Source organism: Platalea leucorodia (assembly GCF_965183815.1).
Source record: "Platalea leucorodia genome assembly, chromosome: 19".
In the NCBI taxonomy this organism is placed as follows: Eukaryota; Metazoa; Chordata; class Aves; order Pelecaniformes; family Threskiornithidae; genus Platalea; species Platalea leucorodia.
Genome location: NC_138841.1, coordinates 6987275 through 7128206, shown reverse-complemented (window position 1 = coordinate 7128206; position 140932 = coordinate 6987275). Strand labels below are relative to the sequence as shown.

Below are 140932 nucleotides of genomic sequence, written 5' to 3'. Positions count from 1 at the left end.
TATCTGTCCTGGGGACCCTTGTATCTTTATTTCTTTAAGATCGAGCATGAGCTGGAGCCTGTAGGAACAGGTCAGAATCCGGTTCCTCCTGCTGCGCCCCGGTGGCGCGCGGGCTTTCCTCCGGGCTTCTCCCCAGTGCAGCAGGCTGTGCCAGGGGACGCGGCCCGACCAGAAGAGTCTCCCGCGCTCTCCTCTCCCTTTTTTGGCTTTACGGACGGTCTGCCAGTACTTTATCTGCAAGCGAAGCACGGCGTCAGGCGCAGTAACACTGTTAGAGGTAGTGTCATTGCCCGTGCGAGCTGAATTCTCGCCTCTGGTCTCTTTATTCCTGCTGCTTGTCCTCTGCAGATCCTTACTACAGGACCCAGTTTCAGGGTAATGGAGGGCCCACCTGGAGACAGCCTTGGCTTATTACTTAGCGAAGCAGTCAGTCACCACATGCCTCTCTGTTTTCATGTACTCTCTCAGCCTAATCAAAGCACTCAGGATCTTCCAGCTCTCCCTTCGCAATTTAATGTGGTCCCCGGAATGTCCCGTGATGTTCCCTGTGTCATTACGACTGCGTATCCTCTCCTGGTTTGGTTGCCTGTCTTCTGTCTTCATGTACAGAGCAAACTCCAGATTTGTGCCTCATGGTGTAACCAGTTGGCTCGGTTTGAGATGCTGTGTTGAAGTATGGCACTTCAGATCTTGCCCTGAATGTTCCCAGTCGTGTTTCTCATCTTACACTTTGGGGACCATCAGATATCAGGACATTACAAAAGAATGTCAAACGTTTTCTTCGTCAGACTTGCAGTTTTCATTGCATTTGGTGTTGTGGGAAACAAAAATGTAGGGTTAACTTTAGTTGTTCAAGAACATCGTGCCATTGGACACCAGTCTTAGTGTTGTGGTTAAAAGACCAAAAGTGATGGAGAAGCATGTCCCACTGGTTGAGGATTGGCCATCCTCTCAATAATTTGTCATCCTGACCCCCCCTATTGTCATCTAACTTCCAGTTCAAATTTTAATTTCACCCTGGCCTTGCCAAGTTTTGATGTGCTGAAAATGCCTTGTAGGATCAGAAGACTTCTCTCTTATTGCTAATGTAGAGGTCTGGATTAGTCAACGTATGTTTGATAAAACGCATAGATTGGCATCCCTCTTTGCTCTGCAGGTTTTCCGTGCTCTCGGTGACTCTTGCCTCCTCCTCCCTAGTTGTGAAAATACCGGGTTCTGCCATGGGCTCGCTCTAGGGACAGGATGGGGTGGTCATAATATAAAATTGAGCCTGGGTGTTGGTATGCAAGATAATTGCTTTGCAAATCCTTTATGGTTGTTTTTGACACTGGTTAGTTTAGCATGGCTGCTAAACCAACAAATATTCTGCTTGTGATGCTGAGCTTATTTACGTTGCCTTAGTCCACAGGCGTTGAGGAAATGTTCTTTTTCCTGGTAGAAAGCTCTTGTCTTACGCCGCTATTAGTAGCTCTCATGCACATCATCTTCGTTCTGTAATTAGTGATAATAAGATAGCTTTATATGTAACAAATTACTGTCAAGTTTAAATCAAATCTAATTTGGTTTAGTGAAGCTGTGTATTGCCAAACCAACTGGATGTGATAGATGTCAGAGATCTGAAAGGTAAAATTGCTTTATGGTTGTATTTATAAATAACGCTACCAGTTGCAGGTATTTTGTGAAAGTAATAATAATTTTTTTAATTGGTCATATTCCAGCTGTTCCTGAATGTTTGCAGACAAGGAATTAAGAAAAGAAGCTTTTTTTCCTGTTTTTTAGTGCAGCTGCTGTTTGTTTTAGAGACCAGCATTTATGAACGCTAACTGCTGCATTTGTCCTTCGTGAGCATTTAAAGTCTCTGCTGTCCAATGTTAGTCTTCCCGATTGAGGCGGGTGTTTCAGTTTGGATCACGGTTCACGAAACTTCACTTTGTTCTGTGTTTTGCGTGGTAACGATATTGAATTCGCTAACAGAAGCGATGTCCTGTCTCAGGATTGTAACTGAGTTTCTGTTACTCCCGTTTAAAATGCTGGGTGGGTTTGACCCGCCCAGGGCGTTCGCCTCTCGCCGTCCGGCGGACGCGACCCTCGCCTGTCGTATGGTTCTCATTTGGGAACGGGCCTGGGCAGGTGATGGCTGTCGTGAGACCGGGGCGAACAGCCTGTGCCGCAGCGTTGGCTGCCCTGCGTGGGGAGGGAGAGGAGGGACTGACTCGGTGTGCAGCTGAAGGCTTATCTTTGAGGACAGGTCCTTAGTCCCTAAATGTCGTGGTTTCAGTATCTGCCTGTTTTAAAGGCACAATGAAATATTTGCGGGGTGGGCAATGGGATTGGCAGGAGCTAACTCGGCGTATTTAATTTTTTCCTGCTTTCTAGGCTTGTTCAGCATGAAGTAATTTGGAAGCAAAAGCAGAGCTCAGCAGAGCTGGAAGCGCGGTGGGGTGCGGTAGCTGACGGGCTGGGACGCAGCCCTCGCCTACGGGGAGGTGCGGCACAGCCACCGCGCTGGGGTCCTGCCGTCTGCCGCAGGGGCGCGGGCTGTGCCGCTCAGGGGGGTTTGGAACCATGGAGACCTCTCCCGTGCTTCAGGCTTACCTGGCTTTTGACTGGCCTGTAGGGAAGCTTCCTTCATTTTCCTGGTCTTTTGATGAAACTCTTCTGTTTTTCCAGGACTGGCAGCCTCCGTTTGCGTGTGATGTTGATAAGCTTCACTTTACACCGAGGATCCAGAGGCTCAATGAACTAGAGGTAAACTGTAAAGCTGAACATCGCTTCTGTTCCAAAATGTTGAAATATTTTGTTGAGGGGGGGTGTTTCCCAGTGGTTTGACCGTGAGCTGTGTTTGACTTGAGCTGCCAGTGCTCCGGACCTCTGAACATCAGTTTTTAATTAGCACAGAAATCCATCTGTTTCAGAACCTAGTTAAAAACACACCAAGCATAAAAAATAAAGTTAATGCTCATTAAAGCACCAAAAACATAATTCAGGCCTTTTCCACACAGGGGTGCTTATAAGTGGTTAAACTCAAATTCTCAAGTGCCATGGATTTGTGTCTGCATTTTGCACGCATACAGCATCTTTTAAAAGTAGAAGAGATGAAACATTTACAGAGCGCTTTAAAAATAACAAGCCATTTGGAAGAAACAATTACAAAATCTGGATTCGGTTGGTGCAAAATTTGCTGTTCGCAAGCACTTTCATTCACTGCTTTCGTGAATTCAGACCAGAAGAAGGGAGCGGCGAGGAGCCCTGGTTCGCTCGCTACTGGTCCGGATTGGAATGATGGGGATGCTTTGCCTGCCTGATTTTTCTCAGGATGCTTGCTTTCGAACGTCCTGATGTGGTTCTGTGCAGTGCCAGGGTCAGGGCTCGAACGCTGCCTTCGGGTGCTAAAAAAGAAAGAGATTTGTGTGGCTGCAGGTGGTTCAGAGTTTGAGAGCAAGCCAGTCTGAATAGACAGGGCCATTTTTTTACCTTAAGAATAGAAAATGTGGTAACAATGAAATGTGTCAAAATTAAAGTCTAAGCTGCTACTCTTTAACACAGCAACAGTCCAATTACCTTACTGTGAGAATTGCTGTGCAAACACAGTTGGCTTTCCCTGCCCTGGCTGGTTTATACCCGTAAAAATGAAATGAATGCGTTTGGGAGTGAAAAGGGCTAACAAAAAAACCCTTTTGTTGTGGTCTTTTTTGTTTTTTGGGGTTTTGGGGGGGGTGTATTTGTTTTTGTAATAAAAACATAGGTTTATTTTTGGTTTATTACAAATACACCAAATCGTAATAAACTATTACATTTATTAATGTAAATAATCCTAGCAATGTAGCTAGTTTAGGTAGTTCCTAGCAGTAGTAACTCATTGCTTGTCTGTTCTCGGGACGTACTTTTCTTTTTTTTTTTTTTTTTTTTTTTTTTCAGTAAAAGTTAACAATAAATGACTTGAGGAAAGACTGGCCGTATCTGTATGGATTTTTTTTTTTTTTCCCCCTGCATATGATGCGAGGGAAAATGCCAAATTACACTTGCAGAGGGAAAAGCCAGGCAGGCGACTGAGGCTGCAACATTACAAACCCTGGGATACAAAACCTTAATCTGCATTTAGCATGCAGTTCATTTGTTTTGTTTTTCAGGCCCAAACTCGTGTAAAGCTGAATTTTCTGGACCAGATTGCAAAGTTTTGGGAGCTTCAAGGATGTACGCTGAAAATTCCCCATGTGGAGAGGAAGATCTTGGATTTATTTCAGCTCAACAGAGTAAGACTTACAACAGAGAAACTCTTCCTAAAATGATGTTGTGTTATCTCAGTGTCTAGGATATCACAGTTGTTCAAGGGAGATTTTGGGGTATATCTAAGCTGGAAAACGTATTACTTTGTTTAGCCTAACATAGCTAACATAACAAAATAGTAGGAAATATAATATCGTGGGAGTTTTCATGTGAGCTTGGAGATAAAATCAAATTTCCAGCTCTTCTTTAAAGTTGAACTTGTATATAAACTGGTCAAGAATAAACTTAGGCTTAACTGAAGGAAGCTTGTGAGCAATGACAGCAGTGAAAAAAACATTTTTCCATTAGAAATATGGGAGGAAAAATCCAATTACTTTTAGGATGAAGTTTTTTAAACTTCTGGAGAAGTTTGTGTTCTGATAGCAAGGGACAGGATTCACTGACCCCAAGGATGTGTTCCCTCTCTATGTTTAGGTTAGTTTTTATTTGGTTGATTTTGAGCCTATTTCATAGCACTCCTTTGAGGGAGAAGAACTGATTGTACTGCACTAGAAAGTCGTGCTGGAATACAAAGTAGAGGCGTGACAAATTGCAGCCAGACAAATTCTCAAAAGTAGGCTGAATTACTGTTTGGTCATTTAATAAAGGTGCTGACTTGTCTCTAAAGTAATTCAACAAGTTTACACTTCCTGAATAGGTTATATGTTACATGTTCCAGTTCTAGCTTTTAAACAACTTTCATGTTTTGGTTTGGGCTTTTTGGTTATTGTTTTTTTTGTTTTGTTTTTGTTTTTAAAATCTATGTTTTTCTGGTCTAAAATAGCAATTGTGGTGTTGTCTTTTAAGCTAGCAGTGCTTTCCTTAAATGCTGATAATGTTAGTATTAAATATATAACCATTTTTGTTTCACTTTTTAGCTAGTTGCAGAAGAAGGAGGATTTGATGTAGTTTGCAAGGAGAGAAAATGGACCAAAATAGCCACTAGGATGGGATTTGCTCCTGGCAAAGCCGTGGGTTCGCACATCCGCGCACATTACGAGCGCATTCTGTATCCTTACAACTTATTCCAGTCTGGAGCGAGCCTATTGGTAAGCTGTATTGAAGCTAACTGAAATCCAATTAATTGAGTCTGTTATTTTTTATTTATTGATGGAACATTTCCAAAGACTGCGGTTTATGCTTTATGGCATGCAGGTGGCAAGATGCAATCTGTGGTGTCGGTGCAAGCAATTCGGAAAGCCATAGGCAAACTTTTAATCAAAAGTAAAGTTTTTAGAATTACTCTTCAAGGTAACTTCTTACTGACTGCTTTGAGACCTACCTTTTTGTATTTTCTCTGTATGGTTTGCAGCAGCATGATAATGGACATGCAGACATCCTATAACGATTTCTTTAGTGCTGTTTTGTCAAATGCAAAATACGGCTTTATTCACAGGTCATTACAGGTCCATCTCTCTGGTATAACAAGAGTGCTGTGGGGCTGTATCACTTGTAGATGGAGTGACTGAGGGACTATATCAAACCATGGCAGTTCTGTGGCACCAACTCATCTCGCTTCCACTAAGGGCCTCCAAGTTCAAGAATGCTTCATGGATATTGCAGTGTAGTGAAAAGTATGGCTTTTGCCTTCTTTCAAGCTTAAATCTTCATCCTTCCTGCTTAGATTTGGCCGTTAAAACAAAATTCAGGGTTGGTTGAGAGTGGAAGCAACGTGATCTCTAATGAAGAATAGGGCTTTTCTTATAGAGCAGTAGTGATTTATTTGGAAAACCAAAATAGGTTGCAGTTGCCAACACTTACCGTGATGATCTTTTAAAGAGTGGAGTGTTGACTTTTTTGAAGCATAAAAGCCCGAATCCTGTTACAAGCACATCTTAATCTACAGAGCTCAGCATTAGCCTTTTACATAAAGCTACCAAAATGAGGGAGGGATTTGACGTAAGTCAAGAAAGGTTGGAATCGAAGGCTTTTTACTTGGGTAGTGACGATCGCTTTTCAGCAAAGAACAGCTAGATTCTGCAAACCCTTCAAAAAAATAATTTAACTTGTGTAGGTTTGAGTGTTTTACAAATGGGGGATGAGAAAAAAAATATAGTTGAAGTTAAAAATCTTCATGCTAGGGAAACTACTCTATCAAAAATATTTTGCCTTGCCTCAGACACATTCATGTTAAGCACTGGAAAGCAACACCATTTTCTGAAGGCATTTCATTGAAAACTTTGCATTTTTATTAGTTCTGAGAACTGTGGATTCTCATTTGTTTTGAAGCTGGTGTGTTTTGCGACACCTCGCTTTGCTTTCATATTTTTGAGGTGCAATTGCACAGGGAAAGATCTAATTAAAAGCTGTCAAACAGTTAACGTGGTACCAGGCTCCCCACGCGAGTGTCTGTCGCCCAGCTGATGTTTGCATTCTTGGCTTTCTCAGTAGTGGACCCTTTTGGAAGAGAAAAGCCTTCTCAAAGGAGGTCACGCTTCTTTTTATATGTGACTTTCCAAGCTCTCTCTTGCAATCGGCACCTGACATTTGTTCCAAAGTGATGTTTACTGAATGCCGTTCTGGAAAAAACATGTAGGTATGGTTAACTTAATTATTTAACTCCTTCCACCCGCACTCCCCCCCAGCTGTTAAAATATTCCCCTCCTGTATGTGGCAGACATGTATTTTCAATGAGCTGAGAGAATCCACAGATACATAGAAATCATAGAATCATAGAATCATCAAGGTTGGGAAAGACCCTTAAGATCATCCAGTCCAACTGTTAACCTATCACTGCCAAGGCCACCACTAAACCATGTCCTCGAGCACCACGTCTACCCGTCTTTTAAATCCCCCCAGGGATGGGGACTCAGCCCCTGCCCTGGGCAGCCTGGGCCAGGGCCTGGCAGCCCTTTGGGGGAAGAAGTTTTTCCTAACACCCTGCCCTGGTGCAGCTTGAGGCCGTTCCCTCTCGTCCCATCGCTTGTTCCTGGGGAGCAGAGACCGACCCCCCCGGCTCCAGCCTCCTTTCAGGCCGTTGCAGAGAGCGATGAGGGCTCCCCTCAGCCTCCTCGTCTCCAGGCTGAGCCCCCCCAGCTCCCCCAGCCGCTCCTCCCCAGCCTTGTGCTCCAGCCCCTGCCCCAGCCTCGCTGCCCTGCTCTGGCCACGCTCCAGCCCCTCCATGGCCGCCTTGGGGTGCGGGGCCCAGCGCTGAGCACAGCATTCGAGGGGCGGCCTCACCAGTGCCCAGCGCAGGGGGACCATCCCTGCCCTGCTCCTGCTGGCCACACCGTTCCTGACACAAGCCAGGATGCCACTGGCCCTCTTGGCCACCTGGGCACCCTGCTGGCTCATGTCCAGCGGCTGTCGACCAGCACCCCCAGGCCCTTTCCCGCCGGGCAGCTCCCAGCCGCTCCTCCCCACGCCTGCAGCGGTGCCGGGGGTTGCTGTGCCCCCAGGGCAGGACCCGGCCCTGAGCCTTGTTGCCCCTCACCCCGGGGCCTGGGCCCATCGACCCGGCCTGGCCAGGGCCCTCTGCAGAGCCTCCTGCCCCCCAGCAGATCAGCGCTCCCGCCCAACGTGGTGTCATCTGCAATTTGTTTTAAACATGTAAACTCATATGTTGAGTTTAGCTCACTTTTCACTCTAAGATTTTACTTTTTTTTTTTCTTCTTGACAGTGTTGTCTTCCAGCTGAGTTTGTTTTGCAGTACATTTTTTGAGGGAAGAATCTCAGATGAGATTCTTTCTGGCTTTCTTCCGTGTGTTCTCAGTAAGCAGTGCTTTCCCAGATGCTGCTTGTGTAGGTGTCCGTTTTATTGTGTGTCTGTTCAGTGCTTTACTGGGAATCTTAAGCATCTGTGATTTTTGTTTTTGGAGAAGATGTAGCTATTCGATTTGACAGCTGTCAGTTTGGGATATGTGGTTCCTTCTTGCGATATTTCAACAAGCCTTTTGAGAGAAACTCCTCAGGCAGCCAGGATGATCATCCATAAAAGATTAGCACTTGCATTCACTGATTTTTTTTTTTTAAATTTTTTTTTAATTGGTAGTACTTGCAATATTCTTTGACTTTTTTTCTGAAAAATCTGAAAATATGGAATGATGTGGTTTCCACTGATGACTATGCCATAACTTAAATCTCATCCAGATCTGTGTATAGCATTAATTGTTTGTGTGGCTTAAATATATGTTAAACTGGCTTCAGGAGTTATTTTGACAAATATCACAGCTGGAGATATTTCTATATACATACTAAAATAGTGAAACTCTCGGGAGCTGTTCAGAGGTGAACAGATAGCGTGTTTTTATTAAAGCTCTTGTTCAGTCAAGCAGCAAAAATTTCTTAAACCGGCCAGTTCCTAATACTCAAAAGCAGCTCTCCACAGGAGTGTATTTATTTTATCTTGAAACATTGGAATAGAGAGGTCTAGGGTGTTGGGCTCCAGAGTAGTTGCAGGAAACCTGTTGGTGTACCGGTTCTTACTATCTGTGCCTCGCTTTTATTCTTAGCCATAGTAGCCATCAGTACGATAGTACAGAATCACGCTGTATGCCCAGAGGGATGCGCGTCCCCCCGCGGGAATTGAGGTGTCCAGAGTCTTCTGTCAATGCGTCTTTGGTGATGCGTTGCCCAGATATTCGCATGATTTAAAATGCAGCTACAGTTTGGGGGGGGCTAGAGATGGTCTTGTGGTGGTCTGTTCTTCAGTGAATACAATGGGTTCAGTAATTCTGGGTCTGGAATCTTTTCCAAGCTAAGGCATTAATGTCCTAGTGGGATTCATATGTCCAAAGATTTATATGTGTATGCCTCTAATAAAGATGTTTGTGTGAGATAGTTCTCTGGGAGCCTTTATTGTTACTGGAGAAAAATAAGCACCCCTGGAGTGTGGTTCTTATCCTCAAGTGGATACGTAGCAGGGGTAGACCAGTTGGATTCAGCAAGCACAGGGAGCCTGGGTGATCAGCTTATGTGTAAGTTACTGCTTCGTAAACATCTAAACCTGGAGGAGATGGATTGTATCCCTTTTTTTCCATCTTTTGACATCCCGGAGGCCTCGTGGACATTCCTGCTGTGTCCTTCGACCGCCTGGCGAAGGAGCTGCTACTTAGCGGTTTCAGCTGATGGGCTTTTAACTTGCTCTCTGCCACCATTTGGAGTTGAAGGATTACATCTTCTCAGAATATGGGATCATGATCACAATTTAGATTGCAATATGTAGGATGAGCTTATAGTAAATTATTGATAGAAGGTTAACCCTACCAAAAAGGCTCTGCTAGTTAGGAGAGGAAAGGACTGAAGAAATGGCAGCTAGTGTCCTCGGTTGAAGACCTATGCTTGCAGTTGATCAGATCCGTCTAGGAGTAAAGTAGGTTCAGAGGAATTCCCATCCTTAAGACAGGACTTACCTAGAAGAAGAAGAACTAGCAGTGTAAAACTGAAATGTTAATTAAGAGCCATTTCATGTTGCTGCTTTGCCTTGACATTACTGAGGCACTGGGAAATGTTTCTGCTTCAATAGTTGTTGAAACCTCAGTGTTTAGGAAGTGTCTTCTGGGCTTTTTTTTTTCCAATGAACTGTTGATTGAAATAAGTGAGCGAAAGGACTGTTGTGGTTTAACCCGGCAGGCAGCTGAGCACCGCACAGCCTTCGCTCGCTTCCCCTGCCCGCAGTGGGATTTGGGGGGGGAGTAAAATTTGTGGGTTGAGATAAAGACAGTTTAATAGGACAGAAAAGGAAGGGAAAATAATGATAATAATGATAAAAGAATATACACAATAAGTGATGCACAATGCAGTTGCTCACCACCCGCCAACCAATGCCCAGCCAGTTCCGAAGCAGTGGTTGCCACCCCCCAGCCAACTCCCCCAGTTTCTGTACTGGGCATGATGCCATAGGGTATGGAATAGCCCTGCAGCCAGTCTGGGCCAGCTGGCCTGGCTGTGCCCCCTCCCAGCTTGTCGCTGGCAGGGCGTGAGAAGCTGAAAAGTCCTTGACCAGTGTAAGCACTGCTCAACAACGGCTAAAACACCCCTGTGTTATCAACATTATTCTCATACTAAATCCAAAGCACAGCACTATACAGCTACTAGGAAGAAAAATAACTCTATCCCAGCTGAAACCAGAACAACAGTGCTCTTCCCCCCCCCCCCGCTTGGACACTCCACCAGAGTGAGGCAAATTCTGCTTTTTGTTGTTTTTCTTGCCAGGTTTCATTGCCCTTTTGTTTAGGAGAGGCTGTTTGCCTTCTAGGTACTTGCTTTCATGGATCGTGTGTCCTCTGTTACTAGAAGGAGTAGGAAGTATTTTTTAGTGAAAGGTGGATTTCACACAAGGACATGATTCAAGGAACCAGAATTTACAAAAGTCATTAAATTTGGCAATGTTCTATGTAGCATTAGGCTCATTTGCTTTTCTGTTCTCTCACTTTCATAGTTTTCCTACTTTTTCCTGCTTTTTCTGCTTGTCCATTTTTTTTTTGGACTGAGAAATTGTTGCTTGCGACTTTCTCCCACTGATGTTAATGTGAAATAATTCACGTCGTCTTCTTTCCCTGTGAGTTTTAAGGGAGCACGGTCTTCTGAAGAGCTAGCCGCGCTCTCTGTGGCCTCCGCGTGCGCAGCACGGGAGCACGCCCAACTTGGAGCATCAGCTGCAAAGTTGGGTGGTTTCATGTGTGTTGAAATTAAGTCAGACAGTTGCTTCCAAAGAATAAGTCTAAAGGTTACGAAGTCTGAGATCAAAAGCAGTCCTAAACAAAATAGAAGTTCTGGAGGTTTCTTTGAGCAGTGGTGTGGGCTGTCTGTGGGTGATGGGTAATGATGTCCTGCTACCCTTGGCTGGTATTTCTCTTTTGTTAAATACACATTTCTTTCAGCGTGGACTTGTCTTCTAAAATACCACTTTTTCCTCCTTCATCCCCCCTTCTGTCTGTCATTTGTTTCTGCCGGGCTGATGTCTGTGCTGGCTGCAGAGCGTCGGTCCCTCGGCCGCTGCAGTGCTTCTCTTGCAGCTCCTGTCCTGTTTCTTTCGTGCTGAGAAAATGTTTGTGATGGGAACAGATGTGAGCTGGGGAAATGTGGATCCAGCAATTTGTGTGAAATACTTTCTGGCAACACAAGACTCCTTTCTTTCTTCAGGATTCGTTGTTTGCTCATTAAAAACTGTTATATTTGGTCTGCTGTTAGTGAATGTTGTGTGGCTTGACAAAGTTGGAACTGTCATTAGTTATTATTTTTCTTGCCAATTGTATGCACAGTTTGCAGCAATTAAATGTGTTCGTTCAGTGAGTTGGAAGGACTAAAACTGTTCTTGCATCTTCTTCTTCCCATCTGCCCTTCATTCATGCAGCAGTGTTGCCGTCTCCAAAAAACATAAGGAACGTAACATCTGCAATGTTGTTCAGACAAAATTGTATTTCATTTAAGACAGGGATGTATGATAGGCTGTAATTTACTTTTATATTGCTTTGTACGCTAGCATTACAGTAACGCAACCTGAGGACACTCCAGCAGTTTCCAGTCTCCAAAAGCACCATCTTCTAGAAGAACTGGTATAGGTATTCCCATAGAGGAATGTTGGGTGCTCATAAAATTTAAAAGATTACTTCAGCTTTATTTAAGATCCTTTATTACAGTTATTGCATTCGGTAAAAGGGCAGAAAAAAGTGATTTTGTGACTTGTTCAAATAGGTAATGTTACAATTAACATAAATACTAACTGTTTTTATTAACTCAGCGCAATGATTATTAAAGCCCTGTCTACATTCTATCACATTAGCCGGGAAATTGTTCTACACAAAGTTTGTATTAGAAGCGGAGGCAGAAATTAAGTAATCAAATTGTGTCTCTTCAGTGCTTGCAGAAACCAGATCTCACCAGTGACACAAAGGACAAGGAATATAAGCCCCACGATATTCCACAGAGACAGTCTGTTCCGCCGTCTGAAACTTGTCCACCCGCTCGTCGAGCAAAGCGCCTAAGAGCAGAGGTGAGAGAATCGGTCCTTCTGCGGGCGAGTGCTCGTGGCGCCCGAGCCTGAAACCGTAATGCGGTGATGGTTTGCCTGCCAACGTGGCACAGCAGGTTTTAGTTAAGTTACAGGACAAATTTTATTTCGATCAGATCACTAAACGTATATGCATAGTAAACAGTGGTTTAACTTTTTCTTCATCATTGTTAAACATACCTAAATATTTATAAATGCATAAATTATAAATATTATGGTAAGGATTGTGTGATACTTTAAAAAGTGTGTTACTGTGGTTGGGAATTCTGAGAGGCTCTAGAACTGAAGCTGTTCCGCTTATACAGTAGTAATGAGCATGTACACTATAATAGTGGTTTTAGCAGAATTATAAATAACACGGGGCTCGTAGGTTAAAATGCAGGTGACAAATTCTAGGAATGAAGCTTGTCTTTTGCAGCTTTGATCTCTGTCGTTTCCTCAGAGGTCAGCCACTGAACAGTAGTTATTCTTTAAATGTGTTGGGAGGTTTCTGTAAATCTTTCATGAGTTGAAGCCAGACGTTAGAGCAGAGAAGGTTTTTGCTATAACATCAGCATTGTTGTATTTCATTTTTTACTCCAAGTTCTATCAATTTGCTATACTTTCACTATGTAATATAAGGAAAAAATTGCATAACATTAAGTCAGTATGGTTTTGTACAGTCAAACAGGATTAATCTTACATGTGCTTAAGAAATACTGTTTATTTGGAGAAGAATAAAATTTATTTTTTATATCTGCATGGAGTTCTCCTGTGAAGACCTATTTTAGGAGCTCGCTATGTGTCTCCTCTGCTGGAAAACGGTTCTGCTGTGACTTCAGTCCTTCCAGGCTGATGCTCCTGCCTTCAGGGAGTTTACAATTTCTTTTGTTTGAGCAGATGAAGAGCAGGGGAGGTTTATTCCCAGGAGATGGTCGTATTGGCGCTGACATCATGAGTTAGGAAGGTCATGATTGACTCTGTTTATAATTCAGAGTTCTATTTAAGTTCGTTTCAGACTCTCTATTAACTCCCATTGTTCTAGTCTTGGTCTTTATTACTACCAAGTAGTACAGCTTAGTTGTTGCAAATCCTGCCTTAGAATTATTCTTAGTTAATAAGTTACAGTTAAGGTTTTCTAAAGCTTTTCCACTCAAATACTCAGTTACAAGTAGGTTTATAATTCTGAGAAACCCTCAGTAGTTTGATCTAAAACTTTCCATTTGAAGTATCTGCCTGGGGTTGAAAGATGCTAGGTCTCATGTATCCTTTAAAGATTAACAGCAGGGCAAATATATACTAAAATATTATCTGTTTCTCCGACAGTGGTGTCAGGTGGCGCTGACTAAAGAGTGCGTGGTTTTGTCGTTTCTGTGAAAGCTGACTGCTCTTACCTAGCCCAAATGCAAGGCTCCCCGTCCGCCCTTTCCCTGCGCGCTACTGGTGTCAGGCACCTCGTTTTTGTGGCAAGAAAATACTTGGTTAAGAACAGAATTGAAACAGAGAGAGCTCAGGCTGAATTAAGCAGCATGGACTGGCCAGCTTAGGAAGGAGCTGTAGTGCTTTAAGACAATAACTTCCAAAAGTTAAGATTTGTTAATGTGAGCGTTTCTGTTCCATTTCAGTGCAAAGCCAGCTAAGTTGATTAAATCCATGTTATTCTTCATTGAAGCTACGCACAGGTGATTTTTGCACTGACCTGGTTGCAGAGTAGTAATGTTTGGTTAATGTGTCTCGACTTTTTGCTCTAACGAGATATGCAAGGGTTTGTCAGTGTCTTAAATTGTAAACCAAAGTTCATTCTCATGTTTACCGGTTTGACATTTCCTGCTTTTCAAAGGCTAACCATCTACTATAAACCTTTAAAATAAGTGAAGTACAGGAAGGTACTGTAAATTATTCTTACAGGCAAAAAATACAGCCTGTGGGATAAGCATTAGCTTGCAATTGTAAGATGCATACAGTTTTACCTTGCTCTTTCCTACCTGGTTCATAAACGCTTAGGAGAAAATGTTCATAATTGGAACGGAAAAAGGCAATGACACTCACAGGCTGGTTTAGAAATGCAAAGGATTTAGGTGCTTGATCTAGAAAAAATAAGTGTAAAAGGCCAGAACAATGCTGCGGAAGCGAAGGTGAGATGAACTGATACGATAAAAGGCTCAGGCCAAAAAGAAAAGCTACTCTTGTGAAGCTAAATATAGGCTTAAGCACAGAATACAGATGTAACTCGTAGAAGTTAAAGATGCAGAAGATGGGGCATCCGTTGCTGCGCTGCTTGAGGATCAGTGCAAACCGATCCTGGTTCACTATTACTAAATATAAAGAACAGCTCTTTTTTTTTTTCCATATCTTAAGCAATTGGACCTCTGCCTGGTCTCATGGAGACACAGTCATTTGGGCAAAGAGAACCCCAAAAGCGAAGGGGAAATAATGTCAAAACCACCTCTGCAAAAATCCAAAGCAAGCAAACAAAAAGGCCTACAAAAAAAAAAAAAACCAAACAGAACAGCAGCAACCCCCGCCCTCCGATGCTTCAGTCCTGCTGTTAGAGCTGGGCCAGCGAGTCCCAAGTCCATTACTGGGGTTTAGGGAGTGGTTGATAGTGGACTGGCTGGTGTGAGTAGCAAGAGAGTGGTTGCATGACCTCATTTCCTTAAGAAATTAAGCTTAAAAAATACACCATTGGAGAAACGCGTCTTTACGCTGAGGGATTTGAGAAATGTTCTCCCACAGTCTCAAAACTTCAGGGAAGAAGTAGAAGAATTAAATGGAAAACCATTTTTCTGTGTGGGAAGCTCCCCGATAGACCAAGTTCCCTGCTTAGAAGACTGGAGTATGTTCTGCTTCTCAAGAGTAAAAGAAAATCTATCAAAGCCCAAAGTTCCTTGCTCCTTTGCTTCTTACCAAGTTCCACTGAAACCAAACTAAAACCATGGTGCCATCCTTGGCCCGGGCCTTTTCTGGGATTTCCTTTCAAGTCTCTCCAGGCTGTTCCCTCTGTTAGCTCCCTCTGAACTCTTTTTTTAAATAATTGAAAACAAGTATTTTAGAAATTCAGGTTGCCTTTTTAGATTTATTTGTTTGCAAGTATAAAATGGTTCTTTGAGTTTGAATGAAGTCCTCAAAGTCTTTATCCGACTTCCACCTGCCGGGCTCTTTCCTAGACCAAGTCAGGTCCACGTTTTAAGACCTCCGCTGTACCTCAGCGACGTGTCCACACCTCTCATCGGCCTGTTCCCTGAGCCTCTGCCGTCCCCTCCTGGCATTTATCAGAGTGCCTCAACAATTGTATGCAGAAATAGGTTTTGAATTTGGAAGTCAAAATTGTCATTGTCTCCCAGTTCTTTTCTCAGCTCTTGAGAGTACTGAAATGTGCATTTTAACACTTTGCAGGGTCTGCCACCAAAGCTACTCAGCTGTGGAGACTTGTGGGGAATTATTTATATCTTTAATAGCCGCTCTCTTGTTAGGACGCCGAGTGTTGGGCATTGCCAGCTTTTCCCCGTCTTCGGAGCAGCGCTGAGGGCAGGAGGGGTCGGGCGCGGGTTGGATCTCCGGGCGTGCGGCATTGCACGCAGCGGCCGGCTGCGTACTCCAAGATCGTCGCTCTGCACTTGGGCCAGCTGCCCTGAGTTTGGATGGCAGTGACCATTTTCCCAAACACAAGCGTGAAACCGAAGCGTTCCATCTAAGGATGTTACTGATTTTTTTCCTTCCCCCCCCCTTTTTTTTTTTTTCTTTTTAAGGCAACCAATATTAAAACTGAATCTGACCCCCCAGAAGCCAGAACTCATAATCTGAGACGTCGAATGGGATGTGCACCTCCAAAGTGTGAGAATGGTGAGTGGCAAGTGGGGAGTGAAACAAAACGTGAATGCAATTTCTGTTACAAACTCATTTTAAGGCCAGAGTTAAATTCGGCAGTTGGAACAATTCAAAGTGTTTTAAAAAAATACTTCTATTAACTTCACTGTTTAATTGGAATTTATTGTAAAAGTTCTTTTATGGCTTTGAAATCTTCTCGTTTGTTTTGTAAGTGGTTGAGTTTTCTTGGAGAAGAAGGTATTTCCAGTTGGAAAAAAGAAAAAAGTCTTTTTTTAAACTTCAGTGTCTCTTATGGAGCAATCAGAAATGAGATTTGAGCCGTATTTCTGTTTTGTATTTTAAATAGCTAGTATCAATCCACTAGCTTTAAATAGAGGAAACTCTTTTAAAAACATACCAGATTTCAGACACTTTTAAGAAAGAATTTGAATTTGAAATCAGGAAATGAAACACATGAAGACAAAAGATAGTATGTTGTGAACTTAACGATAAAGTTCCCATAATAGGATTTTTTAAATTGCTTCTATCAATAGTCCCGAGTCTCTTGTTATCTGTTATAATGATTTCAGACTGAGAAGAAACGTTTAATGCCATCAAACAGAAGAATAAGCTTGTTGACAAATAATTTGGCAAAGGGAATACAGGAACCACTTACAACTACTTCATAATTGACATTAGCTAAGCAGTTTGTCAGCCTCCTTTGTTCGTTCCAAATCTTTTTTTCAAGAATTTGTGTAGATTGTTGTCTTTTTTAATTTGATAATTTTTTTCCTTAAGGAGTGTCTCTAGGCATTAACCTTTTTTCTTTTTTCCCCCTAAAGAGTAGAAGGAAAAAGCTCTAGACAGTTTTTTAATGCTTAAATTTCTGATAGAATCGTAGAATCCCAGGCTGGAAGGGACCTCGAGGATCATCTGGTCCAGCCTTTCTAGGCAAGAGCACAGTCCAGACGAGATGGCCCAGCACCCTGTCCAGCTGAGTCTTAAGCATGTCCAGCGTAGCAGAGCCAACCCCTTCCCTGGGGAGATTATTCCAATGGTTGACTGTTGGCATTGTGAAAAATTTCCCTCTCGTGTCCCATCGGAAACTCCCTGGGAGTAACTTGTACCCGTTACCCCTTGTCCTCACCACGGGACTCCTTGTAAACAGGGAGTCTCCATCTTCCTCTAACTCCCCTTTAAGTACTGGTACATAGATGTAGACATTCTTCTCTTTAATATCTTTGTTAGCTCTCGGACTCCAAGAAATGCTTCGGGTTGTCTCGTGTCCAGGTGCAGAGGTCTCTAGCTCACTTGTAACTTTAGCGAAGAACTTCATTCCCCCTTGCCTGCAGCACCAGAGCCCTGGGATTTCCCACGTTCTGCTGCATGAATTTGGGGGTGTGTTTTTTTGTTTGTTATAATGTCAGGAATGAAGACTTGGGTAGAGACATGCCCAAATTAGGTAGGAGTGTAAGAATGTAGAGGGACTGCTTCTTCGTCAGGCCGCTTCTGCTGCAGGCTCATCTTTGACAATACGTTTGCATGAAAGCTACCACTACGAGAACCTGAGGTGTGAAGCTCATCGTAGGAAGCCGTAGTGTTGTTTCGTGTCTCCATGTGACATGCTGCTGTAAAATTGATGGAGTAATTCAACCGCATTTGTTAACACCACATGGAAACAAAATCTTACCTTGTGAAGTTACTCATAATTTAATTTAAGTGAATTTAAATGGGATTTAAAATACCCACTCAAAAAATGTGGGCTGTGATAGTCATTGCCAGCTCGCGATGGCATGCTTGTTTTCTCTGGTAATACCGGCTTCAGTAGGCATTGCAGGTGTTCAAATCTTGCCTTAAGCTAACTGAAACAAGTCTGTGTATGGGATAGCAAGTAATTCAACAAATAACTTGGAGCGATGCAGTCTAACAAGTAATAACAAATAAATAATAACAAGTAATGCTAAGCATTAAAACATTTTGTAATACCCTCATTTTTCTTTCTGTTGCACCAGAAAAGGAAATGCACGGCACAGTGAAACTTCCCGAGAAGAGAGAACATGCCGGGGAGCCAGAGAAAGACAAATCCAAAGTCCGATCTAAAAAACCCACTAATGCTGTGAGTACGCCCTGCCTTCCTGCTGCTTCGCGTTGATAGCGGGGGTTTCTGGGTTCTCTTGGGTGTAGTGAAACCTCATGTCGTTCCTGTCATGCTAAGGACTCGTTTGTAGTCTCCATGTAACCCTGCGGTTGAAACACGGCAGAATCTGGGCCTGCTGGAACGTACATACTCGTAAAGCTTCATGCTGTTACAAAGCTGACAATAACAGGATAGTTACGTTTCGCTATCTGTAACGTGTTTTCTGTCTGCAAGGTACAGTTTCAAACTAAGCATCTTGAAAGAAGAGTCCAAATGGAAGTGGTTCTTCTGTGATCTCTCTCCCCGTTGCTCTTTAACCTCAAGGGCGTTTAACGTGAGCGCGGGCACCCGGCTCTCCAGCAGCCCCGCCACTTACTCCCCAATTTCAGCACTAACTTGAAAGCTTTGTTGTTCAAATGCTTCTTGAAAAACCAACTCCGTTTCTGCTCCAACTCTTCACACACCACCCCCCACCCCCCCCCAAAAAAAACCCCAAACAGAAAGCGATGGTCATTTGTCTCACTTTTGAGGATGATAACGAGATTCTGTCCATGCCACTACTTCAGCCCTTCCTAAAACAAAAAATGTTCTTTGTTTAATCCACGCCTATAGCTAATACCTGAGAAGGAAATGTGCAGATAGTAGAAGCCTGACACCCCCAACCCCCAAACAAAAAAAGCGTGCGGGAAGGAGCAGGAGATGCTGCTGCTTTTTCTAACAGCACAAGACGACAGGGGCTGCTTGGCCTCACAGCTCTGCTCTGTATTTGAGGAGAGCCTTCCAGGCTGTTGCTGATGAAGGTGTGGGGCAGGGCAGGCAGCGGACAACCCTGCCCGCGTTTGGAGCCCCTGCGCCTTTTCCTTGGCGCTCGGTAGCTGCCGTGAGAAACCTCCATCAGAGTTCTTCACCAGCCGCCCCCCTGCCCAAAGCACGTGGCTCTGCTGGGAAGCCGGTGCCTTTCCAAGTTAAAGTGAAGGTCTTGGCCAGTATCTCTGGGGAAAGAGAGGAATGCTCCCATCAAGAGGAACCCCTTTCTCTCTTCTGAGGCTCCAAGCAGTTGGTCTTGGGAGGAGGAGACACCTGTGCACGCACTCTGCACGTGAGAGCAACAAGAAAAGGGGTTTGTGAGCCGCCCAGAGGTGTTCCGTTAGAGCTGCCGAGTCCCAGCGCTGCGGGTTGAAACTGTCCTGGCCGCTGAATCAAGTCTTCGCTCATTTGGGAAAAAAAAGACATGGAAGAGCTTGCAACTCTTGTGGTCCTTCCTTAAGTTACAGAGGGGGGTTATTTAAACTTTTACATAAATATTTTGTGTTTGCTTGTCTCCTTTCCATTTCAGAGATAAAGCTTTGACGAATGTCCCAGATGACTGAGTTACCCAGCTGCTCTTTCACTGCGCGTTACCTTAAGTGCTCAAATTCCCACTCTGGCAATTTTTTGTTACAGGTGGATTTGTATGTCTGTCTCTTATGTGGCAGCGGTAACGATGAGGACCGGCTCCTGTTGTGTGATGGCTGCGATGACAGTTACCATACTTTTTGTTTAATTCCACCCCTTCATGATGTTCCCAAAGGGGACTGGAGGTGTCCCCAGTGTTTGGCTCAGGTAATTCGACAAACCATAAAAGTTAGGCTGCAGGTGATTTTTTTATTTTGTGTTTTGTTTTTTTTTTTTAAAAAAAAAGTTTAAAAATCAAGGTTAAACTTGATCCTCGGGATTGAAAATACAATTTCTTCTTACTTAACATTGTGCAAACAAGGTGATAGAGGGTAAAGCTAAAATGAAGGCTGGACATGCTTCAAATTGCAAAGCTATCGCTTAATATTTCAGAGCCAAAAATTGATCTGCCTCAGCATTGCTAAAATTTTAAAGAATACATTGGATTTTAATGGGCACCTTTCCTCTGTGTTTAAAATTGGAGTCTCACGGGGTGCTTCAGTGTGGAAGTATATGCATCTTTTTTTTTGCTCAGCTCTACTAGAGGAAGGAGAAATTAGGCGTGTTACTTCATTAATGTTTATGCAGATTTATCAATAAATAAATATTGTGGTTTGGTGAATTAAGCAGAGTAGTTTCTTCTTTTGACTGTGCGACTTGGGGCAGTCACTGCGTTTGGGTCAGGTGCCCTGCCTTCTTCCCCATCAGGTGCTGTAATAGTAGCAGATTTGTATAAAATCTGAGCACAGATTGTCTTATTAATACATTATAGAAATAATGATCATTTCAATTGCAGGAGTGTAATAAGCCTCAAGAAGCATTTGGTTTTGAACAAGCGGCAAGAGACTATACACTCCGCACGTTTGGAGAAATGGCAGATGCGTTCAAGTCAGACTATTTTAACATGCCAGTACACGTATGTTCATGTATTTATCCTGATGCTGTAACGTAGGTTTTGTTGTTTGTGCTTAGTTAAAATATATAACTGGGGGGGGAGTTCCCTTTTTGAATGGGATGAAATCCCCAATCAGAGGTTCTCATTTACGTCAGTGAATCCTTGTTCTTGCTGGTGTCATGGTTTCTCGTTCCACCAGCTTCTTGGTTTTTTCACTTTTGAAGAAGTGTCTGTAAGGAGGAGAATACTGTCTGTCTGTCACCCATTCCTGAGAGAAGGAAGACGCAGCATGTTCTACGTGGAACCACATTTCTGCTGCGTTTTTTTTCCTCTTGCTGAAGCGATTTTGAAATGGGGAATTGTTTCAAGCTTATGGAGATTCCTCCCTGAGATAGCTTTTATGCACATGGTTTTTATATACCGCTTCCTGAGTATGTACTCCTTGTTTTTTCTTCTTCTCATCCCTAGATGGTCCCCACCGAGCTGGTTGAAAAAGAATTCTGGAGACTTGTTAGTACCATTGAAGAAGATGTGACAGTAGAATATGGAGCTGATATTGCTTCAAAGGAATTTGGCAGTGGCTTCCCAGTTAGGGGTGGGAAATTTAAAGTTAGGCCAGAAGAAGAGGTAGGTCTTTATGAGTTCACTGTGTATGTTTGTATTGCGGTTCTTCATTAAGTAAGTCTCTCTAATTCCAAGCAAAATAATGGAACGGGGCTGCAAAGTGTTTGTTTTGTGTATCTGGCACAGTGTTTGAAGAGGAGAATTACATCAGAGTTTTGAATAAATAAAATTTGCTGTGATAAGACATTAAAAGCCACAGATTTATCCTAGAAGTTATTTATTAACTTCCAGACTAAAAAACAAAAGAAGTCTCTCTAACGAAGCAGGTCAGATAAGGTTTGTGAAGAGGGCAAAGACAATGGAGGTTTTGTTCTTTGATTCATTGACCTGTTTCTTATATTTTTTCATTGGGAAGGATGCTTTTCTTCTTTTGTTCTTTTGGCAGTTTCACCTTCTGGGTTTTTTTATTTCATGTTGTATAAACCTGTGACTGTTCTGTTCAATTTTCAGGAATACCTTGATAGTGGCTGGAATTTAAATAACATGCCTGTGATGGAGCAGTCTGTTCTTGCTCACATCACCGCAGACATATGTGGAATGAAATTACCCTGGCTGTATGTAGGAATGTGCTTTTCTTCGTTTTGTTGGCATATAGAAGACCACTGGAGCTATTCGATTAACTATCTGCATTGGTGAGTTTGAGGAATAAACTCAGCCTGAAGAGCAATCTCCCCTTCATTCCCCTTCCCCTCTTTAATGAGTGGACTAAAACCAGATTGATAGAGTTCAGGCCAGAATAACCCTTGCAATCCTGTAGCAGCAGGGTTAAATTTGGCACAGCGTGATTCCTGCATTGATTTGCTTTTGGACAAGAGGTCATATTTTGGAAAGAGACATCCATTCCCAGTTTTAAAAAATCCATGAGAGATGCAGCAGATACTCCATTAAATGTTTTATTATGCTCAATGTAAAACTAAAAACCATGCAAGTTTTTTTTAAAAATCATCTAACCTCAACTAACAGTTGTAGGATCCTGCATATATTTTTGTCTGTTAGATAGATCATTCTATCATAAATCCTTTCATCAAGCGAATACTTGTCAGCTGTAATCAGGACAGATCTTTGCCATCTCTTTGATATTCTAAACAGATTGAACTTCTTAAACTTCTCACCTTACAACAGCTTTTCTAGAGTTTGAATTATTCTTGTCACTTCTCCTGAAGTCTGTCAAGCTCTTTCCCTTTCCGTGTTCACATAAGTATTCCAGCAGGATGGTAAAACCACATCCCAGCCACGATTCGGCAGGTCATCTTTTTGGTCAAGTTATTCAGTTGCTGCTCCTTGAAAGAGGAGCACAGTCCAAGTTGTCAGTGACTTCATTCGCTTGCTTTCTTAGTACTTGACATTATTGAAACAAATGTTTGAGTGAGGCTAAGTCAAGGCGTGATCAAGATTACGTTGTAAAAATGATCTTCCTTGTTATTTTGTTTTGGTTTTTTGTCGGGGTCTTCAGTCAGACTGAAAACTGTGGGAAGGAGAGGAGGTTTTTTGTTTGCAGTAGAAACTTCATTTCGTTGAGGAGGGCTTCCCTTGCTGTTGTTGGAATGGCACTGTGTGCTGCATAATTTGTCCCAAATTGCATTGGTGTTTGCAGGCAAGGCCGGAAAGGTACCTAAGTGCATGCACGTATATCTGCACACACCTGTACATGCATCCGCAGACACATGTGAAAGTAGCCCTGCATGCTTTTAATTTAGTTCTCCTCCAGCGTGAATGTCATTGATGTCTTGTCTTTTCATTTGCAGATGATATTCTGTATTTCCATTCAGCTTAGAGGTTTATATCTGGGATTTTTAGCCTGTTGGAGAGCAACATGTGTTTGAGGTTAATACTGTTCTTGGCCAGAGGAGTCAGTCTTAATGACCTGCTGCTGAAGAGATGATGCTCCAAACTCTGAAAAGACTTCAGAGGGCAGGAGTTACTCTTGTGAAGTACTGGGGATGGCATGTCCATCTTCAGTGGTCCCATCTGCTTGTATCCTGGTACAGTATTTTGCACAGACAGTCCCCACCAAACCAGGCTACAGCAGCAGACCTTTTGTAGGGTTGAAGGCAATAGTTTTCCTGCATGACTCTAAATCCTGTGTTAATTCTTGAAATGGTAAAAGGAGAAAAAGCAAATCTTTGCTTCTAAAGATGCTTGCAAATAAAGAAATGTCAGTCCTGGTCAGAGGAAGAATTACTATCATTAATGCTGCTCTTTCTAAAGGCAGGAACGTGGAGCTGTCAGGTGGCGGTGCAGAAAAAACTGTCACTTCATCAGTTCTGCAGCTTGCTGCCTTTATAAGGTTGAGACCTTAATAGTTAGAACTCTATCTTTCTCCGTTGTCTGTTCTCCTGAAGTCCAGAGACCCCTGATACCAGTATCCTTCTCCAAGTTTAGCATAGCTCATAACTACTGCCACCCATTCCTTGGCACTGACACGTGTCAAGGAGCAGAATTCTTGACTAACCCAGTACTGGGTCAGGGCACAGTGTAGTTTTCAGTTGTATCTGCGGCTGGTCTTCATGAATTCATAGAATAGCTTCAAGATGATGACCAGGTCCCAGGCCGCATAGTCATTTAACACCGCAGAGTAACGGCTCTACTTGTGATATTGATGTAACTGCCCTTCTGCAGTCCCTCCCGCTAGCTGTCCTCTTCACCGTGGCAGAGGAGCTGTTTGGGTACAGGAATGAATTCCTAGGTGTGAGGGATACGCTTCTTGAGTCATACATCACTCTCTTCTTCTGGAATCCTCCCAGTCGCTTCATGATTTATGGGAAAAAAGAGCACTGTTGGGCCAGCTTTACTCTGCCAGCTCTTCAGGAGTCTGGGCAGGAGGTGATCTGTCTGTTACCTTCTTTTCTAAATACCTTTTCTAACATCGTTCTTTATAAGGGACTGGAAGGCGTTTTCATCTTTGTGCTGCAGCGAGCCAGCTTCACTGGAAACCTGAAACAATATCTACTGGAACACATCTGCATAACCTTCATTTTCCCAACTGGCTTGCATTGGGTTAAGCTGTTGCTAAAAGTTCTTTGTTCCTACTCTGGATATGGAGTTTTTGGTTTTTGTTTTTTTTTTCCCCCTCTTGATGTCTTTTGCATAATTTGGAAGTTTAATTTCTACATACTATATGTTGCTTTTATGGCAATTATGCACAAGACAGAAAGAACTGGCTTTGGTTGTTAGATCCAAGAGGGAGTTTGTGTTCGTGGTAAAAGACAAACAGCTTATGTTTTTAAGTTGTGCTGGAATCAGCAGAACTTCACTGAGGACTTCTTCAGTCTTTTTTTTTTTTCCCCCCAGAATGTTTTAAGTATGTGCTCAGAAATGCAGGCAGTTAAAGACTTGAGTCTGGAGGAGGGCCCTGCATAAAATGTGAAGATTCGGGAAGGTACATAATCTTTGCGTTCCTTCCCGGTGATGTACCCTTCTTTTGACATGGTGTATTTTAAAGCAGAAGACTGAAAATGTAACTTACAAGATTGCTTATATTTAACTTTTTTTAATAATCTTGCAGGGGGGAGCCTAAAACGTGGTATGGAGCCCCAGGGTATGCAGCTGAACAGCTGGAGGATGTAATGAAGAAGCTTGCTCCAGAGCTCTTTGAATCTCAGCCAGATCTCTTGCACCAACTTGTCACCATAATGAACCCGAATACTTTGATGGCCCACGGAGTGCCTGTATGTTGTTGGACTCCTGTGCTACTCCCCCAAACCCAACCCTCTTCCATTTGCACTGAATTTTACTTCAAAGCTGATAATTGAAGCCACTTTTGTTACAGAGATGGTGTGGTAGTTTCCACGTGTGTTGTATCTTCCTTGTCTAGGATAATGTGCCGATATGAACAGATGGGCAATGGAGTCTTTGCTTTTGGAATTGCTTGGCAAACTCTTCTCTGGAGATCCACCTTAGTGTATTTCTAGTTCTGTATCTCAGCTGGAAAGTTCAGGCTCGACCTTTGAAACCATGGCAGGAGCTCTTCCTCTGTCTGTCTAATAGACACAATTTTTTTTTTTTTTTGGCATAGAGTTTCTGGCAAGGGGCCGGAACCTATTCTTCCTTTGTCATCCACATCCTCTTATTTTTCCTGGATAAGTTCTTAGGTATTTAAAAACATTTTTCATCAGTTTCCATCATATTCCATGCTAGATTATTCATGGGAATTATGTCCCTTTACAACTGAATTAGCTTTTGCCTAGCTGACCTTGGGACTTAAAGGAAAATCTAGAAAAGGTGGCAAAATTTGTGGTGTCTACTATGCTGTGAGAGACTCCAAAATTGAAAGTTGCAGGAAGACCTGCCTGCTCTCATGCTGGTTGTCTAGCCCCAAAAGCATTAGATTTACAGCAGCATGAACGGTGGAGTAGGTTCCAAATTTCTCTTCCCCTTCAGCTCCCCGTTGAAGAGAGCCTTGCCTGTGCTTTACCTGCGTAAAGAGAAGTGCAAAAGGCACAGGCAGCTGACTTGAAACGGCTCAGAGTGCAGGCACGGCTGAATGAAACCCGTTTGCTTGCCAGGGGTTTATGTGATGTTACCAAACGCCAGCTGTAATTCTCGGGCTTATGTTCAAAAACTATCCGAAGCCATCATAGAAGTTACTAGGAATTGGGAATCCCTATTCTCTTCAGAGCCTTCAGTTCTGTTTAGGTTTGACCTAATGCTTGTCTGTCTTTCCTCCTAGGTTTACCGAACCAACCAGTGTGCTGGGGAGTTCGTGATCACCTTTCCAAGAGCTTATCACAGTGGCTTCAATCAGGGTTTCAATTTTGCTGAAGCCGTGAACTTCTGCACAGTGGATTGGGTATGTTCCAAACCCAGTTTTTCATCGCGTATGCAGTTCCAAAGTTGTTCCTAGCTGATGTACAGCTCTAATTTACTGCTGATGCACAAATCTAGTCCACAGACAGAAGGAGCCTGTCACTGGAAGCGTAATGGTTTGCTGAAGGTATTTCTCTTAGGTAGCGAACTGTGGGCTTTCTCTGTTTCCTAAGGTTTGGTTTGAAATTGTGCGTTAGGGCTGATGGATCTGTTACAGCAGGAGGCAGGCAAGGTCCCGCACATGCCTAGAATACGAGAAGCACCAGTGCTGCTAGAACCTGCTCTTTTTGTGTCCCCAAATTCCATTCAAATCATCAAGAGCTGGAATGAAATTTTTCTGTTCATGGCACTGGGAATTCTCTGAGGTGCTTTCTCCAGCTGAAAAGCAAAGCCGACTTGGACTTCTTATCTTCCGATTTAATCACAGAAGTTAAAGTAGAAATGTTTAACGCACATTAAGAACAGGTAGAGACTTTGATAGTCCTCTTGGGGAAAAAATGATACGAAGAATTGCATCTGATGTGAATACATCCTCTTGGATACAGAGCTGCTGTAGGTTTTTAAGGAAGAATACCTTTTATGAGAAGGGAACAGAAAGTTTTCATGTTCAAACAGAAGGTTTACAAACCAGTACGTTATTCCCCCTAAACTTCACTCAGCTCATTGGAACAACAGAGATAGGCACACATCGCAGTTATTAGGTCATAGTAATTTATTAAGTTTTTGTCTTTTTTTAAAATGAAAACAAATGGAGGCAAGTTGCTCCAAAGTTACAAGTAATCATTTCTCCTTCCCAGCAGATTTCTCACACACACGGTGTTGTGTGATCTCAGAAAGATCCTTTGAAGCTACTGATATTTCAAATTACTCCTCTTATCCCTCTCCCCCCCCCCCCAAAAAAATCTTAGCTATTTGTAAATGTAGCCTGTCTAAAAATGTTGCTAGATTTAAAAATCATCATTTAGAAGTAGGTGACTAAAATTGGAAGAAAGCTTTCTGCATTGTGTCTGTGTTTGCGTATCGGTTGGTTTGGTTTGATTTTTCCTCTTGTCCTTCCATGAGTTTCATACCGGACTCTAACACGTAACCTCATTGTAACCTGAGCATCGCTCTCCGCCTGGCCAGCCACAGCCTTAAAATAAAGTAACCTGCCTTAAAATACCTACCTTAAAATAGAGTAACCTGCCCAGCTCTTAATGAATTGTTTACTCTGCCCGGGGTTAGTTAGGGACTGTAATGGTTTGTGGAGCCAGCTGTTTCTCATGCTGCAGCACGGTTCACGTCCTACATAAAGCAGCCGTTTCGTTTGAGAAGGTCCAGCGTGCCCTGCAACCTGCCGCTGTCGGGGCGTCCCTGCTCTTCCCTTTGGCGCTTCCCCAGCCTCTGTGGTTTTAGCTTGGGTCTTCCTGAGCCTGCTGTGGTTCAGTGATTTACTTACCCCTAATTATGGTCTCTTCCAGATAGCGGATGCAAGTTTTTTAGCGAGGTTCATGGGGGAAACATGCTGTATCCACCATAAAGGAGTTATAAGCAGTCCTGGTTTACCAGAACTCAGGGTCTTGATTTCTCTGTTTTTACATTCTGAATTATGACTATTGTTGCTAGAAGGATTTGTCTTCGACCTTTCATTTGGATAGTTTGGGTTAGTAGCATAAAAAGTCAGTATCTTAATGTAATTTTCGAAATGAACTCTTCATTTATTTAATGTTTTTCCATGCAGCTACCATTGGGCCGCCAATGCGTGGAACATTACCGCCTGCTAAACCGTTACTGTGTGTTTTCTCATGACGAGATGATCTGTAAAATGGCTTCCAAAGCAGATGTTCTTGATGTTGTGGTAGCATCTACGGTTCAGAAAGACATGGCTATTATGATTGAAGATGAGAAGAGGTTGCGTGAGAAGGTTGATAAACTGGTGAGTTGTAGGAAATAATACTATAATGAATGAAGAAATGGTTGAAACAGTGGTGTGATGACTGCTGGGACTAGTGCCGTGCTGTCAGCGGCTTAGAATTGTAGAATCATAGAATCGTTAAGGTTGGAAAAGACCCTTAAGATCATCGAGTTGAACCGTTAACCCAGCGCTGCCAAGGCCACCACTAAACCATGTCCTTAGGCACCACGTCTCCCCATCTGCACCTTCCTGAGTAGCATTGCTGATTTCAGGGGACCGCTTGGCTAAAGAATCATTGATCCTGCATCTTGTTTTAGAGTCTGCCCTTTGATATTGTTCAGAATGTCTCTTTTAAAGTAATGTTTGTTCTTTTAGTAATGTAGTCAGAAGAGCTGATTTTTCGTTAACCGAGATTTCTGTCTACCTGGTTTTAATATCTTATTTCTAAACTTCATTATTCCTTTGATAAATTTAGCTTCTGATGTTTTAGCTTGGAATAATCGCCTCTTCAGTAGACTTTGAAGGGACGTAACATGCTCTTTTGCAGGGAGTGACCGACTCGGAGAGAGTGGCTTTTGAGCTCTTTCCTGACGACGAGCGCCAGTGCTTGAAGTGTAAAACCACCTGCTTCATGTCTGCCGTTTACTGTCCGTGTAAACCTGGATTATTGGTGTGCTTGTACCATGTTGAGGATCTCTGTTCCTGTCCCACCTACAAGTATAAACTGGGGTAAGCTTTAGATAGCAAATAATATTGTGTTCTGGAGATAGTTATTACATGGGGAGATCTAGCGGTTTGCTAATCTAGTGCCTGCTCTGTTTTGTCAATGGTGCTGGTCTTGGTATTCTGTTTCTCTCAGTCCTTTGTAAATACAGTGCCCCCGAAACAAAGTGCCTTTTTTGTCCTCGTATACAAAGGCTCTTTCTCTTCAGCATTCAGCTCTTCTTGCTCTATAATGGCAAAAATTGCTGCATAGGTTAGTTTGCTTTTTTATTTATAGCCACAAGGTCATCATCCCTCACAGCCAGTCCTTGCTGAGTAATATTTTTTGCTTTTGTTAGATGACAAGAGGAAGGAAAGCTTTCCTTTCCTGTTGTTTGTCCGACATGAATGTAGCTTGTCCTCCGACAATTTCACAGTTGCTTCAGTTGTGATGTTGAAGTTGCTTTTTGAAGCAATTGCAACATGGAAATTGTCTTAGGAGGTGCCTGGTGCAGTTGTATGCCTTAATTATATATCCCCGGGTGAACCATGAATCACTTGTGTTGTACAGACCAGCACCTCTTGATGCCCCTCCCTTCCACCCCCCTGCTCCCCCCCCGTTTTTGCTGAAGCGTTTGAATTCTGCGCTACTTGTAGGTACCGCTATACCCTGGAGGAGCTCTATCCAATGATGAACGCGCTCAAGATGCGTGCGGAATCGTACAATGAATGGGCTTCCAACGTTAACGAAGCTCTGGAGGCAAAAATTAACAATAAAAGAAGTAAGTATCTTACCTTGTGTCTACAGCACATGGTTTTGAATGGCTAATTTGCAGTTTTTAGTTTCTGAAACTTAGCAACTCTTGTCTTACGCTTATGTGACAACCATAGGAAATCACACATGATTTCATGTTTTAAAGTAAGTATTTTGGCTGTTATAGTCCTGGAAATTATGCTAAATTGTCTCTGTGTGAGAAGATTGTAAATCACTTTGACACAAAATATAACTGAAGTTGAAATAAAAATATATTTAATGATGTGTTGCGTTATTCAGCCTTACCATGTAAAATCCATCACAAAGGAGGACTTTTGTTAACGTAGTATCTCTCCCAAAAGGTCTCATCAGTTTTAAGGCTTTGATAGAAGAATCAGAAATGAAAAAGTTTCCGGACAATGATCTACTGCGGCACCTCAGACTGGTTACGCAGGACGCAGACAAATGTGCCTCGGTTGCACAGCAGCTTCTCAATGGCAAAAGACAAACCAGGTAAATGTTACTGTATGAGTTCGCAACGAAATCGCGTCACTGAAGAGAGATGGCAATGGCCAGTGATAGACACCGGTGTTCTGTAAGACTTAAAAATGAAAGCAATCTTTTCGTCTTCTCAAGAGAGCCGTCTTTTACAGGGAGACTCACCTTTCCTGCATGTAATAAGTTAAACGTCCTGAGCTTTCAGTCTCCTTTTTTTTTCCCCTCCGTTGGACGGTTGGGCAGTAAATTCATTCTAACGTTCCCCGAAAGGAAAAATTGGTGTGGTATTTCCAGACAGAGCAACACCCAACAAGATGCAGCCCAGTTTTCTTTGTGCCATGGGGACTGAAAATCTGTCAGTGGTGCACATGTCCTTATATTCATTACACTTTGTGCCTTGTGGAAAAATGAAGTGTCAGCGTCCTGAGCTGCTGCTGCTGGGAATGCTGTATGAGATCTCTGAAAAATACCTGCTCTTTCTTTGGTGGTACTTAATGTTAAATCTTTTAGACAGGTTATTTGCTTGAGGAGTGTGAAGATAGGGCAGTGTTTGGGTAATACATTCTTTGTGAGCTGGATGTTTGGCTGCCTGGTCCTGCCAGCACCTTCCATGTCTGAATGAGTTAAAAGGAGTCAGAAGATCCAGAAGGACAGGGCCGGGCCTCCTCGGTGCGTCAGTTTGTGACTGTATCGATGCGCAAGCCTTTCTCTTGGGGATCACAAATTACCGTCTTCCGTTGCAGATTCTCCACCCAGACTTACAATGGCTGTATCTAGTCTCGTGGGATGATAGGTTTCTAAGAAAATCTTGGCTTTATATATGTGGAGGACAATATTGCTCAAGTCCAACAATCTTAGCATGAAGTACTTCAGGAAAACCTGTTTCTCTCTTTTCCCACCTGGCCAACCTTCACCTGTCTCTGCCGCTTTGAAGAAGGCGGTGTTTGGCAGAGCGGTTGCTCTTGATGCTGCTGTAACTGCACACGTGTGGTTTCTGCCTGTTGCCTGCCTCAGCAGGTATCCTGTAGCTTGTCACTCCCTGTGTTGCTGCAGTACTTTAAAGGCTGACTTCAAAGGTCTTTGGCAGCAAAATATTCAACTGCAATTTAGCCATTATTTGTGTAGCTGCGATCTCCCTTCCTAGTCATCCTTGTGTAAGTCTTTGTTGCAAGGTCTTGATAAAAATGCAACTTCACTGTCTTGCAAACACAAGAGGGTGAAGCCTCTGTCACAGCAACATAAAAATATTATAACAGGAAATGGAAATTTCAGTGCTCCAACAGATATGATTTCTTCCAGATAGGTAATTTCCAACCCAGAGATTCATGGCATCGTTATTGAAGGATTTATCTACTCCTAATCTCTTCCTTCATTTAGCGTTGAGCCATCTCTACTCATTCTGGCATTCCCAGTCCATGTGCTCTCCCATCCCTGGTATTTGCTCAGGCCTCCTGATGATGAGCTTGGAGCAGCAGCCGGGCCCGCTCCAGCTGTTCTGCGCCAGGCGAGCTCTTCCAGGAGCCTTTCCTGCTCTTAACGTGTGCCTGACTTCGCTCAGCCTGGAGAGAGCGGAGAGCAGTTTTTTATCCTCACCTCCTTGAGCAGGTCTGTTCTTCTGCCACCGTGACGGCGTATCTGCCTTGTCACAGCTGTGCTTGCCAGCTCCTTCAGCACCACAGGCTGTGAATACTCCCCCCAGTGTTGCACTGCACAGGCTCAAGGCAGGGCTTGGATTGCATTTCTCATTTGCTTCAAAGTGTTTTTAGCCCTTTTCTCACCATTTCTCCTTTGAGCTTTTTGTGGCATATTTCTGGGAAGAGTCCAGTTGCATGTCTTCATAATTAGATTTTTACAAACCCATGTTATTTGATGGATTTTTTTTTTTTTTCCTTAAAAGATTGAAGGGGGAGTGCTCATCATCTGTGTAGGAAGATAAAAAGAAGGGAATAATCTGCTTAAAATCTTATAAAAATGTTATATAAAATCCAGTTTCATCTGTGTGAAGTTCACCTATCTGCAGGATGTTGGGCAGCCTTCGTCACGCCGCCTGCTGCGTGTTGGTTATGAAGGATTGTGGAGTCTGCCTAAAGTTTGCTTCATGCTTTTGACAAACTTTCCTTTATGGACTGAGCATTTTCTGCTCCTCAGCTTGGAAGAGTCATGCAGTAGACTTGACTCGACTGGAAAGGTTCTCCCTGTTCATCACGGTGGTCAGTGATCCCCAAGGATTTTCTCCTGTGTAGTATACACAACAGTTCTGGAGAGAGAAGACCAAGGTGGATGATAAATACTCTCTGAGAGTAAATCCCGTGACTCTCGCTCACCCTCTTCTCGTAGTACCTGAAGAAACGCAGACGGGCTGTACTTCCCCGTTTCCTTTGGTTCTTACGGTGACGGGATTAAGCAGTCCTAGCAGAGGCTGTTTGGAAGATGGTTCTGTGAACAGTCTGAATCGGGCCAAGGGACAGCGTAGCCCTCGTTCCTCTCTGGCAGCAGCGTGTTGGTGGGACTGGAAGGCAATGGTGCGTCAGAGAGGGGTTCTCACTCTCCATCCCTTTCCTTCTCCTTCTCGTGGTACCTTTTCTGCTTCTTAGAGTCCCGGAGAGTTCAGAGACCTCGTGCTGAGAGATCTTTGCGCATAATAACCCTGGCTGGACGTGGGCTTTTTTTCTGTGAATGCCTTTTTTTTAGGCTCCTGTAATTTCTGGTTCTCAAAAACATCTTGTGACAGTCTGTTTTGCAGTTTCAATACATATATATGTGTGTGTGCATATGGATACGTACATAAATATTTACTTATTTTTAAAACTTGTGCCTTTTGCTGGAAGATACCACAGAACTTTCACAAAAAATAGTAAAACATTGTAGACCATAAAGCAGCCTGTGTTGTACCTGAGGCTTCGAATTCATTTTATTGCTCAGCTTACTATGGATTTTGGAATTCCCAATGTGATCTTGCATATCCTTTAAAAAAAACCAACTATTTTTAACATAGAATTGGTAAATTAAAATTTATTTTATAGTGTTCACGTTCCTCTTGTGCTGGCGTATCCTGCTGGGATGTTGTTTTCCTCTTTTGTTTAAATGACGTATTGTGGACTAAAATTGGAGCCAGATTGTAAGAGATTTCTTTCCTTTTCTGTTCAGGGTTCTCAGACCTAGTTAATGTTGGCTTGAGTTTAGAGAGGTTTTTAATATTAGCCAATTTGTTAACACTTATAAGCCACTCATTGGATACAAAGCTTTTAGATAAAAATGAAAATGATGATTTCAGCGTAAAGAGGTTTTTTCAGAAGTGCCTACATGACCTGTGAGTATAAAACCCATTCAAAATTGGGATTTGTTCTCTTTTGGTATGGGCATGGGGAGAGCTTACTACAATAGCTATTGCAACATAACTGAATAGTTTATCCACAATTGCTTTGTGTTCTGGAAAAAGGCCTAATTTTATGCCATAATAACCAGGCCTCTTCCAAGGCTGAGTAGTTGTTCCAGAATACTATTTAATATGAAAGACTATTTTCAACAATAGCTTATTCTGCTGCAGCTAACGGAAGTTTTCCCATGTATGTAAGCCCTAGGCTGCTTGGATGCTTTTGAATATTCTGTTATTTGTAAGTAAAGTTTGACTTACAAGAAATCATAAGCAGATTTTTGAGAAGTTTAGATTTTTTTTTTTTTTTTTTTTTTTTTTGTGGCATCCCACAAAGCTGAACTGTGTGTAATTGCAGGTACCGCTCCGGAGGAGGAAAGTGTCAAAATCAGCTGACTGTGAACGAGCTCCGGTTGTTCGTCAGGCAGCTGTACGCCCTACCCTGTGTCCTCAGTCAGACGCCATTACTGAAGGTAATCTGGAAAATTCTAGGGGAGGGAAGCTGTCACAGTGATGCATTTGCACTGCGTTCATCTCCTATCGTACTATTTGCTCCAAGGATAAATGCCTTTAAACCCAGGCAGGCCTGGGTAACTTGTGCACATGAGCTGCTTAAGAACGGAGTGCGCTGACCTGTTCATTGTCAGTAGATTTTTATGCTACATAGGGAAATCAAAATGTTAATGTTGTATGAAGTAACGCAAAAGAAGCGGCAGGATGACCTGGGTAACTGCAGATTAAAAGTTTGGGGTCAGTTAACTGGTCTCCTCGGGGGTAAGCTCGGGAAGCGTGGTTAGATGAGTGGGCAGTGAGGGGCATTGAGACCTGGCTGAATGGCCGAGCTCGGAGGGTTGTGAGCCGCGGCGCGGTGTCTGGTTGGAGGCCTGTGGCCAGCGGCGTTCCCCAGGGATCGGTACTGGGTCCGGTCTTGTTCAACTTATTCATCGGTGACCTGGGTGAAGGGACAGAGCGTACCCTCAGCAAGTTTGCGGGTGATACAAAACCGTGAGGAGTGGCTGATGTGCCAGAAGGCTGCGCTGCCATTCAGCGAGACCTGGACAGGCCGGAGAGCTGGGCGGCGAGGAACCTGATGGAGTCCAACAAAGGCAAGGGCAGGGTCCTGCACCTAGGGAGGAATAACCCCACGCACCAGTACGGGTTAGGGGTTGACCTGCTGGAAAGCAGCTCTGCGGAGAAGGACCTGGGAGTCCTGGTGGACAACAGGTTAACCACGAGCCGGCAACGTGCCCTTGGGGCCAGGAAGGCCGGCGGTATCCTGGGGCGCAGTAGGAAGAGCGTGGCCAGCCGGCCGAGGGAGGTGATCCTCCCCTTGGCCCTGCCTCGGTGAGGCCCCGTCTGGAGCGCTGTGTCCAGGTCTGGGCTCCCCACCTCAAGGAAGACAAGGAACTACTGGCGAGAGTCCGGCGGAGGGCTGGGGAGATGGTTAGGGGACTGGAGCGTCTCTCTTACGAGGAAGGGCAGAGAGCTGGGTCTGTTTAGCCTGGAGAAGAGGAGACTGGGAGGGATCTTATCAATGCTTACAAATATCTTAAGGGTGGGTTTCAGGAGGATGGGGCCAGACTCTTTTCAGTGGTGCCCAGTGACAGGATAAGAGCAACAGGCCCAAAGTGAAACACAGGACGTTCCAGCTGAATATGGGGAAAAACGTCTTTCCTTTGAGGGTGACAGAGCACTGGAACGGGCTGCCCAGAGAGGCTGTAGAGTCTCCTTCTCTGGTGATACTCAAAACCTGCCTGGACGCGATCCTGTGCCACCTGCTCTAGGTGAACCTGCTTTAGCAGGGGGGTTGGCCTGGATGATCTCCAGAGGGCCCTTCCAACCCCAGCCATTCTGTGATTAAGAGTGAAGCCGTCTGACGAATATCTGATGATATTCAAAAGTCCAGAATGCTCTGAGCGACAGTTCTGCCATTCACATCACTTTCCTTCTTCGTTAATCCGGAATCAGCTTTCTCATAGCCTTGTAGTTAGGTACCTCCTCGTGCTACCTACCTGCGTCCAGGAAACGGCACAGATAACCCCAGCCAAAGCTACCGGCCTCGGCTACTACCTAAATACTTGCTCTAGCAGGGTACCCGCTGCTGACGGTGAGTCAGATCGCTGTCTCCCACGACCATCAGCTGGTGCTGATGATTTGCTCACCAGATGATCAGCCCTCAGGCAAGTTGAAAGTAATTCAAGATTTGGTTTCAGAATTTGCCAAAATGTTGCATATCATACTGAGGGGTAGTCAGAAGAAAAAGGAACATAAATTCTGGGCAGTTGCAATTCCCATCTTAAAGGAGATCGGCTTGGTATCTTTGTGACTGCTCTATCAGGTGTGGAATGTGTGAATCAGATTTTATGTAATCCTATTTACAGTTATTTGTTTATAGCATTGTAACTCTCTGAAGTTATCTAACTATGTAAAAAGCAGAAGTTTAGAAATACCAGACATGCAAAGAGTTCTTCTCCATCTGGCATTCTTGAACAGGGAGATATCAAACACATATGGTCAGGGTATTCTTTTATATCAGTCTCAACAATCCTAATTTATATGTAGTCATGCAAATTAGGCTGTTAATATAAATGACCAACAGTTACTGGAGATCGGTTCACAATTTAATATATCTCTAAAAAGGCTTTATTCCGTTACGGGTGAGATTGCCTACCCTGGCAAACCACCTCATTGGCACAATACCAAGATGTCAGCTGCGAAGGAAGAACTTGCTGCTGGAATAGCATTTCAGCCAGTCCCAGAAGCACTGGGCAGGATGGCTAGGTACAGAATAATTCCAGCCTTGGCAGTGAGATTGCTCTGGCTGACTGTCCCTTATCCTGGGTGATGTGCGAACAGCCACAGATGAACCTTTCTGGGGTAATGAGCTGTTGAACATATGGAGAGAGAAGGTGTTGCACTGCATGGAAGAGTAAAATGCCGGTGGCTTGCTGGGACTGTGTGTTCAGCTCAAAAACCGTAACGGTGCAGCAGAAATGAACCCCAGAAGCTCCATGCCCTTCCTGCCTTTCTTCAAAGCCTTCTTAATCTTAACCTTGCTGTTCTTTTCTTCAGCCTTCTTAATCCTTCCAGAACAAAACCAGAAAAGAGCCCAGATGGAACACTTAAAATTTCCCTTTAGATCCTTTCTATTCTTCTGAGACCTCTTTTTCACACCTGTCTCTTAGTTCAAGGGAGTTTGGAGTGAAATCGCCATGTTCTATGATCCTCAAGCTGGTGGACACGTTATGTGTGAGGAGGTGCTGATATATATATACACACTGGGTGTTGAAGATACGCCATTTCAGTGTTCCAAATGTCACGATAATTTGCTGTGCACGTTGTGCATTGCGATGTGGTGTTTGCCAGGAGGCTTGCACTTAAATGTTTAAGCTTGTACTTAAATGGGTTTTCCTCTGATTTATTGTTGCTCTTGTGTGTTTCAGGATCTTCTTGATCGTGTGGAAGCTTTTCAACAGCAAAGCCAAAAACTCCTTTCTGTAGAAATGCCTAGTGCTGCAGAACTTCAGGAGCTGTTGGACGTCAGCTTTGACTTCGACGTTGATCTGCCCCAACTGGCTGAACTGCGGATACGTCTGGAACAGGCACGCTGGCTCGAGGATGTGCAGCTGGCTTCCTCGGACCAAAACTCCCTTACTCTCGACGATATGAGACGTCTTATAGACTCAGGTGTTGGACTGGCTCCCTACCCGGCGGTTGAGAAAGCAATGGCAAAGCTGCAGGAGCTCCTGACTGTATCTGAACACTGGGATGACAAAGCCAGGAATCTGATAAAGGCCAGGTACAGGCTAAATCTTAGTGTTGCGTTTTGTAGTTCCATGAGGTGTTGAAGATGGAAATAGCCTTACTTCTGAAGGGGCTCCTTTTTGTTCATCCAGTTCACAACACGAAGGCAAAACTTGGGCCATCCAGAAGGGAAAGGGCTGGAGAAGGGGGATGAGTGACTGAGCAATTTTAAACGTTGGTGTTGATTTGCAGTGTTTGTGGTGCTCCACCGTGCTTGCGCAGGTTCTCCTTTCGCCACAAAGAAGGGTTTTAAGACACCTTTCTTTCCTTTCTACCTGCTTCACTCCCCCAGTGTCAGACTGGAGGACACATGTCCAGATGGAGCTTAGATATATGCCACCAACTGGTAAAATGTTATTATATGGACTATTTCTGACATTGAGGAGATTTTCCAGATCAGTTGGTTGCAGGGGAGAGGGAAATAAGCTAAATAAATCCTACTGAAAAAAATTTTCTTGCTCATTGTTTTGATCTTCTGATTTATAAAGTAAAATGGGGGAGAGCACATCCACTTAAAGTTTAGAAAGGTGGCACAAACTTGTACGCAAGGCTTCTTCCCTCAGGATTCCTGATTATTTTTTTTAATTATTTTTTTAAATTTTTCCCTCAGCCTCATAATTACAAAAGCATTTGAGCGTTTCTTATGCATTAGTAACCATAGTATTTTAAAATGATAACTTCATAGAGCACAAAACTGGAATAAGCTTGGGTTTACCCTCCAAAATAGGGATGCAGTTGAGTTTGTACTTTTCTAAAACATCAGAATCAAATTGTGAAATACAGAAAAGCCATCTCCACTTTTTAACCTTCTAGTGTGGAATCTCTTAGTTGGTATTGTTTGGAGGTTCAAGGAGGATCCAAGGGTCTGTCATTCAAAAGTTAATGAATGTTAAATTTCCCTTAAGCCCAAATGTGTGAACATTGGAAAAATAGACGACAGGTCCTTAATGTTTTTAGCGTTTCTAGTAGGAGTCTGTAGCAAGCAAATGTCTAAAAGCATACTCGCATTACTGATGCCCTGGTTGTACAGTGAGCATCTCTAGCACTGGACATAATGTCATTATTTGGTGTAACCCTTCGGTTTTAATAAGCCAAAAGAGTAGAAGAACCCCAACTGTATTGCAGTGTTTTACATTGAGATGTCTTGTTTACATAGACCACGGCAGTCACTGAGCAGTCTTGTAGCAGCAGTGAAGGAAATAGAGGAGATCCCAGCCTATCTCCCGAATGGTGTCGCGCTGAAAGACGCGGTACAGAAGGCCAAAGACTGGCTGCAGGAGGTGGAGGCTCTGCAGGTACGTAAGCTGCGCCCTTGGCCTCGCGGTGCGCGATCGCACCTGCGGTCAGGTTACCGACCTGCGCTCGGGGCTTCAGCACCCCGCTGAATTAAGAATGCTTCATCTGTAACATCCACTGCCTTAGGCCTGGGGCAGTTCTGGTCTGATGAGTGCTGATGGTTTTACCTCTGTTTCTGGACCTGATTTGTGTTCCTTCACCTCTGCAGTTAACTGGCTGCAATAAAGTCTATAAAGGAGCTATTAACAAAAATCCAAAGTTAAAAAGATACTGTACTACAGAGCTTTACCTTAAGGTAAATTTTGCTCCGTCACTAATAACAAAGATCATATTACCTGGTAATCGTATTGTTGTGTACCGTTCTGCAGATGAAAGACAAATACTGTCTTTGTAGTATTCTGATGAAGCTCGCTTTCTTGTGAAATAAGGTTAAACATTTTGCATGCTGGTGGAAGTCACTTTGCTGAGATGCTCCGAGCACTGGCCTAACTTAAAGGAAAGTGTCATTTTTTCAGAGAGTGCTCTCATAACGTCAGCAAGCTGAAGAACGGCTAATCTGTAAAAGGTGATCATCGTCTCGCTGCGCTCCTGTCACATGTAGCGTAGGGCAGCTGACACACTGGAAGTTCTGCTTGCTGCCTCCTGAATAAACAAATCCCGTAAAGCATTGAAGTCACCAACAATATCTTTCCACAGCCTTCATTTGCTTGGCTAAGCAAATAATTTTCCTCTAGCATCTTCTAAAAAAACCCCAAGATTTCCTGATCCAGGAATATTCCTGATCAGACAAGTGTCCTGTCCGTCTATTTCCTCCAGTTTTGAATGCCCCTTTCTGGAGCGTGCCTCAGGTACCGTGCTGCAGGTAGCATCTCACCGAGATCTGATGCTACAAGGATCTTAACACTTACTGCTTGTGGAATCGCCTCTTCCGAGGCCCCGCAGAATTCGTTTGCGGCTTCCACAGCCGTATCGTTAGTGATATTTCAGACCTCCTGTGCTTGAGAGGTGTTCCCTCATCTGTTAACTACTAACCATGGCCAGTCTCAAGGCTGTTTCTTGTTCTATTCCTGTGTGGTCAGCCTTTGAGTCGTAGATTAAATTACTTGTAATTTTGTAGTAGTTCTGTTGGAATTTTGAGGTGGAAGTTACTTGGTTTCTCCTTCTTCCTTCCCTCATCTCTTCATCCTCTTCCATTTTTTGAGGCTCCTTCCAGCTTTGTGTGGCTCCTATTTCCATGTTCACACTCTGAAATAGGTCTTCAACTGGGCAAAAAGCTGGCAGCAGAGACTGAAAACCAGTGTCTTCTAAACTAAAAGATCTATACAGGTTTTCACCTCAGCTTCTAGCACCTCCCTCTTGAATCTTTTTTTTTTTTTTTAACCTTTCAGACCATTTTATTTGTGGACCCAGTTTCCTTTCCTGTGTTTTTAGGTTCTTTGCTTCTTTTACAGTGCAATGGCAGCTTAATTTTCCCCTCTTCTCGCTTCCCACTTCCCCTCTTCCGTCGGCACGGGTGCTCGGGCGGCCGGGCACCATGCTGGTCCAAGCCCCAGTGAGCAGTCGTAGCCTCGACCGACTCCTTGGGACGGTTCACGGCTCAGCCCGCTCGTGCGAGGGTCAGTGGGCCTGCACAGGCGAGGAGAGGGTGGGACTGGGACAGCCCCCATTTCACATTTTGATACAAGTTGCCAAATATTGTCTTAAATTTTCATTTGTCCTCATGTTTTTTTTACGTAAAGCGAGCTCTGATCTGACTTACTGGTATTTTCAAGCCTATCTGAACTAAATTGGGCTTTTAATAAAAACTTCTTTTGAGTCAAGAAGCTTTTATTTAAAAAATCAGTTGTCCTGGGCTTTAAAACTTTGAAGGAACAAAGTTCATGTAATATTAACTTTTGTTGGAGGCCTGTCTTGAGAGGGCGTGAGTGAATTGGTCTGGGCATTTGCTAACTTCTTATTTTGGATTCTGAAGTTCTGCCCACTGAATATGGGAAAACGCATCTGTACGTGCCAAGAATTTTTGCCTCAGTTCTGCGAAGATTTTGGGAAATGCCTGCAGTCGTCGTGACTTGCAGGAAGTTCTTGGTGTCGGAGCTCCAAGGTTTGCTGCCGGAGATGTTGGGGTCGTGCTGGATGAATCGTTCTCGAGTCCGACATCGCCGCCTGTTTTAGAAGTTCCCTCTCAGCGCTGCCTTACTGCTGGACCTCTTGTAACGGGGTTGCCTTAGGCGTAGGCTGCTGAGCGAACGAACAGAGCTTGCTTTCAAATGGCACGTTGGATACTTGAGATGGTTCCTTGCTCGTGGTGTGCTGGGGACTGGGTTAGACTTGCCTTCTGGGTCTTAAATTATTTTGATTTTCTGCTGTGAATGCCAATTGTTAGCTTGGGAGTCTGCTTATATTGTTGGTAGTCTCTTTTTTTTTTAACTGTTATTTGGTAAGTGTATTTTTTTTTTCTCAAGTGTTTTATTAGTTTTGTCTGCGTACTTAATGACTAGAGCATGAGAAGCACAAATGTCGGAATAACAGCTATGGAAGTGACTGAAGTGTCTAAGCAGTCAATTCTTTTTTACAAGCTCTACCTTCAGTTAATCCAAATGACTTGCTGGGATTCATGGAAGCGGTAGGTCTTATAAACATCAAGCATTTTTTTTAATTTATGATCTGACAGGTTGGAGGACGCGTGCCTGTCCTGGACACGCTAGTGGAACTTGTCACAAGAGGTCGATCTATTCCAGTGCACCTGGACTACCTGCCGAGGCTGGAGTCCTTGGTGTCGGAAGTTCAAGCGTGGAAGGAGTGTGCAGCTAACACGTTTCTGTGCGAGAACTCCCCTTATTCTCTTCTGGAGGTAAGAGATCTTGGCCCTGGAGAAGACCGCCATTCCTCCCCAGCAAAAGCACATCTGAGTCAATACTCATGAAATAGCAGTAAATATTAAGTACATTTGCAGAATTGTTTTAGGATTATATTACTTATTTTAACATAATTTCTATTAGATTGACCTATGCTTTTAATGATAATTTTAAACTTTTAAAATGCTTAACATTTAGCTATACTTTCTTTTCAATCAGTGGCGAAGGAGAGCATGCTGTGCCGCAGTCTGAACGCGGGAATTTTGACGTGTTTGTGGCGCTGAATTTACTCCAGTGTCTCCAGCTGCGGCCGCTGGAGCGCAGGCTCGCACCCGCCTCGCCCGCCTCGGCGCGGTGACAGCCAGGCCAGGGCTGGGCTGCGGTGAGGGGGAGGCTGTAGCCGCTTTACCCGGCCCTCTGAGCTTGTCGATCAGTCCTTGAGCAATCCACGCTCCTGGCCTGCGCCGAGCCCCTCGTGCCCCAGCCCTCCCCTCTCCCTCAGGGCAGACGGGAATGCAGGGCAGCCCTGGAACCCTCTGCTGTCTTCCAGGGCTTGCAGCTTAAATCACGTGGAGGCTGTTTAGTCTCTCAGCTGTCTCTGTACCAGCAGTTCAGATGAAACAGGGAGGTGTCTGCGGTCTGCCCATTCTATAAAATTGAATTTTTAACGTTCCAGCTTTCCCCATTTTCCAGATAACCTCATCCTCGACCCCTAAGTCTTTGATGGAAAAAGCTGCAGGAATCCCTGCTCTCACCAGTCGTACGTGGCTGCGTTAGGGCAGGACGAAGGCGTTTAAAATGTTGCGGACAACACTGCTTTTCTGTCCACCAGGTGTTATGTCCCCGGTGTGATATTGGAATACTGAATCTGAAGAGAAAGCAGAAGAAGCTGAAGGAGCCAGTGCCAAGTGGAAAGAAGAAAAGCACTAAGCTAGAGACTCTGAGTGACTTAGAAAGAGCTCTCTCCGAGAGCAAAGATACTGCATCTGCGGTATGTGGCTTACGAGTTTTTTCGAACTGGAGTTTCTTCTAAGTTCTTTGAATCTTGGTTAGTTTGCCTCTCGTGCGGGAGTGTTATCTTCCACTCTTTTCTGCTTGCTGTGCTGTTCTGCAGAAGAACTTTTGGACTGTGCTCTTCTGTGCTTGCTTCAGACTTCCCAAAATTGCTTTTAGGGGAAAAAAATGTGTATTGTCTTTGTGCACGAAGTAGCCTTACAGTTTGCCAGGCAATGCCCCTAGCCTAACAAAGCACAGGAAAAGAAAAAATAGAGACCCATTTTCCCCCACCATACCAAAACCTTATTAAAGATAGGCTAGGGGTTTCCCAGGTCTGATCCTTTCAAAGAACACAATAACCCAACACCATTTATAATTAAAACAAACACCATAAATAATTAAAGAAAACCTCATGCATTATGCAGTCAATAAAACACGAGTTCTGGGTGGAGCAGACTTAGTAAGGCTGGTGGTAAAGTGCTGCATCCCAAAAGACCTATTCCGGAGCCTCCACTGTGGTCAGATTAAACCACATCCCAGGATTAACGAGGAGCAGTAGGCTGATTTGGTAGGGTTTGAACATAATTGTCCCTGTAGGTATGGGACATTGAAGTTTTAACCTATGGCAGCTACCTGAAACCTGTGTGTTCAGCGCTTCGGTTTTGGCCTCCCTCGTCTGGAGATCCAGACGTACAGGCTGCTGCCAGGAGAAGAGACGGGGTCCTTTCATTCGCACACCCTTCTCTTTGAGGAGATAATCTCTCGTTAATGCTTCGGGTATTGAAAGAGAAGGATTTGCACGTGAAGGGAACAGGAATCTTCTATAGCGGAGGTTTGGATGCTTTCACAACCCAACGCTGTCGCCGCAGCGCTCGGCACCCACGCGTGCGTAATGCTGCGTGCTGTGCCCGAGTCCCGCGTCTGCCCGTGCTGGACACAGTTGTCTGATCTTTGCATTGCTGATTTTTCTCTAGTCATCACATTTCAAAGCCATGATGTGTGAAATAACTGGTTTGTGTATATTTATAAACCCTCCTGTATATGTTTATTTTTATACACATAATAAAATGCATAGACTTTATTCACTGCAGCTGCTACTAATAGCCTTTATGAAACTGAAATATCTTGCTATCTTTAATAGCAGCTAACACTAAAGATTCCTAAAAAAAGGATCCTGAGCAGGTGTAGAAGGGGCAAACACCGCGCTTGGGCCTACACCTGGATGTCGCCTGGTGTTTGCAGACCCCAGCGCGAGTGCGTGGGTCAGGGTGCAGCCCTGTGCGCGTGACAGCGTGTGCAAGGTGGGTATCAGAGATCCATCCGTGTTTCTGAAAACTGCCCAGATGTGGTTTATGATTATGCAGAGTCAGGCTACGTCTTTGAGAGACATGTTCACAGAGAAGTACCTGCCAGCCAAATCTGCACTTGTTTCAGAATTTAAGCTGCTTTAATGAAGGTAATGGTTTTGCAGTACAAAACACGAAGGATTTGGAACAGAGATGGAGTTAGGGGGTATTTTTTGCAAAGGAGCAAGGTTTGCATCTCTGGGCCTGATGAGAAAACAGAAGGAAACTGAAGTCACATCACTGCACATCCTCATAACTGCTTCACTTCAAACATTCAAAGCCTTGAAGGTGTACAAGGGCGAGAGCTTCTTCACGATCCGAAATACCCGCTGGCATAGCCGAAGGGTGTGGTTGTGCAGAGGTCGCCCTGTTTCTAATGAGTAAGGTTTCTTTTGCGATTACATCCCTTTCTTTGCCCTCCCTTTTAGATGGCTACGCTTGGGGAGGCCCGGTTAAAGGAGATGGAAGCGTTGCGTTCTCTGCGAGCAGCAAACGAGGTGAAGGTGCTGGCTACTGAAGAGGATGCGGAACTGAAAGTCTGCCTGTGCCAGAAGGAGCCGGCCGCTCCGATGATCCAGTGCGAACTCTGCAGAGGGTTCTTCCACACCGGCTGTGTTTCGGTGCCCACCATTTTGCAGGGACCTCGTGTGTGGCTCTGTCCGCACTGTCATCGATCCGAAAAGCCACCTTTAGAAAAGATCTTACCGTTGCTGGCCTCCTTGCAGCGTATCCGTGTGAGGCTTCCTGAGGGGGATGCCCTACGGTATATGATCGAGAGAACTGTGAACTGGCAGCACAGAGCACAACAAATGTTGTATTCAGGGAATATAAAACTTATACAAGACAAAGTTGGCTCAGGATTATTGTACAACAGATGGCAAGCCACAGCAGGCCAATTGCCGGAGACAAACAAGGTGAGGCTGAGCTGCTGCTGGCTTCCCTGGCGGCGGGTGGTGTGTGGTCAGCAAGAGCAGTCCCTAACACCTCTCCGGGTTTTGGGTTCGTTGTATCTGCGTACAAACACTGGCAAGGCAGATTGTTTATGTGTGGCTGTACAGATGTAAGGAGTTCGGGTTCTGCCTGGACGGTTAGCCAGGGTGTGCGTGTCCTCCAGCAACAGCTTCGTCTTCTCCTTCTGCCCGAGTCCTGGGAACAAGGACTCCTAGAGGGCCCATTTTCCCTTCTCCTCCCAGCTCCGATGCTCTAATGTTAACGACAGCTGCTGAAGCTATTGTTCTAGAGTGCTCAGTATTCAATTCGTCTTTATATTTTGTTCTTAGAAGTATTTCAGTGTAGTTTTAAGTGTTGAGAATTCGTAACAGAGGCACAAACTGTCCAGTGTGTTACCAGCGTAGCTCTCCGATGGGGTTGTTTTCAACAGGGTGTCTTCATCCGTTACTGCGCCGCCTTCTCCATGTCGCTTACGCTAGAACTCCCAAGCGAATGCTCTGCTAATGTTACTGAGTGAAGCTACAACAACTGTTTCAGGTGTGGCCATGAGGGATTTTCAGACTTCCTCTGGTAAAGATCTTTCAGCAAAAAGCACAGGGAAAGAGGGGAAATGGGTTAAGCATTTCCAGTTTTCCTGAGATGACAAATGCAGAAAGGATCTGAAATACAAGGTCTGTGCAGCATAAAGAACATAAACCATCCCAAAATGAAATGCACAGCAGAAACAACATAAACCATCCCCAAATGAAATGCACTCTGTCGCTTTTACTTTTTGATTGAATCACCTTGGTTTTGCTAGTCCAGCCCCGTTACAGTGAGTCTGGGTGTTTGTATTTTCTAGCTCAGTTATGTTAAAACATAAAATGCGCCGTGCGTGCTTGCAGAGGTATTGCAGCTGCTTCTCTGGTAACTCAGCTGTATCAAGTTGCTGCTGTTGACCAAATTTTTCAAATAGGCAAGCCTAGTTTTAGAAATTAAAACTATGTTGAGTCATCTAAGAGAATTTTTCTGATAAATAAGGTTTGAAAGTATTTTTTTACTAGACTAGCTAGTATGGTTGAAAAAAAAAAAAAAATGGGCAAGATTTTGGGAATATAAGTTGATGTTTGGGCCAGAAATGGAAGCAGTAAGCTTAGTTTTATTAGCAGAGTTTTATTAGCTCAGCGTGGTACCGTGAGGTTCCTCCGACCTGAAAGCAGTCTCACCATTTTTGTGTGGTCTGGAGCTCAAGGCAGTAAACCTCCTAAATCAAGGTAACTGTAGCAGAACTAGGTCAGGTCCTTGTGACCGCATTTCCCACATTGGAAGTCCCTGGGAAGCTCAAGGGAAGAGCGTCTGACGCCGTGCTGGAGCCGGTGGTACTGCGGGCAGGCAGTGGTGGCCTCCAGAGCCGTCTCGGCACAGGTGCCGAGCTAAAACTGCAGGCTCGATGGATTTGAGGTGGTTTTTCGGTGAATCCAGTGTCTCAGCATTGCTCTCCTGTCCTGTAACAATTTTATTTTCCCTGTTGTCTGGGTAATCCAACATTCTCCTTCCCCCAGAGAAGCTCGTGGCAGCAACCACTGGAGTTGGGCTGCTTTGGCACTGGCCAAAGCGAAGAATGTGGAGCATTTAGATCAGTTTGAAACATTCACTTGAAAAACAGCTGTGAGAATTGGCGAGAGCCAGATTTTGAAAGGGGCCCAGACACTTGAATTAGTGAATATTGAAAAACTGACGCTTGCTGGCTTGCCTAAGCGGCCTTTGCATAAGTAAGCGCACGCTTTGCCATTGGCGTGTCTTCGGTGCGTGCCGAGGTAAAGAGAAGTGCTTCCAAGCAGTTCGCTGTCTCCTTGGATCAAGGCAGTGAGAAATCACTTCTTCATTGTGGACAAAAGGAAGAAACTCTCATGTTTACCCAGAGTCAATTCTAGAGCTGAAGGCCCCGCTTCCCCCAGTCGGGGATCATCCCGGCAGTGGCTCTGCCTGCGTTGTCTCCGCTCCACGGGCGCGTTCTCCTCTGGTGGAGCTGGTGCTGCGTGCGCCAGGCCGAGCTGCTGATCTCGGTGGCAACGATAATTCACAGCTAAGAATTCTGGCAGGAAAGTTGCCTTTGCCTGTCCCCAGGTGTGGGATGAAGGATTTGGGTGTGTGAGATTGAACAGTGTGTAGGAATACAAGATTTAAGCAATTTTGAGAGAAACACGTTTTGATTCTATTGCGGTTATTTGACACTTCAAAACTACATGTTTAGTGAAAATATCTCTGCATTATGTTTTGTTTTGTTTTCTAGGTTTCCCAGACAATTGGAGCTATGTCATTCTCCATGCCTCATGACTGGGATAACAGAACCATATATTTACATTCTCCATTTTCTACAGGACAGCACTGCATCCCACTCCATGGTTTGTAATCTTCACTTTGAACTTTTTTCCCCCCCTTTTCTTTCCCCCCTGTGTTTGGTGGAGAAGAGAGGGTGTCCTGGTCAACAGGAGGTGGCTCAGGCAGGGAGGCACGTGGCTCTGCAGAGCGTCTGGCTGCTTCTCCATCCCCTCAGCAGCCTTGGAACTTAATGTCCAGCTTTGGCAGAGGGGTGAATTGCTCAACAATACAAATTTCCCACATGTAGTGAAAAGATGTGGTGCGGTAGGAGAAGAGGTGTCAGCCGAGAGCTGGCCCCTTCCCACGTGCGCAGCACGCAGCGGGCTGTGGCCAGCCGAGCGGGCTGCAGGAGGGGAGATGGAGGGGAAGGGGGAGACCACTGGAGTTGTAGGAGCTGGATGGGAACAACGTAGGGAAGCGGTGCTGGAGACCACAGGGTACTTAATCCACGGGACACGGGTCCACGTAAGTTTTGCTGCAGCACAACTGTCAGAGTCGCAGAGACTTGAGAGTTTTCTTAGCTGCTGTGGCTGCTGCTGCGCTCCAGGTCGCTCAGCGCAGGTTCTGCACGCTTCCTAGCTCAGGCGTTGTTTATTGGACTAACGCAGACGCGCTATAAATTGCATCATTTTACGACTGTAAAAGAAGCTGTTTATCATTGCTTTCCTCCTGATGCATAAAGCTCCAGGGATACAGGTCTCACCTTATCTTCATGTTTTCAAATCAGTGCAGCTTAGTCCATACTAATTTTATACAAGACACTTAGTTCAGTTTAACATGACAGTTAAAATCGGACAAGGCAGTCCTTTGTACGGCCAGGTTTAACTGTCAGGCCGTGTTTGAGCTGTAGTGAATACTGTATTAAAAAGCTGTTATTTACACAATGATTTTGACTTCCCCAGCTGTGACTGTTTCCAAAGCCCGAGGCAGGTTTGGTAAGCTCGACAGCAGCAGTAGGTGGTGGCCATACAGCCGGACGCGGTTGTGCGAGGCTCATCCTCTCAGCTTTTCTTCCTTTCCTCTTGGCTTCATTTATGGATTTTGCTGAGTTTGTTCATCTTACCCACTTGTTACGTGGTGAGGGGATCATCACACTTCTTGCGGCTTCAGAAGCAGGAGAAATTGCCAACAACGATGGCAATTGCTTGTCCTCGAACCAGCAAGAAATGCGGGCTGGGAAGGGGACTGAGCCACAGCGCAGTAACTTCTGTGCAAGCCTTTATCTTTCTTCTTAACCCTGCTGTTAACAATGAGCAGTGAAGAGGGAACAGATAAGAGTTGCTTCATACAGTTGCAGATTTTAAAAAGTCTTTCACAGTTTTTTTTAATGTGCTACCGGAGAAGAATTTTCATTATCTGTGCGGTTCTCATCAGTGCTGACACTGAAGAATTCCTTTTCTCCTCTCTCCCTGTCTTTCACAATAGTCATTAGCACAGAGCTGGATGAGCTGATGATGGAAGCCCAGCTGCTACAGGTTTCTCTGCCTGAAATACAGGAGCTGTACCAGATCCTGTTCACAAAGCAAAGCCCTGTTCTGCCAACGGAGCAGAGGTCATCCGTTGGACCGGCAAATGAAAAGGCAAGTGTCTGACACCGGCAGTGAGGCGGGGGTGGCTTTGGAGTAGAGGCTCTGCCTGAGCCCGTAAGCTTTACAGAGGGGTTCGTGTGTCTGTACTTCTGTGAAAATACATTTCCCTTGTTCAGAAGGGGTTAAGAAGTCGGTAAGTTAAACTACTGAATATAATTTGCGGCCTAATGCATTTTTGCAATTTGAAGCTGTGTTTTTTATGGTCACTCTCTGTATTTTAAATGCATCAATCCTAATTTGACTCTTGTCCTGTGTTGAAGAGGCTTTCCGAGAGAGCTGCCTCTGAAGCAGTGGACTCCAGGGCAGGAAATGCGGATCTTTTCTTCTATAAATTCTGTCACTGGAGTGTGACCCCATCCTTTGCTCCCCTTACACATCCCACTTCTGCTGAAAAGGCAGCATGCTGTCAAACACTGCACTTAACCCTATTAACCCTATTCCTAAAAGCAGGGTATGTAATAACAGGATAATGAGTGGTACTTCCATAATTACCATTTTGCCAAAATATCTTTCCAATAGAATGAGTGTTGCCGAGGAAAAAAGGATGGAATTAGTTACATGGAGAGAAAACTAAAGCGGCGTTTTGAGAGAGAGAGCTTCTACGATGAGAAGAGAGCAAGAGTAAAAAAAATGAGAACACCCAAAAAGAAGAAACTGAAACTGAATCACTCAAGGGATCTCTGCACTAACAAACTGGAGCGAGAGCGGGAGCGTCTCTTTGAGGTGCAGCGTTCCAGCGAAAGCCACTTGCTTCCCTCAGACCTGTCATTCTCTGAGCAGGAGGACTCTGAGGATGAAGATGCCATCTGCCCTGCTGTGAATTGTCTCCAGCCGGAGGGAGATGAGGTCAGTAGATGCAGACCCGCTGTGGTGTACTGAGTGCTGGGATCTGGGACGTGCAGCTGCCCGGGAACTCTTGACTCCAGAAGTGCTGCGTACGAGGAGAGCGTGAGGCACTCGGTGACCCAGAGACAGTGTCGGCCACTGCTGGGACACGTTTAGTAAGGATCCTGCCCACCTTCTCCCAGAGCAGTCACGCAGCTGGGACTGGGGAAGGCAGGCGGAGGTCAGAACATCTGCCTGGAATCGGAAGGAGGAGGTGGGGCTGTGCAGACACCGTATTCGTCTGCGCTCTTGAAATAAGGGTGTAGATAGGCTTTGTGGGTCGCAGCCGTTCCGTGGATGGGGCAGTGCCTTGGAGCTCTGCACAGGCCCATCCGTACCGGGAAATGGAGAGGAGGGGCATCCCCAGGTGCCTGGGAGGGCCGTGGTGAAGGTGCCATCCACCATCTTGCTATAAGTGGGAAAGCGGCGGGAGGGGTAAGGGAAGCGTGCCCTTCTCTCAGCTTCAGAGAGCCGACTGCAGGAATCCAGAGAGCAGTGAGCACGAGTTGAATGTCCAGCACTAGCCAGCTGTAGAGTGGGACATTTCGCACTCATTTAAATAGATGAACTGCCCAAAAATGACCAATGCATGCTGTATTTGCTTGGTCCTTCCCTGATCCCCAGTATGTCTGTTCTTCGTTAGGTGGATTGGGTCCAGTGCGACGGCAGCTGCAACCAGTGGTTCCACCAGGTGTGTGTGGGCATCTCTCCAGAAATGGCGGAGAAGGAGGACTACATCTGCGTCAGCTGCACTGGGAAGGACTCTCAATATCGGAAGTAAAACTCCCCATAAACCATTCAGGACTTGAGTAAAGAAGGTTATCAGAGTTTTCCAATAAAGCCACAGGGGCTGGTTTAAGAACCAGATTGCAAATGGTGCTACTTCTATCCTTATGGGATCATTTTCCAGAACTCAAAACAATTTTTGACACTTTTGTATTTTCCCTTGATCTGTTTGTGGTTGTTGAGGTTTGAGATGCTGACTGTTTAGCAGGGGTTTCCACCAATTTGGAAGGCATTTGAAACACGCACCTTTTATTGTACAGCATTAAATTACCTCTCTGGGATTTACCGGCGTATTTAATTCAGCTTGGTTTAGGTGCAAAAAAACCTGCACCACGAATTTTCCAATAAATCCTCTTTTGAGGAAATCCCTGTTTACTCTGTTAACTCTTTGGAGACTTTAGTTTTTTTCCACTTTGTTTTTCGTAGACTAGGTTTATTTATCTGAGCAATAACTTCTATGTCTGGTTTCAGTGACTGGAATGACAATTCTGAAGAGCGTGTTGCTTCTAGCATTGGTTGATGTACAGAAAGCAAATGTTAGATCCTAGTGTCACTGATGGCCCAGTGATGTAGAAGACAGAAAAAAAAAAAAAACAAGGTCTGTAAAGTAATTGCCACAGCTGTATTTTGGCTTTCTCCTTTTTTGGGTAGCTTGTATCAAATGTTGCAGTTTATATTGTGGAATAAACCCCTGGTTATGTTATAAAATTAAATGTTGGTGTTTTTAGAGAGCTTGAAATGCAGTTTCATTTCCCTCTGGATCGATACCGATTGCATCGATGGGTTCTCTTATTCAAGAGAAATCCATCTTTAAAAAAAGAAATGCAAAAGCCATGATATTGTCTTACCTTACTCGTGTATCTGGGTTTGGAAGGAGAGGCAGATCAAAATGTTATTCAAAAAAAAACCCCAAACAAACCTTTTCCAAGTCTTTTGCAAAGCTTTTCCAAAACTGAAATTATTTACAAGTTGGGTGAATAAAAGGTTGAAACTACGATTTGTGACTTGGCAGGGGCAGGAATGGGGAATTCACGCAGGAGGCAAAGGAGTGGGCAGCTCCTCCTGCAGCCTGGCCCAGCTGGCTTCGGAAGGAGGGACCTTCCCCGCGGCGTGGCCGCTGCAGCGCGTTCGGCAGAGCAGGGCTGGTGGGCCACAGAGCCCTGCCTGGCCACGGGCAGGCTCCTTTCAGCTGCTTCCACTTGCATTTAGGCTGCAAACCTGGGGAATCAGGAAGTTTTTGGACTGGTTATGATTCTAAGACTGTTTAAGGACCTCAGCCCGGGGGGAAAGAAGGGGCAGCGCAGGTGATGGGATAGCGGTGCTGCCTCAGAGGGGACCAGACCCCTGGGGAGGAGAGGTGGTTTATTTAAGCCCGCCAGGCACTCCTCCTGGGGCTGCACCCGAAATCCTTCGGAGAGCAATTGTTAATGCAGAATACAGTTGTTGCCCCTTTGGAAATGGCCTGGTGACAGCGGTGTGGCTCCGTGGCCTGCCAGAGGTGGAACTGCTGGAGCCCTGGAAGACGGGAGGTCTAGAGCGCTCTATCAGAGCGCTCTCCTTGCAACATCCTGGCGTCACCAAAAACACGGCGGTGTTGGTGTTCCCTCCGTTCGTCATCAATAGGAATTTGCTGGTAAATTTTTCCCTGCTGGTTTTAGACCTCCTCCCATGGGCAGAAGCGTGCAGATTCGCTGGGCATAGGGCAAAGCCTGCGAGCCCTGCGTGGCCGGTAGCGACGTGGTGGATCCCTGTGTGGAATCAGAGCTGCGCAGGAATTCGGTTTCCCAGGGGTTTTGGTTTGGGGTCTTTTTGACCACTGACCATGCTGTTTAGTCTCATGTTGCTTTTTAACTGTTAGAGACTCCTCAGCCTGGTATAGGTCATTTGGCTAAAATGGTTGGTGGGGGGAGGAAGACAACCTGACCACACATGCGTTAGTTAAATGGGTAGATGCTTCCATAGTACGACTTGTTTTTTTTTTTATTTACTGTAATTACCAAAAGGATGTTTTGTGATTTCCCCCCCCCCTTCTTCTTGGAAGAAGTCTTTGTGCAAAGTGAAGATAACAGTCCAAGCTGTGGAAAAGAACTGATCTGTAATAACTTCCTTTTAAAGGGCACAGACAAACAGACTTGCAATAGAAAGAGCTTGTTTTGATGTAGCTGAAAACATGACAAAAGTTTCTCTCACAGTATCCCTTTTATTTTTTTTCCATTGAAGAAATGGCTGTTTACCAAAAAGTGCTAGAGGAAATACGATTCAATTACGTTTAGCGTGATGATTCAGTATAGGACCAAGGAAAAGTTGTCATTTCGTGGACTGTAGGGGCCAGAGGAGACCTCTGTGGTCCTGACAACAAAACTTCTCATCAGGATTAATGAATGCAGTAGAATTAGAGCATGATGTCTTGGAAATTACCACATCTTTGCTTGAAAACTTTGAAGAAATGGAAAACCCAGTCCCTGGGTGACCCCCGCCTACAGTACGGGGTGTCTGCTTAAGGGCTTGCATTGTAGCTCCTGCTGGAGCTGTGACCTCGGGAACGGGTGGCCGGAGGCTGCTGCTGCGCCACGGGGCCGTGCCTGTTAGATCTCATCCCCACGTGGATACTGCAAAGAGCATCAGGGCGGGTTTTGACTTTGTCAAACTAAATAAGCAAGAGATTTGTTGTTTGCTTCAGGGTGGGCTCTTCTGCGAGCATCCCTTGCACGTTCCTCATCAGGGAAGATGAGGAGGGCAGAACGCGCTCAGCAGCAGGGTCTGTTAGGATCAGCTGTCCCTTTCACCCCTCTTCTTGTCCATCCTAGATTTCCAGAGGATAAACCAAAACAAGCAAAAAAAAGTCCTTCCCACCCCATTCTGCTTGAATTTTTTATTTTTAGAGTGAAGCAACCAAGTGCATCAACCACCAAGTAAATCAACCTCCCAAGATTGCTCAGATCCTAATTCTTTATTTAATAAGAATAGTTTATGGCCTCTACATTAGTTTAATCGTAAAATAGGACAAAAATCAAATTAATTCCCTACCTGTGGATTTGAGGCTGTAAAAATCTGATTTTATTTAAAGCCTGCCTGTACGATCGATCAGACGTTGGGGCAGTGTCTGTTGTGCCACCTTTAATCTGCTTGATGTGCGCTTCCTCGTGCCACGGGAGGAGCATCAAAAGAGACGAATACATGCCCAACTGCATCCGCTGTGGTCGCGTCCAGCACCGATAAGATAACTGATATGAAGGAGAGGCACGGGTCTGGTCCCACACATTTCTGGTCTTGAACTGAAGCCCGCAGTGCCGAGGCCGTTGGTGCGCACTGCCAGGACCTCGCTGCAAAGTTCTTAAATTGTTAGAATTGGGCTTTCCAGCACTCTGACCCCCGTCGGCCTCTGAGGGAAGAGCTGGCTGCGGGGCAGCCCTTTGGCCCTGGCTCTCCGTTTCGGAAGCAAACGTGGGATTAAAAGGCTTCGTAACTCCCAACACACCTTGGGGATGCCTTGAATCCAGAGTCGCCGAGAGCTGTGGAACCAGAGGCAGAAGGTAGGCGGCTTTGGAGGAAGATGGGAAATGATAGTAACCGGGCTGGTCACTGTGTGCTCTGATCCACAGCGGTGGCCGGGTATCTGCATGGATCTGCAGCCTTGGATCTCCGCAGAAAGCTGCTTCTGAAGGTGGCAAAGGAGATTTTAGGCAGTTGTGTCAGCGCTTGCTAAAAGGAGGTGTCGGAAGCGGTGCTGGTTTTCTTCACACTCTTCTTATACCAACTAATGTGCCTTCCATTTTCTCTACTCACACCTCGATAATGCATACGCAGGATTTGTTTTCCACTGGCAGAAACTGCTGCTGGAATCGCTCTGCTGGTGTGATCGGTGGTCAGCCCGACTGGGCGCCAGCAAAGACAAAAATGTGTGGAACGAAGTACGCTGAGAGAACAGAGCATGCCAAGGATTTGGTATAAACTTCTTGTCTCAAACTGTAAAATAATCCAGTCCTTCCCTTCCTTAGCACCTTCTGGGTGATGGGCTGTGCTGAGACCTCTTCTTTGGGGCGAGAAGACATGAAAGGTGCACTGTTGAGGGGTTAAAATGAGTTCCAGATGCAGAAAAGGATGTAATTTCTTAGAGACAACACATCAGTCCCTAATATTTTGTATACAGTTGAAATTTGAGTATACAAACACAATTGATTCAGGGAGGGGGAATGTTCCCTTTACAGCTGTGGAGTTGTGTGTTTACACATTAAATGGCACCCAGAGGGGAAAAACAGAACTGAAATGTTTTGTGCATTGTGGGACTTCAGCAGTCACTTGTCAGCCCGACACAAGGACAAGGATGGGGGATGTATAATGCTGACTAAATACATATGTATTTTCAAGTAAACAATGCAGTAACAAACACGGTTAATTTTACAGCTTGACACAGACGCTGTTTTGTGTTACAGCTGACTGTGATGCGTGGAGGATTGGTTAAGCATTAGCGTACTTCAGGGAAAAGGGAGCTACAGCGAGGGACGTCGGCTGTAGGCCAGATCCCTACCAGGGCAGACAACAGATCAACAAGGAGTAGAGCAACGATGAGTGTTTCGGCTGCTTACCTGCAGTAGGAGATGTGTTTGTAGGACATGACTACACGTGTCCCACGGGATTTAGGAAGGGGAGGTCTCCAGAACACACATGCAAGCAGCAGCTACCTGGAAGCAACATGAAGGAGCTGAGCTGAGTCTTCTATGAGTCTACAAATGAACGTGCTTTTCCAAGAGAAGGGTTGAGGTACAGCCTTGAAAAATAGCTTTATCTCTTCTTCAGAAGTGAAGGAGCCGCATTTTGAGTGTTCTCCTTTAGGATGTAAGCATGTCAGTCTCGGAAGGCAACAGCCCCGCACCAAGAAGAGCATCAATAAAAATAAAAGCTATGTCTGGAAGAGGAGATAAAGCAGTCACACTAAATTAATAGTACTGCAGGTTCAACGCTCAGCTTCTACTGGAGACAAAAATGGTATTGGTGGGTTCCAGTGAAAAAATCTTGGGTAGAAGGAACAAATATTTTATGAAAAAAATAAAAGCACCTGTGATGATGTGATATGCTGCTGGGTCCAAAATTGCAAGTGCTGAGAGGAAGGCTTGCTTGAAAGGTGGTTGAAAAGAAATAGTGACATACCCTAAATTAAAAGCAGTGCAGCTTCATGAAGGTACCTTATGTACCTCAGGTTTTCAAGTTCTGAAATGTTTCTTAGTCCTACTGCTTACAGTAATGTTTTTAAAGGTACTTGGCTGTTTAATCACTATACTGGGCCAGATTTTATGTGTGTGTGCACTTGCCTCCTGAAATCTGTGTGAGCTGGGCATCTAAAAATGTATAAATATTTTATAAAAAGTAGTAAAAACAGTACCTCCCTGTCTACAGAACATGCAATTTGCTCAGAGTATCCCCATCACCCAGGGTTTCTTGAGGAGAAAGTATTGGAGAGTAGTTGTCGGGTGTTTGGGCTGCTTCGGTGCCTGTTGGGCTTCTGGGGTTTCATGTTCTTGTTGCTGCCTGGAGTTAAATTTTAACCAAGTTGGGGCCAGGCCAGGCGTGTACCGTGTAATGTCCCTGGCTAATGCCTTGTAGCTCGGGCTGATGCCACGCCTGTTCCTTCTGCTGGCCCCGATTTCTCTTGAGGGATTTTTGCTGGTTACAGCAGTCCCATGTCAGCTGCACAGCTTTCTGCGGGGTCTTCCTTGGCACGGGTCCGCAGGGGAGCTCGAGGGCTTGTGTGCCTTGTCCATGAGCTGAAACATCACAGGAGGAAACAAGGACTTCATCATGATATTCTTAGCATGAAAAGATATTTTATCTTTTTATGGTAACTGAACTTTCTTCCCTAAAGCATGTCAAAAGAAAAGATGAATGTCACAACCCATTCAGCTTTGAGGCAAAATGTATGGCAGTTGAAAGGCGAGCTCTAAGTTTGCTGGCTCTGCAGGAAGCATCTATGCAGAAAATGTGTGAAGAGACCGTGCAATGTACAAAACAGATGGGAATTCAAACCTGAAAAAGCCTGGAAGATTCAAATAAATGTAATTTCTACAAATACAGAAGGATGAGTTGGAGCATTCAGAGCAGTTGTATGGTCACTTGAGCAAAAAGAAGGATTTTGGGCTAGACAAGCATTGCTCTGGGATACCCCTCCTCTCCCTAACCTGCATCCTCGTTTTCTGCAAAATGTTAGTAAGTGCAGAGGAAATGGTTCCCGTTGTTACGAAGGGACAGAAATGATCACAAATACTTGCACAGACGTGCTGGTTCAGATGCTAGCCAGCCAGCACAGGGTGCCAGCGGCATGTCTGGTGTGACGGTCCTGGGCCTGTCTCACTGGTTTTGGTGCAGTAGGAATTCACTTACGTTTTCCACTGAGCCCAAATGCCAGGACAGCGCAAAGATGAGCAGATGACCCTGGGCTAGCAGAAGTTACACCCTGTATAAATATGTATTTGTTCCTCCAGCAGAAGCAGCATTTTGGATTGGGAAGAGCAAGAGAGAAAAATAATCTTTATTCACCTTGTAGACAACTCTCGCTGGCGCTAGCAATGCCGGGGCAGCCCCGAGGGACGGGGGTGTGCACGCCCTGGCCGTGCTGTGAAGTGCCAAGGCCCAGTCTCTGCCTCTGGGCGAGCGGCGTGGATGAAGTCTGCGCCTCTCCCCTCTCCCCACAGAAATACCAACCTACGTTGGTCGTGCCCGTGCCGCTGACTGGGAATGACCGCTGCTGTCCCCAGCCTGCCTGCCGCTGCCAGGGAGAGCGTGGCTTGGCACGGGACGCGGGGGCATTGCCTGAGCCTGTGCCCTGGTTCTGTTCAGTTTAGGGGGAAAGACGAGGTCCATCACCCCAACTTCCCTAGCTTTTGCAGAAGAAAATCTAACTTTGTGGTGTGGGGGATGTTTTTGTAACTGTCATGGTGGATTGATTTCACCTAACTGCAGCTGTCCGGACAGCATCCAGTGTAAGGACAGAGGAGCTTCTGCAGAGCGGTTCATGCCACCTCCACTGACTGCCTGTTTCGGATGTGAAGTCACCCTCTGAAGAGCTGTCGCTGCCTGGGCAGGGAGACCACGCAGTGGGACCCCAGGTAGGGCTGGGGCGGTCACAGGAAGGGCCCCAGCCAGCCCGAGGGCTATGCCGAAGGAAGGAGCTCCCGCTCTCGCAGGGGATGTGGGTTAGTCCTGGCTAAAACGAGGTTCCTGCGCAGCCAGCGGTTTGGCTATCCCACCCTTGTGCTGGCGGAGGGGAAGGGCTGGAGCGAGGCAGGGACAGGGCAGCTGCAGGACGGGTGGCAGCGCTGGTGCGCAGTGGGACGCTCACCTCTGTGGCTGTAGGGAGCTGAACCCAGTCCTGTGTTTCTGAAGTATCTCGAGTTGCTCTTTCTACTTGTAGAGAAAATCTTGGACTCAGGTTGCAAAAGTTAGGTGCGTGACTGATAGGAGCATTTGCTTGCGTTGCTCTTGACAAGAACATTTAAAAATGTATTGGTGGGAGAGAATGTGACTGGACCCGTTATCCCAGAGGAACGGACTCCAGCTGGGAAGAGGTTGGCAAAGCTGGCTTGGAATATAACAAAATACACAAAAAGAGTGGTGGGTGGATGGGGAAAGGATGTCTCTAGGAGGGGAACAAGATTTCTGCACAAGTGATGAGGCATGCTTAATTATTGAATAGCACCAGGACATGCCTACAAACCAAACACTCCTAGTGGCAGCACATCTATTACCAGGTAGTCACTTGATAACCCTCAAGTAGCTTTCAAGCAGAAAGTGTTGTGGGCAATGAAAAGAGTCCCTCACGGTGACCAGAATAACAGCAGGCTTCCTTTGGGAAGAGAAGTTTCCCCAGGCTGGAGGGAGTCTAAGTCATGAGAGACCTGTAGGGAAGGAGTTAAAAGCGCATAAAGCAGCCAGAGGCAGCACGGGGATTAGTTAACATGACTGCTGTCTCTGTCCTGCTTCCCAGGCTCACCCCTGGTACTGGACTGTGTTTATATACAAATCCCTGTCCTGCTCCTGGGGGTCTTGCTGCAGAGGAGTTAATGACCGAACAGCCACGCAGGTCAGAAAAATCCCCAGGAGCACCACGCTCCAAAGCGCGTGGGACCTGCTTACTTGGACCTGCTAGCGCCGTGCCAAAACGCAACTCCAGCACCGTCCCTTATGTAAGAAGCCCGTTTTGTATGCGTTAATACTGCTTTTTGCTACTTGTAATGATTTGTAAAATTGCTGATACTTTCTAAATAAACAGTTGTAGAAAACAGAGATGGAAACAGAGCAGTACTTCTCTCCCCTGCATACGTGTGGCTTTCGTTTTGCCCACAGCTCAAGACCATCTACAGCTGCCTTGTTCATGATTTGCAGAGTGACGGTAGCCTGCTTTCTTTTGCTTCCCCTGAGCACCATGTACAGCACTAGTCAAACCTGAATCTAGAACCTGAGGCTTAGTTTATCCTCCAGCTCTGCCTGTAGCCTGAGCCGCCTCTTCTGCCCTTGCAGACAGGGACGAGAGCAGAGCTGCTTGCAGGGTCGGCCCCGTCCCTCATGCTCAAGCTGCTCCGAGCCAGAGGACCATCATAGCGCCCTGTGAAAGTGCTGCCGTGAAGCAGTGCCACCACCCAATGTCAAGCTCAATAGGAGTGACCAGCGTGCTGCTGCGGCCGAGGCGGCCAATAGGATGCTGGGTTGCATCAACAAGGGCATCACCAGCAGAGATAAAGAAGTCATCATCCCACTCTACTCGGCGCTTGTCAGGCCACACCTGGAATACTGTGTACAGTTCTGGTCCCTGTTATACAATAAAGCTGTGGACAGGCTGGAGCGGTCCAGAGAAGGGCCACCGAGATGATCCGGGGTCTGGGCAGCCGCCGTGTGGGGACAGGCTGAGAGCTGGGCTTGTTCAGCCTTGAGAAAAGGAGGCTTAGAGGTGATCTCATCACCACGTACCAGTGCTTAAAGGGGAGTTACAAAGAAGATGGAGACTCCCTGTTTACAAGGAGTCCCGTGGTGAGGACAAGGGGTAACGGGTACAAGTTACTCCCAGGGAGTTTCCGATGGGACACGAGAGGGAAATTTTTCACAATGCCAACAGTCAACCATTGGAATAATCTCCCCAGGGAAGGGGTTGGCTCTGCTACGCTGGACATGCTTAAGACTCAGCTGGACAGGGTGCTGGGCCATCTCGTCTGGACTGTGCTCTTGCCTAGAAAGGCTGGACCAGATGATCCTCGAGGTCCCTTCCAACCTGGGATTCTACGATTCTGTGATTCACCCATCGCCTCATGGCTTCTGCACAGAAATCACACGCAGAAGCGGGGCAGGAAGGACTCAAACCATCTGTGGCCACATCTTGATGCCTTCGCAAGGAAACCTCGTGCCCAAGGGTGACCTCCACACCATTTAAAATCAAAACTAAAGTCAGTTCAGCTCAGGTGACTGCATCTGCAGACGCCCCAGGCCCTGAACGGCCTCACCCAGCTCCTGAGGGCTCCTCAAGGCTCACGGTGGGAGCTCGCCGCTGATACGCGTGGGAAAATGCGGCCTGAGGGACTAAACGCTTTTCCCGGGCTCTGACTGACAGGAACTCCCGGGGGTCTGAGGAGATGCTCGGCCCTGAAGCACAAAGGGGCCTCTCAGGCTCCTGCTCCGGGGTCCGCCGGACCCCTCTGGGGCCGAGGCAACGCCCGGGCTCCCGCAGAGCGCCCAGGGCGCTCTGCGGGAGCCCGGGCGTTGCCTCGGCCCCGGTTGCCTCTGCGAAGACCGCGGCCGCCATTTCCCGCTCCCCCTCACCACAGCCACGGATCCCGCCGCGCCGCCAGGGGGCGCTGTGAGCGGGGGCGCCAAAGCCCCGCCGCCCTCTCTCCTTGCGTGCGTGCCCTGCGTTTGGCGCGCGCGGCGGCCCGTAGCCCGCGCGCGGTGGCGGCGGCGGTGATGGCGGGCGCGGCGGCGGCGGGAGGAGGCGGCGGCGGCGGGGGGCCGGGACCGGGACCGGGTCCGGTGGCTCAGGGGTTGAAGGAGGCGTTGGTGGAGACGCTGACGGGAATCCTGTGCCCGGTGCAGGCGGTGCGCGCCGCCGCTGAGGAGCAGGTGAAGGTGCTGGAGGTGACGGAGGGTGAGTGAGGGCCGGGACGCGCTGAGGGGAGCAGGGCTGGGGGGGGTGGCGGTGTCCGGGTGGGGAAAGGCCGCTGCCGCCTTCCCCCGGCGTTTCCCGGTACCGGCGCCTCGTGGCCTCGCGTTGGGCTCGGCCAAAACTTCGGGCCGGTGGGGAGCGGGCGGCGGCGGCCGCGTCCTTACCGGCCGTGTGGCCGCTCTCTCTTGAGCCCCTGCCCCGCCTCAGGAGTTGAGCTGCGGGTTCGCCGGTGGGACTGCGCCAGGGCTGCCTCCGGCCTGCACCGGAGGTCACCGGGCAAAGCCGCAGCAGGGTTCCTTCAGGGCAGCGGGGCAGGAGGGAAGCGGGCGTGGGGCGGCGTGGGGAATGGCCGTGGGGCGGCGTGGGGTTGCGTGAGGGCTGGGTGACCAGGGAGCACTCGGAGCTCACTCGCGGCGGGACGTGGAGGTGGGATGGCGAAGCCGCAGGCCTGTCGCTTTGGGCACCTCTTTCCTCTCAAGCTGAAGTCTCCAGGGTTGCTCGCACGATGGTCATGGAGAGCCTTCCCGCGGCGCATTTGTCTGCAGGCCCTGTCCCGCTCCCGTAGCGATCCTCCCCACTTCTGGACGCGTGTGCCCTTGTGCGTGCCCACGTCCTGCAGGTCATCATCTGTACGTGGTGTGTTTTGGGTTGAGCATGGTCAGGACATAGCTATACCCTCGTCTTGTGTGAAACTCCTGCGACAGGGCTCCTGCTGCTCCAGCGTCTGTTGTGGAGAGCTGAGGACATGCAGGACACTGGAGCTGGATGGCAGCTGGCCTATGGCTTTGAAAAGACAGAGCTTAAAAGAGCAAGCGCCCCAAATTCAAATAGTGTCTCTAATTATTCCATTACTCATCTGGCCTTTTTATGGCGGCACTAAGCTAGCTCATGTACTTGCTGCTTTTCCTGGGTGGAAGATACACTTAAAAACCTATTGATGGTAACGTTTTATTTCACTTCAGCTTAAATTTTATAACCCATCCCAAAGAACTGGAATCTGTAGAAACCATTGGAAGATGTGCAGGCAGTCTGCCTTTACAGGAGCTGGGCGCTGGAGAGCATGGCACTGCAGCCCTTGGCTGTAAGTTGTGCCTGTGGCCTGGCAGCTTGATGAGCTGCTTGTTTGTAGACCCTCCTAGAAATTTTGCCTTGCCTTTGTCTGATTGTGCCATTCTGAAAGTGTTTTTTGAAGTGTTCTAAAATCTTTCTGCTCCTGAACTTTAGCTGAGAAATGTTATCAAAGGCAGTTTATGGTAAAGAGAAGGAAGGTATAAGGATGTGACTGGGTCAAGAATAGTGTTGTGATCACGTTACTCTGGGAAAGAGATCGGGGTGATGAAAGGAAGGCAAACTGTTTGATAAAATGTTTCTCATTATGAGGTCCCTTAACATGTGCTTGTAACACTCTCAGGTTAAGTCTTCCTTGATGCGTTACCAGGAAATCTCTGTGTTGCCACCGCAGCTATTGGAGGTGTTAATGAGTGATTTGATGGCATTTGCAGTCATACAAGTCTGGAAGTGCTGTGAGGTTTATTGACCCATAGAGCCTTTGCCTTGCAAAGCTACTACAGTCAGTGTGCTCTTCAGTGGCAACTTTTTTTTCCCCGAACAGTCTGAATCTTACCACAGGAAATGAAATCAAGTTTATGTAATGGTTTGGGTAACAGATTTCCAGAAAATAATATTTTTTTGAAGGCTCTAGGTGCTGGATGTCCCTGAGGTCCCTTTGAGAGCCCAGGAATGCAACAGAATTACATTTGGTGGATAACATTAAGGGCAAGAGGAATGGAGTCATCTACGCTTCTATTTTTTTCACTGTTTCACAAATGTCCTAAAGTCACCCAGCACTTCTCTGCAATTGCAGTCCCAGCACTGCACAGGTCCATTGCAGGACCTGTGCCCGTGACCTGGAGGCGGCTGCAGAAACCCTCTTGTGCAGTTTGCAGGTGACACCAAACTGGAGGGGAGGCGGTTGATGTCCTTGAGGGCAGGGCTGCCGCCCAGAGAGCCCTGCAGGAATGGACCGAGAGGAATCTCCGGAAATTCAGCAAGGGCAGATACCAAGTTCTGTACCTGGGATAGAAGAACCTGCCACAGAGTCAGGCACTGCCCGGCTGGGCAACAGCTTTGTGGCACATGGCCTGGAAATCCTGGTGGCTGGTGAGCTGGACAGGGCCAGCAGTGTGCCCTGGAGGCCACCTGCATCCCAGGCTGTACGAACAGGATCAGAGGCAGTGATCAGCCCTCTCTAGTCAGCACTTGTTAGACCACATCTCGAATACTTGTCCAGTTTTGCTGCCACCCCCCAGTACAAGAAAGGCAGCGACAAACAGGAGTTCAGCAAAGGGCCGTCAATTCAGCTGGGGAACTGCAGCACTCGCCACATGAGGAGATGCTGGGAGAGAGGGGGTTTCCAGTATGGAGACAAGAGGGTTTTGGGGGTGGATCTGACAGCAGCTTCTGGTAACTATGAGGAGGAAGTCAGGACACTGGGGAATGGGAGAGGATGAAGGAAAATAGACACAAACTGAAACAAGAGGTTCAGATATAAGGAGAAATTTTTTTCACTGTGAGGAGAGCCAAGCTTTAGAGCAGATTGTCCCGAGTCCGGAGAAGCCATGTCGTTTCCATCCCTGAGTATCTCCAAGCAAATGCTCTGAGCAACCTGATTCAATGCTGCTGTGATCGTGGGGGTTGGACTGAAAACCTCCTGAGGTCTCTTTCAGCTGAATTACTCTGTGCTTCTGTGATTCCTCCTCTCTTGTCCTAGTCAAGTGATATTCTCCTTTCTGTGCTGTCTTTGGTATGGAGAAACTTGCAAAAAACAAGAGGAGGAGCTAAAGGAATACAGTGTTTGCCAGCAGTGTGTTATTGAGGTAAAGAAATGTAGATCATGTGTGTCAGAAGTACTTTAAAGCAACAAAAAATGTAGTAGTATTAAGCAGCGTAAAGATGATACTGAATGTAAAAGTGAGGCAGTAGAAGAGTGCACAAATACTGACACTTTTAATGAAAGGTAAGCAAAAACAATGGAGGAAGAACTTGTTAAAGACATAAAAACTTATGATGCTTTCAAACATTGGAGAAGCAGAAAGCATTTCAGAGAGCGTGCATGGCCACCAGGTGACTGAAGTGTGCAAGGTACATTCCGGGAGTACAGGGCTGCAGAAAAGCTGAATTCCTTGTGTCGGTGTTGGCTTAACTTGCCACGTTGAAGGGCCTCTACAGGAGACACGTTGGAGAATCCACATCAAGTTGAAGCATGAGTAGAAGCATTTTCACTTATCAGTTTACTTTAAACAGCAAGTGCTACAGGATGGGTCTCCAAGAGTTTTAAAGGGACTCAAACATTAAATTACCATGCTACGATGTGCTGTAAAACTTGCACTTAAGGTCACTTAGGGACCAGATAAATATAAGCTGGTAAACATGGGACAGCTTTTAGTGAGGGCTCTAAGGTGAGGAGCGGAGGGGTGAACGCTGAGGTTGTTATAGGTGAGTTGGTGTGGCTTTTGCACTAACTGCAACGGTTAAAATCATGTCGAGTTGGAAGGAGGAGAGCTGGATACATGCAGTTGTTGTGGCAGAGTTGATCTGTGTTTAATAGAAGAGCTGTTTGAAGGAGTCCTGGGACTGTCAAAAAGTTTTTAGAAAATTCCCTTACTGAAACTTTTCGAAGAAACTAAACTGCTGGGGACAGCTCTTGAATTAATAACCGATTAAAAGCTTCAAGACAAGAGGTAGAAGTGACTGGTCATGTTTCATGCTGCAGGGAGATAATCAAGAGTCCCATGTGAAGCTGGACTGCTCAGTACGTTCATAAATGATGTGGAGAAGCATGAATAGTGGTGTGGCAAAGTTGCTGATAGTGCTGTGCTGTTCCGTATGGCCGGAGTGAGAATCGGTGGCAAAAATTACGGAATGATTTCACAAGAGTGAGTTGAGTGTGCAAACGGGAGGTGGAGGTCAGTGTTGATCAGCAAAGTAATGCTGGGGGAGGAGGAGACAGCCCAGCTGATACCTTAAAAAGTAATGGGCTGTCCTCACTATTGCCAGTAGGAGAAGAGATCCCATTGTCAGTGCGGAGAGTTTCCTGAAAATACCCATTCACTGCTGTGCCGTGCTCTGAAAGCCAAATGGACCGTTAAGGAGGGAACAGAGAACAAAGCGCGACATAAATTCCTCATGCTTCTGCAGCGTGCCGCATGCATTACTGGCTTGCTGCTCTCTGGAGAGATAAAGCAGGGCAGTAAAAATGCAGCACAGAGACATTCACAGAGGTGTGGAAAAGCTTCTGTTCTCAGAAGGAGCGAATACACTGACTTTCCTGCTTGGGAAAGAGTTAGCAGAGATGGATACTCTAAAATCATAAGCGACAGAGAAGGTGAGTGAGGGGCGATTATTTGTGACTTCTCATAAAGCTAACATGAGATGAAAACGAATCCAAAACAAGTAGAAGGAAGCAGGTTGTTTCTCCCAGTGTGCAAACTATGGAACTCATCACTGTTGGATGTTAGAGGTAGAAATGGTTTAAAAATGGTTGGACGTTCCTGGAGAAAAAACTCATCAAGAACCATTAAACACACTGGTTGGATACAACACCTGCTTCAGGAGGTTCCCAACGCCAAGATTTCCAAGGGGGCGTGTTGGGGACGCGTTGCTCTGCGCCCACCTCTTTTCTTAAGCTGCTTGCAGGTTGGGTTGTGTAATACGGTTAAGCCAATACAGCAGTTAGCTCTCCCCGTGGGTTGTGTGCTGCCCTGCGCTAGCGCCCGCTCTCCTCCGTGGAGGGTTTAGCCAGGTTGGGATGGTTCCGTTTTTTGTGAGGATGCAGTCGAGCTCCCTGAAGCAGCTCGATGGTGGATCTGGCCAGTGCTTGTATGAGGGGATGGGTAGAAATGGAGTCAGAGGTGAGCCCCTGGAACAGGCTGGACTGTCCAGGAGGAGTCTCCTGTCTGACTTGATAGAACTGTTCTGGAGGAATACGGGACATCAGCTCTGGAATAAGGGCATGGTGGCAGTTCTTCCTGCTGTGTCACACTTCAGCAACTTCCAAACATGTCCCCAGCGACTCAATCTGTTCCCTGCATCTTCTGTCTTCTGAGAAGGTGGGGGAATAGGCACCACCTGACAGCTTGGGGATGGGAGATGCATTGTTGTCGGTCTCTGGAAAGATGAAAGTTCACCTGGTGACCTTTGTTGTCTCTAGGTTATAATGGAGCATAAAGAAAAGCAATGTCCGAGACTGTTCAGGGGGAAGGCAGGAGAAATGAGAGCTCCAGGTGGTGGAGCGGTACTGCTGTGCAGTCTAACTTGGCTCAACTCCAGCATTGACTTGTTCCTGGTGAAGTGGGGATGATGTTTCCATTCCCCCTTTACCTGGTCCGTCCAGGTAACATCATACACCAACTCTGATGGTATATGTTATATGACTTGAGGATAATTACGTAATGTGTAAAAATAATCACTTTCTCTAGGTCTTACTATATCAGAGAACACGTATGGAGGCCAAGCCATCTCCAGGAATGTCAGAGCAGGGACAGCGCCACTCTGAAGGAGGTGCACGGTGTATGTCCACCAGGAGGGATCATTCTTTGACCCTATTGAGAGGAGCAATGTCTGTAACACATTCCTTAAATTATGCTGATCAGGAGTTTTAATGCCAGCTTTTTACGCTGTTGAAAAATACTGCTACCCGCTTGCCTGGTTAGATAACGAGTTTGATGGTTTATGGTGACGGTATTAAGTCTCTGAGCTCTTTGCTCTTGTGCTCTGGAAGTGTGGCGGTGATAGATGAATGGCTCCGGGGTGGAGAATTGCCTTTCTTTTGCCTGTCTACATTATGTGTTTCCGTTTGCCCTTTTTGCAGGTAGAAAAGGCATTTATATGGCTGTCTTCAGCATGGCTTATGTTGTGACATCTTGTGTATGAAAAGGCATCTTCAGCTCAGTCCTTTGCAAGGTCGTTTGTTGCCAGAAGCAGAGATGTGCAGGTGGCTGTGAAGATGGTGCTGACCTTGGCAAATTGACTCGTGTGTCAGTCTGGGCATGCTGACCCTCTTTAAAGTTTCTTGTCCATCTTGTTTGTGACTAGTCCTGTGCAGGAGACAACCAATGCTTTGATTTGCACACGATCTCAGATTTGAATATGGGCTTTATAGTTCTTGTAAATGTTCTTTTAGTGTCTTCTCTTCCAGAGTAGGTGGCTCAGCACGTTACTTTGATGCTTTAAAACTCCATTGATTCTCCATGATATTTGCATGATACAGTTTGCTGCCCATTTGTATCAGGAGAACAGCTCTAAGTACAATGATAGCACGAAACTTGTAGCATGACGTGTGCTTCACCAGTTCAGCATGCTTTTGCTTATGGTCAGCTCCCTCTCGACATAACTGTTTTGATGCATATGATGCCGACAGTAATTTCTGTGTTGTGTCGGGTACCTCCTTGAATACATGATTTTATGGTATTGTGTGGAAGGAGGAATTCTGGAGAATTCACAAACGTAACCACAATATGTGGTTGTATGGGTGGTCTCTTGGCTGTAACTTGAATTATAATAGCGTGGATGATGGGCAGAAATGGGTGGAAATCCTGTGAATGGATAAATTGCACGGAATTTTTAACAGGAGTTAACATTTTAACATTGAACTGAATTTTTAACAGGGAAATTGAGACAAGAAATGGCCACGTTGGGACATGTGATATCTGACTTTCAGGAAGAAAGGGTATTCACAGCAGCAAATGCTGTTCTTTGCACTGTGAAGCGCTGCAGGCATGTTGAGCGTAGTGAGAAGTTGTAAAGAAGGGATTTCAAGTGAGATACCTAAAGCCATCATAGATGCTGGAGAAGACTGGCCTTAATCTTTCTGTCCTTTCCTGAGAAATGAGGAAAATACAGTTGTAGTTTTCAGAGGCGTGCTGAAAAAAAGAGTGCTTCTGGAGTAGTCATTGAGTGTCATGATAGATGCTGAAGAAGTTTCTCAAAGTACATTTGTGGTGTGTAAAAATTATGGCTAAGCATTAGGTACTTACTTGATATTTCTTGCTAGTCTGTCTGCAGATGCCCTCCGTGCTCTGCACTGGTCTGACCTCGTGGCTGACCCTGCTTTGAGCAGGAGGTTGGACAGAGTGACCTCCTGAAGTCCCTTTCAACCCAAATTACTTTATGATGATGTTATTGAAAACCAGTCCCATGGCAAACGTTGTCTGCACCTGTGGAGCTGAAGACTGCGATGCGCAAGGGGTCAGCAGACGTTGTGTAAAGGGAACTTGATTTCTGATGCTGCTGCGGTTGTGAGATCGGGTCTCTGCAAACTGAATGTTGTTTTAATTTGGAGTGTCGATGACCATGGGGCAGTGGGTTCACCTGTGTTGGCTGCAGCAACTACCACGGCCTCTCCCTCTGCCAGTGCCTGTCTCTGCCCTCAGCAGAGACAACTAAAAGGGAGCCAAGCTCCTGAAAACAGCTCTGTAGGAGCTCCTGAAACAGCTCTGTACGGACGTCCTGAGCTGGGCTCAGTTGGTGCTGGCCCACTTCAACAAGGCAGGATGTGAAGTGCGGTGATTCAGTAGACAGTCCTGCTCGTTTATTCCTCTCTGCTTGCTTAAGACTATTTTTTGCTTTGGTATGGCTTAATTTCTCCAAAAAGCTGGGGGTGAAGAGGTAGTAGGTTATGTAAACTGGTTATGTGGTAGATGGAGCATGGTTGTGAAGAAGGAGAGCTGGATTTCACTAATACTGAGGTTAATGGAGAGGAGAAGCAGAGCTGTGAGGAAATGTGTTTGCTAAGTGTTCCCTATGCCAGGCCCTTCATTAAAAGTTTCTAATCTTTTGGTTTTACAGACTTTATCTTGGGAAGAAGGCTTAATGCTTCTGATATCTCAAATCTAGAAAATATAAGTGGAGGAAGCACTTATGAAGAGATGCATTTGAACTGCAGTTGCCCATGATAAAAATAGAATGTTTTCCCAACTGGGAGAAAAACAATAATAAACGAATTCTTTGAGAAAAGAGGAGCCAGTGAACTGTACAACGATGAGTGTAATTTCAGTCCCTGGAAAGATTCTTGGACCAGCTCATTAAACCACTTTCTAGTGTCTACAGCATAATAGGATAAATAGATGCTACACAGCTAATACAGTTTTATATGATCCATTCTCGATAAATCCATCTAATTTTTGTTTGATGGGAGAGCTGGCTCACTGCTTAAACAAGCAAGCACTGAGTATGAATGAGTTCAGTAGGGTTCCTGATATGAATTTGCCACAATGGTCATGTATCAGTTAAGAACATACAGTTTTGTAATATTTTAAGATGCACGGTTGGCTGAAAACCTGTGCAGAGAGTTGTTGTCGGCGGCTTACTGTGAAGCCCAGGGGGCTTTTAAGACAGAGCTCTTGGTCGCTGCAGTAGTGAGTACACCTCCAGTTTACTAACGGCGGCACTGCAGTCTGCTTGGAGAGCAGAATTAAAAAGATGTTGGAAAATTGGAGAGATGGCCTGAAATAACTGAAACAAAATGCTGTAAATCAAGTGCAGGGTACCATACGTAAAGGAAAAAATCAAATGCATATATGTAACCAGATTTAAAGATTGCAAAATAGAGTCATAGTAGCGAGTTGCAACTATGTGAAGCCATTGCATTTATTCTGGCTTCTTGCTTCTTTTATACCCTTTAAAAATGTGGCTGAAAGACAATGCCATACTCAAGTCGAATATTGCAGACAGCTAGAAGAATAATTACTGCTACAGTTAAAAGGAGTATTATGTTAAGTACCTCTCAGAATGAGGTTCCCTGCTTTTGCAGCTGGGATAAGAGGTTTTTTCCCTCTTTTTCTTAAATGCATGATCTAGGAAGAAAGGTTGAAGGAACGGGGCATGTTCAGTGTAAGCATGGGAAAGTGAGAGGCAGTTATCTCCCAACCCAGAAAAGCCGCTTACAAGTGAGGTGGATATTAGGAGAAACTCAGATAACCACATTTGTGAAGCACTCAAATACGCTGCTAAGGAAAGCTGCAGAAGAATTTTCAATACATTTTTGTCGGGGATGCTGTCCGTGGGAGTCAGGCTGTGCCAGCGGGACCTCAGGGCACACCTTCTGCTCCACGGTTTCTAGAACTAAAACCCCACAAGTGCATTTCTTAAGCAGACTGGCGAAATTAAATGAAGTATTTAGTACAGTTATCAGCTACCCGGAACTTAAAGTTGCAATTTTAAGCAAATTTGTCAAGGCATATGGATTTACCATACCAGCACAGCTGCTCTTACTGGTTTTTATTTCCTGTGCTCAGTCATCACTAGAATTGGTACAAGCGTTTTAATTTTGCCTTTGTTACAGAACTTGCTTGGCCACTAAAAGAAGCTCTTGCTTTTTCTGGACAAATTTCTTCCTGGAGAAGGTCCCGCAGCCTGAACGATTGTACAGGCAGTTTCTGGTGTCAGTGTGCTCGGGCAGGGTTTGCTCAGGAAGACGCTTGGTGCGTTCCGAGCTGTCTTAGGCTGTGTTTTGGGAGAGCTGAAGGGATGTTTCCAAATCACTCTCTGGATGAACCCGGCTTGTCCAAAAAGGGACTGCTGGCTGGCAGTCTTCTGTCTTACCCCATCCTGGATCTCATCCATGCACCCCTCATGTAGGGACTTGACTAATGAAGTTACGTTGTAGATAAGATTTTTTTTAAAAGTTGTAAATCGTTTGCTTGTTATTAACCTGCGTCACAAAATCTTTTGCCCACGAGAAAAAGCAATAAGATGCTGAGAAAATAAATGAAGTTTGTGCAGAGAGCACGAGGGTGAATTAATGCTTGTGATTCATTTGAGTAGCTGCGCTTTGGAATTGTCTTCTCCTTCCCACATATGAGTCATTCAATTGGTATGATGCGTTTCTCCAAAAATCTTGATGAGTTTTGCTGTGTGGGAATAAAAGTTATGATACCAACTTTTTTTTTTTTTTTTTCCCCCCCCCTTGCAGAATTTGGTGTTCATTTAGCAGAACTGACTGTGGATCCCCAGGGAGCTCTGGCCATCCGTCAGGTGAGTTTACCTGCAACTGTAGAAAGAATTTTGATGGTAGTTTCCTTGATTTTTAAAATATTCTCACACATTTCCAGGTGAAAAATTTGAGGTAGCTTTCTAGTACTGCTTCTCCATTTTCTTTTACATTTCTTCAGAGCCATCACTTTCTCTTTCAACATGATTCAGGTGTTATAAACTTAGCTTTTTTGAAAATAGTGGTTTTTGGACTTAAACCTGCTGCTGAGACAGTACTGTACTGGGAATGGGCACAACTTATTAGGTGGATGGTAGGCATCAGCAAGCAGAAGTGTGACTTGTCTTTTCAGCAGCTTTTTCTGTAGGTGTTTTCCTCCTTGAAAAGGAAGTTTAGGTTCTGTATTTCTTTAGTTACCACGTGGCCCGCATCTGGTGCCTTGTTAGAGGTGGGGAAATAAAGCTGCTGCCTTGTGTCAGTGCTGTGCAGGCCATCATTGCTCAATGAATGACTGTCAGTTCATCTTTTTACTCCGGTAGCTTTTTGTCCGTTTCACAAAGATTTTGCATTTCTGGCAAGCCCTGTCGCCCCTCCAAAAGTAGCGCGATGGGATGGGAGACTGAGCAAACGGGTCAGGGGTGACACCGTGGTTGCAAGTTTTGTTACTGATTCTTGACCTCTCTTCTAATACAGCTAGCGTCTGTCATTTTGAAACAGTATGTGGAAACTCACTGGTGTTCTCAGTCAGAAAAGTTTAGACCTCCAGAGACCACGGAAAGGGTAAGATTTGGTTTCATGTTGTCTACTTTGAGACACTTTATCCATCAAGAATATTAATTTTGTAGGTGGTTTAAAAAGTGTCGGTGCCCTTGTGTGTTATGAGGATTAATGGCTTCAGTTAAGGTTTTCTGACGTTTTCCACTTTGAAAATCTGTTTTCAGTTGCTTAAAACAACACTAGACTTGAGAAGCTTGGGCTAATTTATGTAGGAAAAGTTCAGCCATAATGTTTCTGCTGCTCTAAGAGCAAGACTGGAAGAAGGCTGCTTTGTAAGTTTTGCAAATACTGATTCTAGCAGTCCTCTTTCAGAGATTTGCTAAATCTTGTGTTTTTCAGCTTGGGACTTAAAGGCTGTTTTACCATGACAAATTTAAGTTTAAGTCTGCTGGGTTTCATTAAAAATCTGTTCAATAAGAGTATCTAACAGCTAAAATGGCCAGAGATTCCATCCCTTTGCCACTTTGACTGTTGACTGGACCATCTTTCACATCTAGGGTATGATTCATCCCATCCAGAGACGGTTGCTTGAAATAGATCTTGTGAATTATGCCCCAGAAATGCTGGCGCTTTTTTCCTGTCCTTTCAGGGTTGGGTGACTAGTTCTTGTTTACTAAAATCTTCCAAAGTAAGCAAACACAGTCCCTGACACTGGAGCTGGGATTTATCTCGACTAACTCTGTCTTCCATGTGGATATCTACATCCTATCTAATTGCAGCTGTGGGCTATTTATTGTACGCTTGGCCGAGTGCTCTGTGTGAGAAGAGTGCTATGTTACAACACCACATGTAGTTTTCCATAAAAAAATTACAGGGTGTAGTGTGCAAGGTTTTGTTGTCTCATGAGTGCTCCTTTTGTAAAACCAATGTTGAATCAATATCTGGATACAGTCATAGGTATAATTTTTTTTTTTTTTAATTCAATTGTTTTGTGACCAGGGATCTGTTTTGCTAAATAATGTTATTCTCTACAGGCAAAAATTGCTATTAGGGAGCTCCTACCCAATGGGCTGAGAGAATCGATCAGCAAAGTGCGCTCGAGTGTTGCTTATGCGGTTTCAGCAATAGCCCATTGGGACTGGCCTGAAGCCTGGCCCGAGCTTTTCAATCTCTTGATGGAGATGCTGGTTAGTGGAGATGTGAATGCAGTGCATGGAGCCATGCGAGTGCTTACAGGTACGTGTATGCGAGAGCTTTGGCACGGCTGAGGTAGGAAGCGGTTTAGGCTTTTCCTTATCTTAGTGTCCTATCGCTTTTCACTCCAAATTGAAGAAATTGGAATTTGCTGCTTCTCTTCTGCTGGGCGTGAGGCCTGTTGGTCACTGTTGAATTGCATGCTCAGCAGATGTCATGAAAGCTGAGGAAGAAGGTTCTGTGCTACAGGTCGTAGCTCAGAAGGAACTTTGATTGCAACACCCTGTTTTCCAGATACCTGCAATTTTTAGTGTTATATTTTTCTGTTTGCCTTCAAGGATTGCCATGGGTAGGCCAGATGACACTGGTGTAGTCAAGTACGAATCAATGTGTTTCCAATATGTAGTTAGTGTTCCCCAAAGATTCTGTTGTTGCTGTTGCCTACCGGTTTGTTTTCCTGTAAGAACTTCCCTTCTTTTTCCCTTTTCTAGAGTTTACGCGGGAAGTGACAGACACACAGATGCCACTTGTTGCTCCTGTCATTCTTCCGGAAATGTACAAAATTTTCACAATGGCAGAGGTATGGTCTTCACTATTATGTTGGTAGTGAATAGCATTAGTGGGAATGTTTCCTGGAGCAGAGAAACTCCAGATTTAATGGTTAAGTTGTACTGTAGTGTGAGTTAGACTTAAAGAATTTTCTTGATGATGTGATAGTTGATGGCAGCTAATGTTTCAACAGAAATGGTGAAGCCAATGATAAAATAAGAGGATCAAGTTAGAACAAAAAATAAATGCAGTTAAAGAAAAATTAAAGGAAATAAAAGTATCTTGTGTTCCTGATCTATTATTTAAACTTTTTTCTAGGTGTATGGTATTCGCACAAGGTCACGTGCAGTGGAGATATTTACCACGTGTGCCCATATGATCTGTAACATGGAGGAATTGGAAAAGGCAAGAGTTTAACTTACCTACAACATACATTGAATTCAAACTGAGTGAGGTTCTAAGTAATTGTTAATATGAAAATGAAATGTTGGAGAATTATGTACTTGGTCAGCTGTAATTCTGGGGAAGAGGGTATGGTTTAATACAGGTAAGGTGGCTAACTCCCTCCTTTACATGGATGCCTTGGTACTGTGACTTGGTTTCCATAATCAAGTTTAACTTGTGACGTATCAACAGACGTGCTTGCAACAGCTCAGAGGAAGGGGAGCATGGGGAGGAGACAGTGTATCACCCCTCTGTTTGGAAATCCCTGCCATAGCTTCCAGTCTCCAGGTGAACTGTGTGTTTGGGCCTTTGGGCGAGGCATTGGTTACAAGTCCTGGATTGCTTTAGCATGCGTGTTAGCCTTTTGTTCCTAAAGGGGTGGTGGAAACCAAACCAAACCAAGTTTAGGAAGAATAGCTCTTAAGAAAAAAAACCCACTATGCAGTTAAGCAGCTGTATACACGAGTCTCCTCTCTGGCTCTGAGTACATCTGCGTTTTATATGGCCTTTGACAAGTGGGTTTCCCAATGCTCCGCAGACAATAAATTGTTCTGTTATTGTTCTTAACTTTTAGGGGGGGGGTGAGGGTAGGAAAGGGTGAGACTCAGTCTAGTGGCGGTTGTTGCTGAGTGGCTATATCTGCTGTTTCCTCCCTGTTTGCACAGGGAGCAATTCAGTGCAGACTTTTGGAAAGCTCTGATAATTACACCCTATCTCTACTGCACTGACAAGGTTACTTATGCAATAATATCATGCAGCTGGTACCACTATCCAAAAGATAGTAATAGCTCCCCGCTGGCTTATTTGGGAGGAGGGCTGAAAGTGTCCTTTACATTGTAAACAACATTTCTTCTATTGAAATTTGACTTTAAAAGATTGCCTCTTTCTCCCCCCCCCCCCCCCCCCCCCCCCCCCCAATTGCTATGGTGGTATTTCATAGTTTATTTAAGCATACAACTTTGCTGTCTTAGCTATGGAGTTATGAGGAATAAAATTATTTTTGTCCAATATGACTTGCTCTGCCAAGCACTGCTTATGGCGTGCTCTGACATCTGGAAAAATATTTACTGCATTTTCCTAGGAAGAATCATCACAGTAATCTTCAGGCCAGCTGTTGATACTCAGCTCACAAAGAGCTTGTTTGGCTTGGGGGAGGGTGGCTCTGGAGGGGGATCAGTGCTGTCCGCAGGGTTCGGTGTCATTGCTGCCGGGTGATGCAGTCACCCCAGGTTTCTTTTGTAGCCCGGGGGGGTCCAGGTGGTAGGGCGCAGGGCATGATTCATCTCCTCAAATTAAAGTGCCTCTTTAGGAGGATGTGCGCTACTCCTGAGACTCTCCGGACTGGATTGTCTGGATCTCTATTTAGAGTCTGAAGCGATTAGCTTAGATGTAGGTATGCGTTTTGTAGCAAAACTGTGCTGAGCGGTTTTGAAGGGTGGTATTCAGCTGAGCTTAGGTCCCAGCATGAGGGGAGAGGCAAAGTGTTGCCTGACTCTGCAACGTTCTGCAGTTGCCATGAGCCCCTCTTCGCTTTTGTGGCAGAAAAGTGCAGTTTCCATTGCTTCTAGTGCTTTATTTGCCAGATGTGGAGGTTCTGTATCCAGTATTCACCTGTGCTTGCATTGATTGTAACCAGGGTGCGGCCAAAGTCCTGATTTTTCCTGTGGTGCAGCAGTTCACAGAGGCCTTTGTTCAGGCCCTGCAAATGCCTGACGGACCTACATCAGACAGCGGGTTTAAGATGGAAGTCTTAAAGGTAAGTCACTTAAGACCGATTACATAAAGAAAGAATTGAATACCAGTACAGTCAGTTGTGCTGGAAAACAAGAGAAACTGGAGTGCATGTCACCTCTCCTAGTACTGCTCGTGTTATGAATAGTGAAATTTCTTGGCTCCCAGTGCCATACAGCATTGAAATAAATTGTTCTGCCTCTACTGAAGATACCTATGATGAGATCCATAGGGATCTGTCCATAAAATGATCCACAGGCGTCGATCCATAGGATGGTTTGTCCTTGTCACCTGCTGATCTAAGACATCTTGGATGAATTTTGTTTGGACACGATACTCAGTAGTTAAATATCTGTCTTTTCTAAAGATGCTGCAGAATGCTGCTGCAATGAAGTTTTAAAAGCTTATTATGTGCAGGTGCTTTTGTAGAACTTGCCTGCTCTTTAATGCTAAGCTATCTCTGCAAAAGAGAGGTGGAAAGTCTTTGTAGTCTCCTGGTTTCCTGGAGGAAGGAGGTTGGATTGCAGAGCTCCGTGTGCATGTGGCTCAGCGCGTGGGGACAAGAGTGCCAGTGTGGGTATGGAGAGCCCTTCGACAGCTGGAGTTCCAGGGTGCACTCCCTTCAACAGGGGAGAGAAACGAAGAGCTCAAAAACATAAGTTACAGAATCAAATCCAGATCTTTCCTTTACTTGCATGTGTGCTGGGGTAAGCAAGGCTGGGGTCACAGCATACAGGTTTCTGAAGGTGGATGGCTGAGGCCCGTTCAGCCGTGTTCCCTGAAAAAAACAATAAGAGTTATTGAAGACAAGCATCAAAAGCTTTTCAGAATGACCAGCTTTGCACTGGAGCCATGAAAATAAATGCTGGGATGCTATCGTATTATACAAACTAGCAACTACTAAGTTCTGTGTCGTGGAACTTGTTTTCTTAGTCCTGTTAAAGGCAGCAGTATCTTAGGGCATCCTGTCGCTTGTCGGTAAGGGGTTGCAGGTTATCGTACACTGGAGAGAGCAGGAGCTTATTTCTTGCTGTGCAGCACCGAATGGAAGGGAGTTTGGGGTAGGATGTTAGCAGGTTTTGTTGGGAGGGTGTCTCTTGCGTTTTTTTTTCCTTTCCATTGGCTGTGCACTGGGATTCCTGGGACAGCGATATCCAGGAATGCTAACATGAAGGGGGTACTCTGGGGTACTCTGCAGGGTGTCATCTCAATTTGAACAGGCTGCAGCTCAAGAATGTCTGAATCTCTGATTCCAGATACATGCATTCGGGTGTTTAATGAGCAGAAGTAGTTTTCAGCCTACGCAGAAAGCAGTTGCAAGTGATAGTTTCACTCTAACCATATACCAGTTCTTCTGTTCTTGTTACATTCATACATTCTGCAGCCTTTTTTGTTATTTACGTAACAGTGCTTTCTGGAATTGGAGCTATTTGTATGCCTGCGCTGATACACAGAAGTAGTCTCTTGAAAGACGTGACAGCCTGGGAAGGTATTTGAGGAAATGTCATCATGTTCTTGCTCGCTCTGTTCCTTAACTGTGTGTGGGCATCTGCTTTCGGCCACTGCTGGGTAGGTGCAATACAAGAGAGGATTTTGGTCTGAATACACTGCTGTATGTCAGGCAGCAGAAAATCAGTATGGATTCAAACAGTAAATTCAGGAGATCTGCTGCTGACAAGTGGTTTGTAGGAGGCTTTTTGTGAAGAGATGAGTATTCCGGCTGTTGACTCAGGGCAATTCATGATTTTGTCACTTAGGGTTTCTAAGCTGATGATACCAGTTTTCTAAGGGAAAAGGGATTCAGGTGAAAGACCCATAAATTGCCTTCTCTTCCAGAAAAGTGGATTTTATAGTCATTGTAATGCAGAAGTAAGAGAACTCAAGGGATTAGTTAAGCCAGCTCTACAGATGAGATCATTACAGGAACCCCTTGAAATGCTGATGCAATGGAGGAGGGAATTGAGACTTTTTTTTTTATAGTACATTTTCAACCAGATGTGAGCTCAGTCCTATCTTTTTTTCCTTAATGAAGTGCTATGCAGCGAATGACAGGAAGATTTTTTTTTTTTTTTTTTTTTTTTCCCTTCTTCCCTGTCTCTTGAGAGCTTTGTACTCCAAGGTTCATGGAGTTCTTGGTGGAAATCAGAGGCAGCCCTGACCTAAAATGTCTTGCTTTCCATGTAAGAACATGATGCGGGACAGCGTCGAAAGCTTTAACGAATAATACTGAAGTGTACACATCTGCCTGATCTGCTAGGACAGCTGTCCTGTTTAAGGAACTAAGTAGGTTGGGTCACATCATGGCGAACCACTGATTGTTAATTTGTCCCAAATCTTTCCAAGTGTAGTTACAAGTTTAGAAGCAGTTATTAGCAGGAAAGTTGGCGCCTTTAACCCTTGGAGGAGATGAGAGGCTTGGCCACAACAAAAATACTTTCAACCGTAAGGACTAGAATGAAATACCAGTGGTGTAATTTATTGTTTTGTTGCTTGATAGTTTAGCGTGAATTAAATTGATATCTCTGAGGGTGAATGAGCTGCAACTAAACGATTCTTGAATCCCAATTCCAATGTTGTTGAACATGCCACTATTGATTGTTTTGAGAGAAGCAGAGTGATTAAACATGACAGGTAACAGAGTTAAGGCAAATTTCCTAGCAAGGGAATACAAATATGATGTACTTAGTATGCAGTAATTATATCAAGAGCACCAATTAACCAACAGTCTCAACTATCTTACAACCTTGCTGTAGCGCTTCTTCGCTTATGCTTAAAATCTGTTCTTTTGACACCTGTGTACTAGGTGGGTCGGAAAAGCTATGCTTCTATTTTTCCTGCTGTTGGAACAAATAATTAGTTACAAAAAATAATTAAAGATACCCTCTTTGTTCTTGGATGGAAGACAAGGTGGTGGCCAGTGTCTTGGGGGCAAATTTCCTAAGTTTATGAGCAAAGTGCATAACCTGTACCTGCTGCACTCTTGCTGAACATTTAGCTTTAGCGTGCTCTCCTGCTGCTGCCTAGTGCATATTTTAAGCTTTTTATCCACAAATTTGGGGATTCCTTCTCTGTCTAAAGACACAAGTAGGAAGTGAAGCAAGACAAGGCTTTAATGCAGAGTGACTTTAAAGAGATGCTGCGCAATTAGTCAAGATGTGGTTGGCTGCTTGCTTGCGGAATAGCTGGAAGGGCTTCAGGAGCTGTCGTGTTGCTCCCCCAGTGGTGATTTTGGTGTGTCTGTGCGGTGACTCAGGCTACAGGCGTGGATGCAGTCGGTTATTGCCTGGCTTGGCCATTAAACGTTCTGCTTGGGGAGCAGCTTGACTTTGCTCTGAAGAGAGATGGATAGGGATTTTCTTGGAGGATTTAATAGGTGGTGGAGCAGTACGTGGGGGTAGGCGGAGGAGGAGGGGAGGAGGAGGAGATCTGTGAAGCAGTCCTTTCAGCTCAAACAAGCAGTGGGAATTGGCAGGATGAGAGGCCAGGGGTTGAAATACAACATTTGACAGGAGAGAGTGCTCTTTTTTTGATGACTTGGACTGCGGGAAAGTGGTGAACTTGCAAATGCAGCCTTCTATTGTTAGAACTGCAGAGCTATTGAGTTCAAAAACTCTCCTACCGCTCCAGCAATGCTTCCTGCAAGATTGTCTTGGCATATAGCTTAGAAAAACTTGCATAGGGTTCATAAGCAGTGGCATATGGAACAAGTCTCTTTAGATGCTACTGTGGCCGTAGTCAGGGTGTTGAGTTGCAGCAGTCCTGCAGATCAGGTTCAGATCCTCTGCCAGCACCTGCATAAACTTATTTTTTTTCCAGAGGCTTCAACAGGTCTTTTTTGCATTGCTTTTAGCACCTACCAGACTCGTTCTCAAACTTATGTATCTGGATTATCTCTCGCTGCCTGCTCATCTCTAATACCAATATTAGAATGCTGGCTTTTATTCCTGGAAGGTGAATTATTATTTTTTAATTTCTATTAATGTACCCAATGCCACAAACAAACAAACTGGACAAAATGTTTTGTATTGGGTAAGCAGAAACAAACTGATACTCGTATGTCTCGTAGCGGCTGCCGGTCAGGCAGTTTGTGAGGGGCTGCTCTGTAACCAATATAAAATAACTGGAGCTGTGCCCCTGCGGGAGGAGATGGTGTCTGTTAGGGAGGGTGAGAGTTCGCTGACTCCTGGGGGATCCCAAGAGCTTTTTGGCAAGCGTCAGTGAAAGGCCTTCCCTAAATCAGGGCGATGAGCTTCATGAAACCCCAGGCACAATCTGCTGTAGAGCTGCTGAGCTGCTCCCCAAATAGCCCCTGTGTTGGGCTGGCACAGCTGCCTGTGTCTGCAGCTGAAATGGATGAGAGAATTGATCTGGGTGGGTGTTTTCATCTGCAGCTATTCCCTGGATGTGCAAACGGATGTGTTGCTTGCAGGTGTAGATGTGTGGGAAATAGGCTGTGGTCTGGTTTTACTTGATTAGAGTTCATTTTCTGGGAGAAGATAGATTCCAGGTGGTAATCGGATCCAGACAGTGCTGTGCAGTGATGTACTTCTGATGGGAGTCTGTACCTTACCACCAACTTACTGCATTGTCTTCATTTCCAGTTGTACATCTCGTGTTATCCCTTTGCTTCCCTGCAAAAGAGCAAATAGGAAGAGGGGCCTGTTTGTCAGAGCTCCTGCAAGTGAGGGCACTGCCTGGTGGGGAGTGAGAGGGGGAGACCTTGGTGGCAGGAGGATGTTGGATTATCTCAATTGTTAATGAAACAGCAGCCCGTGATCCGAGTTGGTTTTCCGCAGTTTTGCTTCTGATTGATATTCTTTTTTCTTCCAGGCTGTGACAGCACTTGTGAAAAACTATCCGAAGCACATGGTTTCGTCAATGCAGCAGATCCTGCCCATTGTCTGGAACACCCTTACAGAGAGTGCCGCCTTATATCCTTTGTCGTGAATGGTTCTAGCTAGAGTAGAACAAGACAAACTGTCTCAGGCACAATAATGACCTGACCACAGCTGAAGGGCATGGTACATGGTGTAGTCCGCTGTGACAGACGGATACGGGCATCTATGGTGTAGATGTACCGGATATTTCTGTTACGTCAGCAGGCTCCATTAAGTTTCTTTTAGCTTAAAAGTCAGATATGATGAATGATGGGAGTGCCCGTGTTATACTGGCTGTAGAATTGCAGCCCATCTCTGCATTGTTTCTGGTACTCTTCGGTGAAAATTGTCATCTTAAAAAGATGTCTGGTCACAATGTGAGGACTTCAGGTAAAGGAGAATCTAGAATATCGCTTGCTACAGCAGTGCTAATGGCTGGGTACACTTGCTGCTGAAGTTGATTTGCCTTTTATTCAAAAGGCAAATTATTTATTCAAAATTTTGTAACAGTCATTACTTCACTGCACAGTTGGCCATGTTAGCGGTGTTCTGTTGGTAGTTTTTCCAGTACTTGTAAACTGACAAGTCAAATCTTTCCATATCGTTAATCCAAAAGCTGCTTTTTTAACCTTTTATAATGAGGCGGGAATGGTAGAATACTGAGCCTTCTTGTAGCTTTTTCTGAATTTTTGGTATAAACACCAGAATTGGACACTGTCTTCCAATAATAGCGGAAGGGTTGACTGAGCTTTTCCTCTGTAATTTGATAAGAATGCCTGTTCTAGAGATCATAGATCTAGACCTTTTTATATCAAAGCTGCCCGCTCAGTCTTGCATTTCAGAATCCTGCTGCGTTTTGGGTGATAGGCTCTTGTAGAGTGAAAATGGGCAGGGAGACCATAAAAGTCGCCTTAGTTCTGGAGCACGTAGAGGCTGTCAAGTTTCAAGGTCAGCTGGTTTTTGGGTTTGTTTGTTTGTTTGTTTTTTGGACACCTGTTAAAATACAAGGAGCTGCTTGTTAAATTTTTGATGCTGTACTTCTCCCTCTCCTGTCCTGACTCCCACTGCAGCCCTGCTGGCAGCTGAGCTGACAAAGTAGTTTTTTGTTTGCAAAAGGGGAGGGTCTTGTCCTTCATTCCCTTGTATTTGCTCTGGCATTTGCTGGACCTTCAATTCGCCATCCCCAAAGAAACCTCCTTCCTCTCCACCCCCAGGACAGTTTTCTGCCACTTCCCAGAGCTGGAGTCTTATGGAGAGGCCCGATGAGGAGCAGAGCCAACGTAAGGTGGCACGTGGGATCATGGGGTGGCTCCTCACCCTTCGGCAGCAGCGAAGTGTTGAATTGGGTCATTGTTCCCTAGAAAGAGTTGAGTCTGAGTGGTTGCATTCTTGCAAAGTTTTAACATAACTGAAGTTTTGGGTTGCGTTGGAGGATTTGGTCTAAGTGAATCAAATGACCTAAAGGGTGTACTAAAGGGATGTGGAAGTGGTCTGTGGAAGTGGTCTTTGAAGTTGGGCAGTGCACAAAGCCAGGAGCTCCTGGGGCTTGTCATCTCTCTGAAACACAGGACTGTGCATAAAGTCAAAGATTTTTTTAAGAAAGAAAACTTCGCTAGTTATCAGGAATTTTAGGATAGGAACAGATGGATTCCTAAATAGATGCAGTTCTTTAGAAACATGCATATTTACTTAACTCCATCCACTTATGTGAGAACAGAAGTAAATTACACAGAAGAGGTGGAGGATCCTGTGGATTCTGATGGTAAGAACTTGCTAAATTGCACTTTTGCCTTCCCTTTCGGAAAGGAATGGACTTACCTAATATTATTGTTGTCAAAACAGTGACCGAAACACTGTAGGAGATTGTGCTTAAAGGTACATTTATGGTGTTAGAACAGTGTCCATCGTTTCTTTGCAAGTTACACATGATTGTGATCAATGAAGCTGCGTAATTTAAGTTTTCTGATGACTCACGGAATGAGTTCTGCAACAGTTTTGAGGTAAAACTAATGGCACAAAAGAAAGCAAAACAGCTTCTAGGTTGAGCTTGATCAGTTTTAGTGAAGGGTGTGCAGTGAGGTGGGAAGAGAGCAGAAAGGGATGAGGTCAGACATCCTCCTGGGGCTGCTGCTGCCCTTGCTAGTCCAGGAGTAAGAATAAACATTATCTCATCAGACAAGCTAACTGTTTGTAATTATATTTGACACCTATTTATACCTTTCTGTACATTAGCATATTCAGTCATGGTTTTTGTTTTCACTTCTGCCTTTCTGTGTGTTGGCATATTCAGTCACGTTCTTTTTTTTCCCCACTTACTTCTTTGTTCAGGTGAAGTATTGGGCTTTGAAAATCTAGTGTTCAGCATATTTGAATTTGTTCACGCCTTGTTGGAAAACAACAAATTTAAGAGCACAGTGAAGAAGGCTTTGCCAGAGCTGATCTATTACATCCTCCTTTATATGCAGATCACAGAGGAGCAGGTGAGCATGTTTGTCTTGTGTAGGATGCAAATGAGATGAGAGATTTAAAATAGCTAATGTCCTAGGAAGAGCTGCAGTGCGTGGAAGCTGCTGTAATCTAATAGGCCGTTCTGTCAGTTTGCTGTGCCAGGAGTTAGGGCAGTAGCGTCCAGATGTTCCTCAGTGGTGTAATGTGGACAGCAAATCTCAGAATCATCGAATGGTTTGGGTTGGAAGGGACCTTCAAAGATCATCTGGTCCAGCCCCCCTGCCATGGGCATCTCTCACTCTATCAGGTTGCTCAAAGCCTCATCCAACCTGACCTTGAACTCTTTTAATGATGGGGCATCCACCACTTCTCTGGGCAACATGTTCCAGTGTCTCAGCACGCTCATAAGTAAAGACTTTTTTTCCATATATCTAATCTAAATCTACGCTCTTTCAGTTTAAAACCATTGCCCCTTGTCCTGTCACAACAGGCCCTGGTAAAAATTCCCCATCTTTCTTATAAGCCCCCTTTATTATTGAAAGGCTGCAGTAAGGTCTCCCTGGAGCCTTCTCCTCTCCAGGCTGAACAACGCCAACTCCTCAAGCTTTGCTTTCTTCATTACTTCATGCTGTGAAAATGAGGATTGTCATGCTGAAAGGGATAGCCAGGTTTCTGTGATAGTGAAAAAATTGTGCTACTGGTGTGAAGTAATTTGTACTGAAATTCTATGTGGCTCCTGGCCTCCCAAGCCTGACAGCATTGTCTTTTTGTTTAGGTAGGCATGCATAAAAACAGGCACTCTGTTAAAGATTCATCTGCTTCTTCCATTCCTCATCTATAAATAAAACCTGTGTAGCGTTGATTCCAGGTCAGTCATTACTTCTGTCAAATTCTGATCTCAAATGAAGAGCAGAAGAGCAAGAGGAGCTCAGAACAGAGAGGCTGACATCTTTTCAAAGGTTTCTCCAATGGAATATAAGAAAAATCAGTTGCAGACTATGACTTCTTATGGCAGAGAAAAGTTCTGAAAGTAGTTTTGCAAAACTGAGATTACTGGGAACAGAAAAGCTCCCTTTTACCCTTGGTGTTCTGAATTAGCCATCCACCCTGTCCTTGTCTCCTTTCTGTTTCAGATAAAAGTTTGGACCGCAAATCCACAACAATTTGTGGAAGATGAAGATGATGATACTTTTTCCTATACAGTGAGGATTGCTGCACAGGATCTGTTGCTGGTATGAAAGGTGTTCCACATTTAGATGCAACCAAAATAATAACAGACAATAAACCTAGCTTCATGAAGGGCTTTTGGAGAAAAGGCCAACTTTTAAAGTCTCTACAAATAAATGGTGTTATTTCCTTCTGTGCAGGCTGTGGCTGCTGATTTCCAGAATGAGAGCGCAACTGCTTTGGCTGCAGCAGCTACAAGACATTTGCAAGAAGCTGAGCAGGCTAAAAACAACGGTGCTGAGCACTGGTAAGGAGACGGGGCAGCAGGGAGTGACTCTGATGCGAACGGCAAGCTCTTTCGCAGCATTGGGTGCAGCACAATTTAATCACATTTTGTTCGTGACACTGCTACTGAGGGACAAGGGTGAAATTTGAGAGCCCTGATTAGAAGAAAAAGGAGGAAGTACAGCGGTTCTTGAGCCAGATGATGACATCTTCATGTGGAATACTTCCAGCAATTCCCAGCACAAGCTCGCTGTTCCCGGCCTAGCTGTCCCTCCAGACCCTGACAATTCCTTAAAACACATCACTGGAAACGATAATTAGTTATACGCAATCTGAAGAGAAATTGGCAATATTTTCACTTTCTGCTCAGTTAATTGAGCTCAAAATTTCAGGCATATCTTGTACTTGATGTAAAGAAGAGATATAGCTGCTGCATGCAGATGTGTATGTTCAACTTTAAAACTTCAAAGTTGCAATTTTTAATGTTAGTTGGGTATAGGAGGGGAAAGCTCAACTGCAAGAGTTCTGTAACTGTTCTGTTTTGGTTTTACAGTGCATTATTTCAGTGTTTGTGTTTATTTTGAATATTAAAGTGTCAGAGTAGCCACTCTGTATAGTGAGCAGCAACTGAATGTCAGAGAAATCGAACACTGAGTCCCCGTCTGCCTTAATTGTCATAAGTTTTAAAGTCGGTTATTTGCTTCACAAATAAAACCAAGGAGAAGTGGTATTTGCCCATAACCCTATTTCATCATAATTAACAAAATGTAATGCAAAAATAGACATTTTTAAACCTTTAATGTACTGGGTATCAGAGTGCTTCTGCACATAGAATAATTAAGTAAGGCACAGCTGGAGATGTAAGCCTTCATAGAAAAGTCTTATTTCTTTTTTTTGTTATGGCAACAAAATTGGTAGAAGAAGTAACAATTACTCAACCGGTATTTTAGAAAGCGATTGAGAATGCTGCCTCTCCTGGGTGAGGTTCCAAGCCCCCACCTTGCTGAGTTTTGCAAATGTTCATTTCTTTCAGGGCCTTTTTAAATTCTCTGCTTTGGGATCAAGAAAATAGTTGTGGTAGCTTAGACCAAAAAATTTTTCTGGTTTCACTTCAGAATTTTTATTTATTTACTGAGGCAATGTTGGGGGAAAAACCTAAAGGCATCTGAATTCTTTTGCAGGTGGAAAATACATGAAGCTTGTATGCTGGCCCTGGGCTCTGTGAAGTCTATTATTACAGACAGTGTGAAGAATGGTAGAATACATTTTGATATGCATGGCTTCCTGACAAATGTTGTTCTTGCAGACCTCAACCTCTCAGGTACGTTGGCCCTTGGCATTACTCAGGGTAACTGCTGAGTGCCAGACCTTAGAAGTCTCTTAAAAACAAGTGTGTCTGGTGAATCAGGTTGCTATATGTGTGTGGTGTTGTGAAACGCAGTTGTACACGTCGTACAGGTGAAAGGGCATAAATCTTATCTTGCGAGTTCGCACATGCTACCAGGCCTGGTAGAGCCATTTAAATGGAGGACACTGTGCCTTTGGTTGCAGCTCGCTGGTGTCTGGATGCTTGAGCCTGTAGGGCTCGGAGATGGAACAGCAATTGCTTAGGGAACTTGGTGGAAAACAGCTCTTCTGTTGTCTTGTATCGATTTCTGGGAAAGACACCATCAGTGTTGAACAGGCTTCAGAAATCCTGCAGCAACATACTGTCCCGTTTTCTTTACGCTGGGGCTGGCACTAGTCATAGGGCATGAATTCAAGTAATATTCCTAGCTGAGTGGGATCCTGTTCCTGGGATCTCTGCAGGCTTCTGCTTTCTGTGTTATCTTACATCAGTCTGCAAGAAAGTCAAAGGAGTTGTCAAAAGTCGGACCTCGAGAGTACCTGCAAATAATTAAAATGTGAGAAGTTTAAGCCAATATGAGCGTTATTGGTGAGTCCACATTAAGTTGTGTCAGTGCAGGAAAACAAGTTGCTGGATGCTTTCATGAAAGAAACATTTGTTTAGCCTGTTACAAAGAAGGTTTTTTCTTTTTTTGAGTTAATTTTGAATGAAGAAGTAGTGTGCAAAGTGCATAGTGTGCAATGCATGCAAAAAACCCCACCTCAGCTATTTACATATATTTACACACATTTACATATGTGGTTTTGGGTTGTAAATGAACTATTGTGCTCTAGAAGGAGCTCCTGGATTCAGTATATAGATAGTTCTCAGAGGACATCCGTCTAATGCTCAGTAATGGTAATAAGACAAAGAAATCTTGCTTTTTATAATACTTGCTTAGAAAACAAAGCTTTTCTCTTGCTATAAATCTTGCATGGAGTTTTTTATGTCCTCATCTTAAAATTAATAACTTGCGGGAGTATAAATAATGGCAGTAAAGATGCTGAGAAATAGAGAGCATCATCTGTTTGAGGATAGCCTAAATAGATAAGGATACTTTTAGCCTGAAAAGGCAGAAGGGTTAAGTGCAATAAAGATACCTCATACCTTGATAAGTGTATACAGGTGAGCAGATAATGAGTATTCCCTGTTTCCCTGGTGCTGTTGAACATTATGTTCTGTAATTACAAGGTGATGGCTGGAAATGAGAAAAATCATCTGTAAAAGATCCCTGTATACGTGTATACGTGCTCTGTTTCTCTAATTCCGTCCCCTAAGCTTCTGCTATTTGCAGAATTGAGCTAGATGAATAGGAATTACTAAAAAAACCTTCATTCTCTTTCCTTACTTCTGTTCGGATGATCACTAAAGCCTGCATTGCTGTATTGATGAACAAATTCAAGTGGAACTAGTTGAGGGAGGAAGGTTTGTTTTGGTTTGATTTTTTTTTTTTTTTAAAACAAATGAGAAATTATTTTTTGAAATAACTAAGAAAATAAACTGGATTCTGCCCATGAATAAAAATTCTCTGTATGCCTGCATACTGGTATTCTGTGTCATATCTTAACCATTTTCCTACTGGGATGACAAAATGTTGGGTAATGGATGGAAACAGCTGTAATTTTAAACTCGTAAAACTTGCTCTAAAACCACTGGGTTTTTTTGGTTTGTTTCAGTGTCTCCTTTTCTCCTGGGTCGTGCTCTGTGGGCCGCCAGCCGTTTTACAGTGGCTATGTCTCCAGAACTAATCCAGCAGTTCCTGCAAGCTACTGTCAGTGGCCTACACGAAACTCAGCCTCCTTCTGTCCGAATCTCTGCAGTCAGAGCTATCTGGGGGTAAGCAAACCCTAAGATATTCCAAAGCTCCAGGGATAGGTGGTATAAATTACACTTATAAACCTGGCATGTTAAAATATTGATAATATTTCTGTATAGACTGTGGAAGTATTTGCTTTGGATGAAATAGATGTCAACTTAAAAAGTGTAAGCAAGCAGGTTCAAAATAGAATAATGAGGAATATGAAATTGAGATTCAAGGTTGGCTACAGTAAAATGTTAAAACGTTATAATGGATACAGTCCCAAAGAGAAGCAGCATTAGATGGTGATGGAAAGCATAAAAATGAAACCAGGGTTACTCCCGTTCAGTCACAAAGGTGCCTGAATGACATGATGTGGTCATTTGGCCAAATGACAACAAGAAGGAACGGTTGGGGCGGGGGGGGAGCATCCTGTTTTTGTAAATAAGTTGCAAGAAGAAAAAAGGAAGATCTGCTGTACTGATTCTAATGTGAAAATTGAACATTAATTTAAGAACAAACACACACAAAAAACGCAAAAGAACTACTCTTCCCCGCCCCGCCCACCAAAAACACCTTGTCTTCTATTTGCACTGAAATGATAGTGAATAAAGGCAGAGACTTGCACCTTAGTTATTCCTGAAATTGTTTTTTTTCTTCCCTAGCTCACTTGTAAAACGTGGTGATTAAAGACATTGTAAGCAGCGAGTCTCTCGCTCAGACTATTTTTTTTCCTCACGGTTTACTTTCTCCATTGGTGAGCAGTTCTTAAGAGAGAATTGTTACTAAGAGGTGGTGGAAGCTTTTAACATCCCTTGGCTCAACTCTGCTTCTGCAGACCGTTGGGGATGGAATGAGGAGGAAAGCTGAGCTGTTGAGGGATCAAGGAATAGCAGACTGATGGGGAGAAGTCCTAGAGGAGTGAACTTAAGGGAGAAGAATGGGTGGCGTGAAATAACCCCTTATATATCGTCTAGTGTTAAATGTATAAATCAATTTGCTATATTCCATATGTATTTTTGTATCACAAATTTCTTGTCTAGCTACTGTGACCAGCTGAAGATCTCTGAGAGCACCCATGTGTTGCAGCCTTTCCTTCCTAGCATTCTTGATGGACTGATCCACTTGGCAACCCAGTTCAGTTCAGAGGTCCTAAACCTTGTGATGGAGACGCTGTGCATTGTCTGTACGGTAGACCCAGCATTTACAGCAAGCGTGGAGAACAAAATCTGCCCCTTCACGATTGCAATATTTCTGAAGTACAGTAATGGTATGCATTCAAGTTACATTCTCCAAGTAGAGTTGGTTTTGATACTGAATCCTGATGCTGAAAACTTAATAAATGATAATTGAATGAACATTGATTCATTCAGTGGTAAAGCTAGAAGGGCAACTTGCTGCTTTGCCTATTCAAAATAGTGGTAGCAAAAATTGAGATGTCTTTGTTAGTATGTTTTAGTAAATGGTGCTTTCTCTCTCCAGATCCAGTTGTTGCTTCTCTTGCCCAAGATATCTTTAAGGAGCTAGCTCAGATAGAAGCCTGCCAGGGTCCAATGCAGATGAGGCTAATACCAACTCTTGTCAGCATCATGCAGGCCCCTGCTGACAAGATCCCAGCAGGGCTTTGTGCAGTAAGTGCTACAGCGGTACATGGTCTTAGCTGGAGATGATTCCCTGTTCTTTAATGTATAGGATGGCTGGTCTGCAAAGAGTAGAAAGGTTGCTTTTAAACTGCTTTGGAACAATGACTTCCATCATTGGTAGAGGTTTCTTTGTGGAGAGAAGGCAAACTGCAGGTGGGGGAAGATGCTTCCAAAAGTTCACTTTAAACAGCTCCTCTGGCCATCTTCCCGTCTGCCGTGCATCCCTAGTCATTTTGCTTTGACATAGCCATCTTTCACCAGTAACAGTCTCCTCTTCTCAGTGGAATGTTCTCCAGCAGGGTACACAACTATTCCTTGCACTTTTTTCTAAGGCTTTTGCTGATTTATATGTCACGTATGTATAAATTGCTGGAGATAAATTGTACAGGTTTGTCCTTTCTATAAAAAGTCAGCTTATAAAAGATTAAGCATTGACTATGTAGAATGATTGTACGGAATCAAACCCATAAACATCTTTATCAATATGCTTATAATCTGCCTATTGATTGGTATGACTGTAACAATCACTCATGGGTAATTAAAATAAATTTAAATCAATATAAACAAAGTGGAACAAGTCAGCTAGAACAGCTCTCTGGCCGTACTGATTAGCATGCATCAGGGTACCCTGAAACTCTTTGCTGTGTTTAAGTGGCTACGCTGCTTTTAATGTTTGAACTGCCTGGGGAACTTTTACAGCACACACCATGTGTCCATGTCAAATACAGTGACGCTGTGGGTGCATGACTCCAAGGTCCTCTGATTTAAAAAATACTCTAGACTGTAAAATCAGGATGTGATCGCAGTACTGGCTCACATCCCTCCAGTTTATGCCTTTGATGCTTGCACCAGTGGTGGGTAGTGCTGACTTACCATACTATGGCTGCTGCTGTAACAGTGCTTTTGTTTGTGTTTTCCTTTCAGACTTCAATTGATATATTGACCACAGTTGTAAGGAACACAAAACCTCCTCTGTCCCAGCTCCTGATCTGCCAAGCATTCCCTGCAGTGGCTCAGTGCAGCTTGAACACAGATGACAATGCTACTATGCAGGTAACGCTGTGGGGAGCAGTAAGGATTGCAGGGCTGTGCAAGTCCAAGAGAGGTGACCGATAAGACAGATCGCATAGCCTTTAGGGGAACCCAGGCTTTGCTTGCCAATAGCTGTATCGGCAGCTCCTCAGGAGTCTCTGCCACCTCCAGTTTATCATGAAAGTATTGCTGCTCAAGGGCCTGCATTGACTTTTACCATTCATTCCTTAATTTGGAGGACCAGAGTGAGTAATACAGCAGCATTGATCTTTTTTTCTATTTTAGGTCTCTGGAGCACGTTTAAAAAAGAACCCAAAACCCAAATGAAAAAAACCCAAAACCTTATTGCTTTTCTTCCCCCGTGGTAACTTTCATGACACCTAGGAATGGCAGAGGCTGTCTTCAGGAACACGCTCAGGCATAGGGAAGCAAAAGACCTCCTAGACCTCCTTCTCCTAGCAGTTTTCTCCTGTACTCATTTAGGTGGGAAGAGGAGGGCAAATTTCTTTTTGACTGAGCCAGGTATGGGATGGAGGGAGAGCAAGGATTCATCTCAAACAGCAGTAGTGCCTTGTTGGCAGGCTCTGCTATGACCTGGTGATGTCTTTAGGGTATTCAAGTAAGAAAGAAAAAGCGTCAGAGGCTGAAAGTGCAGGATGCCTTTTCATTCCAGCTACTAGCTGGCATATAAATAATAAAGCTGGTTTCATTCCTTATGTAAGGAGTTTTATAGTGCCAGCTACCCTTTGCCATGTGAATACAGACCATAGAAATGGCTTCCCTAAACAACATACCAGTAAGAACAGAATCATAGAATCATTTTGGTTGGAAGAGACCTACCTTTAAGATCATCGAGTCCAACCATTAACCTGGCACTGCCAAGGCCACCACTAAACCATGTCCCTCAGCACCACATCTCCCCAGCTTTTAAATACCCCCAGGGATGGGGACTCAGCCCCTGCCCTGGGCAGCCTGGGCCAGGGCCTGGCAGCCCTTTGGGGGAAGAAGTTTTCCCAATACCCACCCCAACCCTGCCCTGGTGCAGCTTGAGGCCGTTCCCTCTCGTCCCATCGCTTGTTCCTGGGGAGAAGAGACCGACCCCCCCGGCTCCAGCCTCCTTTCAGGCCGTTGCAGAGAGCGATGAGGGCTCCCCTCAGCCTCCTCTTCTCCAGGCTGAGCCCCCCCAGCTCCCCCAGCCGCTCCTCCCCAGCCTTGTGCTCCAGCCCCTGCCCCAGCCTCGCTGCCCTGCTCTGGCCACGCTCCAGCCCCTCCATGGCCGCCTTGGGGTGAGGGGCCCAACACTGAACACAGGATTGGAGACCAGCAAGAAGAGATTGGAGACCAGCATGCTGATTGCTCTGCTGGATCTTTGTTTTAAGAAAAATTCAAAAAGATGGCAGCTTGGCTGCTGGGTTGTGTTTTGTTCATGCTCACTTTGCTGTCTTCATCTCTCACTTGTTAGAATCTCTTGGAATTGCTCTGGGTAACAAGACTGGCACAAAACTGCAGCTGCTTCAGGTTGTCTTTGTATTTACTAGATGATCTTCTTGAGAGCTGCCTGGGCAGTGAAGAGTTTTGTACTTGATAATGAACCGAAGTCTGTAGAGATTGTTTTTAGATTTAGGCACTCATTTTACTGCACATTAGAGAGCTTGGATCTTTTACAGATGTCACTGGTTTGCCCCTTGTTTTCATCTTGGTCGTGGGTCTTTTTGGAGTGATGAAAGGAGATGTCTTCCCACGCCTCCCTGCTCCCTTACCTAGAAAGGAAAATTCTAACATGATAATTTTCTTGTTTAGAACGGCGGTGAGTGTCTGCGTGCGTACGTCTCGGTGGCGCTGGAGCAAATTGCACAGTGGCATGATGAGCAAGGCCACAATGGACTGTGGTATGTGATGCAGGTGGTGAGCCAACTTCTAGATCCAAGGACCTCAGAATTCACCGCTGCCTTTGTGGGCAGGCTGGTCTCCACTTTAATTTCGAAAGCAGGAAGTGAGCTGGGAGAGAATCTGGATCAGATCCTGAGAGCTATCCTGAGCAAAATGCAGCAAGCGGAGACGCTCAGTGTAATGCAGGTGAGCAGCCTGGGCACCCAGGAAAATAAGTAGAAGTGTCAGGAAAAGAAATTGTTGTTGTTTTTTTTTTTTTTTTTTAATTGTGTGCCTGATTATTTATGGCTACTGCAATTGGAAGTTCTTCACATCTTCTTGAAGTAGTCAGGAAAATGCCTGCTCGGCTCATACAGAGTTGTCCGGATTACAGGCTAAGCCAGGTTCTTGTGGGTAAGCTTTAATGCACCTTAAATAGTCCCTCATGACCTTGTGCTTGCAAGCAGTGAACCTTTAGAGGGGACAAGAATTGCCCAAGTCTGGGTGTTGGGGCGAAGGTAGCACGTGTTTTTGAGTGTTTTTGTGCTGTATTCGAAGGATAAATGCCTGGGAGTTGAGACAAGGTGAACTTCTGGTGGACGGGAGGTGTAGCTGGCCTGCATCAGATGAGAGGCCAGACAAGAGCATCACCATCTCTTCTAGCCTTGACCTACTTCTAGTGGCACGCTTTTGTGGAATGATTTGATCCCAGTGATCTTCATTCTCTCTCCTTTCTTTCTTGTCTGTGCCCTTAATGTCAGACACCTAGTGATGGCTGCCCTGGTTCCTCAGCAGCAGCTGGGGGAAGGCGTTTTGCTGGCACTGTTGAGCAGTTCTGCCTTCTGGCAGGATCCCACCTTTGCCCTCACTGTGGCACTTGGCTGAGGCTCACTCTGCTCTAACCCTTTTATCTTGTGTATTTCTCTGATTTTTGTACGTGCGTTTTTCAGGCCAGCGCGTGGTGAATCAAGAAGGCCATTCAGATTTCAGCACAGATTTCGCCTTAAAGCCTTGATTTCTCCCCATTCCCCAGAAACGCTGTCAATTCTTAACTGTTTGCAATGGCTCTCGCTTTGCCTAGTTTGGGATTTGAAAGATCCGGAAGCTTAAATCTGAAGCAGTCACATGAAGCCCCTGTAGCCGGGGGAAGAGAAACGAGCCTTTGATAATGCTGAATCTCTTCCCTGTGTTAGCCTGAAAGATGGACCTCTGGAGGTGGGCAGCTTTTCCCCAAGGACGCCTACAGGGATGCCCTCAGACTTGGAAACTGATACTTAGACATATGCAGCATTTGAATTCTACTCCTGGTCTTTAAGACTCAAACTGTAAAACTGCATCTTGTAAAAAAAACCTTTCTAAAACTTGCAGTTTTTTCCCTAAAACTTGTGTTCAAAGTGCACTCAGAATTGGAAAAGTGCTGCTGAGTTATGATGTGATGATGTGGGAGAAGGGTGGTCCTCTGGCGGAGGTGATGATGGGAAATCCCTGGGGTGAACAGGGAAGAGAACATGGGTTCTGGCTCTGGACCAGTAACTTCTGTTCCTTAGCCCGACGATGAGACACGTTTCTGCTAGATAGGCGTAGATTTAGAGCTCTGTGTGTAGAACCATGTGTACAGCTTCTGGTCCGTTGAGCAAACTAGGGCGGTTGTAGTGTCTGAGTGTTGCCATATGATATTTTTGCTAGTCAAAAGTCAACTGCAGCCTCTGATATTTTTTAAATAGCTTTTAAATCTTTGCTTTTAGGAAGGTTTGTTAGTTTGGGGCATGGCTGTGAGTAAACTTATTCCTGCTGTGGTTTTTGGTGGGGGATAAATTACTGTTGTAATTTATTGCCCGCTTTTGCAGCACAGAGTGTCTTGCAGAGGGTTATACTTTCTCTTCCTCTTGGGGTTGGTAAGCACAGTCTCTACTCTTGCAGAAAACTCAATTACTTGAATATTTGATAAAACATTTTCAGCTATTAAATTATGTACAGCTAACATCTCCTTTCTCCTCCTGTAGTCCTTGATTATGGTGTTTGCTCACTTGGTTCACTCACAACTGGAACCACTCCTCGAGTTCCTGTGTAGTCTCCCCGGACCAACGGGCAAGCCCGCCTTGGAGTTTGTAATGGCCGAATGGATGAGCCGGCAGCACTTATTCTATGGGCAATATGAAGGCAAAGTCAGGTAGGATGTTTCCACAAGCAGGATCCATGCATTAACGGTAGCTGACTGATCGTCCCGTTGCAATTCACTGCCCTGGGTGTGAGGGTAAGGGGAGCTGATTCAGACTTGATTTAGTGTGTGCCAGCGTTGGACAGAATTAATTTTTTCCTGTGCCGTCAGTTCAGCTCAGGAGAGCCGTGGTAATTGGAGCAATCTCTGATCCTCCTCTAAGCGCTCCTCTCGCTGCCTGGTGTTTCTGTGCTGGAACAGGGTGACCCAAGGGGGAAGGGGATGACTCTTGCAAGCGCAGGAGTGCTTTTGAGATTGAACTTCTCTGAATGGGATGAGAATAGCTTCCAGACATGAAACTGCCTTTACAGACCACTGTAGAGTTTCAGGGCATTGTAGAGGGTTTCCTAAGAGAATCTGGAGATTTCTTATTGGTTTAATGATCTCTTAAAAGTCAATAAAGAAATCAACTGGAACAGTTTTCTCTCCCTTTTGCTGTAGGAGCACATTTGTGTTCCGGTGGAGGCCGAGTACTATATTCCAAAGCATGAAATGCTCTGTATTAATTTAAATTTTGCCTCAGCTGCTGTCTTTGATTTTTCTGGAAATGTGAAGCCTAACAGACCACTCTTAGGGGTCTCACCAGCTGTTAACTCACTTCTTAGTATGTCTTGGTGTGTTATTGTTATAAGGCAGTCAAATAGACTGTGAAATAAATAATAAGGAAAAGCATATTTAAAGTGGAAGTTTGTGAATGATCATGCAGAACAAGAGGCAGTCTGATTTGGGCATCTGGTGGTGTTTTCGGTCACACTTGGTCTGTTTCATCCCCAAGAGCAGCGGTTTATCCCCATTTTGACAGAGCAGGGTTGTCTCCAGGATCCCCTGAGACTGCTTATGGCCACAGGGAAAAGCCAAGGTTAAGCTGTGTTCTTCAGTGCTGTCTCCATATTGTCCAAGATTGGAGCTGTTTGTGTACTGATGACTTGGCAGGGCTTCACACTATATTAAACACTTTGATTTGGGTTATTTACGGTGGCGCTTATCATGCATTAGAAAATGCTAGGTGTTTTCGGCGTACTGAGGAAAAGCAGTGCCTGCTCAGAGGACCCTCTTGTTTAGAGTCAGTAAAAGGAACTGACAGCCTCTGTGTGCATCAGTCCCCGTCCCTGGGAGTGGCAGGTTGAAGAAGTGGCTATTTGCTCTGGACTTGCATGATGAAAGGATGGGAAAACTTTGGGCAACTCAGGGGTGGCATGTAAGATCTGGGTCCAAACCAGCAGTATGGGAACTCAGGGCCATAGCGTGGGAGAGAAGGAGGGTGTGAAGGGAAAGCACAAAAAGAGCGAGTTCCACAGAGCTCCGAAACTTTAGTTTGAGACTTGTGGAGCCAGGAGAGAGGTTTAAGAGTGCCAAGCGTAAATCGGTGGCCTTAACCTGTAGTCAAAGTCATCCTCAGTATGGCTTGAAAACAGCCTGGAGCTGGAGAAGGTTTGAAAGTGTGGCATAGAAATCTGAGCAGAAAGAACACCTGAAGGTATGCAGGGAGCAAGCTGGAAGGTCTGAGTGCAGGTGAGCTGTGAAGGATCAGAAGTGAAAAAGAGCTTTGAGACTGGAGAAGAGATGTTCATAGCTGCAAATCAACCAAATTGCTACTTTCTTGCCACTGCTTTCCTCTTAATTCCATCTTCATCTGCACGTGATGCTTCAGGAGTGTGTTTAACCTCGTGCCCTTTCTGAACTGGAAAAACCTTGAATATATGTATGCACTGTTTGGTAGTGTTTAATCCAAAGCTTTGTCAGTTTTTGGCTTGCTGTGCAGGTCAGGAGATGAGTCCAGTTTCAGGTGCTGACATAAAGCAGGAGAAATAGGATAATTCTGTAATGCTTGTTCTTGGCAAAAGTGTAGAAAAAAGGGCATCTGAATCTCTGCTCTGGAGATGTGTTCCCTGTTAACAGCTCGCTCTGAAAGCCAGGCAGTTTAGAGACATTCCCATCTGTAATTTTCCTATTCCTTGCTCCCCAGCTCTGTAGCGTTGTGTAAACTCCTTCAGTATGGCATCAACACAGATGACAAGCGACTTCAGGACATTAGAGTAAAGGGAGAAGAAATATTTAATATGGATGAGGGAATACGGACACGATCAAAGTCAGCCAAAAGTAAGTAATCATTTGCTGCTTTTAACAGGGTTTTTTTTTTTCCCGTTAGTAGATGCTATGAAAGGCCGTACAATAGATACTGCAGATCACACAAAGCTGTGGGAGATATTTCCTACAGAAGGTGCATGTTGTTTTTTAGAGCTAATCCATACATCGTGTACTTAACATATCCATTATGTGCTTTAATTCTGCCAAAGACTGATTTGGAAGACTCCTAATGCCTCTGATTTAATATAAGTGGATGAGGTGATTATGGGATAGGGAGTTATTCACTGCTATTTTGCGTCATCCTGTTCCATCTAATGAGATAGAATTGATAATTTCATGATGCCTAGTAGCTTCTCTGAAAGTGTGTTTAGTGAATGCAGAGACTTAAAAAAACCAAAAAGTGGTATTTTTTTGGATGAGACTGACTTTCACAAATATCAGCAATGATTTTAACAAGTTAGAGATCACTTTGAAGGAAAGCTTGGCCAGTCTACTGCATATGACTTGTCTAATTTTTAGTTGGCTGAACCCAAAATCCTTGATTGGAGATTACTGTACAGAGATTTGTATATTAAATCGGAGAGAGCACTGGGCAGGTTTTTTTTCTGGGGACTGAGCCCCAGAGGGGAAGACACTGGGGAGCCGCTGTCCTCAGCGGTCAGTCAAACCCTGGGTTCTGCGACTTGCTGTGCTAGAGCTCGTGCACAACCAGCCGTGGGACAGGCCGTAACGGCTGTACCGATCCAGACCGGAGGCCCGTCGAGGCAGTCAGGGCTCCTCGAGCCTTCAGCTGTCGTAGGCTCAGGGCATCTGGGGTGACGCAGTAACGCTTAGTAAAGGAAATAAATAGGGGAAGGCACTAGAAGTGTAAGAGGTAAGTAGTGGTCACAAAACACTGCTGCCTTATTATTATTTGCTTAAAAAACCCACCACAAACCAAACCAACTCAGGTGTTGTCTAGTCAGGTAGAAGAACAGTAATTGCTAGCATTTGAGCACCTAAAGAGTAAAAGTTAGTGCTTCCGGTTTCTTTATTTGATAGGATCTTTACTTTTGCGATTAAGGACAAAACCACTGTCTAGCTATCCCTATGGAATAATTAGGCCTTGCAGGAGCCCTGGTGAGGAAAAGCTGGAGCTTGCAGTGTCTCAGAAAGGGTAGAGCCACGCGTGGGAGTGCTGCACTGCTCATTTACTTGAATGCACTGCTAGATGTGCAACAGCAACTTTAGAGAAGAAAGCTTAATGAAGTCATCTGGAACTGTGGTTTCGTTGAGTAGACTCACAAATTAATTCAGCTGTGAAGATTTTAACTATGCCTTCGCTTCATTCAAAATAGCCAAGATTTGCTATTGCACTTAAGATCTTTGGAAATCTAGCTGTGAAGGTATATGGAAGGAACATTCGGGGGGGTTTCGTCGGTCCCTTTTTCCTCCCAACATGGAAGTTTTTGCTCGTCTGTGAGCATTTTAAATGTATGGTAAAATTAAAAAAGACAACCACCACAAAAAAAAAAAGGCCTGCTTTCAACAACTTTTTATTAAAAGCAGTATGAATATATATTTTTCTTCTCTTACAGATCCTGAACGCTGGACAAACATTCCTTTGTTAGTAAAAATCTTGAAATTAATAATAAATGAACTCTCTAATGCGATGGAAGCAAATGCATCTAGGCAGACAACTGCAGATTGGAGCCAAGGTAAAATACTGGGTTTGCTTTTCCTCTTTGCGTGGCTTAAATCTACTTTGTAATCTCTCCAGAAGCATTTACAGTCATAAGAAACTCACAACAGTAAACAGTATACCTGTAATTACAAAGGCTTAAATAGTGATCCAAAGGATAAAATCAGCCAGTGTTGTGACCTTAAACCTGAAAATTATTTTGGGCTAGTTTGGAAGATGGGATCTGACCATGTGCCAATAAAATTATCCTTTCTTGGTGTACCTGGTTTGCCTTTCTTCCTCCCTACTCCAGGCATCCATTCTTGCAGCTGCTTTTTGCTGAGCTCCAGTCCTTGCGTTACTCGTTCCGAAGGGCTGGCGGAGGTTGCAGGCGTTTCCCTTCATCCGCCTGCACGAGCAGGGCCGTTTGCCTAAAAACTGTACAGTCCCCTGTATAGCGATCGGCAGACCGGACCTCTTAGATTTTGTTTATTTGTAGAAATTTTTGTTGTCTAAACAGATGATTCCAATGATATGTGGGAGGATCAGGAAGAGGAGGAGGATGAAGATGAAGGCTTAGCAGGACAGTTCTTATCAGATATTCTTTCCACAAACAAGTATGGTAAGTAACAGCTTTTAAGTGCTCACTCAAAGTGAAAATAGAGTAGATAACATCCTAGTCAAAGTTTTCTTTCCTTGACAGCAGCTCAACAGAGACTGCAGGCAAGGGGAAGGAAATATTACACTGGGATTTTGAATAAGGATTTTTTCCTGTAAGAGAGGGACGTGTCTGGATAACACGATGATTAAATAACTGCATTTTTCACCTGAGAGTTTAAATGCTGCGTAGGCTTCCTGTTGCTGTGAGGTTCGTGCAGGTATTTCTTCTAAAGAGAAAATTGATGCTTAAGGATGTAGACGTGACTTTGGAATGACAATGTCGTAGCAGTGGATGAGCTTGTTTGTGAAGTGACCTTGAGAAATAATAGCTGCATAAAGATGAAGCGGGTATAATATCTTCTTTCCTCTGCTCTCCAGTTTGCATATAGTCTTAGAAGAGAGAACCTTGCAGGCAAATACAATAAGGGAGACTACTTACATTAGCGCAGAATCGGAAATGTGTCACCCTGACATAAGGTTAAGGCATAAGATAATATTGCACATAACTAACAAACCTGCTCGGCTAGTGCCCCCTGTGCTCATCTCACCCGCGCGTTCCTCGAGACTCCCACTATGACCCGTCGTCTTCTGTGGTGTCGTGTTTTATAGTCATCTGATATTCAGGAGCGAATATTCTGGATACAAATTTTTTTACCCAGCAGTGCTGAAACGATTTCTTTTTGGATCCTTGGCTTTCAACAATAGTCTAATAGAATACTTCCTGCGATATTTTGCTCTGTTTGATGTTAAAACCTGCTGATTTGCCTCTGACAGATGAGGATTACTATGAAGATGATGAAGAGGACGATCCAGATGCGTTAAAGGACCCTCTTTACCAAATAGATCTCCAGGTGATGTTCTAGAATGAGGTTTTTGAATCAGATCCCTATCATTCTTTATCAACTTAATTTTTTATGTTGTACTTCAACAAAACTGTAAACGCCAGTTATGGATTGTTGTCCCAAATGTTCTCAGTTCATTGAAATTACTTTGCAAAGTGCTGAGTATCCCAAGAATGCCTGGAGCTGGTTTTCCTTATTGGATCAATATCTATAACTTGGAAATGTGAATGAACAAAACTTTTTGAACGGAGGGAGATGGGACTTCGCTACCCATGAGCTTTACAGCTATTTGCTGAAGTCAGAAGTAGGTTGGAGACTGAACAGGACAGGATTTCCTACTCCGCTGGGAGATGCCCCCCTCCAGCCACAGCCCCTGTACGACACTTTGCTCCTGCTTTTTACCACCACCTGGCAGCCGTTTATCAGCCCTTCCCTCTGCTGCCGCCCGCCCTTCTGCATCGCTTTTCTGTTCCCTTGCGATCCCTTTGCCTTACTCGGTGCATGTTGAGGTTTGTCCTTTGATACATGAAAGAAACAGAATGTCCAAAGTGACGTGATGCTAATTGGGTCTTTCTGTCTTCCTTTCAGGCCTATCTGACTGACTTCCTCTGTCAGTTTGCACAGCAGCCCTGCTATGCAATGTTTTCAGACCATCTCAATGAGAACGAAAAGCGAGTGTTACAGGCCATTGGTATATAGACCCACTCGAGAGACCATCCCGATCATATCTGAACAATATTTTTTGGCTTATTCCACGTTTTATGATTAAACATAAAACATTTTCCAGTGTCTACCTGCTTGTTACAGGTGGGTGATGGCCTCGTTGCGATGTATTGAGCCTCATCTTAACATGAATCTGCTAAGGGAAGGAATACTAAGAAAGCAGCAAGGACAGAAGTCTGTAGAGCTTTGCACATTGGTCTCACCATGGGAGCACTTTCATTTTCCACAGTAACTTTCCAGGAAGTTCTTAAAGATAAAAAAAATGTGTCCTTAATATTTTTAAAAGCAACTGTCTCTACCAGTGAAGAGGCACTTAACTGAGTTTCCCACAGCACAGTTGGACAGAGAAAGGAATTGGGTCACTTACAGATTGCTTGGATGTATCTTGAGAAATTGGAAGGTTGTTCCTCTTCGCGCTCGCATAACACATACAGGGTAAATATCTTGATCTTACAGCGTGACTTCTTTTTATAGAACTATAGACTCTTTTATCAGAGATGCCTGAATGGTATGGAACCTGTTTACAGGAGTTTGGATGGGAAGCTGAGACAATAAAACCGAATGCGTATCTCCTTTCCTGTTGTGGATGGGGCTTTGTCGCTCACATCTGCTGTCCAGTCCCATGGGAGCAGTTCTTTACTAATGCTTTTGTGTGCACATGCTCAAAGGAAGCTACCACTTAAATTTCTGTTCCTGTGGCATGTGGCTACTGAAGACTTTGGTTTTATGGAACACAAGGAGCCACAATTTTTAGGGGAAAAACACCTGATTGTATTTAACATATTTGCTCCATGACAGCCACTCTGAACTACTTTGCTTCCTTCACACTCCTGTGTGTATTTTTATAGAGTGGTAAAATAACATTTGCAAATTGATTTACCCATAAGAACAGCGTGATGTATCTCACAACACCTCTCTGCCTTTGGTTCCCCTTTGGGGAAAATGAAAATAAAACTATTAAAATGTACATTGGTATCCTTCTTATAAAACAGATTTAAAAGGAACTTGCACTTGTTTCCTGAAGTCACTTTTTAAAGACATATTTCTCCATAGGAGACTTTCTGTATGTGCCGCCCGGAGGATGTTAGGGTATTTCGCAGGAGTCATCTGGACAGAAAGGGAGTCCTGTAATGGATACATCTTCTTCTGCTTAAAAGAAAAAGGCTGACCCATTATAGAGTTTCCTTTCTTAAGAAAGGTACTTGCTGTTCCTTTGTGGAATAATATGCTTCGAAGTTGTATCTAAAAACCTCCAAAGAGCTGGAGTAATTCTGTATCTTACTGGTCTAACAGAGTATAGCTTTTCACTTTTTTACCAGGAGGGGATAATAAATTCACTTTTTAACAGATAAAGATGGCACAATTTGTTTAGCGTGTGTGGGGAAAATGATAAAATAACCCTGAAGTGTAAAGCCGACCTTGCTCCCCTCTCCCACCCCAGCCCCTCACGCCGTGCCTGAGAACGGGCAGGGCGAGGGGGATCCCCACCCGTCGCTGCAGATGGATCTGACCCGTCCTCGAGTTCTCAGTGGTTTTGTATGACTAGCTCTGTGAGAAGCAGAATTCGAAGCCTGATTTCTGTGTGTGTGCATGCGTGTGTGTGTCTAATAAGGCATAAGCTCCGATCAAAAGTTTCCATGCAGCTGTGTTGCGGTATCTTTCTTCCCTGTGGATTTTCTGGTGTATAAGAATATATAATTAAACTGTGCCATGGCCGCCTCTTCAGTGGGAATGCTGCCGTTCTGTCTTCTACCTAGACATTTTTATTTTTTTAAATCTATTAGGAATTTTGTTTTGAGGCATTTGTCTCTCCCAGCTTTCACTGAAAAGGGACAAGTTAAACTAAACAGTGCAGTCTCTTGAGGGAACCAGACTAGACGTAGATGGCTGCAGCAGTGTGTCCTGATAGCTGTGCAGGAGGGATCGAGTGAGTGTCCGCAGAGTGACCGCTCCCAGCCCTGGGAAGAGGCAGGACCATCTTTTTTTGCCCCGTACGTTGGCAGGAAGGCTCAAAACCCATCATCCATTCTTGGAGGTAAGTGAATACCAAGCATCTGGAAGCATCGAGGTGTGTTTTAGGGTGTCAGTTGTCAATGGCGCATGGTCAGGTCTGGTTAGCCAGGGCTCGTGGAGAGGTGCTGGTGGGGTTCCTGTGCTTTCTGGTGGGTGTTGGCTGGTGTGTGCCGTGGTGGGGCTGGCTTTAGTTAAGTTGGATGGTGGGTTTAAACAAGTCCGTGAAAAATGAGAGCAGCCTAGTACTACTGGTATCATTCCTCATCCTGAGCTGAGAAATCAAAGGATTTCTTTGCAAGGTCCCGAAAGTGTCTGGTAGAGTTCTTGTTGGAGCTCTTCAGCGCGTTGGTTAGGAACTGCTCTTTGATTTGCAGGCGTCGATGGCTTTTCCAGGAGCGTAGCTGGTGAGATGGGAAAGGTTGGGGAATAAGTGGCTTCTGGGGACGGGTGCTCTGCACTCCCTCCTGCAGCATCAGCTCCCATGCAGCCCGAGCTGCCCGGGCATGGTGCCGCTGGGATGAGGTGTGGATCTGGGACCAGCCCTGGAGATGTGGGCGCAGGAACAGCGTAGCTGCGCGGCACGCTCTGCGGCGAGCAAACTCAGGGTGTGCAGGATGCTTTTTGGGGAGAAATACTGTGACTCGGCTTCCCCTGAAAAGAGGCCAGGTAGGATGTGAGAGCGACGGTGCGCAAGGGGGATGGTTTGAAGGACTACTGGTGCTCGCGCTCATGTAACTCCTTTGCCCTTATGCTTTCTCACTGTTCTTCCTCCTAACAAAATTCGGAATGCTCCGTGATGTATCTTTAAACCAGATTTTTTTTTTGCTGGAGGGGTGTCAGCTTTGCTGAAACAACTCTGACCCGTAACAAGGTGATTGCTCAGGATGAAAAAAGCTGGACTCTACGGAGATGCGCCTAAGGCCTGGTTCCGAGGTGCAGAGCGCTCCTCTTGTTGCCTGCTGTTGAGAAGAAACTAAACTCGTAGTCATAAAGGTTACTAACACCATGTTAGGAAATACAAGCTCCCTGTTAAACTAAATTGAAACTGAAGGGTGGGATGTGGGCTACTGCACAGCCCTGGGCACGTGCCGCTGCCGGTGCCTGGCACGCGCGTGTGGCTCGCAGCCCCTCGGTGGGGAAGGACCGATGGCGTTTGGCACGCGGGGTGTTGCCTTGTAGCACAGCGCGACGCTCCCAGCGCCACAAACTGTAATTTAACTAGTTAATAGCTCAGCTGTGACTCTGGAATGAGACTTTATGCGTATTCATGAGTATTGTTCTTGGTTTGGGTTTTTTGTATTAACAAATAAACTCTTTTAACGGATAAACCTGCCTGGCTTCTGAGTCTTGCAGAGGCAGCCCCCGCGGTCACGGTCAGCTCCACCCACCGGGCGCCGGCCTCGAACCCGGGACCTTCCGCGCCGCCCCCCCCCCCTCCCGAGCGGTGCATGCTGGGGGCTGTAGTCCAAGGGGGGGCAGCCGGGCGCGGCGGCCGCCCTGCTCGCGGTGCACGCCGGGAGCTGTAGTCCGGCGGCGAGGCCGCAGCCACGCCGGGAGCCGCAGCCCGGCCGCGAGCCGTATCCCGGCCATGGCGGCGGCCGGAGCCCCGGCGGGCAGCGCGGGGCGCTCGAAGGTGGCGCCGAGCGTAGACTTCGACCACAGCTGCTCGGACAGCGTCGAGTACCTCACCCTCAACTTCGGGCCCTTCGAGACGGTTCACCGGTGGCGCCGCCTCCCGCCCTGCGACGAGTTCGTGGGGGCCCGGTGAGCGGGGGGCGGCGGGCCGGGGCGGGGGGACGGGGGTGTCCCGGCGGCTCCTGACCGCCGCTCTCTGCCGCCCGCAGGCGCAGCAAGCACACCGTGGTGGCCTACCGGGACGCCATCTACGTCTTCGGCGGGGACAACGGGTAAGGCCGCGGCGGGCCCGTGGGGAGGGGAGCGGGCCCGGGGCTGAGGGCAGCGGCGCTGCCCCTCGCCGGCTCCGCGGCCCGGCTCAGCCGCCTCTCTCCTTCCTCCCCGCAGGAAGACGATGCTGAACGACCTGCTGCGCTTCGACGTGAAGGACTGCTCGTGGTGCAGGTGGGCTGCGCTGGGACCCCCGGGCTCCGGCCCTCGCAGGGCCGCTGGCGGGGCTCGGCCGTGCCGCATCTTTCCTCAGCACCCCGGTCCCGGGTGTAAAAGCTGGGGGCTCTGCCACAGCATCCAAGGGGAAGCATCCCCCCGGCCCAGGCGCTGCCATGGCTGACCTCTGCAAGCCCGCAGCGCGGCTGAGCTGCCGGGAGGTTGTCGGGCGTCCCCGCACAGCTCCCGCCGGCGCGGGGATGCCGGGCAGCACGGCGAGCGACAGCGAGCCATGGCTCGCCACCGTCCGTGCGCCCTGTGAGAGCGCTGAAGGGCCGCGGGCAGAGGGACGAGGGACGGGGCTGCTGCAGCCTCTGAGGGCAGGAACGGTGCCGGGGCCTGGCAGGGGTCTTTGCTGTGCTCCTTTGCTCTGGGCTGCGCCGGCTGCGTTGTCTTACCTGTGCCTCACTCGCTATCTCTGCCAAACGGATTTCAGCAGCATCGTGCTTGTAACCGCTTATGCCTATAGTGCAAAGTCTGTCATGAAATCTTAGTATAATTAAGAAACCAAAACTAGTGAAAACACTCAGGAACAGTAGAGTAACTTTTAACAATTGTTTCTTTTTTGAATTTGCACAATAGCTTTGAGTGCCTGAAGCATGACAAGGGTGTTTGATTGCTGCTGTTCTAAATGTTGTGCAGGGCTTTTACCACCGGGACCCCGCCAGCACCACGGTATCACCACTCAGCTGTGGTCTATGGGAGCAGCATGTTTGTCTTCGGTAAGACAGCAGCAGATTACAGTTGTGCGTGCTTGGAATGATAAATGAGCCGGTATCGTTTTGAAAAAAGAATGAGATATTTTTAGGAGGTGTCAGAAGATCTTACTCAGTAGAAAATCCAGTATTTTTCATGGCTGACTGTGATTTCAACTTTAGTTTGGAAATGCTTTTGCTGTTTTCTCTGAAGTAAAGAAGACTTGAAACTCATTACCACGGTGTTTCTTTAGGTGTAGGAGTGGAGGAGAAGTCTCCCACCTGTAGCAGTCCGTTAGCCAAATACCTTCGCTTTGTGCGATCTAAACTTAAGTGTCCTTCTCATATAACGACTACAAGTGTGTATGCTCGGTTGCGTTTTGAGTCTAATGGAATCGTTGTTGCCCAGGTGGCTATACTGGAGACATTTATTCCAATTCCAACCTGAAGAATAAAAATGATCTCTTTGAATACAAGTTTGCAACTGGACAGTGGACAGAGTGGAAGACTGAAGGAAGGTAAGGAGCTGTCATCGTTACCCCACTCTTCAAGGGGACTTGAGCGTAACTCAGCAAACGTTTAAAATAGCACAGTTAGAACTGGTTACAACGCTAATATTAAGGCTGCAGAACGATTTCTGTTTTACTTTCTTGAGAAAAGTTTTCTGAAAACTGTCTTTTGTTGTGAAGGTTTTTTTTGCAAGGCCTCCATTCCGGAGTGTACTGTATTGGAAATTTGACCAAAACCCGTTCTTCACGTTTCATTTCTGTGACACAGGGGATGGGAGCAAAGGAAATCTTTTCTTCTGAATTGTTTCTTTTTCAGGGATAGCGTGAAATTTGTTGACCCCTCCTAGTTTCAGTTGAGTTTTATCAGAAACCAGTTTGAAGCTCATTTGTAGTTAAATCTACAGATTCTTTTCTGAATAAAGTTTGAGTTTCTTGGGGTGCTCTGAAAGGCACACACTTGTTTGAAGCGCCTTAAGGTGACGTGTGTTCAAACAAATAAATTCAGAAGCAGGTGAATGAGTTGATGATATGTGTTTGGATCCATTGAACACAGGTTCCTGAGATTCAGCTTTCCAAGGTAAAATCAAAACCAGTAATGCGTTACTTCTTAAAGCACGTTTCAGGATGTTACCCGTGACACTGATTTTGACCCAACTACTTAATGCTTACCACACCCGCGTATGGGACGTACTCTGTCTTTACATGCAATTCATTACGTGTTTGAAGTTTCTGAAATGCTGATTTTAGCGGGGGGAGGGAGGGCAACTTTATCCTTGCGATTTGTAGAAAGGGATGAGGGACGCACAATCCGTTCTTGAGTTACTGTTGCTCACTTCTGATGAGCATATGTTATGTTTTAGAGCACAGACCCCATTAGTAATTTCTCTTTCTGGTTAGTCTAGCAACTACGGACGTTTTGGAGAGTAATTCTTATTCATATTTTACAAACTCAAAAGTCCTTGTCTTTCCCAACAATTACAAGTGTGCATACTGCAGAAATGACCTCAAACGTTGCATCTGCCGGCCTTGTGGCGTCACCGTTTTGTTCAGCCCTTCTTGGCTGATTTAGTAAAAATAACATAGATGCAATGTGGGCATTGCATCTCAGGAACACCCTGCTGAACGATCCCAAAGAAGCATTGGGAGCTCTGTCCCGGGTCTCGTTTATGCATTCCACCTTCTTAGTGCGTGAAAATATGTATGGGATTTTTATAGCACGAGTGGATTGCCGCTTTGCCGTAATGATAGTGCTATTAATTGTCCCGCTATTTAGCTACTTTCCATAAAATATTGTAAGAGTATTTGAGGCCTGGCAAGGAATTAATTGGGATTTTTTTTTTCTTTTTTTTTCCTGTATGCATTAAGGTAATTTTTCTCTAACGAAGGAAGCAGAGCGTAAAATTCTGAAATGTACCTTTCAGAGGCTTGCTTTGTGTTTTGAGGGGGTATGACAGAAGCAATTTCTTGGCTTGAAGCCGTTTTGTGTAGGGGACTTTATTCTTCTTCCATGTGCATTTTGGCTGTCATGCAGATCCTTCTTAAAGCACCTCTGCAGGGGATTTAAGTTTTTTTTTTTTTTCCTAATTTTCTCAATTGCAGATTGCCAGTTGCAAGGTCAGCTCATGGCGCAACAGTGTATAGCGATAAGCTGTGGATCTTTGCAGGATATGATGGCAATGCACGGTAGGTGGTGGGAACACTCTCTCCTTGGGTGCTTTGGTAAAATCCTACTCTCTCACTTTTCACCTCTGTAGAGACATTTTCATACACCGAGCTATTTGAACACATAACTGGAGCTTTGCAAAGCCCAGGCTGTTGAGCATTACAGGTTTGCAGTTCAACAGTTCACGTTCAAATAGGTATGTGTTTAAAACCTAAAAATCTGGTGACTCAGAATGGCTGTGGATGTATAATTTGACAGCCTTCTTGGCTGTAAAGATGCTAAATGATCTTTGAAATTTGGCGAATGAGCATTTCTGAAAGGATACCCGCCACAGGCCTTCTGATGTCGCTGAAGACGTATAGAACAAAGGATGGGTTTTCTCTGAAGTCATACGACAGAACTAAGAGCAACATGTCAGCTTTTTGTCTGAAAATATGCGATACTCTTGGTGGGATACTGCACTGAAATACCAAGAGTATTAAGGTTGAAGGGAAGATGAGATTTTGGATGGGAAAAGACTGGAAATGAGTGGTACTGAGAAGTTAGGGAGAGTCTGGTGCCTTGTCCCAGCTGGCAGCTCTTCATGTTTGCTGTTAGTCTACCAGGGAAGAATCAATTCTGAACAGATAATTTTTCTCTGTCTTGATGAACTTTAGAAGTATTTTATGTTGATGCACAATATTTGCATTGTGAGAGCTTATAGAGATTGTCAGAATCTAGGAGCTGCCTCCTCTTCTGAGGAGAATCTGCAGAAAAGTTATCAGCTCCTCAGAGTCTCCAGGAGAACTGCTGCTAATTGGAAAAACAGACGGGATCTTTTCTTTATTTCTGGAGGAGGAATTGGAGAAAGATGCGTGACTCTGGAATTGCTCAGTTCCAGCTTAGGGAGCTCCCCAGGGACCTTGCATAGCTGGAAGGAGGGATTGGGTGAGAGGAGCTGTCTAATCTATGTTAAATATGTCTAATCATGTTAAAAAATGTCTTTTTGTGGAACATGAGCCTCCAGGCAGATTTGAACAAAGGAAGCATCTGTAGTTGTCTGTGAGTTACTCGTACTGGGAAAAGCATAGTCAGGTACGTAGTGGTCAGTGATGTGTCAGGTTACCCGCTTCGTCCTCCTTTATGTATTTGAGGTAGGATTCGCCAGGTAAATAATTACTGTGGTCAGTCTCGGGGGTTAGCAGGGATGGGCAGAAGGCAGGGTAATAAAGGGTATTTCTGTAAAAATCCTGAAGATTAAATAGCTCAAATCCTTAAGCTCCAGGCAGAGTTGCTGTGTGTAACTGTTAACTGCAGTATACTTGTAACCAGAAAGATGCTAAAGCAAGCTTAGGTGGTGATATAAAATGTAGGTGTAGGACAAAAAGATTATAGTAGTTTTTTTCTGTTAGCAGAAGTAGCAGATTCTTCCTGTGCAGGAGAAGGAATGCTGATAAAGTAGGATCTCTGTCCTTTCAACTCTGGGCTAAAAATTACCAAAAATAAACTGTTTCAAGTCAAGCATTCTTTGTGTTATCACCTAGGTTAAATGATATGTGGACAATTGGCCTGCAGGATAGAGAGCTAACATGCTGGGAAGAGGTAAGAAACTTTAATTTAGACCAGCACAGAATTTTCTTTTTTGGTTTTCATACGCAATTACTTAAAATTTCCTGTGCTGGATTATGCTGCTCTCTCTTCAGAATGTATTTGTCACACAGCCGAAAAGAAACAGCTCAAATTTTATTTTGGTTATGTATTTGGAAAACCAAGCGTATATGAAAGTGATTTTTTGCTTGTGAATCTGTGAACCAGTCCTAGGGTGCCCACGGTGGCTTTGCTGTGCCCCTATAAAAAGGGACTGCATTTCCCACCTTAACCACTGCCATAGACTGGGAGCTTTGCTGGCTGGCTATCAAGATCCGAGTCCTGATCCTTAGAGTATCAGGGGCTTTAGAAATGTGGCCTCTCATCCTTTTTATCCACGGCAAAATTAGTCTGTGCAGACGTGTAAGCCCAGCATTAGTCGAATACCCGTAGCCAGATTTATAGGGACTTGGTTGTCTGCAGACACTGCTGCCATGTGGTCTGTCTGTCTGCTGATGTATTGCCTGGTCCTGCGGCACACGCGACACGTGTAGCGGTGCACTGCAATAACACGTTTTAAATTTTGAACTTTGTTATCTTTCAGATTGAACAAAGTGGTGAAATTCCTCCTTCGTGCTGTAATTTTCCTGTGGCTGTTTGCAAAGACAAGATGTTTGTTTTCTCTGGCCAGAGCGGAGCAAAGATTACCAATAATCTCTTTCAGTTTGAATTCAAGGAAAAGATGTAAGTGTAGACAGTTAAGTCGTGCAAAATCCACATAGTCCTTGAATACTTCAGTTGAGAAATGCACATACTTAAGTTATTGAGGAAGAATACCGCATCTCATGATTGGGAAGGGTAGATAAGATAAAATATGGGCTGTTTTAATAAGACTTTGTCATTTGTCATGTGCGTCAGATTGGTCTTTTTCAGCAGACGGAACAGAAAGTTTGGTAGATTCATTTTAAACAATAAGCACGAATGTTGGTGTATTCAGAATGGGATGCCAAATATTACCTTCCTAAAAGTTGTTGTATGAATACCTGATTAAATCCAGGCAGAGGTCCTGTGGAATACCAGTTCATAGTGAAATTGGTGGGAAATGTAGAACGCATGGTATCTTTTAAAATCTTGAGTATTCAGTTTGAGACGTTTGGTCGACTTTGCTCAAAGTGTTGACTATTGCTCTGAAAATGTGGCCCCTCTGATGGGGGAAGAATGCCCAAAAGTGGGAATACAGACACACTGGTCTGTTCTGGCAACCTGGTCTGTCTGGTTACGGGCTGAAGTGGAACCACAACTGAAACAGCAGCTAACGGCCTCCAAACCTTGGCTGAAATCGTGCTTTCGTAGGGAATAAGCGATGCCTTATCAACACGGGATACGGTATCAGAATGGTGGCCTTTACGTAGAAGGGCTAGCTGTTAAAATGTGTGATAATAGATCACCGGTTCCTTCCCAAGTCGTGGTCTTTGAACTGCTGGAGTTTACATAAATACATCTGGGTCATGGAACCACGTTGCCTTTATCACCTTTTCAGTTAGAAGCTGAGCAACACGGAGCTGACGTAGGTCTCAGAAATCTGCAGGATTAATCATTGTCTGTGCTCATGCAGGTTCAATAACTGCTGTAATAGAGCCCCTCTCCTTTATTCTTACAATCGGAGAGTTAGAAAACTTACTTTGCAGAAAAGAATTGTAAAAAAAAAATACACTGTTTCATTTCCAATGTCTCAGTTGGACACGCATTCCTACCGAGCACTTACTTCGAGGCTCCCCTCCTCCTCCACAGCGAAGATACGGCCACACAATGGTTGCGTTTGACCGGCATCTCTACGTGTTTGGTGGTGCTGCAGATAACACGCTGCCCAACGAGCTTCACTGCTACGACGTGGACTCTCAGACCTGGGAAGTTATCCAGCCCAGCCCAGACAGTGAGGTAAAACACTCAGCTCTTGGTTTTTCCTTTTATGCTCTGTCTTTTTTTGACCCATTTTTGCTGTCATGCTATGGACATGTTTTTGACAAAGACATTGACTTTTAGTTAAATAGTAATAGCTCCTTCCCACCAGTGGTTAAGCAGCTGAAGTATTGTGGTCAACGGTCTAAAAATTAGTCAGTGTTGATACATTTAAAACTTTTGCTTAGTGCTGTTTAAAGAAATACCATAAAACACTTGTAATTCAAGTTTTGAGTCAGTCATTATCTGACGAGGATTAGGAATGAATTCAGTGTGTGGACCGGTGGTTGTGTGGTTGGCTGTGTGATGCTCTTGAAGCAGAATTCAAAACGAGACAAGGTTTTTATTGTTTCACTGTAACAATGCCTGCGTGCCTAAAATCTTATACATTCTGTAATTACACAGAATAGCATTTCCCTTTTAGGTCATGTGTGAAGTGTTTGCTCATAAAGTTATGACTGTAAAATAATAATAGAGATCATAGGGAGGCTCAGAAATGGATTTTTTGAACATATTTGCATTAATAAGATACATAAATTGAAAAATGTAGGTTCTTTACGTGAACATAAAAAGGCAGCAGAGCACCAAGGGCCCAGTAAACACCCCAAACGTGAAAATATTGGAAAAAAAAGATGATGAACACATTGATATGTTTCTTTTGGGCTCCTCATTACAATGCAGCGATTGTGGGATAAAATGTCCATTTTTTTTCCATACTGCACTGATAGATACCATTTCTGGGATAACCTGGTATTTCAAGTTGAAGTGCTGAGGGTTTGCATGATTTCAGTACGCGTGCCCGTTCACATTTCAGTACATGTGATTCCAGTGGCCTCTGATCATTGCATTCCCAGAATGCACAAAAAAGTAGGTTTCTTGAAGCCTGTACTAATACGTGTATTTCCTGGATTTAGAATGGTTATGTTGACTGTATTTGTTAATTTTAATAGGTTTTACCTTAAGCCATGTTAAAATACTTCAGCTGATTTAATTCAGTTGATTCAGTAGGTTTAGAGTGTGTTAGCTGATCGGTGGGGAAGAAATATGTGATGTTTGAGTGCTGCATAGAGAACTTCTGAGATTTATGTCATACCTTAAAGAGATGAATATTACATGAATTAGGATCAAATTAGGATCAGATTTACTAATTTTGCCAGAATTGGTGTGACAGAGGTGCTCACATCTTTGACTGTTGCACTGTGTTTTAGTTTGTTTGCAAAGCCATACAACTCAGCATTTGATGAATAGGAAAATACCATTTACGCAGTGCTCTTAAATTAACAATGGATGTGGGGCCTCATTTTGAAAAAATATTTGACCAAAGTATTTCGTGGTAGCTTATTTTATGCTTTACAAAGCTGATTTATTTTCACATGACATTAATAAAACTGCATCTCCACCTTTTTAAAGATACAGTTGCCTTCAGGAATGTAGATCCCGTTCTGTTCCCACCAACGTTATCATTTGACACTTGAGGCGTCCTCAGTCGTCGTTTCTTTGTGATACGATTGTGTATCACTTTCAGGAGCAAAAGTGCTCCTGAGAGGGTTGTAAAACAGCATTATTACCTGACTTATCCCCTGCTAAATTTCACTTCATATTTCAGAGCCCTTTCCTTGGGCTGTCTGGAATCCCAGGCTGTAATCTGTTAGTTGCATGTGTTGTATTTTGAAGTTTCCTCCACAGTTACGGCGCCTAGAGGCGAATTTCGTAGAAGTGGGAAGTGAGATTGAAGCCCTCTTGAAACACGTGATAATAAATTTTCTTAAAAGACTGATTAACTGGCCTACCTGAGAGACTTTTGGTGTTTTAAGTAAGTTTTAAATGATTTTATGTGTTCTGGAGTGATAACTAGATCATTTCTCAGAATGGTTTTCCTGAAGTTTCTATGAGCTTTTGGCAAAGACTTGGAACAGTGGCAGTGAATCTCTAATACCATACTGTTCCCAGGGCACTCTGAACTTGAAATTTCCTTTCTTATTCATATCTGTGAACAAAATTATTCACATTAAGTTGAAACAAAGTAGAAGACAATGAGTGCGATGCTATCTCAGCCCTTGAAGAGTTGTGCTTGTGTGTGAAGTGATGGTGACCTCTGTTACCATGCAGCAGAATAATCTATCTTGGCTTTGGATAGAGTTGGGGTTTTTTGTCTTTTTCTAACGGATGGATTGTATAGTATATATTTGTCTTGTATTTTTCATAATACAGAAAAATGGTCTTAGAATTGCTGCATTACAACTTTGCTTAATAGCACTATAGCTAGCTTAACTTTCATGCTTATCATCATGGGATGAATTTCCTCTAATTCTTTCTTCTTTTGGGCATTTAGCATTGAGTGGGCAAAGCCTCCAGAGTCCAAAATAAGAAGGCTTGGTGCTGATTTAGCTGTTAATTCAGTAGTGATTTTTACAGTACTTTGCAAAAGAGCTGAAGGAGAGTGACTGCTGCCATTCCAGTCTTTGTCGTTCTCTGAACTAAGACTAAACCAGCCCCGAGCAGCTTTTCAGAGTGATCCAGGTACTGATTTGGACTTTTCAGGCCTACGCATGCCAGTAATAGAAACAGGCTGTCGGGTGGAAATGGTATTCGCCCCTGCTGCCCTGTTATGGGCAACATGGAAGGTGACAAGTCGCATGAGACCGAGGAATCTCGAGGTTTTTACCCGGAGAAGGTGGCACAATTTGAGCACTAATAACAGTGGTGCAGGGCGAGGTCCAGGGAGGTCGTAGAAGCAGTTACTGAGGACAGGCAGCAATCAAGTACCAGGCGCTGTGGGTGCACTGAGAGAGTCTTGCATTTTCTGCATTTGGGGTAAACGGGTAGAGCAAACACTGGAAACAAGTCTGGCGATGGACCTGTTCTAGTTCTCTGCCCACGTTGCTCGAAATTGTGCCTCGCTGTGGCATGGAGGATGGGAAAATGGCTTAATAAGTAGAAGAAGGGAAACTAAAGTGGAACAGGTCAGTACTTCAGAAATAAACCAGGAGCTCCTATTTTATGCTTTTAGGATGTCTCCAAAGTGCAAATCAAGACATGCTTTCTGAACTGCACAGTTCCAATCCATAGCTCCTCGTACCTTCGTCTTGATGCTATAATATAGGTACATATATATTTTACGGAGCACACAGCTATTCCCCATCTTTACTGTTAGATGATCTTCACAGTTGGGGGTTCTACTTTTCGAAGGCAGCCGGAGGAATATCATGTCTGCGTCCATGCCTGCCTGCATAACACTGCCAAAGCTTCCTGAGGTGCTGGGTTTCCTTTGTACAGGGCTATCAGAAGATTTTGAAATAATTTAAATATATTTTCCTATTTATTGCCCTCGAGTTTTGCTATTGAACTCAAAATATCCTTGGCTTTCAGAAGAAGGTTGGAAGAGCATAAAAAAATCAGCAGGCAATAAGAGCGAAAATGTTCCAGCTTGCACAGTTGCTTCCCAGCAGACAGACAGACAGACAGACACACGCGTGCACGCAGCAGTCATGGTTTGTGCTAGAGCAGAGGAGTGTATTGCAGGGAACGGCAGAGGAGCTCGAGGTCCGGGAAGGGTGCACATCCATTTGTGGACACAGCCACGCCGAATCAAAAGTGATGTCTGGAAGCAGCCACTGCCTCGCAGAGGACGGGGTGGTGTAGGGCAGGAAGACAATTCCCCTTCCTTGCAATGTTTAAAGAAGGTCAGTGCGTGGGATAGTTAAAATGTCTGTGGATCGCTCCCCCGGTACCAGGTGAATTACCGTCGTCTCCCCAGTGACTGCAGGTACTAGCGAGCAGTCTGTCTTTCCTGAAGTTACAGGAGAAATCTTTAAAACATGACCTGTGAAACATTTAGTCTCACAATTAGGCCTTTTGAAGCCAAGAGCAATACAAATTTCTGACTTTCAAAGCTCTTAATTTTTCTTTTAATAAGCAAGAAGGGAGGTTAATGTGTTGGTAACCTTCTCTGCCTTACTTTGAGGCACAGTTCTGGAGTTCTTCAGATGGATTACAGTGACGTGGTTTGTGGGCAGCTAAGAAGGATTAAAAGGACTTACTCATCTTACCGTGGAGGAGTCTGCCACGTTCTCCCTGTGCAGAGATCAGTTACACCCGTTGAGGTATCTTCAGGCAAAAGAAACATGTTATTATGTGAACAAAACCCTGAATTCCTGCAAGGAGGCCCCTAACAAGATCTGCCTTCAGATGTGGGGAATGTAGTTGTCAGGGTATCATGTTCTGCTAGGAGAGATAAAATTCAGCATTTCTCAGTCCAAAGAGAAGACTGATACTTTTTATGTTTATAAATAATATGTAGTGTTCGGACTTGCATCCTTTCTAGAAAATATTTTTTTAAAAATACAGGATCTTCATACCAGTGACCTTTTCAAGCTTGTGCTCACTAAGCTGGAGAGAGACACCTTGAAAATGTTAGTATTTATAAAAACCTGGTTATCAGAGTAACTGTAGTTAAGGTTGTTGCACAGCTTGATTTCTGTTTGTCAAGTCTATGTTCATACCCTTTCTGAGGGGTGTTGTTTATACACTTTTACAGAATTCTCCCAGGGAAAGCAAAATGCGGGCGTATGTGGATGATAGGCAGAAGGAATATGTTTCTGTAGCTCACTTACAGAAGTAAGAAATTAGAACAACACAGTATTAACGTGACCCACATTAAATGGGTATAAAGTTGGATAACTGAAAGCCATGAAATATGGTTTTGAGTGAGGAGTAGTTACTCTGCTTAGGTCCTTTAGAGACTGCTTCTTGTTGCATTGCTATGAACTTTTGCCAATGACCTTGAAAGAAAACAGAAAATCACAGCTTTCCCCTAATATTTATTGTCCAGAGTTTTGCCAATTAATGATTAAAATACCGCTCCACTCAGAGTGGTTTGGATTTCTTCTTAAGGTGGGCACAAACAATCCGTATGTCAGTGTGTGTGTAAAGTAATCCATTAGGAACAGGGTGTGTGGTCTATGTTAATAGTTTCCCTTACATTATCCCTGGAAACAATGACTTAAAACCTTTAGTCATTGTGTCTAGCTGAGGCAAGCTCCCTGTAATGTAAAAGGGCTGGAAGCGCTGATGATATTCTTGGCTCCCGAAGCTGACAGAGGGTCGTATCATTTAGTAACATAAATACACTACCCCCGTGTTTATCAGATAGATCTTCCAGTATAATATCTCACCATCTTGTGTTCACAAATCAAGGAGGTTATTCAGAGAAGAAATCTGAAAATGATTAAAGATTGGGAAACACAGTGACCAGCTGTGAAGCATAGTCTCTTTTAGGGAAGGTTTAGGAAATGAATTCTTCACTGCCCTACTTGGGGAACAGAGGCTTTTTAGCCTATTGGTAAAAGATAAAGCAAGATGCAGTGGCTTAACATTGAAACTAGAAATATTCAGGCTAAAAAAGGAAAGGAAATATAAGTTTACAAATTGTAAAGAATGAGGGTAATGATTCATTGGAACATTTTATCAGAGCTTTTTGGTAGATTATTCACTGCTACTAAACCAGAATTTGGTATTTTCTAAAAAGAAAGTTTTCTTAAAAGAAAGGTTCCATTTCAGAACTACTACAACGAAGTCTTGTAGGTTGTTTTATGCAGGAAGTCAGATTAAGATCCCCAAAGTACTATTATGGTAATTTGATTTTTGAATACACACCGCGGTGCCAAAAAGAAGCAAATGGCTGGTCACTTGATTTTTGTCATCTGTTGTTAGATTTCAGTATATGATCCTTTGAGACACGTTCATTGGATTTGGCAATACTTGCTCTTTAAACTGTGCCTAATCCTCTCTGATGAGTTATACATTAACACTACTTTTTAAATTTGCAACTGATATATTAAAATTATTTTAAAGGAAAGAGAGTTTACTATTACTACAGTAATCTGTAAATAAGTTACAGATTGTCTTATATTCTGACTTTTGCAGTGATAACAGCACGTGTTTGAATGTCACTGTTAAAGAATTAACCTCCCTGTTTCCACGCTGTATTCTCCAGTGAATGTCAAATGGACAAAATCTCATCTTCAGTGTAGAGCAGAACATCAAATGATGTCCACTGTCCCGTCCCCTGTTACTTGCCGCAACCAGAACTGCAAAATCTCTGGAAGAGCTGATAGCACAAGCTTACTCGTATTTATGACTTTGCTTTTGTATCTAGTGATCTATCCTGTGCTGTCGGTTTTTTCATCACGGTCTTCAACTTTCTATCCTCCACCACAGTCCATGACAACCCCTCTTCTGTGTTAACTACTTTGTATGAGGAAGTGGTACTTACTGAGGTGATCCTCTGCTTTACACCTCTGGTAAACTATAATAGGTGAATTTATATTGGCAGTGCAGTTACAATGATCTCAGTAATTGCAGACAATGTTTTCGACTTGTTAACAGTAGCGCAGTGTTGAAGATTTCATGAGAAGTCTCTACCACTGGAAGTCTTTAAGAACAGGCTAGATGAACCTCTCTCAGGAATGCAATAGATACTGTTGATGCTGCTTGGGGCAGAGGAATGGAGATAGCCTCTAATGAGGTCCCTTCCAGGTATCTGTGACAGATTTTTAATTCCTTCTCTTCTTGTGTGGTACAATCAGGAAAATAAGGCAGGGAAAAGGAACAGCTAAATTTCCATCTTAGACATAAATTAAATTTCCACCATAGCAGAAGCCAAGCTGGGCTTTCAGACCTAGAGTATATTAAAGAATAGGAGGAAGTCCTGGAGTCACAAAAGCAGGTAGGTTGGAAAGGACCTCCAGAGGTCTCGAGTCTATCCTCGTGCTCAAAGCAGGTCTGGTTAGGGCAGGTTGCTCAGGGTCTTGTCCAGTCCATTTCTGCGTATCTCTAAGGACAGAGATCCAACAGCCTCTCCTGGCTTCTCTTCCAGTGTTTGTCCACTATCACAGTAAAGGCTATCTTCCCTTCGTACCGAATCAAAATTTCCCGTGCTCTAACACATGTCTGTTGCCTCCTGTCTTTCCACTGGGCACCTCTCAGAAGAGTGGCTCTGTCTTCTCTCCACTCCTCCTGTAGGTAGTTGCAGACAGTAAGACATCTCCTTTGCCGTTTCTTCTCTCATGCATCATGTGCTCCAGGCCCTGATCATCTTGGTAGCCCTCCACTGGAATTGTTCCGGTAGGTCAATGCCTTTCTTGCACTGGGGAGCCCAAAATTGGCAGAGTACTACACATGTGGTCTTACAAGTGCTGAACAGAGGAGGAAAAATCCCTTCCCTCCTCCTACTGGCTACACGCTCGCTGATACAGCTGAGGATGCTGTTGGCCTTACTGCGGGATAACGCTGACTCCTGTTCAGCTTTGTTGTCCACCAGGACTCCCAGGTTTTTATCTTAAGAGCTGCTTTCTAGACAGCCAGTCCCCAGCCTGTATCACTGCAAGGAATTACTCTGTCCTGGGGGCAGGACTTTGCATTTGCTGAGGCTGGACTTCATGAGGTGCCCATCAGCTCATTTTTCCAGCCTAGATAAATCCTTTTGAATAGCAGCCTCCAGCATTTCAACGGCTCCAGACAATTTGGCATCAACCACGGACTTGCTCAGAACGCAGTGCCCTCCTCTAATGTGTGAAGCCGTTCAGCGTTTTGTAGGAGGTGATCAGGTTAGTCAGGAAAAATTTACCCTTGGTAAACCCTTGCTGACTGTTCCCAGTCACCTCCTTCCTGTGGTGGAAGTAGCTTCCAGGAGGATTTGCTCCATAACCTTCTCGGGATGGAGGTGCGGTTGACTGGCCTACGGTTAGCTGGGTGCTGCTCCTTAGAGGTGAAAGAAGCCTTTGCCCAGGCTGTGTTCCAGGTTCATATCATGTCAGATTTTTAAAAGTAATAGGTGCTTCGTGCATTATAAACAGCACTGTGTTTACTCGCAGGTACCTGCAACCGTAAGCTAGGCTAGATGAGTCCATTGCCATAATCTGAAAGGAATCACGTCTAAGGACAGGCATAATAAAGCCCTTCAGCATTTGCCTTCTCCTTCTTTGTTCGTTTACAGAGCTCTGTCCCTTGAAGTTCACTCTAAAATGGCTCTGTTCCAATTTTGTCTGAAGAGCATATAGATTTTCTGCTCCCAGCATGTGAAAACATTTTAAATCCTTAAACCTCCTTGAACCTAACGAATATCCAAAGCTCTGTCTGCCCATCTGCTTGACAGTTTTATGCTGTTGCCTGGTATGATAATGTGGTAGCATCTCTTGAGTATAAACAGCTACGAGTAGTGACATCTCATTTGGACCTGTTCGAGCTTATGGTTTTCTTCCAGTTAGAGGAAAAACAGATATTTTTTTTAACGTTTTAGTTCATGTTGGTTCACCAGGTTTGTTTGTTGATGGCTTTAGGTCTTTTTATTTCATTTTGTCTTCAGAGTTTTTAACGGTATTGGAGGATAGAGAGGCTCATCAATGTTCCTAGATTGTGGGATGAGATCTGAGCGTATCTTCAGTGGCTTTGGAGCTCAGTGCAACGATCATACCTTCTCATTCATATGTGAGGGTGAGGAGGGTTAAAATTCACACAATTCTAAATTTATTCTGTAAATATAAGAAGGATTCTGAGAAGCTGAGAGAATGAGAAAGAAGAGCCTTGAAACAACTGCAGCAGATTTGATTTTAGCTATTTCCTGATATTGCACGTGGTGTTGAAATTTCAATCTGAAAAAGCACTGAAAACACGTTAGAAATGCTTTGAGAAATGACGAAGAGGTAAAAGATAAACACTGAAAACACCACAAGTAGTCACAGCCTGCAATAATATATTCTAATATATAATATGTATAAGGTTACTATATTCTTCTCAGCCAGGAGAATGAATCTCACTACAAGAAAGCTACGTTTTTGTAACCGACCCAGCTCTCTTGACAGAGGCGCAGAAGGGTTGCATCTGGACCGCGAGCAGGGCCAGTAACGCTGGGCCCTTGAGGAGCGCACGGCGCTCTGGTGGAGCGGCAGCGGCCGCGTTAGCTCTGTGCGCGCTGCCGGTCGTCGCGCCGCGGCGTAACCTGTCAGCCGTAGAAAACGTTTTACTTCCTCGTCTTTCAAACGTGTTTGTCAGCTTTGACGTAAAGTACGGGTTGTCTCTTTTGTGGTGATCCATCTGCCCTGTTCTTTCATCAAGCCAAAATGTGGGAAGTCTGTCTCAGGCTGTGGGAATAGCTGACGGATATTGCCTCTCTGCCATCTTTGTTCATGATCTGCATTCTCCTTACTTGCAGTAAACAAACCCTTCAGCTTCTCGTGAAGAACCATGGGAGGAAGAGGGCGGACAAAAGGCAATTAATGCTTAAGATTTTCATTGGGGTGTACCTCTGTCATTGCAAAAACCAAGAAGACTACACAACTAATTTGTTAAATTGTTCAGCCACGGTGCTGGGCCCCAAACAAGACCATGGTGCTTTCTCTGGGCTGCTTCTGAATGTGTTGGATACACGGGCTCGATCTTTTGGAGCTTCAGCCGTAGGGGGACTCTTGCTTCGTGTCCAGTCTCTCCTGCCTCCCATCTATACTTTTACACGCTGTTGTTTTTAAATCTTGTAACCAGGTGTCCCACCCAGAAGTGGCTGAGAGAGTATCTGCCCCAGAAGAAGTGTCCTCCTTGCCCTCGGAAGAACGTGGTTTAAAAAAATCTCGGGATGTATTTGGTTTAGATTTCGGCATAACAACAGTTAAACAACCACCCACAGCAGACTCGGAGGTAAATAAAGAAACACTTGGAAGTGAAAAAGACTTCAAAAATGCAAATTAAATTTATTCCAGGAGAGAGAAATAAATTCCAGCCTTGTATATACTTTTTCTCCTCCACTCCTTTTTTCTCTCTTTGAAAGTTATCTTAAGCCATTTCAATTTAAACTGTAATCTAAGAACTATTTAAGCCCTGACTCTGCACATGCGAGTTCTAAATTGCATATAGAAGAGTAGTATTGAGCCCTGAGTGGAAACTATTCATTTGATTTAATTTTACTTTTACATTGATTCAACTTAATTTATTAAAGACTTCAAGTGAAGCTGAATGTATTCCTGGTGAGGTTAAAATTTAAATCAATGAGTTTATGTAGGGGTTTGCACGGGTTTAACTAAGTTTATTTTCAAGTATGTGGAGTCAGCCCCAGAGATGATGCTCGGGGCTGTAATCTCAACTATTTGAATGATTGCTAGGTGCCCTAGCACAGGGAGAATCAACACTAACGCACAGCTTTGTAAGTCAAATCAGAACCCTGATGAGCATCACAGGACAAACTCAATTTGTGCTGTCTAGACAGGATAAGGAGTGAATGTTGAGCACAAGAAATGGGAAAAAAAAAAAAAAGACTTCTGAAATACTTGAAAATGATGGCTCGAATCATGCCGGCGGTGTGGAAGGGTATACTGCAAGGGAAGCAAAGGTGACTGATGAGATCTGCTTTTGAAAGCAAAGATTCCAGCTTGAAAAGAGCCTCAGATTGCAAATCTCATTAACCTTAAATAGGGAGAACACTTCAACAGATGGAACGGGGCAGTGCATCTTGGAGAGGAGTGCCAGCCCAGATCATCCGAGGTGTCAGGATTGACTCTAAAATTCTTTTTGTCAGGCACTGCTGATAGAGTAAGGAGATCACCTTGATTGGGAGATAAGTGTAGGCTCTAGAGCTGACAAATACATTCAGACTGGCGGTTCATCTTAGTCTGTGATTTTTATCATTGTTGTACGCACTGGCAGTGAGAAGGTTGACAGCCCTTTGGGTTCACACGCAACCATCTGGAGTTGTGCCAGCAGAAACCCTTACTGAAATTACAGTAATTGCAAATCAGAAGTACAGTTTTGCACAGATTATCTTACCTGCCGGACTCAAGTTATGTTTGCCCAGTGCTGGTTTTAGGTAGCAGTTGTTATTATACCAGGAGGACTTTACTGGTAGGTATACTTTATCATTGAGCGTACCTGATGCAGGCCTGGCTCTGTGGTGTAATGGCTGTTTATCACTGTCATCCTGAGTGCAATTCTCACCTTGTTATCTGGGATGTTTACACCAAGGTACATCAGGGAAGGGTTGCCATCATCTGAAGAGAAGTGAAGGCGTGGGAGGAAGCATCTGGTGGACAACAGGATCGGGAGAACTGTTGTTCTCCCCTTGTGAAAACAGTCCATCTCAGCTACCTCTACACAAACACAAGTGGCTTAGGAGACAGGAGGAATTAAAAGGTCATGTACAGCTGCGGAGCTGTGACCCTGTTGGACATGGTGAGGTAGCCCACACGACCAGAAAGGCAGGCTGGGAAGGTGAAGAGGAGGGGTTGTGCTCCATGCGAAGGAGTGCCTGGAGCTTTGCCTTGGGATGGGTGGTGAGCCGGTTGGGAGCTAGTGGGTAAGGATCGAGGGACAGACCAACACGGATGACACTGGAAACATTTTAGCTTCAAGTGAAACAATAAGCAGCAGGAAGAGAGAGCTGACTTAGAGCAATTTAGAACATGGCTAAGTCTAATGGAGTTTCATGGGGCTGCAAAGGGATGATGGTCTTACTACTGGCAGGACTTTGGAACTTGAGGAGGTGAAACACCAGGAAAAAAGAGGGCGGGAGGACATCAGAAGAAAACTGTCCAAAGAAACCACTGACAGATTCATAGGATAAAGTGTGTGTTTGTTACCTGGCAGCATTTAAGCAGAAATCTGCACTTCTCCATATCGGCTTCAGAGCCCCAGCAGCCGGACTTAGAATGCCGAAAGTACCAGAATAACCTTAAAATTTTAAGCAGCTGAAAGATATCCTGCAGACTGTGCACATGCTGTTAGTCTACTCTAGTCTGTCTTTATGATCTCAGAAGATTAATACAATTTCTTTGAGCCTTTTTGCCAGCTGTAAAATGAGGCTGACCAATGCATTCCTGTGTCACAAGCAGGATGTGGCACAGTTGGTTAGACTGCTTGTAAAGGACAGAAAATAGGATAAACGTGTTATATTGCAAAACAAAGGCTTAGTTTCACATTCGCTCTGCGCTGGCTTTGTTCCTCTGAATGCAGGAGTTCCTACTGTAACCGTGGCTTGCAGTGTTGTGAGCAGGGAGTCGCAAGTGGTAGACCTGTTGTCTAAGGTAGTTCTAATAAACTGCAGCAGGCAATAATCCTTCCCTTGTGCAGATGGATGGGGTACCAATATGCGGATCCTCGGGAGAGTTCATAGGAAAGCTGTAAGAGCAATCAGCAAGTATCACCCCATTGAAAAGCTGAAGGAGCTGGAGATGCGTGGTGGGTAGGACGAGAGTTAATGTGATTAATGCTTAAATTGCAGCAAGGAAGATTCAGCCCAAGTACTAGGAATAGCTGGAATAGGAAGAAACATGCACCTTTTTCTACCTGCACAACTATTTGTAGCAGAGTGCTTGTGTGTTGGAAATCAGGGTTTCTGTACTCTCTTTCAGTCTCTTACTGGGGAATGTGATCCAGTGGCTGCAATCCTGTAGTGCTCGATACTGGCCTTTCGGGTTTTAGACAGGTTTTTTTCAATGACAGCGATTCAAATCAGATTTGACGGCATGCACTAGTACACAGGAGATTATTTCATATCTGTTCGATATAAACTGTACCTGGGTTGAGCATATTCAGCAGCTGGATTTGGCATCTTGGAAGGTCTCCCAACAAAAAATTCAAGATTTGGCAGGGTTTGGCATCTGGCATTGGTGGATGAGGAACATGGAGCCCAGCATCTCTCTCCGCCTGTTTATGCTCCTGAGCTCTATTAACCTTTTAATTTTTTTGCCCTGAATATTTTCTTCCTGAGGACTGAGCTCCCTTGGTTCGCACTGGGCCAGATTTTTTCTCTGGCCAAGGCCTTGGTCCTGGGAGGGCAGGGTGGTGGTGTCCTCGCAGGTGGCGTCGGCATCTCACCGCCTGGCAGGGTTGCTGTCACCGTCTGAGGGTTTGTGCTGGCTTGAATTCTGCTGTTCTGGTTCAGCAAAACAAATACCCTGAAACCCTCAGCTGCACAATGTTTTGATGAACTGTATATGGCCTTCCTTTTTCTGGGCTATCCTGCCATATTTTACATTTCTTTACATGTATTTAAAAAGTAGGGTTGTTTGATTGCTTAAGTTACTAGTAAGTGGCAAAGCTCTGGTTCCTTGACCACTCTGGTACCAACGATTACAAATTAAAAATCATCGTTACAACGTTCCTTACGGATCGTTTGAGTTAAACAGAATGTGACTAGCAAGTATGGTGTTACTTGGTTAAATATTCAGATGATTCATGTTTCCTTTCTGGCACCAATTGTGAAAATGCTGTAAGTTTTTTGGGTTGAAAAAACTGTGGTTGTTAAATACAATGGCTGCTTTTTAAAAGCAACTACTAGAGAATATTGAGAATTATGATTTCCATTAAAAGCAAAGCTAAAGTATTATTTATTTAAAAAAAAAAAAAGGCAGGGGAAAATGACCTGAATAAGTATAAGCCAGGTGGCCTGCATTTGATCTCTGACAGAATAGGGGTTTTTTGTTGTTTTTGGATGGAGAGTCAGTTGTAAGAAAGGTATTATAATACAGCTAATATCAGCTCATCTAGTAGCGTGGAAATAGGTCTTGGCAAGCCAACTTCGTATTTTGGGATGAGGTTGGCGGTCCAGTTGATAAAGGTCACTGATGTATTTTTAAACTGCTATAATATGTTTGATTTTTTCAGTCAGTACATCTTATTTAATTAATGAGATTACTACTAAGAATGAATAGAGGCCATATAAAATAGATTATATTTGACAGTAATCTCATCCTCTTTTGGAAGGGTATCAATCAGGGGCCCAGCAGGAATGTACTAATAGATCAATATTCTTCCATAATCTTCCCATCACAGTATTTATTAGCACCAAGTTTAAAGTTTCTTTGATAAAGTGCCCATAAAGTCTGCCGGAGACAGAAGGTATCTTGTTTATCCAGAGGAATCTGGATTGCTTGTCGAACTGGCACAGATGAACATGCATTTTAAGGTGACCAAATCTGTGGTTTGGACATCTGAGAAAATAAAAAATCAACCAGGTCCTAGTTACTGCAAACTACTGCTGTAGTTTGAAGAAAAGAAAAAGTCATGGAAAGTCTGGTGAGTAACAAGCTAAATAAGACCGTTGTGTGATGCTGTGGTAAAAGGGATAATTCGGTGGTAATGAAAAACGCCAGTCAGCATGGTTTCCTGGAAAATATGTCTCTCCAGATAAACATAATCTTGTTTCGTGTCTGAGTTTACTTGAGTGGTGTCTATGAATGTGTACGAGAAGAGAAGATTTCTTGTACCAGAGGGCTTTTTATTTTGTAGGCAAAGATTTAATGAGATTTGCTGCCTGGAAGACAAAACAAGCCTGATCAAACTAGAAAAAAAAAAATGAAGTTACTATCACCACTTGAAGACTTTATGTGAGAGATCTCAGCAAGATGTGCTAATTTGATCGGATACCTTTTGTGTGACCTCAGAAGAAATGAGTGCGAATGATGTGGTCTGTCCCGTGCAGGAGGGTCACTGCGGCTTTGACTTGCGGTGGCTCCTTCCTGCTTCGAAAATCATCCGATTTTGCAATTCCAAGGTGGAGCGTGTGTTGCATGGGACAGCGCGATCCCTCAGTCCTATAAATAGCTGGGGCTTCGTGCAGCGTGGGGTGGCTTTATTTTCTGTGGACCTGGCATGACGGAGAAAAGAGACTTGACTCCGCGGTGCCAGCTCTGCAAACGTCTCCAACGTTGGGCTTCTGCGCAGAATCTGGCATGGCCGGGGGGCTCCTTAGCCAGATGGTGCAGCCCCAGCGAGCTGTGGGGAAGGCACGCGTTTACAAGCCTGGGGTTCGGTGTCCTACTGGGATAGATGATCATTTGCCTTTCAAATTCCTGACAATATTCAGAATAAGCTCTGAGTTTGTATAGTGATCGCATTTGCAGAATCTGTTTATTTCTAAAAGTGCGTTTTGGTTTTCTATGTAAAACTGAGCTTCGAGTCCGAGTTCGATCAACGATAGACTTTGTAACTCTCATGATGTGTAGAGCCCTGTGTACGTACCGTTCTGATTAGAAGGTGCAATGAATAAGTGTTTTTAAATGTGACTGGAAAGTACGTTCTAGATACGCTAGGAAACAATCCTAAAATATGATAAATTTCAGTCTTACGATGCGTTTGTGTTGCTTCAGACTACGTTGATTTTTCCCTTCTCACTGTTGATCTGTTGCAGGCCCGTTTTCTTGGGAGAAAAAGAAAAAGATGGTTTTATTTATTCCCTCACCTATTTTGTCCTTTTCTTTCCCTAGTTGCCCAGCGGGAGACTCTTCCACGCTGCAGCTGTGATCTCAGATGCTATGTACATCTTTGGTGGCACAGTGGACAATAACATTAGAAGTGGAGAAATGTACAGGTTCCAGGTAATTCACTGATAAGCGTACTCAGACACCCACGCCAATTCTGCGTGAATCCTTCTGGCCGTCTCCGGACGTGCAGAGTTTCTGGTTTGGCTCGCTGTGAGCTTGATGGCTTTCGTTTCGCATTCTTCCTGCAGGAAGCCTTTGCGTTTCAGATTCAGCTGCCAAAGATTAATGTATATCTTTAAAATCTTTTGAGATATGTTATCTGGGCAGACATTTTGGTAAGGCCAAGCTCCCCAGTGCCTTCTAAAGTCCTAACAGAGATCGTGACAACTTATTTTGACCAATTATTGGAGAGTGTATCAGACAGGATTTGCCAGGATGTTTAACTGAAAATTGGCTGTTCCTCTTCACGTTCTGTCAGGTTTAGCGTTCATGGGTTGGAGCATTTTGTACTGAAGTTTTATCTGCATGCAGCACTCCCACTCCCACCCCCCCGTAACTGTGGGAATTTTAAATTTCAAGATACTCACACCAGCTCAAATCCCCCCTAAACTCACGTTTATTTTTGTTGCGTGGGACCCTCAGGCAAGTCCTGAGAGCAGGTAAGACTCTGAGCCACCAACTCCTGAAATCTGCAAGTAGTGATGAGAGCCATTTCTTGCATGTTAAGCTGCGTTATCTTCATTACCCTCACCATAGAGGAAGCCCTTGCATGTGTTGGGTTTGGTTGTTTTTTTCTACTTTATATACTACGTTGAGGTCAAGTTAATAAGAAAATCCAGTGATAGTATATGTAACTGCAGGGCTTTTGGCTATAGCCATTTGAAATGAATTCTGTCTTCTGTGGGTTTTTATTTTTTTTTTTAGTTTTCTTGTTACCCTAAATGCACTCTACATGAAGATTATGGAAGGCTGTGGGAAAACAGGCAGTTCAGTGACTTGGAGTTTGTTTTGGGAGAGGTGAGTAGAATTTATTGAAAAGGTGCCAACGGGGGCGTTACTGCGTGCGCAGCATGTTTGCTGGGAAAAAGCAAATTGTACGATGATTGTGCCAGAAACCCTGGGAATGAAGTTTTAAGAGCAGTGTCACTGGTGAGAATGATGTCTGTCTGGTTTAGTAGGTTCCACTAATCCAGATAAATTTATAAAGCTGCAAAGGAGAAGAAACTTTTAAATGGAGAAGATCTGTGGATCACTGAGATGTAACCTGAATTTACCAGAGCACCTTTTATATAGTTGCAGTATGAAAACGGTACTAACGACCTCTGTACGCCGAGGTCCCAGCTGTCTCCTGGGAAAAGCCGGTCAGTGGTTTGCAGATCCATGTACCATTTCAAGAGCCATTTTTAAGTACTGAAATAAAATAGAATGAGAAAAAGCAGCACAGGGGAGTGATTCTCTAGTAATGAGAACAACTATAACATTTTAAAAAGAATATGTTTTCTGAAAAAAAAAATCAGAAATTTGAACTTACCTGCATTCCTTTTGCAAAAAAAAAAAGTTAGAAAAGACTTTGCAGCGATCAGATAACAGATCCTCAACAACAGATGAGGTAGATTATGAAGAACAAACATACTGTTGTTTTGAAAAGAGAAAATGAAACCGAAAATCAGATGCAACAATAAGAGGCAATATCTGCGACACTGAACCTGCCCAACAGCTTCCACTCAGTGAACGTAACAAAGACTCTTTCCAAATGGTGTTTGCCATTAGCCTTTAGGGAAAATAGGTGTTGAATTTCATGGGGATGTGCAGAGCAGATGCAAGGCGGCCTTTGATTCAGACTTAAACTGAATGTGTAGTAACCTGGAGTTCAGGCCAGGTTTCTATGGCTTCTGCCATCTGCCGCCACCATGTGATTTTGGAATAAAAGTTTAACATGTGTCACTCCTTTGCTTTTGACAGAAGGAAGAACGAGTCCGAGGGCACACCGCAATTGTTACAGCTCGCTGCAAGTGGCTGAAAAAGAAAATCATACAGGCAAGGGAGAGGTTGAAACAGGTGAGTATTTTAGAAAAGACTGTTGTGGCAAGGTAATGCTTATTCTACCCAATTTTGGAAATAAGGTTGTTAGGAAAAAGATGATATCTGCTGAGACAGATGTAGAACCAGAGCTATATCTGATGCTAAGGTGCTCTTGGGCAAGTAAAATAAAGAGGGTAATTAGTAATAACAGAGGCTGCTGGATGTATATCAGGCCAGGCGAGGAGCGTAACATGGAGGAGCCAAAGTTAATCCAGTTATCGGGATTTGGTGCTACGGTTCTTGGGAGCTCTGGTAACTGTCTAAGTTCTAATCTTGTGGAATATCCCTGGGGAGGGCAAAAGCTGTGTGTCATCGGGGATGGCCTGCAAGATAAGACAGATTAGAGGGAAGGCAGCGTTAAGGTTTTGAGGTGGTTCTCTTTGCCTTACTATGTCCTGATTTTGTTCCAGAGTTGAATGTCTGGTGCCTATGGTTCATTGTCTATTAATTTTGACTACTTACAGCTTTTCAGCAGCAAACATTTTATGGTTCTTGAGGAATGGGTAGCACACAACCTGCAGTAAGACATATGGATGCCTCATTGCCCCTTAGTTAATTGCTTTGCCACCCCGCAGCCATCCATCTTCACTGGAAAAGGCTGTAGGGAAAGGTTGTCAAAGTGAAACTTGGAAGTAACGGAGTGTCTTAAAATACTTCTGTGCAGCACTTTGAGCTCTGACTTTGCAAGGCAGGGATCTGTGGAACCTGCTCCTACATCTTCCTTCTCCAAGGAGAGGTGCTGCTCCTGCGGAGGGCAGAAATGTGAGCTCAGTGGAATTCGTTCCTCCCTTTTACTGAGGTCCTGCTTTTGAGCTTCATCCAGGAGCTTACATTTATTCTGATCCATGTTTGTCACAGGATATGGAACAGTAAGTCTAAGACTTATGAATTCCTTATTATCTTGAAGATAATCTTGAAGATAGTGAGATCTTGGGTCTTGAAGATTGTGCAGTAAAAGAGAAGGATCTTTCCTCTGGGTTGATAGTAATGTGTGTGAGCTGACACAGCCTTGTTGCCATGTTTGAGTGTTTTTTCTGTCTCAGAAATCAAAGCAAGATCTTGAAGACGAGGGACATGCACTGTGTCAGAAGGATGGGATTGGTGGGAATGTCAAGTTGTGCCGCCTGCAGCCGTTGCTGGAAGTGCCCATCCGAGAGGCTGAGGCGCAACCCTTCGAGGTGCTCATGCAGTTTCTGTATACGGATAAAATAAAATACCCTCGCAAAGGTAGGACAGTACGATAAAAAAAATACTAGCAACTGGGGAGCAAACATTTATTTTGATACAGAGCAGGATCAAGCATTTGCAGATGATCAATCCTGATCTAAGTGCTTAATTACTTACCTGAGATTAAAAAAAAAGTACATTTCTATCAAAGCATACTAACAGTGCTTTGTTTTTTCCTAATTCTTTTCAAACTTCAAGGAAAAGTGGGTTCTTGATCTTTCCAAAAGGTATTAAAAAAACCCAACCAACCAAACAAAAATTTCATGGTATTTTGCACATTACAGCAGCCTGCCTGGAAGGACCATGTATCCTGGCTTGGCTTATTTCCTTTTTCTGGTATTGTTTTGATCCGCTGCAAACTGAGCCCACACAGAAAAGCAGAGCAAGCCAATATTTATCATCTCTTCAAAGTGCCAATCCAAAGGAATGCCTCGAGAAAGGAAAAATCCATTTGATGCATTCATTGAAGATCCCTGAGTTAAAAACAGTTGGAGGCTGAGAGGTAATAGCCGGAGATCTCAGCTCCCACACAGCAAAGCTAACTCATGGCCTTGTTTGAGGTCTGTTGGGGAACTCCAGCTGGTGGGGCTGGGGAAGCTGCAGCCACGTGGCACAGTCATTTGAAGTGAGGTGTGTCTATCCTAATGCTGGAAGTTTTGCTTCAGTTTCAGTCCAGGATCTTTCCTTTCTATAAAAGGTAATGCTTAGGAAAATAATGATTTGTATGCAGTTGTCGCAAGGCTTTCCCTGCGAGGTGGCATGTCTGAGAGCAAGCCTAATTAATGGGGACGAGGGAACCTTCTCGTTGGTGTCTGCTGACATCGCCAGATCCCGCTCTCGGCAGGCTCACTGATCCTCAGCATGCTCATTGCGGGACAGGATCAGACCGAAGAAGGGGTTATCACACTGACTTTGTTATCACACTCCCCTTCGTTACAGGCTTCCAGGCAGCCTGCTGCCCTTCTCCCCAGCCCGGAAAACGTTCTCCCTGGTGCTTACCTGTCTGCTGGGATCCGCCAATGCCCCTGTCCTGACCATTTGTGTTCCTAGTTGTGCCTCTCGGTTCAGAGGGCAGCACCCTGGGGATCCGTCCAGAGGCTGAGCTAGTAGCATCAGGCATGCTTATCAAATGGGATTTTCCCGATTAGACACAGGGAAAGCACATGACATGCAAGAAGGTTTTCCTCTATCAAAAAGTAGTTACAGCAGATGGCCAGAGATCTCCTGCGAGGAAAGCAAAGGCTGGGGAGAATTATTCCTTGAGTTGGTGTCCCAGTAGCCCCATTGCAGTGGCCTACGAGGGTCCCCGCTGCCCCAGCCTCAGACCTGTGCACGCACAAGCACCGAGTGCCTTCATAAGGCTCTGTCGAAATCAAGGAGCTGATTGCTAATACTGGGTAAAACCCAAGGACTTCAGCTGAGCTGTTAGCAGCCGAGCACTTTGGAAAATCGGGCTGCTAGCTTCGGAGCTTGTCAGCGGTTTTAGAGACTTCACTTTCTTTTGAAGGTTTTAAAAAATTATGATCCAGATTGTCACAAAATCTTTGTCCCAAAAATCTTTTGGGGTGGCTCTTTCATGCCTCAATTTTGAAACTCCTTTTTTAGTATCAATTCAGATTTTGTCTAACCAGCAATGGAATTTTTTTCTCCATAAAAATACTCCAGTCGCTTCCCATTCTGCCATTCTAAATGCTCAAGTTGATGTAAAAAGAAATGCTTTGAGAAAAGTTTCTGGTTTTGTTCTGTGAGCTCTCCAGCATTTTTATCTCTCGTAATTTCAGGTCACGTGCAGGATGTGTTACTTATTATGGATGTATACAAACTAGCCTTAAACTTCAAGCTCTCTCGACTGGAACAGCTCTGCCTTCAATATATCGAAGCATCCGTAGATCTGCAGAATGTGCTCATTGTGTGTGAAAATGCTAACAAGCTTCAGCTGGATCAGCTAAAGGTATTCACATTTTGCATACAAAGTAACTGATAAATTTAAAAAAAGAAAATCAATGTAATTAATGCTTTGCAAAAGCTGTCAGCTTTTGCAGATTCAGTTCTTTCTTATGGTTATAGTTGTTTGAGTTATGTTAGAGTGGATTGTCCTGCAGTTGCTTGTGAATATTATGCAGGTTTTTTTCAATAAGTGTGTGATATTTTTGCATATCTGCCCTGTAGGGTGTAAAGGGCAGAGTGACTTTGACTCTTCCTCAGTTCACTCTCACTGCAGCAAGATGGAACCAGTGCGTTTTCTGGTCCCAGTGTTTTAAACAGAGACTGCAAACAGGTTCTTTCACCTGGTCTGATGAAAAACTGAATTCTGTTCTCATGCCTTTGATCTGAAAAACAAAATGTGTCTCTGATTCTTCATCTCTGTGTAGTGGGACAGGGGCTTTTAGGCATTTGCTGAAAGTCATGACAGAGTCGATACCCCCAGCCTTCAGACCATGCTGTGATGGTCTGGTTCCCACCAACAGTGGCCAGAGCCAATTCTGCTTAAAGCTGCAGAGAAGAAGCTCCTCCACCCGAGTCCAAGAGTCCAAGATCTTGCAGTACCTATTTGAGCAGCCTGTGCCCATCAGCTGGCCATATAGCTGACGGCCGCAAGCAGAGTGGGGCTAGACAAACCAGTATGCACCAGCACTTCCTCGGGCACTCTTTATGCTGTGGATTTGGGCAAAGGAAAGGCATCCAGGGGGACAGCAGCAGAGTCAGCAGCAAGTATGTAAATGCTGGCACAGCCTTTGGTGCATAGGACCATGATAACATTGGCTGCCCAGAAGCTCAAGCAAGTATCTCAGCGTTGGTGGATCTAGTGCCAAAAATTTCAGATCAGCCAGCTGCCTCCGCCCGCCTTCGCTAGCAGCAGGGTGACGGGGGCTCTTCCACACCCCGTTTGGTCAGGATCACCTTGAGTTGGCCTCCTGTCTTCTCAAGTGCGCGTTAGTCCTCGTGGGTAGGTGCCATCTGCAGATGGCATCCTAGTCATTGTTTAAAACATTTTACAGATGGGTCCTGGACAGATCCCTGTGGATCCCAGGTGAAATAACTTGGCAGAAAATAGACAGCAGTAATTATTCTTTGGGTGGATTTTGTACTCACCTTAGGGTGAGCTGGTATAGATTATATTTTTTGCTTATGAAAGTGTTCTGAGGGAAAGCCTTGGTTTGCACTGGCAAATGCAGTGCCATTTTTTGTCCCTTTAACTGTTTAGCATTAGGTCTGGTTCATTTGTCACCTTGCCACCACACTGATTTTTCTAGCGGGTTTGTCATACAAGAACCTACAAGAACTCTTCCAGACTGTGCAACCTTTACAGAAGAGGTTAAGGCAAAATCCGCACAAGGAAATCCTGCAAACTATTTGTACCCTTAATGTATAGTGTTAAGAGTTAAGATCTCTTCACCCTTCTAATTAACTTTTGGTATCTAATTGTATAAAGAATTATTATGAGATAGCAACCAACCTCAGTTAGCTCCATGAGGTTTTTGGCGTCTCCTGAGATTCCTATTTTAGAAATCTTTAGAGGAGCTAGATGGGAGACAATTAGTCTTTTCCTTGTTATTATTTTAGTCAGGTTTTTCCAGATGCTTCGAATTGTCCCGAATTTCCTGTTCAAGTAGGAACCTGAATGGTCGCTTAGTAAGGAGATCACTGATAGTTCCAGCTGCAGGATGCGTGTGGAGGGTCGTTAAGAAAGGGATGGCTGTTTACACGTGTAACATGGTAACATTTATGTAGTGCTGTAGGATGACTTCATACAGTAAACTGTAATTTTTAAATTAATATTGGATTTTTTTTAAAGGAACATTGCCTGAACTTTGTGGTGAAGGAATCACATTTTAATCAGGTAATAATGATGAAGGAGTTTGAGCATCTTTCTTCATCCCTCATAGTGGAGATTGTACGGAGAAAACAGCAACCTCCTGTTCGAACGCATTCTGATCAGCCGCTTGACATCGGTAACGTAATGCTTTGTGAAGTTATTAGTTGTGCTGGTTTTGCATTGCTAATGGTTTGTTTAGTCTAGGAAACAGCCTAGGAAGGAGACCGCTGCAGACTGCCGATTCCCCAGTTGGAGAATATAACTGTGCTTAGGCTGTTTCCTAGACTAAGACAGGGCATGCTGGTTCTTTTTCCAGTGAGCTTCAGTCAGAACATTATCCCCATCAAAATACATGAAAGGTCATGTTAAATACAGTCGTGTTCTTCTTGCAGGAAAATATCCTGATTCTGTTCAGGGAGAGAAGAGGCAGAAGGAAGGGTATAAAGAAGTGGACATTCAGTTTAAGTGGACTAGGAGGAGCAGGAGTAAGGAAGAAGATGGTGTGAGTAAGCCAGTGCTGACAAGGTAGACCTTATTGTGAGAGAGAGAGGGAGAGGAAGAAAAAGGCATGGAAAAATTAACAAAGAAAAAGAAAAGTTAATGGAAGAAAGGAAGAGAAGCTAGAGAGGAGAAGACTTTGAGAAGATAAATAGCCTGTACTAATGGTCATGCCTTTAGTTTTCATTCTGTGATTGTGCTGGAAGGCGAAGATTTGATTTACAATTCTATTACAGAATTCATCAAGGACTGACTTGGGACTAGCCTTATTCAAGACTTTATCATCCCAACACACAAAAGAAAAGGAATGTAATAATGAAATTTGCTGAGGCCACAAAATTCCGAGGCGTTGCCGGTATTGATTTGGAATACTGCACAAAAAGAATTGGGGACTGGAGAAAAAGAGGGGGAAGCCAGTCCTGGAAGGTCAAGTAGAAAGCCTTTGGCTGGCGTTTGTCCTAGGGAGAAGAGAGGTGGCATAGCCGGCTTCTGTATCCAGAGCTGGAATGGTGCGAGAGACCCAAACATCAAAAAACTGAAAGATGAACTTTGAAAATATGAGTGAATTTTGATCAGGCTTGAATGTGCTCTATTTCTCAGTTGTTATGTATTTTCAAAGGTTAATTAAAATGTTGGATAAAAGAAGCCTTTATTGAGGATTTGGGAAAGCATTTCCATTAAAAGACAAAATTTTATATTCCTGGTGGTTGGAAATCATGAGGAAAAAAGGGTGGGGAAAAATCAGATTTCTTTATCTATAGAGAACCCCTTTCAGCGTGGCTGCTGCCGGTGTTTGCTGTCAGCAGTTTGAAAGCAGAGCTGCCAGGTTTGTTTTGGGGTGGGCAGTAGGTAATGGATTGCGACAGGGAAGGATGAAGCTCATTTTCCTCCATGGTTATAAGGAAGGGCTTGCCTCCTGCTCGCCCCAAGGGTCCCGAAGGAAAGAGGAGCTACGGCTTGGCCATATATTAGTTTGATAGTATCTGCTCACCTGGAACTATCGTGTCTTTAACTATTTCATTACGTTAACTTTCAGGAACATCTTTAATTCAGGACATGAAGGCTTACCTAGAAGGAGCTGGGACTGAATTCTGTGATATCATTCTTCTCTTAGACGGCCACCCACGGCCAGCCCATAAAGCAATCCTAGCAGCCCGCTCCAGGTGAGTCGCTGTTTACTAAAACTATAACAAATATTGTCTGTGTAAAATTCAGTGCTGTGCAATCTGTGGGTCAGCTTGCTTTTTTTAGAAGACAGGGAGGAACTTTGTATCTGCATGAAGTGTAAGGTGCAGCTTTGCTCAATGAGTGTAATAAGCCTTTAAGCAACAGTGATTAAATATTTTTTTCAATTTGATACCCAGCAGGGAAAGATAGGAGGAAATTAAAAGTGTAGAGATTCTCTAGAGGTTGTGTAAGCAGCTGCACTGCACGATAAAGAACCTGTAAAATCACAGGAAGGCAAAAAGGGTGTAAAGCATGAGGTGGTTTCAGTGAAGTGGAAAGCAACAGATGTCCACTGAGGTCAGAAAGAGTCTTCTGATGGTGAACATCCATTTTGGATCATGTTAAACTTGAATCTCTTTCTCACTTGCTGATATTTAAGACTGGGTACGAATAAGCGTAACAGAAAGTGGTGCATAACAGAGACTGGGTTGTTCCCATCCTTTGTTGCAGAGGCAAGTTCACCCTTCTGAAGATGGGTCCTATTCTCCCTCCTCAGTATCTGGGTTTGTCCCTCGCTTGTGCGTTCTGTTTGCCTGCGCCTTTATGTTTTGCAAGTCGTTGTGTTCACGTAAAATTTCTATTTCAAGTACTGTCACAATTTTTTTCCGGTCCCAGGAATAATATTCGGTATTAGTTACCGCGGTATTTTACCAGAAGCATTTCACAGCTCTTAAAACAACCCCGCATGATTGGCAGCCTGTAGATACCAAGGAAATTCATAATGCTTTAAGCTCTCTACTGGGTCTTATGCAAATTAGACAAAAATCAAAGCACCATGTGTCCTAATTTTCAAGAAACAGAGACAAATTTCAGGTAGTGCTGATGGAAATCAGGGGGATTACATTTGGAGTTCTCTCACAGGCAGACATATATGAAACAACAATTTTAGCAGTGTTTTTGCCCAGGTTGTCACCTGAATTTGCTTCTTTGTAAGCTGTAGTGCTTAATAGCAGCCTTTGAACAATACGGGGTTAAACCATCTGCTGCAGAATGTGTTACATCAGTTTTATTTCCTTTTCCAGTTACTTTGAAGCCATGTTCCGTTCCTTCATGCCAGAAGATGGGCAAGTGAATATTTCTATAGGGGAAATGGTTCCCAGCAAGCAAGCATTTGAATCTATGCTTAGATACATTTATTATGGAGAAGTAAACATGCCTCCTGAAGACTCCCTGTATCCTTAAATCTAAAATAATTGAAGTATCTGTCTAAAGTGCCTGTACAGCAGCTCACCTTCCTTTTGCTCAGCCTGGGAGGATTATTTGTCAGGGTTGCATCGACAGGCACCGCATTTTAACTTCTGTCATTGATCTGTATTTACAATCACCGCTCTTACCTCTGCTTTACGGTTTTTTCCTTAATGAGATTAACAGCTACCTCTTTGCTGCACCTTACTATTACGGCTTCTCCAACAACAGACTGCAAGCCTATTGTAAGCAGAATCTAGAAATGAATGTCACAGTGGAGAACGTACTCCAGGTAATTGGCCCCAGGCAGCTTTAATTAGCCGCTCGGCTTAGATGCAGGAAAGCCAAGGGGTCCAGGCAAGCGGGTGCCCCCAGCGCCAGGTTCACTGAGTCGCTTCCAAACTGGCATCCACTGAGACTGCACGAACCCTTGTAATGACAGCGGCCCTGCGCGGTCAGCACGTGTGCAGGGCGCAGCCTTCGGTGGCTTTGTCTCCTTACCTGCTTTTTGTGTCGTTAGCGGTCCTGTGCTGAAGCGCTTAGCAGCTATTGCTCAGCTGGCCAACAGGATGGTCCTCTTCAGCTCCTCGTCCCCGTTGTAGAGCAGTGTTCCTACAGGGCTTTTTAAGATGTACCGTGTGCTCAGCACCCAACTCCAAACGCTTTTTTGGTAGGCATTTGTACCAGGACAAACGGTGATGTGCAGGTGACGTTAGCTTTGTTTTATCAGTAATGCTGACAGGATCTGGCAATGAAGTTTAAGCTAACAAAAAATATTCTGTGATGAGAAAGCCTACAAAGCCAGCTACTAGGGAGGCAGAGCAAACCCACTGCAACACCAGCAGAATCAATTCCAGCGTTAACTGCTCTTGGCTCTTGCCCGTGCCAGTCTCACTGGGGCACTTCAGGGAACCTGGCTCTGAAACAGATCTGCAGTTTCCTACTGGTTATCTCCTGAAGACTCCACACATTTTAAATCCAAGCCCTGTTTTTGAACAGTTCAGAAAAGATTCAGGTTTGTCGTTACAAAATGGAGATGATTCCCTAGCTCAGAGGAATTACCTCCTCTGAGTCAGAGCAGTGTTTGTGCCCTGTACATTTGAGCCATGCAGAAGGAAAATCACGTTGTTGCTTTTGCTCTAGATTTTAGAGGCGGCTGACAAGACCCAGGCCCTGGACATGAAGAGGCACTGCCTGCACATCATCGTTCACCAGTTCACCAAGGTTGGTTGCATCTTTTCTGGGGCTTTTGAGAGCTGCTGTCCTCTGTCGCTGCGTTGGTTAAAGACACATTAATATAGGAATCTGTTTCATTCTTTCTCGTGTGAGACAGCTGAGAGCTGGCTGTGTATCACTGACACTCTCTGACAAGTCTGCTGGGCATACTTTTCACACTAAAAATAAACAAAAGACTAGAACAGCCTGGTCTGGAAATGTGAAGACCTTCCAAAACAGAAGTTACCCAGAATTGCTTCCATTTCCACTTGTTCCAGCTGTTAATTTTGTGCCGTGCCATCGTTGGGTTCTCATGTGTATAGCAAGATAAGTTTGTTATGTATTGAGGGCACAAATCTCTCTTTCACTGGCCGTTCAGAGTGTGCTATTCATATTTCTCTTGAAGTATTCTCTGTCATAGATGTTATATTGTCATGTGCTCAAAAGGCGAATTACCACGTCCTCACTGGGCTTTCCGTAGTTCCCGTGTGTTGATACATGGGATGATGCATTAGTGATAGGAAAGGTCAAGAGCCTGATGTGCTGATATTGCTGTCCTCCCTCGAGAGAAGGGCATTGTCATTTAGTTGTTTCTGTGAGATACGATCCCTCCGTGAGAGTTTCCCAGCACGTCACCAGTCTGTTGCACGACTGTTAGCGTTGTTGAAATTGATAGATAAATCCTAGGAATTGTGATTTCTGGATGCTACACGCTTATTGATAATAATTCCCTAGTTAGTATTCAGGTAGCTCTCTATCTTCTCTATATTTAGTCTCACAATCCTCCCGCCGCTGTCCATGGGGAAGGAAAGCATCGCTCCGTCCAGTTTGTATCTGGAGATGAGACGCAGGGAGGTAGTCAGGCTCTTTATTAAATGCCTAAGTTGCCCAAGTGTAATGCATTTTACATTCAGAAATAACTGAAAATGCATGAAAAGCTTTGAGAGTGGAGCCAGCATCCAGGAATCGCACTCTCAGGGGAGAGTCCCCAGCACGAGGTTACAGCCCGGCCTTCATCTTAATGTCTTTTCTTCTGGCCTCGTGAACCCTGCGGAGCGGCCCAGCTTCAGCAGGGGATGGAGACTGGTCCCGCCGTGGGTTACGGGATAGCCTGGCGGCTGGGACGTCTCCTGGGGTTTGGGGTCAACGCGTTACAGACCCTGAGAGCTGTAATCTCACGGTCTCGACTTCCCAGTGGAGGCCACAGGAAGACAAACAGGTTGGCACGATTCTCACCAGAACGTCCTGGGGAGAAATGAACATTGCGACACTTCAGAGAGAGAGATTTGAACTGAAGGGCGTTACTCGATTGTGCTCCACTGACCAGAATATGTGGAAATGTTTTATATTTAAACTGTTGACTGTTAGAACAGTTGTCATCAAAATGTGGCTGGAAGACTGTCAAGCAGATGTGCACGAAGAAATCTTAATTACGCAATGTTTTTCTTTGGCCTGAGAGGCTTCAGTGTGTGATTTTTGGCCTGGCGCTGGGTGACTCTCTGTGTGGCTGGGCACGAACGCTCGCCGTTCTGCTCCCTGGCAAGCCCCAGGCTCTGAAGGGTGGTTTGTTCTGGCTGCGCAAGCCCGGTGGGCCGTCAGGGCTTAGGCAGGCCGGGAGTACGGCCGTTGGGATCTCCTGTTCTTCCAGCTTGATTAACGCTGCTCTCGATTCAGACCGTTAAGGAGTTTTCGCCCCCCTAAGAACACTGAGGAGCTGTTCCCAGAGGTTTGCTAGTTTGGGCAACGTCATTTTAGGCTCTTGTGTGTGTCAGTATTGTGCAAAAGCCCTAATAAAACTGCTGTTCTGAAGTGTTTGTACTGGCACCCTGATCTGTTCCTCCGCAGCGCGTGCCGCGGTGCAGGGGCAGGATTCCCACCGAGGTGAAGGGGGTCTCTTTCCCTCCCAGTCCTCGCGGACCCTTATTTTGGGAATACTACTTCAAGCACATGTCCTGAGCTCTTTCTGAAAGCGCACTCAGCCCTTTCCTTCCTGGCTTTCAAAAGATGCTCAGGACATTTTTATTCTTTATCACAGTCGAGCTTCTTCGAGTGAGGTGATACCTTTTCTTAGATCAGTTAATACAGGCTGGATAAGTGGACAGGCTTTTAGGCACAAGGCTGGGCACGTATGTTAATAACTCTAGAAGGAGGGATTACTGGCTCATTACTGTGAGGCTGTGGAGAAGGAAGGAATGTGTAGAGCTCCCTTTTGATAACAGCTGAGCTTCTGAACAGCTTAAGAGCATGAAGTTTGTTGTAGATTCTCACATACCTGATGTGGCGAAGGTTTTTGTTGGCTAGTGCTCCGGTGACCTGCTTTGACTGCGGGAGGCAGGCCAGCAAAACCAGCACGGACGCTAAGCACGACCTCTCCTTAGGAGCACGCAGAAGCAAAGAGATCAGGTCCTAAGTCACCTTCTCAGTAGAAACACACAGACTTCAAACTTCAGGGCTGTGCTGGAGCCCAACTTTGCTTTTAGGAGAGTGCTTAGTTGGCACCCATTAGCGGTGGAGCTGTCAATACAAACAGTAATTACGCTCCTTTCTCAGAGAGGCAGTGCTGGGGTCAGCATTTCTGCGGTTCGCCACCCCCATCCCCTCCTGCAGCAGTCTGAAAGGGGGTTGTGGGCGCAGGAGGTCGTGACTGGAGCCCCCGTGGGCCGTCCTCTGCTCCACGACTGTGATTTCACACGTGCGTGCCCAGCCTTCGAGCTGCCTGACCTGCCTGTTTCACGTGGGGTGGCAGGGGTGAAGCGGTGATACGTCAGCTATGATTTGGGGAGGGTTTTAATTTCTTTCTGTTTTTTTCTGTTCTGTTTTTCTTTTCCTTGAAGGTCTCCAAGTTGCCAAATCTCCGCTCCCTAAGTCAGCTACTCCTTCTTGACATCATAGAGTCGTTAGCTAACCACATATCAGACAAGCAGTGCGCAGAGCTGGGCTCAGACATATGACGCGCTTTGGTAATCGAACTTTTCATTTGTTCCTCAAAAAAACTAGCACTTTACGGCTGACTCTCTTTTTTACCATTCCATACTGAGCTGTCTATAGCAGGCGGCCAAGAGGAGCACGGACGGCCGACTTGCTCTCCCGTGGATTTGCTTGGTTCGTACCTTTGGGGAGAAGGGTTTGGTCTCTCTTACGCAAATGTAAAATTGAAACCATTACAGGAATTAATTTATTCCACGTGGTTTTGGGAGTAACTAAGTTCAGAACCAAGCCCATTATTACTTTTATACTGTAAAATAAAGCAGTCATGAGTAAGAGAGTCACTAATGCTTTGAAACACAATATTTAAAGAATACTATTTAAAGAACTTCAGCTGACACAGCCAGGGGCTGTAAGTGGAAGTCAGATATAACACAACTGGAAACAGAGAGCGTTTTCACAGTGAGGCTGATCGTTGGACCGGAATGTAGTGACTTTTCAGAGACGCTCCGTGGCGTGGATTAAAAGATAAGCCCTCTTGCAACTGCCTCGATTGCCGGGCTGCAGGAAGCCCAGACCTGTGCTCTGCAGCAGGTCAGACTAGAAGATTACAGCGGTCCTTTCTGACCATCAAATCCATTAATCCTGTCTCGCCAAGCCTTTCTAAATCAATTTATTAATAAAGAGTTAACATCTTCTCCTGGCATTTCATGATTGAGTTGGCTTTCATTTTGGAAAAAATTAAGCAAAAAGAGCTCTGAGCTTGATGAAGGTCACTTTGTTAAAAATAAGTGTGCTACATCTCGTTACTAATTTTATGCTGAAGTGTCTTCCTCAGTCGTTGCCTTTGCAGGAAGGTGAATGAAGGCAGAGCGCCCTTCCCAGCCGGTTCGGAAGCAGCTGCCGTTCCCTCCCGGCTGCAGCTCCCCAGCTCCCCGCCGTGCTGGATGCTTCCCACGCCGCGGAGGGGAGAGGAGCTTTACCTCTCCCCGGCTGCTGAATTATGCAGCTTGGTTGGGGAGCGTCGGCGATCAGCTGGCGTTGGTGAACCATCTGCAGGCAGAGCTGCTCCCCAGCCCGAGCCAGCAAGGCAGCCCAGAGGAGGGAGCGACACGCAAGCCGAGAATCCAAACCTCGTCCTGCCTTAAGCGGCACCAGCTCGCAGAGGTGAAGCAGAAGGCGGCGCTGGCGTGGCGCTGCTCTCTGCTTGGCTTTTTGGAATGGCAAGAGTGGGCTTGAGCTGGAGCGGTGGCAGATCCCTCCTGGGGAGCGCAGCTGCCCAGCCCCTGCGTTTCCACCCCTGCGGCCCGAATTTTTAACTCGGGCCCGTGAGGTGTTCCCGGTGCAGTACGAGGTGTGAGCTCCTGTTCAGCACCCTGTAGCATGGCACGCACGTGCGTGCCTCGGTGTGCTGAGGGCGTTGCGGTCTCTGTGCAGTGCAAAATGCGTCGTTTCATGTAATCCAAGGGAAATGCTTTAGAGACCGCTCGATCTCTCCCAGCTGACGGCTCGCTGAGGTGAGGCAGGCCAGAGGT

At 44.8% G+C, this 140932-nt stretch overlaps 3 protein-coding genes across 11 annotated transcripts in view; all 3 read left to right on the top strand.

Annotated features, from left to right (window-relative positions):
• The window catches only part of KDM5B (lysine demethylase 5B), a 61295-nt gene extending 10618 nt beyond the window's left edge, over positions 1-50677 (top strand). For both annotated transcript variants that reach the window (XM_082330196.1, XM_082330197.1), the window contains exons 2-27: positions 2671-2748; positions 4131-4253; positions 5145-5315; positions 12065-12199; positions 15946-16039; positions 18016-18119; positions 19584-19742; positions 20371-20490; positions 20938-21096; positions 21544-21725; positions 24599-24761; positions 25763-25882; positions 27620-27814; positions 28341-28522; positions 29153-29277; positions 29612-29762; positions 33479-33593; positions 36564-36919; positions 38081-38219; positions 40892-41071; positions 41908-42066; positions 43846-44331; positions 46641-46752; positions 48155-48309; positions 48838-49164; positions 49847-50677. In XM_082330196.1, the coding sequence (XP_082186322.1) occupies positions 2671-2748; positions 4131-4253; positions 5145-5315; positions 12065-12199; positions 15946-16039; positions 18016-18119; positions 19584-19742; positions 20371-20490; positions 20938-21096; positions 21544-21725; positions 24599-24761; positions 25763-25882; positions 27620-27814; positions 28341-28522; positions 29153-29277; positions 29612-29762; positions 33479-33593; positions 36564-36919; positions 38081-38219; positions 40892-41071; positions 41908-42066; positions 43846-44331; positions 46641-46752; positions 48155-48309; positions 48838-49164; positions 49847-49984 (4428 nt within the window). In that variant the 3' untranslated portion in view covers positions 49985-50677. The remainder of the gene's footprint in view (positions 1-2670; positions 2749-4130; positions 4254-5144; positions 5316-12064; positions 12200-15945; positions 16040-18015; positions 18120-19583; positions 19743-20370; positions 20491-20937; positions 21097-21543; positions 21726-24598; positions 24762-25762; positions 25883-27619; positions 27815-28340; positions 28523-29152; positions 29278-29611; positions 29763-33478; positions 33594-36563; positions 36920-38080; positions 38220-40891; positions 41072-41907; positions 42067-43845; positions 44332-46640; positions 46753-48154; positions 48310-48837; positions 49165-49846) is intronic.
• A 9254-nt stretch (positions 50678-59931) lies between these two features.
• IPO9 (importin 9) lies at positions 59932-102603 on the top strand (the record flags this gene model as incomplete). Of its 6 annotated transcripts, XR_014230218.1 has the most annotated exons (25): positions 59932-60112; positions 70101-70162; positions 70812-70898; positions 71870-72071; positions 72521-72609; positions 72897-72983; positions 74659-74778; positions 79584-79684; positions 81334-81392; positions 81959-82110; positions 83212-83310; positions 83446-83552; positions 84712-84851; positions 86594-86753; positions 87759-87985; positions 88198-88346; positions 89283-89411; positions 91191-91466; positions 93263-93429; positions 95444-95577; positions 97143-97262; positions 97746-97847; positions 98660-98736; positions 99316-101485; positions 101838-102603. XR_014230218.1 is itself a non-coding variant. In XM_082330394.1 (24 exons), 24 exons carry the CDS (start codon positions 59932-59934, stop codon positions 99424-99426), a joined length of 3138 nt encoding a protein of 1045 aa, XP_082186520.1. In that variant the 3' UTR covers positions 99427-102603. The 6 variants fall into 6 exon arrangements, 5 of the variants coding, with proteins under 5 accessions (XP_082186520.1, XP_082186523.1, XP_082186521.1 ...); XM_082330394.1 differs by having other exon boundaries at positions 99316-102603; XM_082330396.1 differs by lacking the exon at positions 59932-60112 and adding an exon at positions 69953-70001 and having other exon boundaries at positions 99316-102603.
• Positions 102604-103003: 400 nt separating this feature from the next.
• Positions 103004-140092, top strand: LZTR1 (leucine zipper like post translational regulator 1). Of its 3 annotated transcripts, XM_082330208.1 has the most exons (21): positions 103004-103227; positions 103308-103370; positions 103486-103542; positions 104227-104306; positions 104689-104797; positions 106388-106471; positions 107975-108032; positions 108622-108761; positions 109754-109955; positions 119514-119666; positions 125225-125335; positions 126146-126238; positions 127184-127279; positions 128347-128530; positions 130312-130481; positions 132327-132483; positions 133882-134008; positions 135095-135244; positions 135444-135549; positions 136401-136481; positions 139307-140092. In XM_082330208.1, the coding sequence occupies exons 1-21, from the start codon at positions 103052-103054 to the stop codon at positions 139421-139423; spliced, it is 2514 nt and encodes an 837-aa protein (XP_082186334.1). In that variant the 5' UTR covers positions 103004-103051; the 3' UTR covers positions 139424-140092. The 3 variants fall into 3 exon arrangements, with proteins under 3 accessions (XP_082186334.1, XP_082186335.1, XP_082186336.1); XM_082330209.1 differs by lacking the exon at positions 119514-119666; XM_082330210.1 differs by lacking the exons at positions 135095-135244; positions 135444-135549; positions 136401-136481; positions 139307-140092 and having other exon boundaries at positions 132740-134002.
• Positions 140093-140932: the final 840 nt, after the last annotated feature.

Bases quoted from the DNA above. Each gene is read 5' to 3' on its own strand.
- LZTR1 (XM_082330208.1), top strand. From the start codon at position 103,052: ATGGCGGCGGCCGGAGCCCCGGCGGGCAGCGCGGGGCGCTCGAAGGTG. The intron at 108,762-109,753 runs GTAAGTGTAGAC...CCAATGTCTCAG, and splicing joins TTTGAATTCAAGGAAAAGAT to TTGGACACGCATTCCTACCG. The intron at 127,280-128,346 runs GTGAGTATTTTA...TTTCTGTCTCAG, and splicing joins CAAGGGAGAGGTTGAAACAG to AAATCAAAGCAAGATCTTGA.